Here is a 102,127-nt window from a genome sequence, read left to right on the forward strand (position 1 = left end):
GGCCCAGTTCGATGCTGGATTTGCACATTGTCAAAACCTCCACTCATGATTCAGAACTGCAGACAGTAAGTGTAACGGCATCAAATGTCTGTTTTGTTGGCATACGTTGCTCAAGTGTTCATCACTCTTTAGCTCCGCCCACGGCGCGCCTCCAGGAGCTCAGCTTTTTCTGGAGAGAATCGTAAAAAGCTGTATCTTTCTTTTATAATTATAATAAAACTAAAGACTTTTTGGAGATATGAAGGATGCAGTGCTACTCTATAGGTACTCAAAATGAACATGAGCTTGGGTGAAACTGTGTGTGTTATCTCCCCTTTAAAGTGTACAGCTGCTCTTTTGATCTTAAAATGTTGATAGGGTCACTTGTTCAAAAGATGTGCATCATATTGCACTATACCCAACTCATTGAAAGCCTATATCATTATATTACACAGATAATAGTGTGTCAATAAATGTGCTTTGTAGCTACTCAGGGAACTTGCATCTTATTAAATGATGCAAAATCCAGTATTTTTGTCACATTATTTATGACCTGACATACTAATGAAATGCAAGCTTGGCAAACCGTTTTAAGAGACTTGCAACTTCTCCCTTTCAAGTAGATTACAGCTGTGCTTTGATGATTTGTAATAGCTGCCCGAAGACATTACCAAGATGGCCAGCGAGTGGACTGTTTTAAAGGACCTTAAATGAGCCCAAATGGCTTCAGTGTAATGCAATTCAAACTAAATGTGTCATGCCATCAGATTGCCTTTGAATGATCAGTAAAGGTCACTGGGGGCATCCACAGCTTGATGTAAATCATTTAGCTCGACATAGATGATCAAAAAAACTAATCTTGGGGCGCTTTGTGCTTTAATATATTTCTTGGTTAGGAGAATTCTGAGGTATTTATGTAAACCGCATTGAAGTAACCCGTTCTTACCCAGAGGCGGTGCTGCTGAATGAGCACAGTGGGGCCCTATTCAGAGCTGAGGGCGTCATTCACACCTGAACTCAGCAGACATCACAGCTCATAAGTTCTATCTCATTACCTTGCCATTCAAAACATCATCTCTGCTCAGAGGCCTCCAGCCGTTCACCTGAGGCTTCACTGCAGTGTGTCCTGAAAGTCATGGATAATAAAGATGCTGTCACACACCCCTTGGGTTCAGATTGCATTTTCTTTTCTTTTTTTAGCTGCACCTACCTGGGCTGTGAGGGTCCATCACACTATATGTCTGACAGACAAATTGTGGTAATTGTGTAAAAGTGTACAATTAGCCTTATATTTACTAAATCATTTCATTTTAGACATGAATCATATGCATTTTAATGTGACATCAGGGGATGATTTAAAATAATACAACACAAACATAAATATAAAATTATATAATAATAAAATCATTATAATATGCACCAAAGTCTAAATGAATATTGCGAAAGAAAGGCATTTGATTATTTTTTCAGCCAGGGGTTTCTAAGCCTGCTTGTTTCAATAGCTTACAAGAAGAAGGTTTATTACATACAAAAAGAAGCAAAATTATGTATTTTATGCTACAAGTTGCTGAACAAGACCCAAATGTGCATTTGAAGAGGAAGCATGCACACTATTAATATATCTAATGGACATGGTCTTTACAGTATTCAATCTTCAAGTGACTGACAGGAGAAGCAGAGGCGAGGCTTGAAGTGACAGGGTGATGTTTCTGTAGCAGTTTACTAGCCCTGTGATTGGTTCTGGGGCTCTAGTACGATCTTGCTGGAATCCTGAATGCAGGAGAAAGCAGCACGAGGGATTTTCTTCACATTGATGTAGTTGTACTCTAAATGCACGGTTGACAGGAGAGAATCCTCAGTCCGTTTGACCTTACAGATTGATTTCACTGGGACAGAGCTGAAAACACAAAGCCAAACATATTACTCACTATCACACTTTTCATTGTAGGGATGGACACGTTTTCATGATAATTCCTTTTGTAACGTTTTCAATAAAAATACCTAAAGATCACTTCTATTTAAATAAGCATACGTGTGCAATAAAAAAAGTATCTGATTTTGGGTAAAATACTTTTCTTTAAAAAAAAACAAAAAAACAAACAGAAACATTCAAATCGTGAAATAATGTTGCTCCTCAAGTGGCCTTGTTTCATAAATATTAATAAAACAAAGAAAAACATGCTAATTAAGAAAATGACTGCAGTGTAGTTATTGATCGATTCTGAAGTGCGTCTAGAACTTAATAGTTCAAGAGCAGTTTAGAGAGTAGAGATATGCATCCTTGTAATTACTGACAGACCCTAAAGCAAGCACACAAATATTTTAATTAGTACAGTTCATGTAGTTCACTGTTGAGCTTGGAGCTCTCACTACATCAACTGTCATATTGGTTGCACTATAGTCTGCGGGTACAGACAAGCTTAAGCCTGTACACATTTGAAATGCAAATTAACAGTAAAGAAATAGTGAAATTAGTGAGTAATAAATGAGAGAGAATGTTTAAAAGAAGATCAAAGAAAATGATCTGAGGAGGAAATAAATCTAAAGGGAATGAGGATTTCAAATGAAGGCTGCATTCACAGACATGTAGAAGCTTAAAGGGTTAACCCCGTTAGAAGCAAAGATCGCTGACGGCCCCAGAGTAATGTTGTACAACATCAAACTCAAACTGTGTATCATTAGAAAGATTTAAGACTCAAGCTTCGATGTCTGACCACTGTGTTTAGGAACAGAACTTAAGTGTACGTACCTTATACGGTTGTGGTCTAGCCGCAGTAGCTTGAGGTTCTTGAAGTGGCGCATATTGTGTGGCACCCTTTGAAACCTGTTGTTGTCCAAGTGTAACTCCTCCAGTGTTTGATAAACACCACGGAATGACTTCCCTAGCACACCGTGCTCTTCTAACAGGTTGTGGGAGAGGTGTAGGGACAGTAAGCCTGGGCGGAGGTGACTCAGTGAGTATGGAGGAATGGAGTGAATGTGATTGTGCTGCAGGGAAAGTTGGCGCAAGGCCCTGGGCAGATCTGAGGGCACCACTGCCATCTGGTTATGGGACAGGTCAAGAGTTTCCAGCGTCCTGAGAATCAGACAGACAGAGGTGTGGTGTTACCTCATGGAGTGTATTAGCAGTGGGCAATATGACCAAACTCTTATATCACAATACCAAAATGTCAAAATAAAATGTCATTCACTTCAATACACTAACATTTCTCATTAACTGAAGCCTGTGAACTTTATTTTTAGTTCTCAGTGACTTTATGCTTTAAAAAAAAATTATTTAATGATTCAAGGGCTCACTCATAACACATAAATGTTACTAACTTACTACAACCTACTGCCAGGAATATGTCATCTAAAGAGATGGTCAACCAATCTGAACCAATCAGTGGCTATATTAGTTAATAAAACTGAACAAATCTTTTCAGTCAATGGATTTAAAAAGGTCAAGACTTTGGGTTGAATCAAAATCCCCACCACCAGTAGGTAGCATGAAAGTTGTAGGCTTACTTGTTCAAGCAGCTTCATCAGAAAGACTGTTTGCTGGTTTACCAGACACACTTGCTTGTCTAAGCATTTCTTTACAACTTGTATTTATGTAAACCATGTTTTTGATGGTTAGTGTACATTGGTTGCAACATATGTAGTAGGTTTCTTTCAAGTGCTGGGGGAGCTTGTGAAGTTTTCTGCAGTGTTTGCACGGAGAATGGGCCCCATGACACGTCATTAACCCAGCACAACGCAGTTAAAAAAGCTTGTGTGTCAACTTCAGTTAAGTGTATTTGTGTGTGTTCTGTGAAGGAATAAGGGGGTTTGGGGGTGGAAGAGATTGAGCGAGTGAGAGAATGTCCTAAAAGTCAGGATTTTGTGTTTTTCAAGAGGGGTCTTGAGGAGGCAGCTGGTGTAAGTTTACAATGTTTGCCTCAGCAGGAGTCAGGAGCACATTTCCTCTGCCTCCATAAGACTGTTGGCTGCCCAGTCCACCAGTGCGCTGAGGAGGAATGAGGGTCTCATATGGCAATGACTGTTATTATTACATCAAAAGCTACAGTGACCTCCATGTGGATTTCATTCACCCAGCAAGCTCTGATACTGACCTTAAGATGAGAGATGGGACTTCGGATGTTGCAGACTTGAATATCAATCAGGAAATCTAGCAGTGAATATAGCTGACAGGAGGAGCCCTGGGCTATCTAGTTATGTCTAGACCTAGTTTTAAGTTAAATAAAGGAATTGTTGATCACGTCAATGTATATTTTAGAAAGTGTTTGAATACTAAGAAAAACAGATTTATTGTTTATTTATCGCAGATTCTCTTGCAAATGCATTTTGAATGCATCCCTCCAAACATAATTTATAAAGTTGCCTAATTCATTTAGGCAAAAGTGTTTGTTCTAAAACACTGTCTGACATTTGGAAAATCTAAAAATTTGCCTACAGGGCACAAAGTGGGTCAAAACTGCCACCGGTGAACCTTAAATACAAATAATGTAGGTACATGTCATTCCAGCTTTTTGGAAATAAGTGTTAATGCTAATAAATAGAGGGATTTTTTCCCTCTCTTTAGGAGATTTTCATTAACAGTTGGGTTGTAAAATAAATCCATAAATGTTTTATTATCCATGTGCGCAATGGACCACTTTCACAAGTGAACCAACACAATAATTAACAGCCAGAAAGACACATATACCCACACTTACATACACAGAGAAAATATATATATTTTTTATATTGTTCGCTTATGTTTATTTATGTTATTAGCAGTCTTTAGAAATCCACCATTAAGCTGACCAAAAGAAAAAAAGCAATTCACTGCCTAAACTATATCTAAAAGAATCGTAAAAACTTTTAAATGTGCCATACCAGATGCCATCTGAGTGACAAAACGAAATAATTCAAGAACAAAATAAAGCAGTTTCAGGATTATTGGCTTCTGATGTCGGAGTCAGATTTACATACTGACATTGTTCCCACACAGATTCTCTCCACCAACAAGCCAATAACGGTGGGCATCCTCAGGGAGAACTCTCATAATGAGAAGCAGAGAGCACGGCTGCCACCACATGAGCAGAGGCACACCGGTGCCAGTGTTGCACAACCGTCCTTACGTAACCTGGCATGCAGGACAGGAAGATCACCGTCATGACAAGGCACATTTAGTTGGATCTCATGTTATATCATGCATGCGGGAGACCCAGGCACAGCTAAACTCAGCCCCTTCATTTAGGGCACCATGATTTGAACTAGCAAGAGTGAGAAATGGCATAACCATCTCCAGCTGTGGCTCCGTAATTCATGCTCTTTTCAGGTTTTGAATATTTTTTTCACACTTTTAAAGAGTAAAAGGCATTTATGTATATGTGAGTGTGTATCTTTATATCTGCACAAATGCTGGCTCTTGGTTGTCTCCTCCGGCAGAGACACTTTATATAACTCATTATGAAATGAGAATGTGAACTTCTTAGTAAAACTGCAATAACTTGCATTTTTTTCTCCCTGTGTGAGAAAACAAGCAGTGCGTGTCCTTTCGTTCACCCCCGCCTCATTCCCGTAAGCTCAGTCCAGCTAGCGCATCCACACTGTCCTCACATCCATCAAAATCCTCAGGCTCAGGTCGCTGGCCTGCAGAGGAGCCCTCTGCCAGAACACCCTGTTCTTCACCCCGAGACCCAAAACACCCCTCTAGGTGACAGGGGGCCTGCGGTGTCACTGCTCACTCACAGAAATGTGTGCACCTATATAAACACAATGGCATATGAACACACAGACCACCACGGTCTTTCAACCCCAAGTTCCACAGATTCCCATGACATATGCCTGCTTATTGCAGACGTGACGTCACTAATCAGAGATGTGTCACTTTTAAAGAAACTTTAAAAGAATCTTATTAGCAGTTCTTCTACTAGAGCCTCTCCTCTAAGAGAAATAAACCATGAAGGTTGTTCAGTGACATTAAAAACTGTAATTAGATTTTATAGGCATGGCACTTGGATCTTTAAAAAAGGAAGCTGGAGCTCAAGGAATTTAGAAATGAGGACATTAATATACAGATTCAATGTAAAAGCGATTAGTTCAAGCAAATATTCAAATTCTGTCAGTATTAACTCACCCTCATGTTATTCCAAACCATTAAATTTTAAAAAAAAAACACAAATTAAGATATTTTTAATTAGAGATATTGTTGTCGCTCCATTGAAAGATCATGCAAGAAAAACTTTCAAGGTGCAAGGTGCAGAAGATAAAGCATAAGTGTAAATGCAGAAACAAATACAGAGAGAAAAGGAAAGGAGTTTATTAGTAGGATGTGCCTTTTTATATGCTGATGGTCTGTAATTGTTAGCTGTTAGCATTTCCAATCACTTCAATATCAGTTCTGGCACAAGACCCCCCAAAACTACACAATTTGCCATCTTTGGACCATAAATGTTTTTTGAGGTCATCTCAGCTTGAAATTTCATGTGACTGATGACACACAAGATTCAGAAAAATATTGTCATGACTACATCTTATATATACACATATATCTTATATATACACATATATGTACATATATATATATATACACACACACACATATATGTATATATATGCGGCTTGGCTGCTAGATGAGTTAAAGTTAAAGAAATGGAGTCTTGAGGAGGTGTTGACGGAGCTGGGATTTACACTAGGTCCATGGTGCTGATTTGGACATTATTTGGGCTGACATGCACTCATAAAAGCTGAAGAAATGAAAGCAGACAGTAAAAGTCTTGACTTTACTCGGGGAGGCTCAGAGATTTGTGCTGAGATAATAGCATGGTGCTGCAGTGTTTGGGTAGATCACAGGATCACACACGTAAATGCGTGCATACACACACACACACACACACACACACACATCAACAGTAACAATTAACAGTAGCAATTAGGTGACAATGTGACATTATTTTAAATAAAGAGCCTGTTAAGTTGAGCTGATGGCCGATCAAAGCTCACTTACACTCACTCCAGCTAATAACAGGTTACCTTAAAAAGACAGCTGGAAAGTAAACAGTGCAACAGCCATGGAAGCAGTTCCAGTGATAATGCCCGCTTTCCTGGTAATGCAGATGTTGATGAGAGTGAATGGAAAGAAAGAGAATTGTGAATTCCTGCGAACCAGCTTTGAATGGCACGATTTCAAAAAGATTTGCAACTTACAAGGAAAGAAAATGAGTAAAAGATGTTAGAGATGAATAATGTATTAGTATAATTTGCTGACAGTATGAGAGTCAGTGTGAGAGAGGGAATGGAGGGAATGGAAAAAGTCAAAAAGCTTATGGTGTGGAGAAACGAATGGAAGGTCTCATTTTAATTTACTTTGGGTGGTTTCTCAAGAAAAGCTATTGTATAACATCAGAATACTTAAATATAGGTCATTTAGGTTAACTATATGTTATTCTTGTGATGCTTTTGTCCTTTAAGAAACTTGAAAGCTCCATTTCACATTTATTGTAAAAGATGGTAAATCACCAAAGCCAGTGCATTCTTAAAATATGTATCTTCTTCTTCAAACTGGTTTAAACAAGAGGAGGGTGATCATTTTTGGATGAACTTTGGATGCCTCTTTTAGTTATAAAGTACTGATTAACTTTTTTCTGATTACTACATCGTTTCTCTTTATTTTTTAGCTTTTACTAGAACTATGGATGGTTTATGTGCTAACCATATAACTGTAGGTTGGCAAATCTACAAAACAAAAAATCCACAAAATGTCTCTCTGCAGGAATGCTTGAGCATCACAGTCACCCCTATATGAATCAAAACCCCCACACATTCACCATCACACAGCCAAGCCAAAACCAGTGCTGTAAACCGCTCCATTTAGGTGACCAGCAGCCAGCCAAACATCTGCATTCACCGCAGTACAAGTGCAAACGGTTATTCATGAGTGAGCTTATGCCTAATCACAAAATAGACCCTAGTAATACTTTATATACAACCCTAGACCAAGTCTTTATTACTCGTGAAATTAAGCCTGGATTTCCAAATAGCTGGGACGTGGTATGTGTGTTCTCAGGCTTGTTTTTCTAACTTCACCCTATCACTCAGTGTGTTTGACAGGGTAAAGGGCAGAGTGAGTGATGAGTGGGCTCTCTGTCTCTTCTGACTCCCGTATAACACGCTCCTGAGGATGAGTGATGCGAGACCTTGGAGAAAGACATCTACTCTGGTAGAATTGAAACTATGAGGCAGATGCAGGCTGACAGCAGGTCCAGAATAAATGATCACAATCCTTCATCTGATTCTGATGATGGCGGACACACAGGTTCCTGGAATTGTGCTGTACCAAGCAGCATTTAGCAATTGGGAGGGTTACTTTTCTCAGCATGTCTTTTGTGCACCATCTAGTGGCTAATAAGGGAACTGTACTTAGGGAACGTGTGTGTGTGTGTGTGTGTGTTATATATTGCATATACATTTATTATTTGGATCATTTTAAGTCAAATCAACCAAATTTCAGAAACTTTCCTGGCTAAAATTTCAGTTTTTGATAGTATTTTTTTTTTAAGAAGAAGAAAGATAAAAGATGGAAGCATCATAATGTTATTTTTAAAGATAGGTCTGTTAGCAATATTAGCTTACTTTAGCTATCTTTGTTGCATTTTATTTTATGGTGATGACTATACAAAAATAAGGGAAAGAGCACTTTTTTTCTCCAAAGTTTGCACACCTGTAACTCAAAATGTATTAAAAATATCTTAATGTCTAATAAATCGGGTCTTAACAAACTTTCCCCTTTGTCATCTTCATTTTTAAGGCCCTATATAGTTCAGTTCCAGAGATACTGGAATTTTACTTTGGCAAAAGTAATAATTTGTTAAACTGTACATGATTCAGTATGGTCAAAAACCAAATGTGGGTCACTGTGCATATTATACAGATGTATATTTTTTCTTAGTTATTACAAAACTTGCACTGCATATTTTTGTACCCCATTGTATATATATAAAGAAGAAAAAAAATTATACAGAAATCATGATTTGATTAATTTGATAATCTATATATCCAAACAATTGCATTAATTTAATAATAATATAAATATAAACTAAATGAATGTAAACAAAGTGTATTAATATAATAAGTGCATAAAAAAGTGCATGTGAGACTCACCGCAGGTTGATCCAGGCCTCAGGGTACATGCTGTTCTCCTTTAGGAGGTTGTGACTGAGATCTAACACCTTCAGGTGGACACACTTATCCAAAAGCCTGTCCTGCACCTCCACTATTTGATTGTCCTGCAACCTCAGGTCCTGCACATACACCAAGACATATCAACATATAAATACCATAAATCTATACAGAGAAGCAAGTGACTGAATCATTGGCGGGTTACAGAACGGACCTCTATAGATGGGGGCAAGCCCGCTGGGATACCACTGAATCTGTTTTTATCCAATCGTAAAAACTTGAGTGCCTTCAGAGGTTTGAAAGCCCAGGGCGCAATGCTGCTCTCATAGAGAATGTTTCCTGTCAGTTCTAGGACTTTTAGGTTAGTCAAGCCTGCAGAAAACAAAACCTTCTTGGTTACTTCAGTTAGGTGGATCAGTCATTTATTTTTTCTTTTAAGCTGTTCTTTTAAACTTATTCTGACACCTAGTGGTGTGGATGTAACCTCTCTCTCTCTCTCTCTCTCTCTTCTCTCACACACACACAAACAGAAAATATATTCAGTTGTTAAAAATATTGTTCAAACGCTTTTAGCAGTCAGTCATGATTTATGTATGGCTGGAATATACTAAACAACTAAAACAGTAGGCATTATGAAAAAACAAAATGCATCATGCTCAACAATGGAGGATCACACAGTACCAGTGACATGACAATTGTAAAAAAGTGTCATAATATCCTCTGACTGCATGGAATCACAGTCTGTAGATAGATAAAAGATCTGAGTCTGATCATTATAAACAACATGATTTTCTTTGAAATCTGTCAAGTGAAATGTGCTGACTGGCTCTGACTTTAGGTAGCTAGTGCCAACTTGTCCAGTGTATTCCAGCCATATCTTGTAAAAAAAAAAAAAAAGTCTTTCATCAACAGGGGAAATACTAAGATTAACCATGTAATATTCGGCTGGTCATGTGATCGTAACATGTCGACCCCCAACCCGGCAACTTGTAATAAAAGCTTTTATTCAGCTGATATGAGACTGTTATATCTCCTGTAAGTGTAAATTATTTCAAACATTTCAAAAGTACTGCTCCATTCTTCATCTGTAAATCTTTTTTATGAGGAAAACAACTAACACTAATTACCAAAGCCACGAAAGTCATGTTTGTGCAGCTGGCATGAAAAACAACACAAACCTTTGAAGCTTTGTGAAGCCAGTTGGTTTATTTTATTGTTGTTTATCTTCAGATCCTCCAAAGAAGATGGCAACTGTGGAACTGATGTAAGTTCATTGCTGTCAAGTTTCAGGATCTTCAGCTTTGTCAGATTCTGTTAAAAGAGCAGAAACACACTTGTCTCCTCGGGTCTTAGTGGTTATGTCCTGTCTGTTTTGGGCCTAGTGAATCATGAGCCTGCATTTTAACACAGCAATGTTTCCACTGTGCCTACCACCAAATGAAAAGCCTCAATTATGCATGTTTGTCCAGTTATTTTAATGTTAAGACATGTAAATGCACCCCGCTGTCGGACTTGCCTGACTTTAGCTACTTTTCATTTGCGTGCAGACTGTAAATTGTGTACTCATATCCCTCATCAAAGAGAATTGACTCTTTATGCTAATTTCACCAACATTTCATGGATGGTCCAAAGAAGACAGTGGCATTTTCCACTGGCCAAACTGTGGTTCCTATTTTCATGCTGCTGAGTTTGCTTTGGGAGTGGCGTGTTTGGTCTCTTCTCAAGGTCTCCTGCTTGGAAATCCGGATGTATCTTGGCTGGACTTATAGTTAGCAGTTATAATTTGAAACGTTTAATTTGTATGTTCTTAAAAATCCTAAACAGGATGGAATTATTTTTAGATTTGATGCAGACATACAGTACATACTCTTTTAAGATTATAGGAGTGTTTAACTGGTGTAATTGAAGGGATAAAAAAATGCAAGTACCATGAAGAGACTTAGGCCGAAAGAGGAGTCGTCCAGCTTGTTCAAACTTAGGTCAAGCTCTTCAAGATCTGGCAGTCCAGAAAAACCACTGGGAGGAATTCTTGTTAAGTTATTGCCTGTAAGACAGCACATTGGTTAAAACGGCTGTGCTTATTACAAGACACAACCGACATAAATTATAGAACGTCTCAGTGATGCATATACTTATGCTGGATCGTTCAGCCATTCCAGACCTTACCAGGCAGTTCAAGGATGGTGACTTCCTGGTTTGTGATGTTTGGCAGGTGGGACAAGCCAATCTGCTTGCAGGATACTCGACTTTCTCCCACTTGGCAGCCTTCTGGTAATGAGTCTTGGGTCGAGGTGCTGTTAGATGCTTCATTCTCCTCCTCTTCAGCTGTCTCTTCTTCCTTTCCCTCCTCCTCCTCCCCTTCTTCTTCTTCTTCCTCCTCCTCTTCTTCTTCTTCTTCTTCCTCCTCATCATCATCCTCTTCTTCTTCATCCTCATCCTCATCCTCTTCCTTTTTCTTTGCTTTCTGCTCTTCCCCTTGGTCCAAGAGGCGGTTTTTCTCTTCTTTGAGTTGACTCAAGATTGCATTTAGTTTCCCTGCTGCTCCGCCCCATCTCTCCAACACAGCGTTGAGCTCCACCCACACAGCCTCAGCCCGTCCCATAACCGACTGATGGGACACACAGAAGGAACACAGCAGGAATATAGATCATTAGTAACACAGGAGTGACCAGAAACACGCTGAACAAACTAAACAAACTAAATATAGTGGACACATCGCACAGGCAGGAATAAAGGAGGTGGAAAATGAGAGGTTGAGCATTAAGACAGGAAGCAAAAATAGACTTATAATTAGCATTTATGGTATGGCTGTGCTATCTTGGACTGCCAGAATACACATAGTTCTTCCACTGTAACAACAGTAGCAACTTGTGCAGCAAAAAGGCGTTACTATAGGACACGACGAGTATGGTCACGAATTCAATATTTACTGTTTTCTATTTATTTCGCAGAATTATTTGATGTTAGAAACCTGATTGGTTTGTCTCCAGGAATACAGACTCACCTGTGTGTTTGTGGCAGTGTCGCTTACTTGGCTTGTTCCTTGTGCTTCATTGGTTCTCTTTTCACCTGCAAATGCAGTCATGATTCAACACAATTATAAGTCAATTCAGAACCGTGTGTAAACCGTGTGTTCTGTAATAGATCAGTGGTGTAAACCAACAATTCCAGTGTTGACAGAAGAAGCTACACATGCACTACCGGTCAAATATTTGGGGTACATTTTTTTTATTATATATAAATTGGTAACACTTTATTTTAAGGACACATTCTCACTATTAACTAGCTGCTTATCAGCATGCATGCCTTATTCTGCCTGACCATATTTTATATCCCTTAATCCACCCCATACCAAAACTTAACAATTACTGTACTAACTATTAATAAGCAGCAAATTAGCAGTTTATAAAGGGAACACTTGTATTCCCTATGTTAGACCCTATTCAAAAGCAGCAAAATGTACTGGGTTACAAAGAAAATGTATTTTAAATAAAAGCCATTTACATACAGCAACACAACCATTTTTAACATTGGAAAAAATAATAAGAAATGTTTCTTGAGCACCAAACCAGCATATTCTGTATACTGAAGTAATGGTAACTAAAAATTCAGTGTTCTTTGCCAACACTGGAATAAATGACATTATAAAATATACTCAAATATAAAACAGTTATAAAACATTGTAATGGTATTTCACAACAGTACTGTGTTACTGTATTTTCAAGCAAATAAATAAAATACTTGTTTTTTCACAAATATTTTTACTGTTCCCAAACTTTTGAATAGTACCGAATTGTATTCTATTGTGTAATGTATATTGGATCACGTTAATAATTATTGTCAATAACGACACCTGTGTATACTTGAGGAGAACTACAGTAACTTAAAAAAATTAAAAGGTCCCTGTATATGCAGCCACACACACATTTCCAAAAATATAAAGTAATTTTCAACAATTTAAACTATTTTATGGCAGACATACTCTAAAAAAACTGTAAAGGAGGTTGCTTTTACTTCTATTTATTTCTTTATAAATATCCTTTGATTCTCTGTAAATTTACTTCAGAAATGTATTGTAGTTCAATAAACACTTTGAACAAGAACAAAGTATAACAGACACCATAAACTCTTCACAATGGTCATTTCTGACCATTACAGAGACTGCAAACTGTCACTGCTCTTGAAATCCTAATTACTATTATTACTGATGAACTCACTTGATGCAGATGAAGAATCCACTGGTTGATGCTGTGAGGATGAAACATCAGTCTCAGGCATAAACGTGAGGAGTGAGTTCAGTTCATTCAGGTCTACTCCTTCCACGGATAAAGCTCCTAAGCACACGCAAAACACCAAAAGAGCCTGCATGATTCTGATCCGATCTGTCCAGATGCTCACCATGTACCTGCAGGCTCACCTCCAGCTGCCCTTTAAATTCTCTCTTTGTCAACAGTGAGAAGGAGGAGGAGGATAAAACAGGGAGGGGATCACAGTACATGGTTAGACGTGTACAAGGACCTTCATTGCCAGGAGTTCACAAAAATATAAACTCCTCCTTATAAAGTCAGCGGTCGTGCCAACAAACACTAGGGGTTCAGGACAGAGAGAGAGAGAGGCAGAGGAATGATGGTCAGTGTCAGTCACGTCATGCCACAGTGACACAGTGTTCACACCTTGTAGCACTTGAGATGGACAAATGAGAGAGTTATCCAAACAAGAGGGCAGCGAGGGAGCAGCCTGACTGACCCGTACAGAGATCTCTCTCCGGCTCCATGTCTCGTCCTCGGCATGTTCCTGTCTGGCATGCTGCCATTAGCACGTATGTAAGAAAAAGAAAAAGACCTTGCCAAGAGAGAAAAACATGGTTCTCTAACTCATAAAACAAACAGATGGAGGCAGACAGGCATACAGACAAATGCTATGTGTTTTCAAAGCATACAGTTACACAGTTACTCTTCTCATTTATGGAGATTATAGGCTGATTTATATATAGTGCCACATTTAAAATGTCTAAATGTCATTGCATTTGATAATTAGATTCCAATTCTGGTCAGTACTTTAAAATAAGGGCCACTGGGTTTGATATTTTCTTTTCTAAACCAATGACATTCAGTCATTTTAAGTTTGGCGTCAGTGTCAAAGTCGTTTTTTTTTTTTTTGACTGTATAAAACGTCTGTAAACTCTTATCTTTTTAATTTCACTCACTAGTGTTAAATCAGAGATTTGAGAAATCTGTGGGGGAGGAAAGAATTATGTTTAAAAAAAGCCACAGTTACGGTTGGACAAGGGTCTCACAGACACATACAAATAGACCAGCTCTCAGGGTCACATTGTATAGGGAAAGATTGTTTGCATTTACATTCACACCATAAAGTATCACTGCAGAGCGAGATATTGCCTTGCGACTCTGTTTAAGTTTGCTCAGACAACACTGGACACAAAATGGGCAACAACTGTGTACGTTGACATAGGAAGCATATTTTTTACGTGCACACCCTCTTTTTCTGTTTTCTTAACAGTTTTAATCTGATTTGCATTAGATATCATATATCATATTATTAGGTTTTTTTTTTTTTTACTTTATTTTATTAGCATACAGAAAAGTTCACAAATCAAATTACATTTTATATATATATATATATATATATATATATATATATATATATATATATATATTTGAAGAGTTTATTTGCAAAAACATTTAACTCAGTTTTTAACAATTAAAAAAAAAAACATTTTCATTGTGCTTTTCAATTAGTCAAACTGCTGTTACACATTAATACATGATAAAAACATGATTTTTGAAAATGTAAAATAAAAATTTTCTTTGCAAATTAACGCTTGATACACACACACACACACACATTATGATATATATATATATATATATATACAGTATTGTTCAAAATAATAGCAGTACAATGTGACTAACCAGAATAATCAAGGTTTTTCGTATATTTTTTTATTGCTACGTGGCAAACAAGTTACCAGTAGGTTCAGTAGATTCTCAGAAAACAAATGAGACCCAGCATTCATGATATGCACGCTCTTAAGGCTGTGCAATTGGGCAATTAGTTGAATTAGTTGAAAGGGGTGTGTTCAAAAAAATAGCAGTGTGGCATTCAATCACTGAGGTCATCAATTTTGTGAAGAAACAGGTGTGAATCAGGTGGCCCCTATTTAAGGATGAAGCCAACACTTGTTGAACATGCATTTGAAAGCTGAGGAAAATGGGTCGTTCAAGACATTGTTCAGAAGAACAGCGTACTTTGATTAAAAAGTTGATTAGAGAGGGGAAAACCTATAAAGAGGTGCAAAAAATGATAGGCTGTTCAGCTAAAATGATCTCCAATGCCTTAAAATGGAGAGCAAAACCAGAGAGACGTGGAAGAAAACGGAAGACAACCATCAAAATGGATAGAAGAATAACCAGAATGGCAAAGGCTCAGCCAATGATCACCTCCAGGATGATCAAAGACAGTCTGGAGTTACCTGTAAGTACTGTGACAGTTAGAAGACGTCTGTGTGAAGCTAATCTATTTTCAAGAATCCCCCGCAAAGTCCCTCTGTTAAAAAAAAGGCATGTGCAGAAGAGGTTACAATTTGCCAAAGAACGCATCAACTGGCCTAAAGAGAAATGGAGGAACATTTTGTGGACTGATGAGAGTAAAATTGTTCTTTTTGGGTCCAAGGGCCACAGGCAGTTTGTGAGACGACCCCCAAACTCTGAATTCAAGCCACAGTACACCGTGAAGACAGTGAAGCATGGAGGTGCAAGCATCATGATATGGGCATGTTTCTCCTACTATGGTGTTGGGCCTATTTATCGCATACCAGGGATCATGGATCAGTTTGCATATGTTAAAATACTTGAAGAGGTCATGTTGCCCTATGCTGAAGAGGACATGCCCTTGAAATGGTTGTTTCAACAAGACAATGACCCAAAACACACTAGTAAACGGGCAAAGTCTTGGTTCCAAACCAACAAAATTAATGTTATGGAGTGGCCAGCCCAATCTCCAGACCTTAATCCAATTGAGAACTTGTGGGGTGAAATCAAAAATGCTGTTTCTGAAGCAAAACCAAGAAATGTGAATGAATTGTGGAATGTTGTTAAAGAATCATGGAGTGGAATAACAGCTGAGAGGTGCCACAAGTTGGTTGACTCCATGCCACACAGATGTCAAGCAGTTTTAAAAAACTGTGGTCATACAACTAAATATTAGTTTAGTGATTCACAGGATTGCTAAATCCCAGAAAAAAAAAATGTTTGTACAAAATAGTTTTGAGTTTGTACAGTCAAAGGTAGACACTGCTATTTTTTTGAACACACCCCTTTCAACTAATTGCCCAATTGCACAGCCTTAAGAGCGTGCATATCATGAATGCTGGGTCTTGTTTGTTTTCTGACAATCTACTGAACCTACTGGTAACTTGTTTGCCACGTAGCAATAAAAAATATACTAAAAACCTTGATTATTCTGGTTAGTCACATTGTACTGCTATTATTTTGAACAATACTGTATATATAAACACACACACACCATTGAGTAATAAACTATTTAAAAGTCCTTAGTTTTAAATGTCAATCTCCCTCAGTAACTTTAAAATAAATTATTTTAAAGCCTATGATATTTTTTTGTGTTTGTTTAAAAACAAATTTACTTGGATATCAAATTCTATAATTATTTAAAGAGTAACTCAAAATATAAAGTTACTTTAAAGAAGTTAAGGCTACCCATTTCTAAAATGTATTTTTTCTTAAATTCTCCCTTGACGACCAAGGTCCCTTTCAAATGGATGACCCTGTATTACTGTCCAAACAAACAGTGGCTAAGAGTAAGACAGAATCTGTAATTTTATGCTATCTGCAAAACCACTTTGCCAGACTGCTGCTCCTCGTACAAATATCTGTCTGTAGTGAGTCACTGGTGTGAGTGTGTTGTGCTGACCTGTCCAGTGTCCAAGCCCACTTTGTCCTCATTGTCCCACACACGCCCTCTGAACCTCAGTGTCTCAGCTGTTACATGTTCTCAGGCTGAGGTGGTTGTGGTTGTTGTATGCTGGCCATGGAGAGAGCTGCTGAGAACATGGGCAGAGAAAAATAAATCTGATCTTCAGATAGACTTAATGAGTGAAAGTAAGAAAAGGAGCTAAACTGTGACAGTTAAATTAACTGCTGACATACTTATTAAGTTATACTGCTTTTTGTCTATGTATGTGTGTCTGCTTTGTAATCTCTTCCTCTAATAGTCTTTTAAGGGAAGGTTCATGGCTAGGTGGTGGTTCTTAATTTAGGCCAGAAGGATCCAGAATAGCTTAGTGTATCATTGTGATGTCAGCACTGGTGGCATTAGTCTATGCTTGATACTTTCATGCTAGTTGTGGCCTAACATGATACTGATGCAGTCTGATTTTGACCTTAAATACTGATCGATTTGTAGAGATTTGTAGTCTTAGGACTGGAATAATTAGATGTTTCCACCGATCTTTCATTCAGAATTGCATCTAAAACAGTTATTTGAGCCAAAAACTTAAGATTGCTTTTATTTATGCATATAAGTAGCATCCAAACCTCTGAGACCTGTAGTGAAACTGCTCGTTTAGCATTTCTCTCATTTAAAACTAAAATTTTCAAAGCAAATTCAATTTTAGAATCCAAGACAAGAGTTAATTAAAAATATAGTTAATGCCCTAAGTTTGTATAATGATCATCTTGAGCTTTAATGCAAGCAAGATCGTTTACACAAAGTGCCCTAAAAATAAATGCAGCACTTTGATTTTTCAAATATTTCTTATTCTTTCTACCTCAAATTTTTTTTGTGTGTGCAAACACATTCTATAAATTTTAAAAAGATCCACATGGAAAAGTGGTACTGGGAATTTTGGTTATCCAGTCCTAAATTTTCACTGTGGTTCTTGACCAAAGGAAAAACTTTGAAGGGAATTATTAATGTTCAGTCCTTTAAAAGACCTTCACCTTCCAACAACCCCAAACATTGGTTAAGATTTAATAACAAGAAGTGCTATTTACCTCTTTGATTATAGTGATTTCCTGCACACATAGGACCAGTGCCTGCCACAAGAATGCAGTCGTGATGCTGCTCAACAATGATTGGCAAATGCAGGTGACCAGTGGATAAGTTTAGAACTTGATATGGGGTTGTTGCTCAGGCTGCCAGGGAGAACAGTGCCAAGGACTTATTGTCATAACTCGAGTTCTCCTGCCTGTTGTCTCTGACATTCCTCCCCTATTTATAGCCCATGCCATCTCTAACCCCCTTTCAGTCCCGCTCCCTTTCCTTTTTCACCCATCCCTCGTTCTCTTAGATAGGAAAGGGGAGTGACAAAAGGCTTTGTCTTTTCTAGCCATAAAGACCAAGGCAGGTGGCCCTGGGGCTCTTCGTCCTGTGTCTGCTGTGGGCTTCAGTGCTGGATTACATTTGAGGAGTTTACAGACGATTTCATAAAGGAAACCTTAAACCCAGGACAGCCATGGATGATGTGTATAAAGCAGCGGTAAGTTATGATTGCACTAATTATCAGCACCATTGCATTTCACCTCAGGCTGCCTGAATTCAAAGTGACCCTTAAATAAAGAGTCCCAAAAGTTGGTTCGTATGAACATACTTTACAACTAAATGAATAACCGCTAATTTAACAGCTAACCTGTCCTTGACCATTTCATTCCTCTGAAAATGACAGATTTCGGCATAATCACTAAGAGAATAGAGAAATCAATCTGTGCACTGTTGGGTTAGCAGGCTCTCAAGGTTAAATCAATAAATGGGAGATGGGACGGCAGAAGTTTGGGGCCATTTTTAAGGGCACACGACACACTATCAAAATGGATTTGGTCAAAAAATGAGCAACGAAACCAGTGTAACCAGGTTTAGATTTAACATATCCTGTAATAGCCAGTGAAATGGAGAAGGGTCATAGTCACTGAGGCTAAAGCGTATGACACTCAACTGGGCAGAGGGTGTCTGGTGTCTGAAGAACATTACACGAGTAATGACAGCTGTCATTCCTGTAAAGAATAGACCTTGGTCAGCCTTACAACATATCTTATTTTTAGTTCTAAGTCAAGTGAAGCAAAGTTTTGAGATCTCTTTTCCACCTAACAGGTAGAGAACTTGACAGAAGAACAAAAAAATGGTGAGTTTCTCTATTTGATCCGTCAGTTTGAACATGTAGCTGCATGTATTATGATGCATCACTATTTCAGCTCTATTATAAACTTACTGACGTGTGACTTTTGTGCTGCTATCTGATTGTACCCAACAGAGTTTCGTGCTGCGTTCGACATCTTCGTGCAGGATGCTGAGGATGGCTGTATCAGCACTAAGGAGTTGGGCAAGGTGATGAGGATGCTGGGCCAGAACCCCACTCAAGAAGAGCTGCAGGAAATGGTAGATGAAGTAGATGAGGATGGTATGTTGGATTTTAGTTGAAGGTATAATTTAGATTCAGGTGAAGTTTATGAATTGGGATTTGACTGTTGAAAGGTCTCTGTGGGTTGTAGGAAGCGGGACAGTAGACTTTGATGAGTTCTTGGTGATGATGGTGCGCTGCATGAAAGAGGAGAGCAAAGGAAAATCAGAAGAGGAGCTGGCTGAAGTCTTCCGCATGTTTGACAAGTATGAAATTTATTTTTAAAAGATATTGTAGTGTTTATCACATTACCTCCTATACTTCATGTGTTTTATCGTCGTCTCTTTAAGGAATGGAGATGGTTACATTGACTTAGACGAGCTGAAGAACATGCTGGAGTCGACAGGCGAGGCCATCACCGAGGACGACATCGAGGAGCTCATGAAGGACGGAGACAAGAACAACGACGGCAAAATCGATTACGACGGTAAGTTCACGCTCAAAATATGGCACATTTATTATTTACTCGAACAGAACATGAATTAATTTTAATACCAACAGAGTTCCTGGAATTCATGAAGGGTGTCGAGTAAAAATGGCCAAACGGATCAAAAACCGCGGAAAGAAACCTGTCATTTCATTCCCTGAACCAAACCATCTCTCTGACGTCACCAGACTCGATTGGGAAGCACTGATAATTATCTGCATTTCATATATTTATGTAATTTGTTGAAAATAAGTAAATGGTGTCATGTACTGCTGCCCAGAATAGTAATGTTATTTGCGCTCAAAACATTTTCTTTACACAGTTGTACGTTTTTGTTTCAATTAAACCAAACGTTTCAGACAGCTCAGTGAACACAGATTTGGTTTTGTCTGTTAAGTTTGAGGTTTTCTATATGTAACTGTAGCTACTACTAATTTATATCTTTTTTTAAGTATATAACATTAGGCATATACCATCAGACTGGCCGAATTATAAACGCCCATAGACTGTATTAAAAATATATATATATATATATATATATATATATATAAATTACACACACACCCTATTTCTAGACCAACATTTAACTGTCAAGTAGCAGCGAAGTGAGCTCGCTTTGTTATAACACAAAATACATAGACTGTTTACCTACGCATTTCAATTTATTAAAACATTACATCAAATTGAGTGGAAACTACATCTACACAAGCAATGATAAATGACAAGCGAGGATGTTGTAACATGATACAATTTATTAGATCACCAAAACCAAACCGTTCATGTACTAACTTTTGAAAATTGGTTGTTGAGTAGCTTATGCAAAAGCAGTAAAAATAAAACACAGAAATGTACTTTGTAACTCCCTGAAGGCACCATCATGGCTATCAAATTTATTTTTCATGATACTGGCTCAGGAAGCACACAGAGCCAAAGGTAAGGAAAGGTTGAAATGTCCCGATGTGAAATGGTTATTGTTTTAAATGATATTCAGATATTCAAAAGTGCAAGTGCAATGCACTCTGATCTAATACACACTTCCAAGCCTTTAAAAACTACTATTATTGCAGCATTTAAAGTTTACAAGAAGTCAAAACTGATTATGATGCAAAATGAAACACTTCAAAGCTATAGCCGACACTGTGTAGACTATAGTGCACAAGTTAAAGTATTTTCACAAATCAAGAAGGTAGATACATCAGTGAGCTTGTGGAATAAGGATGTGTGTGGTTGAGCTAGTCTTTAGGGTCTGGGTTAGGAGTGGAGAAAGAGGAAGGGTGTAGTACAGTGTGGTTCAAAGAGTTTCAGTTGGCGAAAGTACGCCTGACAGCGGCAACGATAGATTTGGCACTGATGCCAAAAATGTCCAGAAGCTCCTGCGGTTTGCCGCTACGAGGAACATGGCTCACGGCCAGCCGGTGCACCACAATACCAGGTTCTTCACCCACTGCAGACAGGACAGCCTCGCCCAGACCACCTACAACGAGAGCAGAGGAAACAACATAAAATACCCCTCACTGCACAACGGGGAATAAACTAAAGAAAGCAAGCAACAGGAAAGGAAAAAAAAAAAAGCTTGCCTTCCCCTTTAATCTTGATGGCATTTCACTGAAGAAAAAATAAATAAATAACAGCTCAGCCTCACCCTCTTTGTAGTGGTCCTCTACAGTGATCACTTTTCCTCCTGTGGCACGAGCACTTGCCACAATAGTGGAGGCATCCAGTGGCTTAATGGTGAATGGGTCGATAATCCGAATGTTCACACCTGGGGAAAATAAATTTCACGGTTTTGAAACAACAACAACGTGATTTGAAAGATTTTTTCAGAAAGTTTTGTCCTTCCTTTGACACAAAGTTTTACTATACATAATACATTAAACATTTACATTTATAATATATATAAGGATTATAAATGTAGTATACTTTCATTACAAGTTACGTTTTAATCCTCTAAAGTGAAACGAAGGTTTTGTTAAATATAGTAATGTAACAATGTCCTATTATGACCAGTAGGTGCTGAACAAACCTTCTTTGGCCAGTTGTTCATGTGCTGCCAGTGCCTCATGCAGTGTAACTCCTGCTCCAATGACGGTCACCTGATCGTTGTCAGACTGCCGCACCACCTACAGGACAGAAACAGAACAGTTCGAACAACCTTTGTCAACCAGACATTTTACAGCTGTCCAACAGGAGGCCCCATTTGCTCACTGCATTTCTAAACACATTACACGAAAATGACAAAGTTCAGCATGGATGCTAAATTAGCCTTCCTTGCTGTAGTTTGTAATTAAATATAAAAACTATAATGTAATTAAAAGTGTTTGCTGGTCCTTTTTTTTGATTCTCCTCACCTTGGCTTTGCCAACTTCAAATTTCTCTCCAGCATCATAGATGACTGCAGTGTCAGGTCGGCTGGTACGGATGAAACAGATACCCTGAAAGCAGGAAACGGCATGAACAATGAGTCAAAGAACAATAGATTAGCTTCTCTTGCCAAAATAATGGTGACCGTATCTACAGGAGACCATCAAGTGGAAACAATAACACACCTTTGTATTGGCTGCAAGCTCCACAGCTCTCTCTGTAGATACTCCATCACTAGGGTAAAAGACTGTGCACGTTGGGATAGCGCGGAACATGGCGAGATCCTCCAGTGCCATCTGTGAGGGGCCGTCCTCACCTGGACAAAATCAGAAGTTAAGAATAATTTCAAAGAAATATTTCAGATTCAGAAGAGATGGGACGATAAATTAAGCACAGATAAAATGGCATGAATCCATGTATTTCACGGCACAATGCCTTACCAATGGAAACACCACAGTGTGAGCCGACCAGGTTGATGTTAGACTGGGAGATAGCTGCCATACGGATGTGGTCGTAGGCACGAGCAAAGAAGGCAGCAAAAGCACTGGCGAACGAAACCGTGCGATCACGAGTAGCACAACCAATGGCCACGCTCACCTGGACACAGCATAGTTAAATACAACATTTTATTAGATAAAATACAATGACATACTATTACTGATATACTTCTACTACCATTCAAATATTTGAGGTCTAGTAAGATTTTTTTTTTATGTTCACCAAAACTGCATTTATTTGAACAGAAGTGATAAAATGTTAATATTAATTCTTATGATGTCAATCAGAATTCAGAAGGAAAAACACATTTAATAAATCCTTGCTGAATACAATTATTTTTCTCCTTAAAGAAAAAAAATCTTACCCCAAACATTAAACTAGATTATATTGACCTCTGAATGACCATGTGTTTAAGCAGAAAGGAATTCTTTCTCATTGTGGGAAATCATGTCCTATTGAGTAAGTACTTGGCAGTGAATAGTATTAGTTAGAGTGAATAGTAATGGATAACATTTTAACAGGGTGAGGTAAGGAATTTATAATGTGCTGTATGAATAGTGCACCACACCTTCAACTCCTCACAAAGTGCTCTACAAAGCCATTCATTTGTGACATACATGACACTCACTGTCAGATAATAAACATTTGCTTTGCCATCATGACTTGTAAACTATCATTGTAAAGGGGGACAAAAAAAACCCATCAATTTACACACCATGTTCTGCTCTGCAATGAAGCATTCAATAAAGCGATCAGGATGGGCCTTCTTGAAGATATCAGAGAAGGTTGAGTTCTTGGTGTCACCATCCAAGGCCACCACACGAGGGCTGGCATCCCCCATCTTCTTCAGGGCTACACCATAAGCCTTCCTAGTGGATATCTGGGAGGGCAAAAAAAGCAGAGGTTTTATAGATCCTTCTTTAGAGGAACAGAAGAATTCAAAAGAAAAGAACCATTTAAAAACGGTCATTTCATAACCTTATCTCCGATCTTGTATTCTGGAGCTGTGAGCAGGTGGATGGGGGTGAGATCAGCAAGAGCAACTTCCTCATTGGGCTGCTGAGGGTGGAGGGGCTTATTGGGGGACTGGATCTGGCTCAAGATGTCATTAATTAGCTCTTCCGCACGGTCTTTAGGCATAGGCTTCCCATGCCAGTTATCCTGATTCTCAATGCCTGAACAAAACACAGGTCAGACCATGAGAATGTGGACTATTAAAACGGATCATTCACGTGCTGCTGGTCTTGCAGTCCAGGAAATAGTAAGTCACCTTTGAGCCCTTTGCCTTTAAATGTTTTGGCAACGATGGCAGTGGGCTTCCCTTTCGTTTGTTCAGCATGCCACAAAGCCTTGCACAGCTCCTCCACATCATGACCGTCCACCACATAAGTGTTGAAGCTGAAGAAACAAATGGAGTTACATGCCAGTGACTGAACAAAATATTGAATATAAAGAAAATGGCTATGTACCGAATAGAATAAAAGCGCACAGCTTCGGATACATACAATGATTCGTATAAAGAAATAAAAAATAACATAGCAATGTATCTTATAAAAACAGAAGCGTGTTATAAAAAATCTTTAGGAGCTCCAGATTTGATGTGCTGCAAAATTAATCTGTTTCTGGAGTATATGAACTGTGGACAAATAGTACACTACAATACAAATCAAACGGAGCAAGAGAAACTCTCAGTATTTATTAAACCCACCCAAAGGCCTCGCAGCGGTCCTTGTAGGTGTTCATGTTGTGCTGCAGTGGTGCTGCCTCACTCTGACCCAGGCGGTTCACATCAAGGATGGCCACCAGATTGTCAAGCTTGTAATAGGAGGCAAAAGCCATGGCTTCCCACACCGACCCTTCTGAACACTCACCATCTCCCATCATGCAGTACACACGGTAGCTAATGAGACAAGACAAACACATCCAATTACAGCAACATCAAATGGGAATTTCCTGTACTAAACTATTATTTAATTATTACTATGGTCTGAGAGCAAAACCTTGTTTAGGAGCAATAAAAGTATCACATGTTGTATTTGGTGTAAAAGTAGTACAATGGTTCTTAGTGTTGGAGAAAAAAAAAAAGAAAAAAAAAAAAAAACACCAACTGTGGAGTAACTTCAATTTACAGAGGGAATCCAATGCAAGTACCTAGCTTTATCAAAGTATTTTCCAGTGTATGCCATACCGCAGGCAGCACCCAAACCCTGGCCAAGAGAACCTGTCGCAACATCCACAAACGCTAGTTTCTGAAATCGACAGGGAAGTGAGGTTAATTGCATCATAAATTGTCACGTGAAAGAGTTGATGCACCAAGTCTGCAAGTATACAATTAATAAGCAATGATGCATACATTTAATCAAAAGGACTAATGTCACTAAAGATTTCCATTTCAAATAGATTCTGTTCTGTTGAACTCTCTACTATCAAAGAATCCTGAAAACACATGAACTGTTTCCACAAAAATATTAAGCATTACAATTTTTTTAAACTTTAATAATTGGAAATATTTCACCAAATCAGCTTCATGAAGCATCATGTGACACAGAAGACTGGCGTACTGGCTGCTGAAAATTCAGCTTTGCCATTACAATAAATTACATTTGAAAACATTAAAATATAAAAGTAGTTATATTAAATTGTAGTGTTTCACAACAGGAATTAAATAAATGCATCAAGTGAGAAAGAGACTTCTTCCAAACACATTAAAACAATCTTACTGACCCAAAATGTGTGAAAGCTAGTGTATATGCAGTATACTCACAGGGGTGGGGTGACCCTCCAGGTCAGACTCAATCTTGCGCAGCTTTAGCAGCTCAGACTCTTTGATGTATCCGGCCTCTGCCCAGGCAGCATACAGAACGGGAGCAGCATGGCCCTGAAAACAGTAACATGAGGAGTGGAATACATTTAGTATCCAAGCACTTTGAGAAAACTAAAAGGAAGCTCATAACCAAAAATTTAACGAAAGCCCACCTTGGACAATATGAAGCGGTCATTGCTGGGGTTGCGGGGGTCTTTGGCTTTGTAGCGCATGGTGTGAAAGAACAGCACTGACATGAGCTCGGCAGCGCTACAGCATGAGGTGGGGTGCCTGTGAATGGGAGAACACATCAGTATCATCTATCCAACAATCAACCATCAGCTCATACATGCTGGATGTTAAACTCCAATTGGACATGCAGGTTATCTTTCACTTCAAAACTAAAACACGATTGAAAAAGGTACTAAAGGGCCAAAGTTGCTACTGACATCTTTGGGGGATCAAGTGTAGCAATAGACCTTGTCAGAATCAATGACTTCAGCTACTGCCAAACCCGGCACATCATATTTAAGACAGAATGATCAGTGGGGCTGTGGCCTCTAATATTCAAATATATAGACAATGCAAACTCAAACCATTACACACTTTTTTTTTTTTTTTTTTTTAGGAACTAATATTATGTAACAGAACATCAACATTATCATTTTCTCACCCTTATGCCACTCCAAACCTGTACATTTTTAAGCCTGAAAGCATCATTCGTTGTAATTACATGAAGAGAAAATAACATGAAATAACATGTGAGCAAATAAAAGGACTGAAATAATAATAATAAAAAAAATGATATAGATGTGTGTGTGTACATACAGTACAGACCAAAAGTTTGGACACACCTTCTCATTCAGAGTTTTCTTTATTTTCATGACTATGAAAATTGTAGAGTCACACTGAAGGCATCAAGGGCTATTTGACCAAGAAGGAGAGTGATGGGGTGCTGCGCCAGATGACCTGGCCTCCACAGTCACCGGACCTGAACCCAATCCAGATGGTTTAGGGGTGAGCTGGACCACAGACAGAAGACAAAAGGGCCAACAAGAGCTAAGCATCTCTCGGGGAACTCCTTCAAGACTGTTGGAAGACCATTTCAGGTGACTACCTCTTGAAGCTCATCAAGAGAATGCCAAGAGTGTGCAAAGCAGTAATCAAAGCAAAAGGTGGCTACGCTAAAGAACCTAGAATATTACATTTTCAGTTGTTTCACACTTTTTTGTTATGTATATAATTCCATACATAATTCCACGTGTTAATTCATAGTTTTGATGCCTTCAGTGTGAATCTACAATTTTCATAGTGATGAAAATAAAGAAAACTCTTTGAATGAGAAGGTGTCCCCAAACCTTTGGTCTGTACTATACACACTATATATCTGCATCTACTGTCTCAATGAGGACATAAATACATAAACATCACCAGAACTGTTCTTCACAAGCATTTTACTATTTCATTTGAGTAAAACTAGTGTCAATTTAAAAGTATTCACACTAACCCATCAAAATAAAAATTCATTTTTACATAAATGCATTGTGCTAGAAATTATTACTTTTATTTAGTATGTTATACTGCTACTGTCGAAAAAATTATAGAACTATTTAGAAAGAAATCACATTATTTCTCCATCGCTTCAATTTTAATAGCAAACCCCCTTTATTTACCAAAAAATAAAATGTTTAAATTTAATTTATTAAAAGACAAATTAAATTAGGGTGAAACTTGTTTACTGTTTTTCATAATTATATTACTTGTAGAAAAACTTTAAACACAATTGTAAAAAGTATAAAGAATGGCATGCTTTTTTTTTGTTCACAAACAAAAATGAGCTTCCATTCAGAACGGTCAAGCTTATAATAATAATAAAAAAGTTCCAGCACTGGTAGTTATCAAACAATTAAAACACGCTGTTAAAAACATACAGGTGACTAAGCTTTAACTTGAATTGAGAATGAAGTACAACTGTTAGTTTGTTTGTTCCCAAAGTGATTTAAAGTAACAGGATGTTTGAAGTCAGAGTTTGTAAATCACTCATGCAATTCAGTGGTCACAAAACTGGCTGTTCAAAAAACAAAAAACTAGGGGTGCTCCGATCACGATCGGCCGATCATTAATGCGCATCTCGTCAGTAAAGCCGGTTTTCTAATCAGCGGTTAATTCCATCAGGTGTGTGATTTCACATAGAGCAGCTGTTACTACACAGAGCCGTTGTTAACTGAGAAGATGGGCCAATAAACGCTGAAAATTAACGTGATTTGCGCATCTTCTCTATTAACAACGGCTCTGTGTAGTAACAGGTCCTCTATGTGAAATCACGCACCTGATGGAATTAACCGCTGATTAGAAAACCGGCTTTACTGACGAGATACGCATAACGATCGGCCGATCGTGATCGGAGCGCCTCTACAAAAAACCTGTCGTAATTTTATTGTGAGTGGAAATCCATGCAATCTTATGTTATTCATCAATAATATATTCCTAATTATCCAATAAACAAAACACCATTGACAAATTACCATCTTTGTCCTATACAGTGACTCACTTAGGCTGAAATAAAGAAAAAAGACAAGGGATTAATTAAGAAACACATCTCTACTGATCAGTTTTAGACTGAAGGGTTAGATTACAAAAGGTACAGACAAAAGACTGAGTCACAATCAATACTTCCTTGTTTAAGCTTCTACACATATAAAAGTGATTATCCCTGAGAAGACGAAAAACCTTAGTATCAAACACCCAAATAGAAATGAGAAGGAAAAGAAAAAGAAAAAGAGGAAGTATCATAACCATAAAACAAATAGTATCAGGTTAAAGTTTCAACACGCAGGGAAATTCCTTAATATTTTCAACAAATGAAAGATTGTTGCATTGGGCATGTGCAGACAACTAATTAACCCTCTGATGCATTGTGTTCACTATATAATTTTCTTTTTGGTAGGATTAATCCATCTAATATGTCATCTTTTATACCCCCTACAAGTTTAGAAACTGCCCTCTTCGATTTCAGTTCATGTTGAGAAATGACCATCTGTGGCAATAGTGCTCAGCCTCACAAAACAGAACTGCGGTGCAGAGATTGAGCAATGCCAAAGCAAAGCTTTCCTTTCACACAAGCCTCCTTTGAACTCTGCCTATCGCCACACTATTGAATACATTCAATAAAAATTTTATTTGATTTCTATCGACCCATAACTTAGTCATGTCTAACAGCACTTTAACCCACGCACAACGGATACCACGTGACCTACACGCCTCCACGTGACAACCTGTAGGTGAAGCCTGCAGCCGCGAACTCGCGGTATAAAATAAATGAGTGATGGTGAAGTTCGAGTCACTTCCACAGACCAGTTCTTTCGAGAAGTTAATTTCAAAGAACCGATTTCTCATGACACCGGCTCAAAAAAAAAAAAAAAAAAAAAAAATTCCATAACGTAATTGCGTCATCACGTTACCTTGACCCGGCGCGACATTACGTACTCGTTTTACTAAGTTCTATGTAACGTTAAACATGTTGTTGTTTATCACGTATACATTTGTACGTGAAATGGGGTGATTGTCCATGATTCAACAGATTAAAAGTCGTATAGAATAAGCATTAAATGAATAATCTTTTCCAAAACATTTTATTTGTAACATTCTCGTACTCTAAATGCTCTTCTGATAGCTTAACCGGTTCAGCGAGTCAGGATTTGTTAAATCGGGTCTGTGAACTGGTTCATCAACCTCTTTGAAAAGATCCGACTCAAAGAAACAATTCGTTTACGCATCGCCACAATCAATCAGTCGCAGCTCAGCGCATAGTCCGCAGAAACTAAACGCCATGGTTGATTTAGAATTTACTTAAAATTGACAACTTTACAATCCCCGTGCTAATTATAGGGGCGATGAGAGCTAAGCCAATTTACACTGGTCATCGCTTTGGATGCCACGATGGACTCAAAAGCTGTCAAATATGTCGCGCAACAGTGCAAAGCTAATGACTCGCTTACAAAAGCTTAAACGGTCGAATGATTCAAAACTAATAAAGTAACAGCAATGTGCCCGGCCCCCTCGCCAAGTTCACGTGCTATGCAGGAAAGTAACGTTATAGTGAACATTTGCACGACACATTAGATAAACGTACACATACAGTTTCAATTATGTCGTTTACCATCATAAGAAGACGTTAACAATGAGTTTCAATAAGTGCAGAAGATTTTACCCGGACTCTGAAGCACATGTTTCCCTGATGGAGTGAATCCTGAGCTTGTTGGCGATGTCTTTCAGGGCCTGCAGAGTTTTCTCATCGGGTTTGTGATAGCTCATGTTTCAACTGTGTGGGGAAATGAGCGCGATTGCTGTAATTCAGAAAAATAAACTCTTCTGGTACTACGTTAATCTGTAATTGCTCAAATAAACGCAGTAAGCACCAGAGCCGAGTACGGTGTGGGACGCGGGAAACGTGCTGCGCTGTAGCTTTTAAGAGAGGCGTTACGTCAGCTGTCAACTCATCCGATAACGCGAGCCATTGGACGAAACGCGTGTGGCAACAGAGCAGCAGAAGAGAGGTTGCCAGATCAGGGAAAAGGACTGTGTGTGTGTCTGTGTGTGTTGTAATAAGTAGTTCATACATAAGATTAGGGTGAGAGAGAAGTGAGTCCGGTTTTTTACAAATCTTTATTTGCATACACTGTTACAATGATTAAATGTTTACGATTGTTGTCAAATCACTGAAGGAGTAGCTGATTGAATCAATTATTTGTCGAGTCATGGTGACAGTCTTGAGGAAAGCAGTGCGGAAACACATTTAACCACACTGTATTATATTTAGTATAAAGCTAGCTGTAGTTTTTAATGTGAGGGGGTTAAAATTTTAACCCCCTCACTTTAAAAACTACAGAGCTTTGATCATAATGTAACACATCATCTTATTGGGAGATATTTATATAGCTGTCTGCTATATCATTGTAAAGATATCATTGATTTACATTATAAGCTATCAGAATCTTTATGACCATATAAATAATAACATGTGCAACAATCTGCATTATTTTGTTCAGTCTGAATAAAATACATATGCATACTTTTATATTTCTCTCAATAAGTGGTTACATTAAAAAAAAGTCTGACAGTTATTTCCTGGCAGGCTTACAGTTAAAAGAAAAAAGCTCTGTCCCTTTTAATGTGGGTGGATATGAACAAACCAGGAAGTGACATTTCTTGTTCTCTTTTGCTAGAATACCAAAATGTATGTGATGTGACATTGCAGAAAAATAAAACATAAAATCAAACGATGTTTAAGCTCCCAAATTATATTAATATTCTTTCTTGTTTCCTTTTTAAAACATATTCTTTTGTAAATTAAGTTGCAATAAGATGCATTTTCTTGTTTTCTTCACAATAGGCATCAGGTTGCCTTTCTTGTTCTCCTTTCTAGTGAAAAGTGCTAAACAGTATCGTCTTTACCAACAGCTATGCAAAATCACATCAGGAGCTATATTGCATGAAATTAAACCAGAACTGTTTATGATCGTAGACTTTATTGAATACAAAACTATATTTGCAAGGATATTCAATGTAGCAAAGCCTGTTCAATTATCCTCTTGATCTTCAGCATATTCATCTTCAAAATCCTAAAAAAGATGATTTACAATTGAAATACTGCCTGATAGACCTTTCTTGGCACAGCTACATGAAAACAGTGAAGATAATTAACCACAGAATACGGCATAAACAGGTTCCACACCTTCTCCTGGGCCTCAGACTTCTCTCCAGGTGTGATGGGATCCTTGTCCAGTCGCTCCAGCTGAGAGAGATGTGAGATCACATACAGCCTGTAATCATCAGTCTTTGCTAAAGGGTTGTCCGAGAGCACAAGTGCCTTCAGTGTTTGCCCTACATTCACTAGAGTTTGCAAAGCCCTCATTGAAGATATAAGGTTCCCCCTTAAGTTAAGAAAAAGAGGGTTGTCAGACAGTGGTAATATAACTCTGTGTGAGTCATATTTCAGAGACTGGGGAATATGCCAAACTTGGTGCTAAAGTATTTCTGTTACCTGACATTAAGATATTGGAGAGATTTCATGTTGGGACTAAGTCCATCTAGTGTTTCCAATTGGTTATCTCTGAGATGAAGAGTGCTGAGATGCTGGAGCTTCTCCAAACCCTCCAATCGCTTTATGTTGTTTTGAGCCTAAATAGTCGGGTAAAGGTGTAAAATGGTAGTTAATTGGAGAAAATCTGTATCATGTACTTTTATCTTCATTAGAAATAAATACAAGCTGTTATACCAGATACAAATGGCGTAAATTGGGGAGGTAAATGCCATCTGTAGTTTCCAAACAATTTCCTCTGAGCTCGAGAGTCACCAAATTGGTCAGATTGTGATATTCCAGACCCTGCATACTTTGGATACCATTACCTAAAACATATAATGAAAAGTTGGTTAAGTGCAGCAGATAAAGCTTAACGTTGCATGGTTATTGTCTAGAGCAGATTACAATGAAATGTAGAAAATGCCAGTTCTTAATTTTTTTAATCACATTATTAAATCACATATGTTAAATACAGCTAAATACACCACTCTAGATTTGCTTAATGAAACCAGTGTGGTTGGTACTACAGTATAAAATGAGCTTACTATTATTATAAAAGTATATAAGGAACTCCCGCACACTATCTTAACTTGCAAATTAAAATTTTAATCACACCAACGTTTCGGTCACACGACCTTCATCAGGAGTTGACTCCTGACTCATTGACTCCTGATGAAGGTCGTGTGACCGAAACGTTGGTGTGATTAAAATTTTAATTTGCAAGTTAAGATAGTGTGCGGGAGTTCCTTATATGTTGATACGACCCACCTGGTCTTTATTTTCTACGCACCTATCGCTTACAGGTGTGCGATGGAGTTCGTTCACTATTATTATAAAAGTAAAATAGTCTACTAAATGGATCTAACTAACCAGTGAGATTGAGGGTTTCCAGTGCTGGACCTCCAAAACCTTTAACATCAAATAGGCGGTTGTTGGCAAAGCTGAGCCACTGTAGGTAAGTGAGCTTGCCAAACGGCTGACCCTCAAACCTCTGAAGAAGGTTTCCGTCTCCTTTCACCCACAACAGCTGGGTGAGATCAGCCAAAGGAGAGAAGTCTGACAAATGATTGGAGGAGATGTCCAAGTAGCGCAGATGGATGAAGGAGCTGAGCAAGGCCAGGTCTGTCAGACCCCTGGTTAAGAAGGTACGGAGAAATGTTTTTTAATGTGAATGGAAGTATGTTGTAAATGATAGGTATAAGAAGAATGCTCAAGACAAGCTTACTTGCTTTTAAGGTCAAGTCTGACATATGCATGAGACAGACCATTCCCTGTGCGACACAATAAGGACAAGCTTTTCACCATCATGTCCTGGGTTAGTGGCCAGGGCTTTAGCTGGTCATAAAGTCAAATTCATGGACAATCTTAATGTCAGGAATCAGAAAGCTCTTTATTTCTGAGTATGTTTACACACACAAGGAAATTGACTTTGCCCCAGGAACTTCCAAAAGTACAGAAAGTATAGACATCTTATAAAAGTATTATATATTTTTTGGTTTATTTTGAATATAATATAAAATAAAACAAAATAAACTGCATATTTATATAAATTATATAAATGGATAAATGATACATTGAGTTTTCTATTAGCTGTTAATGTAAATGTGGCTCACCTGATCCTCTTGTCCTGAAATCTTCTCTTTTCTCTCAGGATCATCCTCTTCCTCAGTCTCTGCTCTTAACACATCACGTTCATCAGAGTCGGACATTATTCTTCTGTCTTGGTTACCTTGTTGATCAACTTTTCACGGGGTAAACACGGAATGATTCGACGTTTAAATGAATCAGTTTGTTCACAATCATCTCATCAGCACACTAGCTGACGTTAATGAATGAATTGACAAAGGATTTGCTTAAGCTTGGAGACCTGGACATGTTTTTTATGTCACTCACGTCTCGCTGAATCGTGTTTGTAGCCGTTTCCATAGTAACACCGTGCGTCTACTGTATTGACCCAGTGCCTAACAACTCCACAGAAATGTGGCGATATATTTATTTTATTCATATTTATCTATTATGTGAATATGTACCCATTATATACCCAATTGAATGCCTATATTACAAATCTGAATTAAGGTGAGAAGATAGAAGCAATACAGAACACCCATTTATTTTTGTCAGTCCGAGAAAAAATATCCTGAAAGTTGTTTTATATAAACACAATCCGATTCACATAATCGTTTACATGTGCATGAATATATATATATATATATATATATATATATATATATATATATATATATATATATATATATATATATAAAACTGCTGTATAATTTATATATATATATAAATATTATAATATAAAATTTTATAAGTTATATATAAAAAATATATAAAAACAAACAGAGGAACTTTGTTTTGCTTTTCTTTTTAAGCAAATGTTAGTAACTATCACTGATCTATATATAAATTCACTAATACAGATCAATGAGCCCCACTGATCTTCTTCTTCTTTTATTGGCGGTTGGTAGAAATTTCATATAATATTTTGATATATATAATTCCTGTCATGAATCAGATTTTTCACTCTGAGCCACCACTGAATCTGTTCAAACCACATCTGTGTTAGGCTGGACCTCTTCAACCCACTGCAGTGCAAGACATATAGCTAATAATTCAGAAGTATATACAGATACATGATCAGAAACTCTTCTAGCAACACTGATATTGAATTTAGGTATATATATTGCAGCTGCTGTTCCTCCAGTCCCTGGGTCTTTAGATCCATCTGTGTATATCCACAATTCTGAATTATTTGTTTGATTTACATGTTGTTGCACAACTGAATTTATTGGGATATTCATATCAATGGTTTTTATCTCTTTATGAAAGTTTAAATCAACAAATGGTATTGGAAACATCCAGGGATGTATTCCCGCAGTCACAGAAGTATAAACCATACAACCATAATAAATTTTTGCTCTTATCACTGCTTTATATATTCCTTCCAATGATTGAAGCCTTGCCCCCCTTCAACTCCAGATGAAAAGTGTGAGAAAATAAGGGCACCTCAGTCGTGGTATTGCCGGCCTGAGACTCAAACCCACAAATTTAGGATTAGGAGTCATACTCTCTAACCACAAGGCCAAGACTTCCCCACAGATTGCATCTTAATGTATTTATCCCTTTCTTACATTTTTCTTTCAGCTTCTGAATATGTATTCTGAAGTTAAATTTTGAGTCAACTTACATAGGATAAGATGTAACATAGGATAACATAGGATAAGATGTAAATGAGAAAAGACGTACGACCAACCACGTTCGTTTTAAATATATGTAAAAAAACGATACATTCCAAACGATAAAGTCCAAATAATTTATTTTTGCAACTCTCTCCAAATGAAAAGCTACCACAATAAACCATACAACAAAATAACCATTATACATAATGCATTAAATTCCAACACACACTAAAAGCAGTAACTGTGCAATGACAAGCTTCAGTAGAACATCCTCCAATGATGGTGAGAGGAAATGGATTCAAAAATAGGGTGAAAAACTCTTCTTCACAAAATATGTCTACAAATTAAAAAGTTTTGATATACTCAACTTGTTTTAAATGCATCAAAAAAATAAATAACACTAAAAAAACTACCAGATGTTCCTGAGCATAGCCTACTGTTGGTAGAATCATCTTCCTTCCTCGGTTTACATGTGCTGTGCATATAACAAAATAGATCTATGAAGCAGCTGCCAATGCTTATGACCATAATAACGTCTACATATACTATAACATGTGATGTTTATGATTGTTACATCTTCAGGAGCCCGATCTGACCCTTTATTATGTTGGTAATGTATATATAATGGATATTTGGATTGCAACATTCTTCATTAGGTGAATAAAGTGTGCTGATTATGATTGGTTTTTCCATATGTATGCACATACCAAAGGATTGTGTTTATGCATAATTAGGGTTTCCCTGTATGACTTGAGATTGATTTGGCTATCCCTTTTGGATGTTCCCCTCATAATTCTCCATGCAGATCTGGACGCGTCGAGTGAAATATCCAGGCTCAGAAATGGCCTTCAGCAGGTCGTTCTGTACCAGACACAGATCATACAACTCTGATGTGGAGGCTGTTCGAGTCTGCAAGCCCTCAGGGTCCAGAAACACCTGCAGAAACATGTGAGCGTTCAGTGGGGTAGGTAAAACATAAGGGACGGTCAGTCTGGAGAAGAGAAAACATACATCCAGTACCTTAGGATGGACAATGGTGTCCTCATCATTTTGCCGAATGTTGTCATCAATGAAGATATGTTGAACTTTGGGGTCAAAAGGGTCAATCCAGAGTGGTTTTCCTCCTAATATGGAATATGTATTCCGTGCCCACCTAATTAAAAAGCAAAACAAAGACTTGATAATGATAAACAATACAATTACATTGTTTTCAGACCCATAACTGGTTCCTCACCAGTCAAAGTGGTCTTGGAAGCCACCCAGACCCTCAGCAGAGCTCAGGTACTGGTAAACATGCCGTTCTCCATCCCTTGTGGACACGTGTTCTTCTCCACGAATCAGTGTTGCGCCTTTACTGCTGCACTTAATGCGTCCGGCGGTCACGTTCACCCTCAGCTGTGAGAGGAGAAAGTCTGAATGAGGCTCGGTTTATATCTTGGACAACACAAAACCTACTCTTCCACATCAAATACCTTCAGAGCCGGGAGGTCAGGGAAGAGCGGATGAGAGCCCTGCTCTACAGCACGCTTGACAGCATTCAGAACACGGGGCAGGTCTGAGCCGAATGTACGGAACAGGACGGAGAACTCCACGCCTTGTGAAGTCAAGTCCTGCAGCATCTGGAAGAAGGAAGGGAGGATCCAGTGATACAGCTTGCCATCTTCTCCCTTAACAGACAGCTCTTTATCTGCAGGCAAGTCAGACGGCCATCGGAGCAGCTCTAGATGTTCCTCCAGGACCTTCCGGAAGCGTCGGCCTGGACCTACGGTGGTGAAGCATGCCACTCGGCCAAACTGAGAGTAGTATGTGATGGCGCCCTCACAAGGCTGGAGGAGAGATGGTGCTTCTGACAACCACTCCCATTTACCTGAGAACAGTGAGAAGAGCCATGTGACGTGATGCTGCCCTTGAGTCAAAACAGCCACTGTATGTACTATAATATTAAGAGCAACCATTTAAAAATTATTTTTATTTTTTTTGAGTACAAGGCGGTGCATAGCATTTTGCTATTTTTAAAAATAAATATAAAAATGTACTATATTTTACACAAACACATTTCTAAAACCATAATGCACTGAATTATATTTTATAATTTTATAAGTATATAAAAAAAATAATAACACACATACACACACACACACACAAACTCACACACAAATTGTATAAAATATGTATATATATATATATAGTTTTTTTATAATAATTAAAAAGAAAACAAGTAGAAAGAATAGAAAAAGAATAGAGATTGCTTGTTCTGGAGAGTTATTTTCTATAATACATAAAAACAAAACAAGGGAATTGAATAGAAAAAGCATAGAGTATGCTAGTGTTAGAGAGACATTTTCTTATAATAATTACAAAGTAAACAAGTAGATAAAACAGAAAAAGAATAGAGAGGACGTGTAAGAAGTGTGATTTTATAAATATAAAGAAAAGGAGTAGATAGAATATAAATAGAATAGAACAGAACAGAGAATGCTAGAGTACACGGTTTGTCTGTTGTCTGGAAAGCTGGCTTGAGGGTTTCTGGTCTGTAGAAGTTAGAGAAGTGCTCTTACCTTTTGTCATGCGCCCCCAGGTCACCGTGGACAGGAAGTATTCAATAGCAGCTACAGTTCCTTGTCTTGTGACTGCGTCAGATACAAGGATTGTGTTGTTGAGATCAATGTGAAGAACGATTCTTCTGGAAGGTCCACAAGGGATTGAAACAGTGGGGTCTTTATATGGATCTGTCCCGTCGGAGTTCACATCACTTCTGCATCCATTAGTTTGGTTCTGATCGATACTTGTTTCAAGGATCCTTTCCGAGTTATACATAGTGCTACAGTGTTTATAGGATGATATATTTAGAACTACAGTTTTCCATATATACACTAAACAAATATACTTAAGTGTAAACGAGGATTGATATCTCTGGCGAGGAATGACTGGATTCCATGTGACCTAAGCGGATGACACACATCTCAGTCAGTGGAAAAACAGCCGGACACGTGATGCTCTCACGCTCTATTCGAACAGAAACATTCGTTTACTGCATTTGTTTAAAAAAGAATGTTTGACTGAAAACAGCTGAGCTCTAAACCCGGCTTTCAGAATGACAGCATGATTTCCTTGTGTCAAATCCCGCGAGAAAGAGCGGGGCTGCAGTACTTTACGTGGTGAATGTGGTGAGAGCGCCACCTACTGCTGCCTTCCTTCTCCTCCCGGCGACTGAGAACAACTGATCTTGACCTTCACCGGTACATTGGGAAATATTGGCATACGCATAACAAATGTATTACTTATTTTTATATTCATCCACGTAATATGGTAAAATGAAGGGCCCATATTTTGATTAAAATCATGCACAACATCGTGGTCGGGATTTCAAAGTGGCCATATAAAGTCTATAAAGTTTTATATTTCCATAATAATACAAAACAAATCCAACATAACCATCAAATGTTGTTAAAAAAAACACACAAATGTTCACTGTGCATGAAAAATTTAACATTACATTACTTGCTCACCAATGGTCCTCTGCAGTGAATGGTTGCCGTCAGAATGAGAGTCAAAACAGCGGTCTTAAACAGTGGTCTACAATAAACCACATGACTGAAGGGAATAATCTGTACAATAACAATAATCTATAACAATCTATAAATAAACCAAACAACTGAAGTGAAAAGTTGTGTTCGTAAGACAAATATCAAGACGAACAGTATATATCATTATTATATTTTTAGATTTCAGTCATTTTCCATTTGTGTATACAGTATTGTTCAAAATAATAGCAGTACAATGTGACTAACCAGAATAATCAAGGTTTTTCGTATATTTTTTTATTGCTACGTGGCAAACAAGTTACCAGTAGGTTCAGTAGATTCTCAGAAAACAAATGAGACCCAGCATTCATGATATGCACGCTCTTAAGGCTGTGCAATTGGGCAATTAGTTGAATTAGTTGAAAGGGGTGTGTTCAAAAAAATAGCAGTGTGGCATTCAATCACTGAGGTCATCAATTTTGTGAAGAAACAGGTGTGAATCAGGTGGCCCCTATTTAAGGATGAAGCCAACACTTGTTGAACATGCATTTGAAAGCTGAGGAAAATGGGTCGTTCAAGACATTGTTCAGAAGAACAGCGTACTTTAATTAAAAAGTTGATTAGAGAGGGGAAAACCTATAAAGAGGTGCAAAAAATGATAGGCTGTTCAGCTAAAATGATCTCCAATGCCTTAAAATGGAGAGCAAAACCAGAGAGACGTGGAAGAAAACGGAAGACAACCATCAAAATGGATAGAAGAATAACCAGAATGGCAAAGGCTCAGCCAATGATCACCTCCAGGATGATCAAAGACAGTCTGGAGTTACCTGTAAGTACTGTGACAGTTAGAAGACGTCTGTGTGAAGCTAATCTATTTTCAAGAATCCCCCGCAAAGTCCCTCTGTTAAAAAAAAGGCATGTGCAGAAGAGGTTACAATTTGCCAAAGAACACATCAACTGGCCTAAAGAAAAATGGAGGAACATTTTGTGGACTGATGAGAGTAAAATTGTTCTTTTTGGGTCCAAGGGCCACAGGCAGTTTGTGAGACGACCCCCAAACTCTGAATTCAAGCCACAGTACACAGTGAAGACAGTGAAGCATGGAGGTGCAAGCATCATGATATGGGCATGTTTCTCCTACTATGGTGTTGGGCCTATTTATCGCATACCAGGGATCATGGATCAGTTTGCATATGTTAAAATACTTGAAGAGGTCATGTTGCCCTATGCTGAAGAGGACATGCCCTTGAAATGGTTGTTTCAACAAGACAATGACCCAAAACACACTAGTAAACGGGCAAAGTCTTGGTTCCAAACCAACAAAATTAATGTTATGGAGTGGCCAGCCCAATCTCCAGACCTTAATCCAATTGAGAACTTGTGGGGTGATATCAAAAATGCTGTTTCTGAAGCAAAACCAAGAAATGTGAATGAATTGTGGAATGTTGTTAAAGAATCATGGAGTGGAATAACAGCTGAGAGGTGCCACAAGTTGGTTGACTCCATGCCACACAGATGTCAAGCAGTTTTAAAAAACTGTGGTCATACAACTAAATATTAGTTTAGTGATTCACAGGATTGCTAAATCCCAGAAAAAAAAAATGTTTGTACAAAATAGTTTTGAGTTTGTACAGTCAAAGGTAGACACTGCTATTTTTTTTGAACACACCCCTTTCAACTAATTGCCCAATTGCACAGCCTTAAGAGCGTGCATATCATGAATGCTGGGTCTTGTTTGTTTTCTGACAATCTACTGAACCTACTGGTAACTTGTTTGCCACGTAGCAATAAAAAATATACTAAAAACCTTGATTATTCTGGTTAGTCACATTGTACTGCTATTATTTTGAACAATACTGTATGTGCATTTTTTGTGCTTTGTATATTTCACTCTGTATGTGACATTGCTTTGTTATAAACTTTCCCATTCATTCAACAGTCAACGTGTCAAACTTTCTTTGTGCAAAATCAGATTTCTTAAGATTTTGGATTGAAAAAAAGTTTTCATAAGGTCCACCTGCTTGTTACAATATTTTACTCTTAAACATATGTAAAAACTTGACAAATAAATATGCATATACAACTGTAACATTTAAGGTTGTTATGCAAAAAAAGGCTTTTATTTATATTAACTATTTATTCACAGCAGCCTTCTTATGATCATATCCCCAGTTCCTGCTTGCTATGCAGTCCAACGCAAAAACAAGGAATGGGGAAATGGGACAATCCACTCAAAACGTAGAAAACGAGAAATGATAAATGATACACGGTACTAGGGCTACTGTAGGTCAACATGCATTAGAGTCAATCAAGCTTTTGCATTTCCACAGGATCTGACAAAGTTAAACAAAATAATTTCATTCTGAGAAAGGATTGTCTGAGAAAGAAAGAACAGGACATCAAGTTGAGAAATGGCCTGAGTGTAAGAAAAAAAAAAAAAAACTAACAATCTGCCTTGTCCACATTTAAAACTTAACACCTGCAAAAAAAATGTATACAACAACTCCAGACTCTTTACAGAGAAAAACATCTGGCCAGGCGACATTTCAGTGAGAATAAACTCTTCTCTGCATCCCAACCAACCATGTTGATCGCACTCACTGATAAACCAAAGGAACACCTCGTGTAAATACAAGCAAGATAAACAATGTATTAGAAACCTATCTTGTGAAATTGTGAAAGGCATAATTTGTAGGTGTTAAAATGCTTACACATAAAAACAAAAACCTTGGAGCTTCCTCTTATAACAGTATATTTCAATGTGTGCAATTACAGAACTATTTGTAAATGTGGATTAGTCTTTAAGCATCACTTTACTGCATGTCATCTTTAATCGGCCGTTTCCAAACAGTCTTTGTGTTGGAGCCTTTTTGTCTGCATTGCAAATGTAAATAAAAAGAAATTGACCACCTTTGCCATGCTAGATCCACTTGGGAGTAGTAATATCTATTTTTCATTTTTTCGAGGAAGCAAGTCGCATTTCAATCCACCTCCTCCATGCTGCTGTAGGACGGGGCGGCACATTCTCCAGAGTGTGCAAACATGTCAGAGGAGGTCTGAGCAGGTCCGTCTGGGTCCAGGTCTGTCCCAAACAGTGTCTGGCTAGAAGCCTGTAAAATAAACCACCATTATAAAGGGAGAAACTTCAGACACCTTCTGAATGGAGTCATGAACGCCAACTGTTAATTTGTTCATTCATTATAAATAACATAAAACAAACACACACACACACACACACACACACACACACACATATATATATATACAAAAAGCAAAGGAATTAAGCATTAAACTTTTTCCAATGAGTGATTTCAAGACAGGGTAATCCTCAATTATTTATTGTTTATGAAGAGCATGATACAGGCACTATTACAATTGAGCAGCATTTAAAGTGGTCTCAATTATTGCTGGGACATTTTGTGCAGCATCATAAATAACATAAATATATTTTCTCATCTGAAGATATTTAAATACAAATCACTTGATCCAAAAATATTTAATTACTGCCTAAATGATAACATACATGCATAATGCAGTCTTGCGCGCAAAGATTTACCTTTTCATTGGAATCAGTAACATTTCAAACACCTAATCCTGACCTGAGGTACAAGAACAATCTGATGGGGTCCAGAGCGGAGGCATTCATAGAAGCCGAATGTTTTAGGCCTTGTAGTGTGGACAGACACATCAATCATAATAGCCTACCAGTATCCCTGAGACGGTTGGAACTGCCACATACCCACAAACCGAGTACCATTCATTTTACAATATGTGGATCTCATCTCAATTTACAACATGTGCAACTAGGCTTTGAATCAATGGTGCAACTGGTTTCCCTTGTTGGGTACAGAAGTACAGTACTGAGCTGATCTACCTCGCTGATCACAAAATGCTTATTGTTAGCCCTCTGGTGTTCTTTGGTCACGTCTGACCTAATAATTTTGTTTTGAATTTTAAAGAACTGTATTTTCATCGGAATAGTATGAACTTTGGTGACCTTTATGGGACGTGTGGCCTTTGTGGTCAAAAATGATCGCCAATGAAATGAACAGCTACCAGGCAAAAAACAAGTTTTTAGATGTAGATTCTACAAATCAGCCTTGATGCTGAAAAAAAAGTACATAGCAATAAAGGGGTGAAACTCTGAAACATCAAGACTGCAAAACAGACAATTATTGCAGAAATCTTAACTAGTACCATACAATTCCCTCAAAATACAAAATAGTAAATGAAAATATATTGATGCATTGATTTAACAGTATTAAAAAAATAAAACCTTTTGAGGTGTTTGTTCTCTTTTGATGGCAAAGATCAGTAGTGACACTCATAAACAGAACACCAGAGGGTTAAACCATCTCAAAACATGCCAGACTGCTGACAATGTTTTCATTGCAAGATTTCATTAAGACAGAAGAAAATCATTTAGTGGTAAAAATGAGTAAATAAAATCAACAAAGCTTAATATCAATGTAACAAACCAAAAAAACAAGGTGAACATGTAACCATACAATTTAGCCAAAAACAAAGAGTAGGATTCGAATCTAGATTTAAAATCAACATGAAATGGCAGACACAGCTCATTTTACTTCTATAATATGACAAACGAGAAGAAAAAAGAACATTCCAAGACAGAACCTTGTTTCATCGATGGCAAAAAGTGGGTTACAGAATGGGGTCAAAATGCAAAAAATCGATTAATTAACATTTCCATCAGCTGGAAAAAAAAAAACACATTGAGATTTAAAAAAATAAAACCCATACAAACACACTTTTTTTTCTTGTGTCGTCTTCATGATAAGGCCAGAAATCAACACTAATATATTAACCAGATTAAACTCTGAATTCATGTTGACATTAAATCTGACATAACAGACCTACAGAGATAAGAGTCAACGCATCATAATTTTAATGTTTTTAGGGTAATTTAAGTTCTATTTAAAACATACAGCTGATACACAATGCTGAATGGCAGATGTTAGAGATAGTCCACCAAAAATATGTTGTCTTACCATATACTCACTCTTATGTCCTTCCAAACCTGTATGAACATGCCTTTGGTTCCCATTGATTTCCATTGTATGAAAAAAAAAAAAAAAAAAATCCAATGGGAATGAAAACTTTTGTTACCAAAATTCTTCAAAATATCTTCTCTTATGCGCTGAAGAAGAAAGTCATAGAGGATTGGAACAACATGACAGTAAGAAAATTAAGTACATTTTAATTTTTAGGATCCCAATGCATCTAAGTTTTGATTTATTGATTGGTTCTGCAGTTAAATAAAATCTCAAGTCTGGCTAAAAAGCAGGTGTCCTCCGAACTGTTGAAATGTCAACCATTAAATGCATAGACTAAGTACATTTATATTTATCCAGGACATTCTTCCTGAGTGTTTATGAAACATTCTGGACAATACTGTAGCACAACTGAAAAAACAACAATCCTGACTAGCATGGATATATTTCAGGCTGTGAGACTCCAAAGCTATATAACACTGAAGTTGCCAAGAGAAGAGTGATGACTAACAGTACAATGCAAAGTGCAAATCTTCAGTTTCTGCTGAGGGTCTGCAGCTGCGGTGACTAGTAAATTAAACCCAGTTGGACCAGTATAACAAAGGATAGAGGAGGTTGAACAGCAAGGCTAGGACTGCCGCCACAGTGCCCATGATGAAATATTTCATACGTTCGCCTTCAGCGTAATCTGAGATGCGGTGAGAATTCCCTCCCCTGCCCTCGTCTTCTTCCTCTGGCCTTGTCCTGGCTCTTCTTCCACGCAGACCAGGGCGGAACAGGCTCCGAAAAGAGGTCTCTCGCTGCCCCTCCTCATCCTCCTCCAGTTCCTGCCATATCAGAGATGCCTGCGATTGGCGGAAACCTGTGTCAGCTTCTGGGAAAGGGCCTTGCCTTATCATTCCACACTGAGTATCAGAGAGCTCACTGCTCCAGTTTCACACACTCAGGTGGATGGGTGAGCAAAATAGCATGCAGAAGGACCACAAGAGGTCTCTTCCTGTCCAGAAGTAGCATTTCATTGTCAAATCATAGCTTTTGAATCAACGTACACAGCCTGTGACTGATATATCTACAGAACTGAAAGTTACATTTTTCCTTGGACCCATAAAATCACAGCTTGAATTTAAGGATAGACCACTGATGTAAAATATTCCCTCGAATTTTGTTGACAAGCATCATCTAATTCTTTTAAAGACCCAGATGTTACGGAATCACTTTCAAAGTTTTACGACGGTCCGTGACACATTAAACTGAGCCAATAACAAAAGATGTGAAGAAACCTGGTGTTAGAAATGATTGAAACCAAGATGCAAACGTCATTGGTGTATAATTTGAGCTTTCAGATTCACAAAAGTCATGGACGAAGAGAAAAAATGCGAAAGTCGTCAGGAGATTCTAACACAATTCTTCAAATCGCCTCTCAATGCCCGTGATGCTTCGTGATTCATCTATTAGTCATGACACTACTCCATAACACCTGAGAGAACATAATCTCTCATGAAACTAACAGGCGAATTAAATAACAATCAGCTGATGTTGTCGGAACATTTCTCAGAGACGGCTCATTAAAAAATGAAAATGTTGACAATCCACCAGAAACGTTACCCAATCCCATACAGTTTTAAATGAATGAGTAAATAGCTGCTCCACTAGGATGAAACTGCAGTAGTGACATGAGAAGGCGCTGAGCTCACCTGACTGGCAGCACCGCCACTTGCAGCAGACGATTCGGCTCCAAGGGGCCCCAGAAAGTGAGACGGCCTCTCTACCGGAGAGTTCCTGCGGCGGTAGAACAGCACATAGGCGTAACGCGTAACCACCTGACTCTCTTCCACCGTTGTCACTGTGCTGTCATCAAACAAACGCCAGCCTGAAATAGTAAGTGACAGACAGTGAGATGTTTCACAACACAGCTGGTGAGATGTTACTGATCTAGAAGAGCTCACTCGTACCAACGTCGCTGCGCTGGCTGTTCTTGTCGCTGGGAAGACGAGCGTAGGCTGTGTAGTGTCCTCCGATCATCCCGCCGTAATGGTTGATCACAGCGTAGAGATCATAGATGGGGGGCTGCTGGATGTCACCCTTATGACCAATACAGAACTTACTCAGGTCCAGGTTCCTGATGAAGACAGACAAATCCAGGTAAAGCATCCATAATACTGTCAATCCAAAACATGGATGATAAACAAAACTATAGCTAAATGGCAAGTTCACAATTCATACTGCTATTAAGATCCACCTAAACTTATCAGGACTATTTTATTTTTATTACCGAGGCAGACCCTAAAATAAAACCTTTTTAAATCTTACAGACTCTAAACTTTTGAAACCCTGTGCTAGTGACAGCCAGAGGGACCAAGTCTTGTTCAGTGTACCTGACTGGGAAATCAACCATATCATTAATCTTGTCCCTCCATATGAAGCTCCGAAATGAGAAGCGCTTGAGCTGGATGATGAGCACGTTGGGAAGACGCCAGAGCAGCAGCTGTTTAGAGGCTTCCCTGTGTTGCTGACACTTCGGACAATACCTGAACCACAACAAGAGAAGATATAGGTGGGTCCAATCACATTAATGATGTCAGTAAACACACCGAAACCGACACGTCTGTCCGTACCATGCCTCTTCAGGGGCCAGCACCTCAGGTTTGGTAAAGAGGTTCAGGCACTGCTCTAAGGTGAAGTGTCCTGCCCTGGATGTCTCCGTAGCAGAGCCAGGGTCCTCATCAAACTCTAGCTCTTTAGAGCGCACCAGCACATACTCCTTCTGCTTCTCATAGTTCTTCCACACCAGCTCCAGCGTGCAGTCATCAGGCAGCTCCAATACCGCATCACCTGTAGGTGGCACCAGGATGATGAAGATATACTGCTCCTACACAAGCAACACATCCATCCAAAAATCTCTGACTGACCTTTGTCCTCAAGTTTTCGGTCCTCCTTTTGGCTTGGGTCCAGAAGTGTGATGTAGAATTGAGACGCACTTCCAGTCTCTGACTCAGACGGTTGCTGATACCCGGTCACTACAACTACACAAACAGCAATGGATTATTGTTCCACAACAAACTAAAACTTTAGCAAGGCGCTTTAAACCAACTCACCTTCTGGTCTAATAGCCTTTTCACATGATGTTTCTTTCTCCACCAAAGAATCTTGGGAGCTGGTGGCGAGCTCACAGCAGCCTGAGTCACTGGAGAGAGTTTCCCCACCTGCTGCGGAGATCACAGATGCGCTATCTGTTTGTGGTGTCTCTGTCTGCTCCGCCTGGCTTTCCGTTTCTCCTGCAGATGACGGCTCCTCCTCTTGCTCCTGACACTCTGAGACACTGCTTGCTATGGGGGTCAGGTCAACACGGGACAGGCTTGCCTCTGGAGACATCCGACCGGACTGGAAAGGTGGCTGGAACACATTGACAGAGTACCTGCACACAGAAATAAAAAGTTAGACAGTACTGCTGGTTCCTGGTTAAAAGATTTGACTTTTATGTCAGCATGCTCCAATCTATTTGATCAAAACCACCTAAAATATATAACCGAATAGCTCATACAAATCATACAAATAAATAATTTATAAATAAATACTATAACTACACAGAAGAATAAATAAAATACTAATAAAAATGTAAAAATAAATAAGATGTTAATGCTATAAAAGTATGCATATCAAATAAAAAACTGCTATAAAAATAATATTCTATAAAAATTATAATAAGTGTATATAAATGTCTAAAAACTTGGTTATAAAAAAAAAAATGCATATATATATATATATATATATATATATATATATATATATATATATATATATATATATATATATATATATATATATATATATATATAAAGAGACAAATAAATACATATAAGACATTAATAATAACACAATAATATAAAACACACAAACATAAATATTAAAAAGGTATTAGTGCACTTGTTACCATCTTCTAAAGCTGACCAAATTACTAAAATGGATAAATAATTATTTAATCTAGGTTCCTCTTATACCTAGAGTAGCCTTCCAGGAGCTGTGTCAGATGGGTGTAAGTCAGCCTAGACTCAGGCACACTAATTAAAAACGGCAGTCCAATATTCTCCACATTGAGCCGGCACATAACTTTGTGATTGGGCCAGTGGTTCTTCTGGCAGGCCCTGAAATCAGAAGAAAGACAGTTAACATCAACTTCTCAAGGCAGTCTCTAAATCCTAAGCCTGATCTCAGAGCCAGCACAACACATGCTTCTAATGAACATTTGGAAACGCACTGATTGCAGTAGCCGACGCGGTAACAGCGAGTACAGCGCCTGAGCTTCTCGTCGTCAGAGGCAGGAGGCTTCATGCAGCCAGCACACTTTGTGATTGGGATGCTTGGAATTTGAGGTCTCTGAAGATCAACACAAAGACACAATCAATGCATTAGATCACAGCAGGGAAATCCTTAAAAACCTAGAAAAAAAATAAAGAGTGATTGAAGTGGTGTACCTGTTGGACCTTCAGAAACACCACTTTCTCTTTGGCGAGATCTTTTGACAACACCTCAAAGCAGAAGAGCAGTTCACTGGACGTGACTGTGTCCAAAGATTGAGTCGGTGAGAAGATTCTGTGGAACCTGTTCTTCACCACCTGAGTTTTTAAAGAAGGAAAAACAGTTCTACAAAATATTGCCTATATTTAAAGGACATTTTTATGAATAGTCAAATTCTGACATAAGCAATGTAAAAAAATTTGTATTGGCATTGGAAAGCCTAGGTCAAATCTTTTGATTTGATAAACAGTTTAAAATAAACAATATAATAAAAAGCTACAATAATAAAATTTTTATTTGGGAAGTATTTGGGAGAAAATAAAAATCTAATTTCCTTTACAGTTTTTGGCACTGTAATATGCTGGACATGGTTTAGAAATTGTTAAATATATAGGTTTAGGATTTTTAAGTAGCTCTACAATATTATATCTACTGCAAAAAAATTCCGATTCCATTTCAAAATATTTTAAGACACAACCACAATATATTGTATTTGCTCTTAAACATAGATCAAATCCAAGCAGAAGAAGTGTTCAGAACAGGATCATCATACCTCTGCCAGCCTCAGGTTCTCTGGTTTATTCCTCACACTGCGAGATATTGTCTCCAGTACTTCAGCTGTGCTCGAGTTGACTTTACTCACACTGACCAAAAACTACAGAAGCAAAAAGTTTTGTTCAAATATTAATAAATAAGAATGTCCATCTAAATAAAGTTAAATAGACTGAGCCCTTTGTGAACAGGCTTGCTTAGGAAAGTTGTGCTGTGTACCTTGACTGGTTTCTTGTGGGGATCTTTAGCGAAATAGAAAACAGTCAGCACCTTCTGCTTTTGAGGTAGGGGGACAGGCAAATACAAGAAAGGGTCGAAGGTAATGGAAACCTGAAAATAAGATGAGAAAACTCCAACAGACATATTGATAAGAGACACAGAAATCTTAATTATCTGCCCAACACCATTAAAAGTGATACAATTTCACATTTTTTTACTTACTACATGGATTTGAATAATAGCTCTTGATGTATTACCTTAGAACACACAGGACACACCAGCTTTGACTTGTACTGGCCCTGAAAGAGGTCAACAACGAAGGAATCGTTCCTCATTTTATGCCTCTGCCATGCCTCTTCTGCAACAACCTGCCGAACCACAAACAAGAGCAACGTTCAGAAGATTTTTCATCTTGGAAAAGCCTCTCGTGGCAACTTCACGCTACACAAACAAATTGAGAATTTCTTTTATTTACATAGCTTTCAGATTTATTCATTTACTTGCTCAAATTTAACTGAAAAATTTGTTTACTTTTGTCATTTTGTGTTATTGACACACTATTTTCCTAATTAATGCTGTACAGTTGCTTTGACACAAACGGTTTTGTTAAAAGAAACTATATAAAAAAAACTATATAAATAAAGGTAACTTGACTTGGACTCAAACGTCTCAAATTCAAATATTTGATTAATGACTTAAGTGTAGAATCTTTAATATTTCTTCTTCATTTTATATCATAATTCTTTGTCACTTGTCAGATATAAATTGCCTGTATGCCTTTTGGACTCTATTGGACATGCTTATTAGTAACACACTCTGCTCCATATCCAAGGATGCCGTATATGCAGTATGTTTTGAGAGAAAAACAAGAGCTCACTTCATCCTGACGGCCGTCTGAGTCAACGGTCTCGGTGTACGGTTTGTTTTGGATGCGGTTTAGGTCTTCATGCAGCCCATCCAGTAAGAAAGCCATGAACTCCTGAGCATCATGCTGTGCGTAGCCTGTAAACTGACTGGCCTTACTGGCAACTATAGCCTATGAAGAAAAATGAAACAACACCCGGTTATTATGGGTTGCTTACATAATTACATATGGGAAACTAGAAGTCATGATATAGGAGGATATAGGACATGATTATGTTGCTGCATGGATACCTTTAATTTGGAGGGTTGAAATGCATGATGAGTGCCCTTCCACAGCGCTCGAAGCAGAACAGCAAAGCTAATGGCCAGCCGTCCACCAGTGCCCAATGGATTACTACAGTTAATCTCAGACTCAAACCCACGGTCTGGAAACAACAAACACCACAACACTTGGTTAGGACACACAACCACATGAAAAGAAGCAATTCTCATCAATTAAAATGCCACTGACCATGGAAATAATCCCTGAGCTCCCGTGTGTTGGAGAGGGACTGGATCACACTGTTCATAAAGCAAGTGTTTCCCAAATTGACCAGTCCAGTGAAGCCAGGGAGACACACTTTCTTCTCCTCCACTTCTTCAGCTCTCTCACTGCCTGCAGGAGGAGTGTGAGTCATGGGCTGCACCATGCAGGTGGGCTTTGGCTATGGACAGTCAAGGATAAGTCATAATAACTGATAGTCCTGAGACAAGTTATGGCACATCATACAAGTGCATCTCAATAAATTAGAATGTTGTGGAAAAATTTATTTATTTCAGTAATTCAACTCAAATTGAAGTAGTGTATGTCTTTGGTTCTTTTGTTTTGTGATGATTTTGGCTCACATTTAACAAAAACCCACCAATTCATCTCAACAAATTAGAATACTTCATAAGACCAATGAAAAAAAAAACATTTTTAGTTTATTGTTAGCCTTCTGGAAAGTATGTTCATTTACTGTACATGTACTCAATACTTGGCAGGGGCTCCTTTTGCTTTAATTACTGCCTCAAATCAGCGTGGCATGGAGGTGATCAGTTTGCGGCACTGTTGAGGTGGTCTGGAAGCCCAGGTCTTCAGCTCATCTGCATTTTTTGGTTTCTTGTTTCTCATTTTCCTCTCGACAATACTCCATAGATTGTCTATAGGGTTCAGGTCTGGTGAGTTTGCTGGCCAGTCAAGCACACCAACACCATGGACATTTAACCAACTTTTGGTGCTTTTGGCAGTGTGGGCAGGTTTCAAATCCTGCTGGAAAATTAAATCAGCATCTTTGAAAAGCTGGTCAGCAGAAGGAAGCATGAAGCGCTCCAAAATTTCTTGGTAAACAGGCGCAGTGACTTTGGTTTTTAAAAACACAATGTACCAACACCAGCAGATGACATTGCACCCCAAATCATCACAGACAGTGGAAACTTAACACTGGACTTTAAGCATCCTGGGCTATGAGCTTCTCCACCCTTCCTCCAGACTCTAGGACCTTGTACCGCGTTTCCACCGCAGGAACTTTACCCAGGAACTAGGGACTTTGGGCTGGTACTCGGTGTGTTTCCACCGCAGGAACCAGGAACTAAATAAAGTTCCGGGTAAAAAAATGCCCCTCAGAAAGTCCCTGCTGGCGAGGTAATACTTTTCAAAGTTCCGGAACTTTCGGGGGCAGGACTTGGGCGCTAAACATGCTGATTGGTTGAGTTCACGCAGCATTGGTTGAGTTCAACCACCATCTATTCGGATCAACATTTTCAAAATATTACTGTTATTGTGTCATGAAATGTAATTTTAAAAGTATTTCGGTGGAAACACGGCATTGGTTTCCAAATGAAATCCAAAACTTGCTTTCATCTGAAATGAGGACTTTGGACCACTAGGCAACAGTTCTACTTCTCCTTAGCCAAGGTAAGATGCCTCTGATGTGACCTGTGGTTCAGGAGTGGCTTAACAAGAGGAATACGACAACTGTAGCCAAAAATCCTTGACATGTCTGTGTGGTGGCTCTCGATGCCTTGACCCTAGCCTCAGTACATTCCTTGTGAAGTTCACTCAAATTCTTGAATCAGTTTTCCTTGACAATCCTCATAAGGTTGCAGTTCTCTCGGTTGGTTGTGCATATTTTCTTCCACATTTTTTCCTTCCTCTCAATTTACTGTTAACATGCTGGGATACAGCACTCTGTGAACAGCCAGCTTCTTTGGCAATGAATGTTTGTGGCTTACCCTCCTTGTGAAGGGTGTCAATGATTGTCTTCTGGACAACTGTCAGATCAGCAGTCTTTCCCATGATTGTGTAGCCTAGTGAACCAAACTGAGAGACCATTTTGAAGGCTCAGGAAACCTTTGCAGGTGTTTTGAGTTGATTAGCTGATTGGTATATCACCATATTCTAAACCTGGTGGGTTTTTGTTAAATGTGAGCCAAAATCATCACAATTAAAAGAACCAAAGACTTAAAACTACTTCAGTGTTTGAGCACTGAATTTAATACAGTTTCACAATCGGAGTTAAATTACTAAAATAAATAATTTTCCACAACATTCTAATTCATTGAGAAGCACCTGTATGAGACAAACTGACATTGCACTTATTATTACCGTAGCAACAGTTGGTTCCTGTTTGAGGGACATGTGTTCGGAAACTGAGCGAGGTGCCACGGCATCCAGATCTAAGTCCTCTGGGGCCCGAGGGGGTTTGGCTTTCTCCTCTCCTACTCGTGGGTCTTCTTTAACAGGAAGTGCATGCTGGCTGCTTCCTGGCTGGCTCTTTTCGAGTGTGGAAGGGCTAGAGGGCACTGCAACCTTGGCACCCCCCACTGCACCTTAAACAGATGACAATAGAGCTTGTGCTTAGCAGCTAAATATCATTGCTAATATTATTCTCACTATGATTAACTATTATGCTCACCAAGACTGCATTTATTTTATAAAATATTCTGTAAAAACAATAATATTATGAAATAGTTATGATTTAAAACAACTACTTTCAATTTGAATATACTTTATAATTCTATAATAATCAATTCTATCAAATTGAATATACTATAATTCATTTTTTTCTGAATTTATGAATTAACATAACCACAGCTGAACAAGCATGATACAATTAATTTAGGATGCATCACTATACTAGAACTCCTTGTAAAATTGATCAGAATTGAGTCTGAACCAAATGAGTAGAAACATTCTGCATGATGATGCAATTTCAGTAAAAAGATCTAAAGTGGTGATTCAATATAAAACTCAATATCAGTATATAAACAGACTGTCACAGCTCTAGTAAAATGCAATGATGGAGTGGCAGCTATATTTGAGAGTAGGCTATGTGGAGCAGTTTGGGTCAGGAGTCTGGCACCAACACAAGAACCCATTGGCACATTTGGCTTGACCCTGTCTCACACTCTTATTGAATTGCTGTATCACTCCCTCTAGTCACATTCCTCTTCTTGACCATGGCCTTATTTCAACATGTAAAAGTCCAGCTTTTTCCACAGTAATCATCTCAGGCATGCCTCCTATCACACATCAGAGCTCTCTGAAAATATCAAGGGTCTAGCTGTTCTTATTCAGCCAAACCTTAGTCATGGAAACACTGCTTAGGCAGCTAATGCAATATTGTAGAGGTGGACCGATTAATTGGTTTCGCCAATTAATTGGCACTTAAAGTGGATTTCTAGGACTATTGGCAAAAATCCATGTTGATTGCTGGAGTGGCTGAGAAGGGTCCACTGTCATTAAACAGTTTTTTTTTGACACATGAAGGTGCATGTTGCACAGAGCAGGAAACTTCAGATGTGGTTTTAAAAACAGCCAAAAGAAAATCCTGCCGCGCCTCATAGTGCCATTCACATATTTTTCCACTAAAATTACATTATATTTGTCCCAAATCATTGTTAATGTACATAATGATTTCAGCCTAGGCTGTAGAATTGTATATTATGCATTTTTTTTTTCTGTGGCTGAAATAAAGTATGCTTCATTTATAGAGCTATAATAGAGGAAGTGCAATCGATTTCCGTTTTCTCTGTTTGTTTGATTTTAACACTGAACTTCAAACACATCTATGACACATTGTTCATACTGAAAGTAAACTTTTTATCATTTGGTGATTAATCCACAGTTTTAGACCACCTTTTTATTATTTTTTTTTTTTTTTTTAAATAGTAAAGCACTAGCTATTTTAGTTTCCCTTCTAGAGAACTCTATGGGAACTCCAAGGGGGCACAGTGCCTCGTTCAATCTCTTGGGGAACCATGGTTAGATGTGTAACCAGAGACGTTTCTCTTTTAGGGAAATTCACGCTGTGCCCCCTTGGGGGCATTCCCCAATTCTAAAACAGTACTGTTCATAGGTTTGCTTATGGATTCATGCTTAGACATTACAAAATCACTGTTATTACATTTATAAATCACATTAAGTCAAAGTTTACCCTTTTGTTCATACAGATATATCAGTTTTTACAATTACATCAGATAATGATTAAAGTGAAGTCTGCAAATGACATATAAGCTCTTAAAAAGAGAACACTTGCAATAAGTATTGACACCTATCATGTATTTCAAATATCTATATCTGCAACAAAATGTGTGTGCATGGATGTCTGTGTCTGTAGGTGTGTAAGCATGCTTGAGTATTAATATAACAGTTTAACCATTTATTTTCTGTGTATGTGTGTCTGTGGGCCTATTCTCCATATTGTATATTTATGAGTTGAAAATCAATTAAAATGTGTGACGATTCAAATATGTTGAGATGTCAAACAAATCCCGATACAATTTGAATAGGAGTTTATATGAATGTATATCTGAGGGGAACTCTCTTTAGAAAGGTTTACGTGGTATTTTCATTTCATTTTGCGTCTGAACGATACATATTAAAGTTGTTTAGGAGTGCAGCTCTGCTTTGTTTACAATGGTAATGGTACATGTTTTTGTACCATTACACCCCTAATATATAGTGTCATAAATGTACAAAATAAAATGTGCATGACATGACTGTGTGTTTAATTGAAAAGACTGCGCAGAAGCAAACAGAATCCAGGCAGCAGACCTTGTATGGCAGGTGCCTCCAGACCTCCCCAGCGCTGACTGTGTCTTTTCTTCAGGGTGATGTCGATACGGGACGGAGTGAACGCATAGCTTGACTGATCTGGCTGAATTAGATTCCTAAAACATCAGCAGACGGGACCAATGAAGATATCTTCAGAAACACACACTTGACAAATGGATCGACAGAGATTAGGCTGCCCAACAGAAAGTCTTACCTGAGTTTAACCTGCCATTTAAAGACGGTGTTTGGTCCGCAATCCGGATGAAGGCGCAAAAAGTTGGGATCACTGTGGACAGTTTAAACAATAAGTGTAAATGAAAGAGATGGAATATATATTTCAGGACAGTGTATGGATGACTCTCTCACCTGGTCTGGAAGATAAGAGTGAAGTCTTGTTCCCTGAACAGCACCCTGGACGTGTGCTTGCAGATTTCTTTCATGTAGACATTAACAACCATCAGGTCTGTCCCTTTCTCATACGAGTCATTCTTCACTAGCTTCAAGTTCACCATAGGCTCCGGATCTTAACACATATCAATCATGAGAAATAAAGTATAGTAAGAAGAGGCTTAGTTGGATAAAAATGTCTATTAGTCACTTGAAAAAAAAAAGGTCCGTATATGTTACAGACAGAACGTTAAAGGCTGGCCCTTGAGGTAATTAATTACAAATATGGATTATCATTTGAAATTGAAGTGTTTGTGTGGAGTATGGAAGCTATTAGCATGGTTTGTGCATGACAGGGAGGCAATCACTGCCATTTTTTCCTGGTAACAGTGGAAACAAGTTCAAATCAATAACAAAAACTCTGTTATGCATTACTGCAGCTTTGAAAAACGGACACATTTCCTGCAAAGGACAATAAAGTAAACTCAGCGATTGTTCTTAACTGACCTTCTGTATCCTCCTCTTGGCTTCCTCCATGTGGATCCTCCTTGGACTTGTCTCTCTTCTCCTCTGTGCATCTCTTTTGAGGAGACTCCTCTCTCTTAGAGGCTGTTGAAACAGGCTTCTCAGATACCAAATCATGAGATGGAAGCATTGTAGGGATCTGGGCATCAGACTGTGGCTTCTTTTCATCTGTTCTTTTTTCTCGCTCATCAGATGTTATTGTTTGCGTTTTCACCTGAAGAGAACTCTCCTCTTGCGCCACCTTCAGCTCACACAGTGAGGAAACAGCCTTACTTTCATCTGCCTCAACCTGTAGACGACACAAGGGATGGACATCAGGATGTGAGAAACTCTTTTCCACCATTATATTTCCTCTTTCAAGTGAATTATTAGTCTCACCTGATTGTTGCTTTTTGGCCTCGTGTCCAGCTCTTTTTCTTTTGGTGATGCCTGGCATACCTGACCTTTTACTTGCATCTGAACCCTGTTGTCTTTTGCATTGCTAGTTGAAGAGGCACTGCTGCTCCCGGCTAGTGCATGTGTTTTTCCATCAACTGCTGGTTTGGATTGAGACTCCTTTATCGAGCAGGGAGCTATTGGGGGCTCTTTTGTGCTTCTGGAGGGTCGTGTGGTACGCTTTGCGCTGGGCTCACTGATCGGGTCTGCTTTATCGCTCGATTTAATCTCATCTACCTTCACATCTGTGCTCTCAGAGAGCTCCACCGGTTTGCCTTTCATCCCTCGTTTTGACCCTCGGGCAGGTTTACCCCGTTTCTGCTCAGCAGAAGTCACTGCGGGTATTTTTTCAATGATTTCGGCAGATTTTTCAGACTGGCCTGTGGTTGACCGGGGGTGGTTGCTGCCATTCTCTCCAAGGATGTTCACTATTTCAGTTTTTTTCTTGTTCTGTTCAATAAGGAACATTAATAAATAAAGCTTTATTGAGGGATCTCCATTTATGAATGCTCAAAGCTGCATATGTGTATGGCCATTCAGTTCTGATATTGTTCTCTCACAGACCAATATTAACACAAACACAAACAAATCTAAATTACAGACCAATGTGATGATGTAATATATATAATATAATATTTGACACACACACGCACACACACACACATATATATATATTTTTTAAGATAATATTAAATTACAATATTACTATAGATAATAATAAACCAGATTTTTAGTAATTCTGTTTTTAGTTACTGTACAAAAAAGAACATCCGCAAAAAGAAATAATGTATTTTTTTTTAAACTATTTCAGGAGATTATATAATAGAAACTGAGTCTACCTAATAAAAACTGATTTTGTTCCAACAAAAATATATACCGTATTTTTCGGACTATAATTCGCACTGGACTATAAGTCGCATTCATTTAGAACCAAGAGAAAACATTACCCTCTACAGCCGTGAGAGGGCGCTCTATGATGCTCAGTGTAGACTACTGGAGCACTGAGCAGAATCTCTGGCAGTATAGAGTGCACTCTGGCGGCTGTAGAAGGTAATGTTTTCTCTTGGTTAATTTCTCTCGGTTCATGTCAAATTAATTTTGATAAATAAGTCGCACCTGAATATAAGTCGCAGGACCAGCCAAACTATGAAAAAAAGTGCAACTTACAGTCCGGAAAATACGGGTATATTAAAAAAAGTTTGTAAAGGAGAAGGAAAGCTGGAGAAAGAGAGTGGAAAAGAATGAGAAGGTGCTCTTACAGCAAAGGTGGGCCACGAGTTGAGCGGGATCTTCTTGTGCATAACAAGCTGAAGAACATTTGTTTTCTCCTTATAAAGCAGTTTACTGCAGGAGGCTTCAATCTCTTCATGGAGATTACAGCTCCATTCACGGCCATCTGAGAAAACACACACCAAAGCACGATTTTTAATCATCTTCGAAAGAATACTCATTGGCTCTACAAGACTGCATTTATAATTTGTCATTTTGTCAAACAGTATTGATTTATATTCCAGTGAGACAAAGCTGTGATCAGCTGCAATATCTTCAGTCTTCAGTGTCACATGGTCCTCTGTCAAAAGGCCGAGATATATAAAATCAGAAACAAGCACACACAATGTCCTTTCTTACCCGGCAGCCGGATGTGGCAGGCGGAATCAGAAAAGGCATAATCGATATCTTCCACTCTCAGCACCCCAGCATCTTCACAGCTCAGCCTCACGATCACCTCGTGTGCATTCTGCTTCCAGTCCAGAAACAAATCTACACAGGCAAACGAGCATTCATGTAGGCTGGATCGGTCAGAAAACACATTAAATGACTGCAATTAAATGTATTATTTCATAAGCTGAGGGCAAATAAAAGAACATTTATCTACAGAGAACCCACAAAGGATTAACACAAGCTAATAAAAGAGCAAAATCAAACCTGATTTCATGATAATGCTACGCAATCTGATAGCCACTCCTAGCAGGAATCCCAAATCCCTTCGATTTCAGACTGCTCTGTTACGGAGTTTAACATGGGTGCGTGTTAGCGAGCAGGTCAGAGCGAGAAAGAGAGAGCGTTTATCTTGGGGTCAAGTGACAGCCAGTCCTGTCCCGTTACAGATCTAAAAGTTCAACAAAAAGCCGCCTCGCCCCCCAGCTGGGCTTCTATTCCAGGTGATGTCATCTGCCAGTATCCCTTTAACCTCCCTTACATGACGAGAATCAGCCCTACAGAGATTCTACAGAGCTTCTTCCGCTGTTCGATTAGGGATGGTGCTCGGCTGAGATGAAACAGGACACCTCGACAGGAGGAATACAATAGCGCACTCATATCATGCAGAAAGGGCCATGAGGGCGGCGAGTAAATTAATAAAGGAGTGTGAGGAATACGCTGAGGGAAGTCTTCCCATGCATGTGCTGGGCAGAGCCACTGACCTTGACAAAGCCCTTCTTCACTGAAGCAGAGACTCACAGGCTTAGATTACAACACTTCAGCACTCAGCAGAGCACTGCAGAGGCAAAACTCACTCTGCAGTAAAGGCACAGCCCTAGACACTGGCTGGCACACAGGGACTAAACAAACAAAACACTCATGTACACTTGCCGATAGTCAGTAGTGTTTCAAACATCAGTCGTTGTAGACGAGACAACGTCAGGGTTTTAGAATTAGCTTTCTTTCAGTTCAGTGAAGTTAAAGTCACAGTCAAATGCCGATCTATATATAGACTGCAACTGATACGGGGGATGTCAATGGTGATACTGGTTCTACTGATACATTTTTCAAATTGATAAATCTGTTGGATATCTGAAGAAATGCACCTAATGATTTTTAAGGGACAAATAACGTGAAGTCATGATAAAAGAATTACCAATAGATCAGATACAACCGAAAAAATCTAGGACAGGGAATTATTTCTATCCATTGCATTCATATCATAACATCAGAGTCAAGTCTGCAATTTTCACTGGATTATTGTGACATTTTGATTTTAAAAATTTTTAGAAATTTGCATCTTATTTAGTGAAAAACATTAAAAATTGCAGCCATTTAAGTTACAAAAAAGTTTTTTTTTTTTTTTTTTGCTTAACCGTAATTTCATTGTGGTGTTAAAAGCAAAAATATAACAATTAAAGTAGTTCTGCAAATCTTAAAGTAAAACAAAAATAATCTGTCTATGTTATAAAGCAATATCCATCTCTGTCTAGACTGGCCAGTTTAAGCATATTCAATTGAGTCTAAAGAAATTGGCATGTATAGACACACGTACCATAAGATGCTACAATTCTCCATGAATGCCAGGTGCATGATAACATTAGATGATTAGAAAAGCCACCATAAACTAAATAAACAATACATATGCTCTTACACAGACAACATATAAAATAAAGCTTATTTAAAGGCATATTTGCCCCAAGAATACAAATTCATCAGTCATCATTTATTCAGCCTTTTCAGAGTTTTCTTCTTAATCACCAGAGAAAATATTTTGAAGATTGATGGTAAGCAGTTGATGATAGCCATTGAAGGTGAGCAAATGACAGAATTTAGATTTTAGGTCTATGCTTTAGAACTATCCCTTTAACACAAATGACATCTATCAGTAATGTAAAGGCCTAAATATCTGTAAAAAAAACATCCGAGATCACATCATTCAGGTCAACTCTTATTCTTGTAGTTATACTTCCTTGTTTTGTTCAGAGATAATTACCTAAAGATGATTATCATAAATGCCATTCTAAATAAAACTGGAATCGCCACATACTAACAAAAACCAGCTTCTAATGCCACACAACAACAAATGTATTAGTCAGTGCCATAGCTAAATCAATACTGATTAGCATGGCAGAACAACTACACAAGTTCAGCTTGTTTCACACAGTAAATGTCTGTTAACTTTCCGATTCCCTGTTAAATTACCACACTACGTAAAAGACTGGAAACCAGCCCAGCTGTGCACATGAAAATAGGACAAGGACTAGGCTTGCCACGAGAGACGGAGTTACCGGTGTTTAGGTGCAACGCCGGTTACGTCAATTGCCTACCACGGCACCATCCCCCACCGTCGTTTATTTCTTTTATAGTAATAAAAATCATTTAGTTCAGTAAAAGAACAGACACTACACTTAAAAACTGAACGCGGCTGCTCAATGCAGCATGTTGAACGACAATCGCATCACAGATCAGATTTCATTTCTCCAGTGAGAAGAGCTGACTGACTAGAAAAGTGAGGCGAGACAGACAAGATGATGGCGGATGATTTAGTTTCTAAGCATAATGCAAAAAACATTTATTTGGTTATATATTATACATGTTTACTTAGCCTATTTCCAGTTTTGTATACTTATTTGAAATTTAAGTTATTTGTTCTTTTATATTAGGCATTGTCTGCCCTATAGCATGGTGTATTTTCATTTGTTTTGTTAAAAGTTCTGTGTTATAAATAGGCTAAAGTATGTTTTACGTTGAATTTTGGTGCATTCAAGCAATTGACACCAAACTGCCGCTAATTGTGAAAGTAAAATGTGCACAGCACTTTTAAGCTATTTAAAAGCGAATGAAAGCAAGGAAAAGAGAGAAAATTCAAATGAACAACTGCTTTACACCAAATTGCTGCAATTTGAAAGTGAAAGTAAAATGTGCATTCTGCATTTACAACCTATTTAAAAGTGAAGGTAAGCGAAGAAAAGAAGGAACACCCCCGCCCCCACCAAGATACCGGTATTACCGGTGTTGTCACACGTCGATTAACCGGTGGGTAAATTTCCTCACCATCACAACCCTAACAATGATTTTGCAATACCTTTAATGACTTTAACCTAAAGTTATGGGCCAGTCTGCATTTTATAATGGTCAAAAGGACACTGCACCACAGACGCTTCCTATCAGTTCATATTACATTAGATATCACTGTGGTAAATGTTTTATCCCTTGCTATACTTTTGCCCCAAGCAAATATCTGAATCAAATATCTGTCTAGGACTCAACAGCTAGAATTTCAAGGGCGAAAGACAAAGCAAAAGGACAATCAAAAAGATAAGAGATCAAATTAATTGGGGTAAAGGACCTGAATAAGAAAAAGAAATTCAGACCTACTTCGTGAGTGTTTACAAACTAAGTCACCCCTCACCTTTTCTAGTCTCTGAGCTGGTGGCTGGGGTTGCCCGCTTGGCCTCCTTGCTCTCCTGGTTGGCTCTGTCCTTCTGTTTCTTTTTACTGGCGCTGACTGCGTCGTCAGGTCCTCTCTGACCTCGCCTCCGGCCCGATTCGCTGGGGCATGTACTGCTGCTGGCCATCTTCAGCCACTTGCTGCTAATGGGTCGGCTGTCTCCTATCTCGCTCCCGGAGCTACTTTCACAAGGGTCTGGATCTGAGCTGTGCCGTTTCCTTCCCGGTCCAGCTATCTTGGCGGCGTTTCAAGTGAGATAACTCCCAAAACAGAATCAGAGGGAGACTTTGAACAAAAAAACAACAGCAATTAAGTATTACAAACAGACTCTGTCTGAGTGGCAATACATATTACTAAACTACTAAGCATATTACACAACTTTTTCACAGATTTCTCCTCAACGCTAGGTCAGTTTGAAGTCAAAGTTGACATTTCACAGAAAATCATGTAGGGTATGATGTAAAAAGACTTTCATAATTCAAGCATGAGTGTACTGCAGTGTGTACACAAAGGTAAGATCCCTAGTGGTTTAAAATAGCAGCTTTAAGATGTGCTATTTTAAGTGACGGATCTTAAAAACAGATCGTACAAATGGGCTAAACTATGCATGTTCCAGCCATCTGTTTTTAGTTGGATTTTTTTTATATGCGGGCATTGCACTCAAAAATGAATTCAAGCTTTAAGCCAATTGTAGAGGGGTGGGGTTCAAACCACTGATCTATATATATAACTGGATCGCTCATCGCGTTCTAAACTGCCAACAGGCAGTGAAGCCACCGGAAGCGTTCGATCCGCCATCTTACTAATCCCTACCAGCAGAGAGCACCATTGAGTTACATTCAAACCGCTGTCCTAAAATAACTCGATTTGAAGCTGATCAGTCAAACGGGACTCGTTTTTATGTTATGTGTAATAAAGTAATGTTTACTTCAGATGTTATCTGCAGTGTTTACGGTCTTTTGGGACAGGATAAGCGATATATTTAAATCGTGTAGGTGGGTGTGTCTGCTGCGCACTGATGACACAGGTAACTGATCAAACACAAAAATGGCTTATTTCTTTATGAAATAAGTTATTCAGGAATTATTAAATGAACGTATTAGTATCAAAAATGGATTTTAATATATTACAATAAATTATACAATTATGTTGTTAATATTTCTCTATAATGAAAAAATAAAAATGTAATTTACTATCTGGGAAATAAAGCTTTGTATTTATTTCTTAAATCCGTACAGTATATAGTCAGTTATTTCTCTGAATAAATTCAGATTTCACAACTAACACTTTGTAGTTTGTTATATATGTTGAGGTCGTGTCCGTCTGATGTTTATCATGTTCATGATGCTCGCTACTGTAATGAACGTAGCTTTTTAATAAGTAGGGGGAAATTCCCGACATTTAAAAAATAACCGTTTACATGCCTAGGGTGTTTGCATTGTAATAATGTACAGTGATACTTCATATTTATAGACACTGACTTGTTAGGTGATGTTTTCTCATTAAAATCATACAAATTCCTATTAATTCAATGGAACTTTTTCGCACACTAGGGATTACCAATATGGCGGCACGGCAGCTTTACTTTAATGACGTCATGAGCAATCCAGTTCTATATTATAGATCAGTGGTTCAAACAGATTAATTGACTATAGAAGTCTGGTATACATCACTAGAGAGATGATTCAGTTATGACATTTTGATTACATTATGATGTCTTTCTTTTTTTTCTTTAAATAAAAGCAAATATACATGGATGAATCGTGCATTATAATTTCATGCAGACATTAATACTTTTAAACACCAAAATAAAATATGTAATAAAGATATGTTTTTATGTATTTTCTTTGTTTTGAAAAACTGTTTATTTCCAGGTAGAATTAAAGAAAAATCTATATTTTCATTGTGGTCTCAGACTTTTGGATCCTGCTTTATGTAATCAGATATTGATAACAGAATGTTTTGTATTAAAAGGGTCATATATGATGCTGCTAAAAATAACTATTTGGTGTATTTGGTGTAATGAAATGTGTTTATGTGGTTTAAGGTTAAAAAAACACATTATTTTCCACATACTGTACATACTGACAAACGAACGTACAGCATTTTTAATACATGCTTTTTACGTGTCTCGTCATGCCAGAGCTGTCAAACATGTGTAGATATACAATGTTGTTTCTACAAACAAAAATAAACAGCGCAACATCTTACTAGCCACAGAGCTAACTTCTGAAAAAGTAATTGAAGACTGGAAATAGAATGCACCCCCCGGACAGCAGTTATTAGACCCGCGATCAATAATGCTGTTTGTTAGTTTGCAAACAATAAGATAAACCCAAACTGTCCATAATCTAAAATGTTGCAGAATGCTGGAGGAAAATCAACTTACCAGGGTTTGACAGAGACGTGACAGTGTGCTAAAATTTGTGCGCGATAACAAATTCAACTCTTCACGTGATCTTGTATATCTTGAGCATGTGCTATAAAACGTACTTTAAATAACCATCAAATATATCACTCCGCCAGTGTCACTAACTTCAGCTGCAAACACTGTACTGGGTACAAAGCCTCCATTTCAAACAGTATGCTACAGTATTTCAAACAGTATGCTATTTTTATTTACCCACCACGGTGGCCGGTAGGTCAAGCGAGTTTACCCACCCCGCATTTGGCTGGTGGCGGGTGCTAATTTCCATCCCTGAAAGGTACGACTTCTTTGGGTGAACATCTGGGCAGCGTTATGCAAATCTTCTCACATAGTGAAGTAGAGATTTGGGGGTGTGTTAGAACGAGCCATTTTAGGGGAGTGAAGACTAGTCTTTTATAAAGAATATCTCTTTAAATTTTAGACTTTAGTCTTTGCAACTTTACAGATCTTATTTATGCACCTAGAGCTTGTAATACACCGAAAAGAGAAAGGAGATATTGAAATTGCATCATATGACCCCTTTAACTTGAAAGGCATTCTTGAGTTATTCAAAATCATCTTTCAGATTTTTTTTTAATGATTATTATTTTGCTAGACAAAGATAAAGGCCAAATGTGGCTTTTTATAATCAATAAGTTATCGGTTTAATTATGGGAAAATATACAAAAACAAAGGACGGGATGGGTGTGTGTACGTTAGTGTGTGTAAAATAATATTAGCAACAGTTAGGTGGTTGCTGTCATGATATAATGATGGAATTATAAAAAAGTAAAGACCTTTCTTCTTAAAAATGTTATGTCCAACCAAACCTTCTGATTTCACTACACTTTGACTTCTTTTTTATTAAAACATTTAACGTCTAGCCACCAAATCCGATGCCGGTTACTGTCACCATCAAGACACTTCGCTGTCATTATCCTAAACGAATATGGAGAAAGACAAAATATATCTTCACCTTTCTTTTTATTCTCCTTTTCAGCTGTCAAATGGGAAAACTGTACCCAAGGGAAATCAATCAGAGTATAAACCCTATGCTAACCCGACTAGCTTAGCCAGTCTGACTCGATTCATCCACACTCAAGTTCTATCTAAACTGCAAACTCCAAACATGTCTCTAACAAACGGTCCCTTAACATTAATTTTGTTCTAATACTAATAAATACCATTCGTATGATTTGTGACATATCTTAATATATTGTCTGGTCGTAGAAGATGCCCGTTCGCTGTGTTGTTCGCCGTTAAAGTGAACAGAAGCGCGAGGCCTCTCGCTCCGCGCCGGCTGCCGAGCGAAACACTTCACCGCAAGCTCGTGTGGTGTGCTACTGACAGACCTATGTAAGCTATTACATACAGGACAGGTGAATGTATATTATGATACCTGGATAAGACAACAGTTGTTCAAATGAAGTCTTACTTTGTTTCGTTGTTCTTCTTTAATGAGGAGTCGCAGCGGCGTGTCCTTTCCTCCGTCAGCAAAGCCGCAGCGACCGCAGCTTCACTTTAGCCCGAGGCTTCACACACGGCAGCGGGCCGCCGATCGCCCCTGAGCCGCATCAGCTCGCCTGCTAAAAATTAAATTCTTCCTTATTTCCAGAACAATCCTAACCAGGACCCATTTTGTGTTGTTTAAACAGAAACGAGCTACTGTAAACAAAAACAAAGACGAAACGACGGTGCCCGTCCTCCACTTGAGAACCGACCGCTGCTCTGTGACTCCCACTTTGTTAGAGAACAAAAACAAACCGGGTACTAGAGACGGTGATCACGGCAACCTGCTCCACACACAAACACACGCACGCCACACGGTCTACTTCCGGACACTATGCGCTATTGCACTTACAACCATGCGCAGAGTAAAACTTTCTTGGTGCGAGGTTTCGTAACGCATTTGATATAAATAAATATCTTAAAGTAAACATTTGAAACATACTGTTGGATGTTATTAATTAAAACAACATCGGTAATAATCAATGTTTCTTGAGAGTAAATCAGTAAATTATAAGGAGTTTGAAGGATCATGTGACAATAATGATGCTGAAAATTCAGCTTTGCCATTACCGAATTAAATTACATTTTAAATATACGAAAACAGATATATTACATCCTGATAAAATTTCACAATATTACTGTTTTTACTGTATTTGGTGAGCATAAAGTACTTTTTTCAAAAACATTAATGCCGACTACAGTAATTAAATTGTTTGGGTTTGCATTATAACTACTTTCATTTTGAGTAGGTTTGATTTGGTCCTATTTTAAAAAAGCATTTGTATTTAATACATGTGTGATATACAAATGTGTTATTTTGTCAACACTGGAAGACTTTCTGACTGCTTGACGTCAACAGATGGAGCTGAAAGCCTTTATGTTTTTAACTTTTTAATGGTTTGTTCCTCGTATATTATTATTAGGGTTAAATGTAACAGGCAAACAATCAAACAGACAATGTACAGAAATCACACATGGATATTATTTATTTGTATTATTTATCATGAGAAGAAACACGGGTGTACATCAGTGTTCATGATACACAACCAATGACTCTAAATGGACAACTCATTTTAACATTGTCTTTTACTGTAATTTCTCAGATGGATATTCAGCCCATTATAGAAACTAATTTCTCAAAAGACAACGAATGTATGTTTCTCATTAGAAAACAAATGTTAATAAAGTAGCAAGCTATACCAGTTTTAAAAGAAAAAGGGCAAGCAGAAAATCTATACAATAAAACTTCTGTGCCATGATTCAGTGTCTCTTACATTCAAGCAAACTCAGTATCTTCATCATACAGTATTCAGAATTTTACAAGCACATAATACCAAGAAAGTAGAATACTGCTCTGCCGTACAAGACACACCATGTAACATCTGCATTGCATTCAGTTCCAGAATGAAAACAGGTTAATTTAGTGTTGTTATAACAGTAGCCCTTCATTAAAACAACATTTGTTCCAGACATCGCGTCTGGTGGCAGTTTGGCATCCTCTTGTAGTAGGTTTGTTGGCAAAAACTGTAGCAGCCTTGGAAAAAGAGTCAAAACACAGATCCTTTCAGACAGTAGTGAACTTTCAGAGACAGCAGCAGTCCAGCTGTTGTGCTTTCCTTCCTGTGACCGATTATTGACAGGTGTTGTAGATCTGAATCTGCTTATTGATTGCATTCAGGATTGCCTTCATTTTATCTTCCAGGCCATCCAGCTGCCTGGCTTTTCCTTCCAATACCTTCTGATTCTCCTCATAGTCCTTTTCAAGCTCTGTGTATGCGAAACAACAACAAAACCAGGTCAGAATTACAAGGAAATAAAACAATGAATGCCTTCCAAGGTCAGTCCTACTTATCTCCACAAGAGGGCAGTTTATGTTTTGCAGTTACTTGAAGGAATGCTTAATTTGTTTTTTGTAACATAAAACATAACATAAAATAACATATAACATAAAATGTAAATATTTATAAATTATAAATAAAAATTATATATATATATATATATATATATATATATATATATATATATATATATATATATATATATATATATATATATATATATATATATATATATATATATATATATATATATAATTATTACACAGAATTTATTTTACGACATAAAATACTTAATTATATAATATGTATTTAATAAATATTTTTAAATGTATATTTAAGAAACACATACAGTTTATTATTTTTTTTTTAAAGCAAAAAAAGGGACAAACCAAATACAAAGAAATACTGATTTTCATGTTAATCTTTCAATTCAATGCTGATAATATAAAAGGTAAAACTTTTCTGTAATAAATACTGTAACTAATACGCTTTTCTGACTAAACTGAACAGGGTTTTCCAAATTCAAAAAACAAATTAAAACAGAAAACTGAATTGTAAGAACGTCTTCCAGTTCTCTGTGTGTCTCTCACACACTTACCCGCCAGCCTCTGTAGTTTATCCTGGGCATCCCTTAGCAGCTCCTTGGCTTCATCTCTCAGGCGCTCTGCTTTCTGCTTGGCATCCTGCATTGTTTTTGCCTTATTATCCATCAGACCCTGAACGGTACGATACTTATCCGACAGCTCGCCGTCCAGGATCTAAAACAGACAATAACGTCAGTCAATTCTGGTCAACATGACACTCAGTGACACACAAATGACTGCCACACACCTCTTTAGCTTCATTGGCCTTGTCCCGGGCCATAGTGGCCGTCTCCTCTGCCCGGGCTGCGTCGAGGCTGTTGTTGGCACGTTTGGTTTTTAAAGCCTCTATTTGGCGTCCCAGATCTCCCAGTCTGTCCATGGCATCATCAAGATCTCTCTCACGAGCTGTGGTCTCTGACTGGATCTTCAGAAGGATTTTTAAGAGCACTTGTGGTCAAAACTAATCAATTTAGGACCATAAAAATTCAAGTTATTTCTAATTACAGTTGTTTTACCTGTGCTAGTCGGTTCTGAGTTAAGCCGATGTCTTTTCTAGCTTTCTGAATGGCTTTTTCTGCAGCTGCCTGAGCCCTGCCGGCATCATTCAGGGCCTTTTTCACACTCTCAGCTGTGCTCTTCACTCCCTCCGCCTTATTCCTAGAGTGAAAGAACAGATTTGCATTTACATTTACAAAGTGATGTGCAAAATACCAGATGTGCAGATAGTCACCTGGCCTTCTTGGCATCCAGCAGCAGCTGCTCTGCTTTGCGGACGTCATTCTGGGTCTGTTCCAGAATGGCGTCCACATTGGACAGGCTCTTGACACGGTCTTTAATCTCATCTGCGAGGTGTTGAATCTGCCGGGGAGAAGCTGGGATTGACAGCTCCAGCACCCGATTGGCCACCGCCTCGATGCTGTCAGGATCTGCCCCCTCCTCTGCAAATATACAACATGACATCTAAATGAGCTCAAAAGAAGTCAAGTTCAAATTCTAGGAGAAGGAATAACAAATGAGAGAAGGAATTTAACATATGAAATGTTATCAAAATGTTTGAAAATCTGATTATTATTGATGGATGTTTTGGAAAATGTGATTTTAATTAGTACAAGAGTAGTGTTTTATGTGTTTTATTTTCTTATTCCTTCAGCTAATTTTTTATATAATATAATATAATATAATATAATATAATATAATATAATATAAAAAATGTATAATAAAAAAAGTATGGATAATATAACATAATTAAAACTCACGCATGAGGAATTCACGAATTTGTTTGATGAGGTCCCTCAGGTCGTCGTTAGAATGATCCACCTTGTTTTTGATATCACTAGCTTTTTCCAGAGCCGCCTGGGCTTTATCCTTAGCTTCCTGAGCCTTGGTCTTAGCGTCTGCCACCTTAATAAGAGCGTCAAGACAACATAAGATTCAGAGAAAAGACTGAACACTTTCTGGAGAATGTGAAGTCACAAAAGGAATTGACAGCTCTGGAAATGCTCTGATCATGCTAGTCACTGGACACAATAATTCATAATTGTGTCTCTACCTGCTTAAAAAGCTCCTCCATTACTCCCATAGCTTTATCCAGCTCTTTTTCTGCATGCTTGGATCTGTCCAGGGCATTGTTGGCCACTGCGACAGCTCCATTGCAGTTCAGACCACCACAGTGGTGCTTTCCTTCATCATCACGACAGCCAGCACCGCCACAAGGACTGTCCACACATGGAGCATCCCCCGGTGCTCCACATACCTACAAAAACAATAAAACAACAGCTTTAAAGTAAAATAAAATCATATATATTAAACGATTCCTAATTTTTTTTCATATTATAAAAAACAATGATTTTATATTTTAAATACATACTTTAAATAATACTTTTAAATTGACTACACATTCTTGTAACTGTTATATTTTTATATTTGTTGAGACAATGTACCTTTTCATTGATTTTCTTCATGTCCAAATTCTGAGCTTTGGCATTTAAGTCTGTGAGTGTACGTTTGTTGGCAGCATTTTTGCGGTTAAAATCATCTCTCTTTTGGGCGATCAGTCGCTCTGTTTTCTTGCGGGTGTCTGCCGATTGGCTCACTGTGCTGGGAGTGTCAGTGGTAGATCTGTTGGCACGGTGCTCTGCATCACGTGACCTGTTGTACGAGGCCCGGATGCTGTCATATGCACCTGAGGAAAAATAGCACATTAATAGCATGCTTTCCTAGTTTGATCAGTCACTGGATTGTTCTCTGGAAGATAATAATGAATAAATGCCACTTGTTTTGCATATAACTGGGGCAATGTAAGTGCATTTTATTTCCAGTGATACAGAATCAGTGACTAACCCAAGAAGTTGGAGTTCTTAAGGATGTCAAGCTGACGGTTGAGCTGATCGGAGTTCAGGTTGAGTTCTTTTGCTTCTCTCTCCAGGGTACTCAATGCATTACTGGCTTCATAGTTGCTGTCCTGCACAGCGGTCAGGTCTCCCTCCAGCTGGTTCAGTGTGTCCGTGGTCTCACCGATCTGAGCTCTGACAGAGAAAAACAGCTGACCAAACTCATCTCCAACAAGGGGGGAAAAAGTAAGAAAATGGTCAAATCTGAAATTATACTTAATTCATATTTATGTGAAAGTTTAGGTAAGGAGGTAGGTATATTTATTCTCATTCTCATAAAGATCTAAATGAATTACTTAAATATTATTTATCTAATAAAAACTGTAATTTATTTAATATAATGCCATCTAATTATTTTACAAAAATGTAAAATAAACTGTATTAAAGGTTCAAGTTACAATTATTTATTTATCTTAGTAATACAAGTATGAAAAGCATTTTTTATGAAAATTCTTTATTTATTTCAATAATGCCCATATGTAATTTTAAATATAAATTCTCAATTCTCAACAAATATTCCCAATAATAATAATAATATAGTAAATAAGTAAAATTACTCAAGTAATCTTCTCCCTAACTTCTAAAACTCTCAACTAGAGACTTTCAAGCAATATACAAAAATGTAGGGGTCTGTGCCTTTTCTAACCAAAGTTTACCTGAGGTCCTCGATCATGCCCATCAGAGTGGTCACAGCCTCAGCAGTGGCATTGCGGGCGTTAACAATGTCCCGCGCTTGTGCCAGCATGTCTTCCAACTCCTTAAATCTTCTCTCAAAGGCTCGAGTCAAGCCAGTGGTCTGAAGCTCCTTGGCTCGATCTGTGAGAGCTTTGGTTCTGGTTGCCAGATCCTGAACGATGCGGTCCCAGTCCCCAAAGCACTGGTGGCAAGGTTTGCATTCAGGGAAGGTGCCGGAGAAACCACGGGCACACTGATCACAGCGGACGCCAGAAACTCCCTGCTGGCACACGCAGTGACCAGTCACACGGTTGCACTGAGATGACTCGATGCCCCGGGGGTCGCAGTCACATGCTGTAGGGAGAGAAGTAACCAAAACAATGGGATTTGGGGAATTATGATTAATTGTGAATCACAAAATGATGAACAGTGTTACATTAACATTACAGATGTTATGGACTGCTCTGAAAGTATTATGGTACCTCGGCACAGTACTCTTGGGTCACCCCAGTGGTTCTCCTGGCAGTCTTTACAGGTCTTCCCTCCAAACCCAACACGGCACTGGCACTGTCCTGTGAACTGTATCAATTTGGGTTCAAAAAGAGGATGGCAATATTTAAGATTACTGATGGGGTGTTGAAACTAGGGAGGAAAAATATATGGATACCATATTGGTTAGAGATTTTTTTTTTATGGACATTTAATTATTTATACTAATATCTCCTATTTTTACATTCAGATATTTTTTCCATCATCTCATATTCACTTAAAATTGTATAACACTGTTAAATATAATCTTTCGTGTAGTTCTATTTTTCATGATGCATTATAATGTTGTGCCTCAATTCACTTTTAGTATTTCGTTTAGTTAAACAAAACAACATAGAATTTTAAAATCATCCATTTTCAAAAAAATAGAATTGCTCTATATTGGCCAGAATTTTAATAGTAGATAAGCCAAGTTTTTTTTAGATTTAGTCTACTTACTGTATCCCCTATCTGTCTTTGTGTAAAATCTAAAATACTGTATTGTAAATAAATAAATAAATAAACACTACCATTTGAAAGTTCGTAGCCTGCAAGGTTTTTTTTTTAAAAGATGTCTCTTATGCTCATCAAGGACACATTTATTTGATACAGTAAAACAGAGTACTATTGTGAAATATTATTGCAGTTTAAAATAATTGTTTTCTATTGTAATATATTTTAAAATGTAAATTATTTCTGTGATGGGAAAGCTGAATTTTCAGCACCATTACTTCAGTCTTTAGTGTAACATGATCCTTCAGAAATCATTTATTATTATCTGTGTTAAAGACTGTGTTGTGCTGCCTAGTATTTTAATAGAAGCCTTTTTAGGACATTTCCTTTAATGAAGAGAAAGTTCAAAAGAACATAATTTATTTAAAATAAAAAAAACATTTATACCATTATAAATGTTTACACTAATGTCACTTAACATCAGTTTAAACCATACTGAATTTGACATTTCTTATTGTATATATTGAATGTGTATTTGCGAGCCAGCAGTACCTCGTTACAGGCAGATGTGTAGGCATTGTTGGGGTCACATCCACAGGGCTCACAGCCTCGTCCACTCGCCAGGTTCCAGTAATTGGGTGCACAGTGATCACAGGTTTGTCCAATAACGTGAGGCAGACACTGACACTGTCCTGTGGCACGCTGGCACACACAATCATCTCGAGACAGACACTGACTGCGCTCCGTGCCCAAGAAGTTGCACGTGCACTCTGGGTGGGTGAAAGTGTTGATATGTTTATTATATTAATAGAGCACTGTAATATAGAAAAGTAATGTAAGACCCAGGTAAACTCACTCCGGCAGTTGCGGCGGGAAGCATCTCCATAGTATCCGCTCTTGCACACGCCACAGTCCGGTCCTTCAGTGTTGTACAGGCACTTGAGACACTGGCCAGTGCGCTTGTCACATGCCTCAGGGTCTGATAGGTCGATGTTGTTACTGCAACGACAAGGTTGGCACCGTCCACCGGGCTTAGAGGGGTCGCCGTAATAACCCGAAGCACATTCATCACATCGTGGACCTGGTTGAGGGAGAAAGAAGGCATTTAGTTGCATGAAAATAAAATTTGATGATATATCATAAAAAAAAAAAAAAAAAATGTATTCCCATGTTACAACTAAACAGAGCAAATGACTTGATAAAGCATCAGTGAAATCAAAAATTAAAAGAAAAATGACTTTAATACATTTGATGGACATTTTTAATACTGAACTGCATTTCATAATATTTCCTTCAAGAGAATAGCATTAAAACGGTCACAGCTGGAAAATCCAGCTTTCTTGAAATAAAGAATTTTTCCATATAACCTGCACAGTTTATTTAATAGGGTTATCGAGTAAAACTTTAACTACATCATTAAGATAAACAAAATAAGGTTCACATATCTAATAGAAAAGGTGGAAATTGGATGGAAATCATTATTGGTGGCTTGGTGTTAAAATACCAGCAATATGGGACATTGTTTTTTAAATAGTAGAAAAATGTTCAGTTATGAAATTAAATTCATGAATTTATTAATTGAATTATTATTCAAATTAATATTTAAAGGATGCAAGTGCACACATAAAAAATCTTAATGTAAAGCTCTAAGAATGCAGACTAACAATAAAAATAACATAACTCATAAATTATGAAAAATGACTCTCCAGAAGATTTCTTGAAAATGTAATCTTAATGCCAAATCATAATACACTCGACAGTCTGAGTGTAGAGGTACAAAACACAGTGAAAATGTTTTACATTAACAGATCTGACACAATACTGAAGCTGTCATTTGAATTTTGTCTAAACAGGAAGCTCTGATTCACTCTGTTGCTATGTTCATATGTCTTTGCAGCCAAGAGCTATATAGAGACAGATGTCTGCTTCTCAGGCTCAAATGCTGGCAAAGGAACAGAGAAGCACTTACATCTAGTGATAGAGTAGAATAGAATAGAATAGAACAGAATAGAACAGTGGCGGTTTCTCCATTAGGGCGATTGGGCAACGCACCAGCAAAGGAAAGGGATGCATTTTTATTTTTTATTTTTTTACATTCAACCACAGTGTTATGCTAGCTTTCACTATTCTAGACTGTTTATGCTGCCTCTAAATAGTCCAATCAGTGGCGAGTCGCGTTTTGTGTAGTACCGACCCTTTTTGGGCGATTTCTGTCGAACTGAGAATCCCCCGAGTGCTCTCATTGACTTCCATTCAAAGATCATTTTTTTCGAACTGCAGACACAGCAATGTAATCTCAATGAGTTCCGAGACGGCTCGCACCAACGTGCTAACGTATTTTTTCCGTGTCATTGAAAGAAAAACCATTCATTCCTTGTAACAATAAGGATAGAATTAGGACAACCAAGACCAAATTTAAACAGCAAACAAGTATCTACAAAGGGGGGGAAGTTTTATAAACGAGGATTTTAGAGGATGTGGCATTAGCAGAGAAAAAGGCTAATAGGCTGCAAAGTAGCTGCAAAAAGAGTGCCAATGATTCACAAACTACACACAAAATGAGTGAGAAATATTCAGAGTGCAACTGAAAAAAAAATTGTGCAACTATCTTTATGAACTGTATAACTATATAATGATTTACTTAGTATACATAATATACATAATATAAATGATCGATCCATTGGCTGTAATCTGTAATCGATTTTAGCGGGATAAATTCCAGTGCTTTATCAGATATGTACCACTGTTTCATCCTTGTTTTTGATTTGTTTTATGTCAAAGTTCTCTGTCGTGTGTTTTTTTTGTGCTTTTTCAGAGAATTTTCTCATGCAAATGTGTTATTGTGTGTTTGTATTCAAGCACTCACGACAGACTTTACTTTCACTTCGTTTTCGTTCATTTTCTAAAGCAATATGTTAAGTAGTAGTTCAAAAGACTACTTATTGTTTAAATATGGGACAGTTTGAACCAATCTGGGCACAGGGGTGGGACAAAGCGTCAACAATTATTTCTGTTTGGCTCAGAGGAACGAAAGCATTGGTTTCTGACGAATCAATGTTGTCAAAATGCGATGACGCACTCACATACACTACTGCGCCGATGAATATCCAAAATAAAATAGGATATCTCCGAAATGTGGAGAATCTCTTCTTTACATCACTTTTTAAAGCGTTCAGATTGGATTAGCGGTTCAAAAGTTATTAAACATTAAAGAATAACAGTTATTTTTAGCCGCGGGTGGCTAAATCAGCCTTTGAGGGTTAAGCGCTAAGATCAATCGTTATCGGGAAACCCGGCCCAGAACTTTACACACATGAAATCCCAGAGCTTTCTGACCCTGTACAGACAGCAACGCAACTATCACGTTCACAGCCCAGAAAGGGTTAAGGGGCTCATTTTAGGGATTTCCTGCACGTCATAAGTTATTACTTCTATGAGCCAGTTTTGGACTTTCTAAGCAAGAACGTCCTCTGTATTCGAGTATGATTGAAACATTCACTGAATGAGAGTGTTTTGTGCTCCGTAAGGTTCAGATCGTCTCATATGAATAAATAGTTGGGTCATACATAGACTATCTTGTTTCTTTGAGTTTAAATCTAGATTTATTAACACTGGCCATTGCTAGATCTATTCTACATCAACACACATCCCCCGAAAAAGGTGTGAGGGGCAAATTTAAGTTTTATTAAAATTGGGGGGGGGGGGTACCCTGCATATTTTACACCCATGTCCTCACTCCCCTTCTGGGCCATAAATGTGGTAGTTTCATTGTTGTCTATGCAGAGTCAGAACTCTCTCAGATTCCATCAAAAATATCTTAATTTGTGTTCTGAAAGGTCTTGTGGTTTTAGACTGACATGAAGGTTATAAATGACAAAAGTTTCATTTTTGGGGGAACTATCCCTTTAAGACTCTGCATTTAAATAAACACTGTTCCTAGTGCTTAATATGAGAGAGAAGGCATTTTAAGTAAGCATTTAATTATTACCATTTAATTTCACACTGCTCAGTCCCATGCGACTGCTCTTGGTGCAGTTTAAAAGGGTTCTGCAAATGTACATGCAAGGTGTGAAGTGCATGAGCCATGCACTAGGGAGGGATGGGACGGGATGGGTGATGGAGGTTGGGCAGCAGAGGTGTGTGCGTGTGTGTGTGTGGGGGGGGGGGTCTCTATGGTTACTCACGCTTGAGGACTGCCCCTGCAGAGCGCTTTACCATCCCTGTGTCCAGTTGAGGAGGGGACAGGAGATAACACACATGATCACTGCACTGGCTGATCAGAGTGACAGTGGCCTTTATCTCTGATTACGTTCCTTTTTGGACTCGGGGTGTTAAATAGCACTATAAAGCACTTATTAATATGGGATGTCTACAATCTCCCATTGCATGTATGCAAAAAATGCAACTGCACATGACCCAGACCTCATCTTAATTAATTTGATTCCATCCATCTGTGGAAGGAAAGAAAATTCTGTGGTTAAAAATACCTGTGTAACCCTGGTTGCAGTTGCAGACCACCTGTTTGCTGCGGTTGTCTTGGTAACAAGAGGCGGCAAAGTGGCGTCCGCTGTTGGGGCCCTCAGGACAGGGGCAGGGCCGACACAGACTCCCTAAACCTAGAGCTGGGTTTCCATAGTAACCATTAGCACACCTGTGAAAAGAGGTATTTATTACATTAGCTCAGGCAGCGGAGCATTCAAGAAAAATCAACCCTTTTCACTGTTTGCCGGTAAACTTTAAAAGATTCTCAAATATCTTTAAGTGTCCTCTAATGATAATTATTATCCGTTTAACTATACAGCTTAAAATGTGGAGAATGTCTGTCTTTTTGCCCCTTGTACCTGTCACATTTATCCCCTGCTGTGTTGCTTCTGCAGTTGATACAGGCTCCAGTCCTTTGGTGGCATTCGTCAGCATGTCCATTGCATTCACACAGCCTGCAGTTTGGGAAGCCCCAGTGTCCAGCTTGACAACCATCACAGCGCTGACCAAATGCACCGGCCCGACATGGACACTGTCCTGAGTACTGGTCACAGAATCGGCTCTGGGAGCCCTCCAAACTACATTCACAAACTGAAGATAAAGACAGATAACAATTAATGACAGACAGAAAGAAAGAAAGAAAGAAAGAAAGAAAGAAAGGAAGAAAGAAAGAAAGAAAGACATGAGGGATATAAAAGCAAGAAACAAAAAACAAACAAACAGAAATGCAACAAAAAACACGCAAATAATACAAAATAAAAAAAAAAAAAAATAGGAAACAAAAATAAATAAAAATAATCAACAAACAAATAGAAACAAGCAAATAAAAAGCAACAGCAACAGTAAAAACTAAAGAAATAAAAAACAAACAAAAGAAACAAACAAAAATGAAAATAATAATAATAATAATAAAATAAAACAAAACAAAATATAAATATATAACAAAAAAGAAAGATATAAAAAAACTAATAAATATAACAGAACAAAAAAAACAAATGAAAAAAAGGGGAAAAATACAAAGAAGAACACACAAAGAGGAATTTTATCAAAATGTTACTAATGTACCACAGCAGGGAAAATATTTGTCTTACGTTTGCATCCAGAAGGGCCAAAGCCGTAAGCTCCTGGTGCACATTTATCACAGCGCAGGCCTGATATGTTGGGCCTGCACCGGCACTGACCCCCACGGACATCACACTCCGAGATGAGTGAACCCTGAGGATCGCACTCACAAGCTGTGGGATCATTAATAACAACATGAACAAGTGAAAACAAACCCCAACATTCCCATCACAGACCTCTGCTGACACTCACGCAGTGCGCCGTCGTTAATGAGGGCAGACATGCTGGTGATGAGTTTAGCACACACTTCACTCATCTGTGGACGAGACACACTCTTGGCAGTCTCGTGGCAGCGATAACGCTCGTAGCTCTGCTTTCGTGCGACGGAGGCGGGGTCTCCCGCGGTAAACATGTCTAGAGAAGAGTAACGAGGGAGAAGGGCAATCTGGGGAGGTGAAGAGAACAAGTCAAAATTACACAGAACATGAAGACTTCGTAAGAGCTGAATAAAATCAGATTGATGCTTACAGAGTCAGCAAGTACAAAGGCATTAGTCGAGGTAATGATGCTGTTCCTGTCAGCATAACGGATAAACTCCACACGCAGTTTGTAACTCACTCCTTTCTCCAAACACACCGGCTGAGGAAGAACCACAAACCTGTAGCAACGCATCAGAAGACAGGAAGACAGAAAGCAATAAATACATAAATCAATGATTAATAAAGAAACAAAAAAGCAATAACAAAAAACAAACATCAAAACGTAACGAGAAAAAAAAAGAGAAAGAAAAACAAAGAAACAAATAAAAAAAACATTGAAACCAAACAATAATCAAACCAAGCAGCAACAATAAAAACAAAAGAAAGAAAATCAAACAAACTAAAAAATACATGATTAAATCTGTGTTATAAGCAAAACAAAACAGAAGATTTTGGGATGCAAAAGCGAAAAAATAAACATTACTTGGATTTCTTAAAGGGATAGTCCACCAAAAAATAACGTACATCAATTTCTCACCCTAATGATGTTAGAAACGTCTATGATTTTATTTCTTGTTTGGAACAAAAAGTAAAAAGTAAAAAAAATTTAAGTAAAAATAAATAGACAGACAGACAGACGGACGGACGGACAGATAGATAGATTTTGACTGATATTTTGTCTATGTAATGAAAGTCAATGAGATCCTGTGTTGTTTTGGACTCCACTGACTTTCATTATATGGGCAAAAACAGTTCAAACATTCTTTAAAATGTCTTTTATTATAGTCCACGGAAGAACGAAAGAACAACTTGAGGGTAAACATTACTGACATGGATGAACTGACCCTTAAAACATTTGTACATGTGTTTCACCAACCTGGCACCAGATGGGAGCGAGACAGTTAGCAGATCATCTGCAGGGATGGTATTTCCACATGGACTGCTGGTAGGTATAGGGCCAGGTCTAATCACCATTACACGGACCTCCTCCCAGTCCCGTGGCATCTTTAAAAGCACATTAACGCACATGAGTACACCCATAACACACTACTCTGAGTAGTCTATGAAGGCATTGAGAAGACATTTAATCTACCTGAAGCTCATAGCGAAGGAGGACGTCATATTCCATAGAATGTGGAATATTGTTAATGGCAAACTCCAAGGTTCCACCTTCAGGAGCCCGTGCAAACCCAGTGCCTGTCCAGGAGACGGGACGGCCCGGCTGGTACTCTCTCTCCTCAAATGCAGAGCCCTATAAATATCAAATCTCAAAATGAATATATCTTTTTTTTTTTTTTTTTTACTGTACCTTATAATGTTGTATGAATTCACTTGCACTTAAAACTGATTTTAGTGGAGAATTATTATTTATTTAACATTTTTATATTTTTTTATATTTAAAATGTATATTTCTTTTTTTATTGTAATATTTATTCATATTAAATAATTATTATATCGGCCCCAATAAATATTTGATTATAATATCTTTGGATGACATCTGTGTTTCTTTCCTTTTGACACTTGTCATGCCTTTGATATTTTAAAACATCTTTGAAATATTTGTTCTGTTGCTTGATGAAGAAAGTTAACTGGCAAGAAACTGACAAGTACTGTAAATACGTCATCTATGGAAGCCCACTTCTGTCACTGAATAAAAAAAAAAAAGGTAATTTTTTTACCTTACTTTTTATCTTACAATTCTGAAATTTTTTCTTGCAATTACGAGTTTACATCTTGCAATTTTCACATTTTCCCTCAATACTGTAAAAGATTTAAACTCATAATTCTGAGAAATAAAGTCAGAATTACGAGATTAAAAAGTTATAATTATAATTATAAGTTTGCATTATGCAATTTTCAGAAAACAAAAGTCTGATTTGTGAGATAAAAACTTGCAATTACCTTTTTTAGTTTTACTCTGTGGCAGAAACGGGCTTCCATAGTTATCAGACAGAATACACGGGGCTAAAAACAAAGCAAATATCTTCTTGTTTGTCCCATTTCCGCACTTACTTGACCCAGTTTGGCATTTTCAGCCTCGTACATGTAGTGGTCGAGGGCCATGAAGAAATAACTAGACTCCACTTGGGTACACTGGCGACCAATCATGTGACTCCGACAGTGACACTGGCCTGTTTCCATTGAGCATCTTCAGACGCAAAGCACACCATTTTTTATTATAATTAAGTTTCATATTATTAATACAAAAACTGCCAACAGCCTGAATCCCCATAAACAAAAAAAAATACTGACTGGTTGTCTGTAGCTCCACCCACATCACAGTCACATCCTCTGCAGCCACTGGCGTCATGACTCAAGGCCCAGTGCTCAGGCTGTAGGAAATACACATAAAACACAAACCAGTGTTATATATACTAATAAAAATGACTCATGAACCACAATATGACATTTAATATTCAGATTATTAACTTCAAAATACTGAGGCAAAACCATGGTAATTCTATGATATTCTGAAACCATGCAGTGCTGATCAATAACCATAAGCAAATAACATGACAAAAATGGAAAAGAATTACCATGGTACATATCCATAAAGTGGATATGACTCTACTACTAGAGGTATTTATTACTTGTCTAATTTCAGGATGCAGCTCTTCCTTTTATTCCATTTTAAGCTGTGTGAAAACCTACACCATCCTCCATAAACCCTTGGGCTAAATGCAGACATACGGCTCTACTGTAAAGCAACCAATCTTAGCTCATGTTACCGCAGTAGAGGGGATACGTGGTACCAGGAGGCATGCAATGCCAACTGATGACTGATTATTAAATGTTCTCACAGAGGTGTATGGGGAATAATAAGCTACTAAAGAGGTAAACTTTTTTTTTGCTTTACTTACCAGACATTGGTTGCAGCTGTGTCCAGTGACAAGGCGTTTGCAGAAGCAGTCTCCGCTAACAGGGTCACATTGAGAACTACCGGACACTGTACCCCTGGGGTCACATTTACATGCTAAAGTAGACCAGTGAAAGAAACAGAGAATGATCGAGTATCAAGAGAAAAACATACCAGAAAAATGTTCTTTAAAAAGACACAGAGCCGTTTAACTCCTTGCTAACATGGACTAGAAAAACTGTGCTCTGAAATGTCAAAGTGTCTGTTCAAAAATCTGGGGATAGTACGATTTTTGAAAGAATATAATAATTTTCAGTAAGGATGCATTCAATTAATCAAAAGGTTTATATAAACAATAAAAGGTTTATGTTTCTAATATATTCTGATCTTTTGAAGTTTTTTTTCCTCAAAGCATCCTGGAGAAAAATGCATTTTTGATCTTAATGAACATTAAAAAAAACAGACACCAAACTTTTGAATGGTTAGTTATATCTATGCTATTGTGTCTTTCATTGTTCATTATGAATTTCCTCTGTTTATATTTAGATTTCCTTCATTTGTTTAGATACCTTCAGCAGTCATATAACGCTCACCTAAAATTAATCTTTAAAAACACTAAACATTGAATGACACTACTTAATGTAACTTTCAGCAAATCTCAAAATGAATATCCCATTCTTCATCCTGTACATTATAATGTTATGACACCAGAATTCATTTATCATTTAGGTGGCTGATTTTTTGTGCTTTATTTTGAATATATTTAAACCAAAAAAAGTTTCTGTCTGTTTATGGGTTATCAGTGATAACTTAAATAATTGGTATCAGCTTGCACTTACGTTGGCAGCCGCGAGGATCACTAGCACTGAGCCCAAAGAAACCAGGCTTGCATCTATCACAGCGTGCTCCTTCGACGTTGTCTTTACAGCGGCACTGCCCAGCGATCATACGCAGAGAGGGGTCATCATGCCCATCACAAATGCCACCGTTCAGAGAACCATCTGGGTCACAGTCGCAGGCTAGCAGAGAGAACAGATAAAAGCAATCATATACTCTATAATGCTTAAATGTATATGTTTAGTATCTAGCTCCTTACCCACGCAGACTCCAGGGTCTCTGATGTCTCGAGTTGGATCCTGATAGTAAAAAGGTTTACAGGTCTCACAGTTGCGACCCATGGTGTTGTGGAGACAGTTGTCACACACACCTCCACTGACGTTCCCTGTAGCCATATACACCGCCATGTCAAAATGACACTGGTTGGAGTGACCGTTACAGTTGCATTCTGGGAAAAAGAGGAAAGTGTTAACCATGACATAAGAAGTGCATGTCTCTATGCACATTATGAGCTACATGATTATAATCATTCATAATTACTTTTGCAGGCATTCGTGTTACGGCCCTCAGCTGGTCTCCAGGGCAGGTCATTATAGAAGTCATCACACTGTTCACAGTTCAGTCCGTTGGTGTTGTGTTTGCACACACACCTCCCGTGTACCTAGAGATGGTCCATGTTAAAGTTATATACTGCTTTGTCTAAACAGACTAAATATAAATATATAAATATAGCACTGCTAGTGTTTAATTTAAGCATCACTACGTTTTAATGTACACTATGAAAAATTGATATTTATTTTGAGATTTGCTAAAGATTACATTTAACAGTGTTAAATTATGTGTGTTTAAAAAAAAAAAAAAACTTAAAAAGGGGTTATTAAATGACAGCAATGGTAATTTAAATGTAAAAATAGGGAAAATTAGCATGTGCAAATAAATATCTAATATTCAACAAAACCATTACATCTAAAAAATCTCCAGTATTGTCTGATAACTGATTTGGTAGCAATATATAATGCTTACCCATAACCTGCTACAGTTCAGTAACTCACCATGCCCTCAATGTCATTCCTGATGCCGTCAATAGGAGCACATTCGGAGGCGTGGCCATAGCAGAAGCAGTTGCCCCTGACAACCAGCTCATATATGGCATAGTAGTATTTCTCTTTGATCTCGGTGCGTGAGTCCAGCAGGTTATCACCCAGAGTGTGCAGCTTGGTGAAGTTCAGACGGAGATTAGTGATCTTTAGCTGGTCTGCAATATAAAGATATTGGGTTTAGTGGAGGAAAGGGGACCTTTAACCAAAGACAAGGACACTAATGGCATTTTTGATGTAAGAATGGATGGAAAACAGCATAAAAACTATAGAGATTACCAGGCATGCACTAGCTTTCAAAGGTTTGGTTTTTGGGAAATTTTATTTTCTTTTTATTTAAGTAAAATGAATACTTTCATTTAGCATGGATTCATTAAATTGATCAAAAGTGACGGTAAATTTATTTAGGCACACTGTATGATGCCTAAATGACAATGGTTGATGGGAAAAATCAGGATCACACCAAACCATCATCAACCACACAGTCACGACCACCCAATTATGAGAACACCCTCCTACCCTTGTAAAAAAAATATCCCTAAACCCTGTTAGCCCGTGACCTCTGACCCCTTCTCCCCAGAGCCAATGGCCTGCTCCTCAGTGGGAGGTTGCAGTCAGTTGAGCGTGGAGGCCTTTAACAGAAGTGTGGCGGATAGATTCCTGTTACGCTTCACAGACACTCAATGAAGTGGGACTTGTGTGATTTATAAGATAAACAGTTGCAGGGAAAATCTTGGAGATGTGTGTGTGTGAGGGGCTTATATCTCATCATTAGAGATCGGCGAATGCAGCTCCTGTGCACATGCTGTTTGTTCCAGTCATGCTCTAGATGTTCAGTATAACAGAAAGTGAGAGCCACACAGAGAGTGTGAGATCAATTTATACACACTCACACTGTGTGTGACTGAGAACTCACAGCTGTATGGAAATATTTCACTGACCAGCTGAACCAGGAAGTTCCTCATCAGCATACTCTGCTAAACACACTGTGAGGGTTCTTGGGTTCGACACACACTGCGTCATCAAGGTCAAACAACATTGTTTGACCATCCAACAAAACCTTGTTCAATCTGTTTCAATTCAATCAATTTTGTTTGTACATTAGTGCACATTTATTTTCCATTATTTAGCAAATCTCAGTTTTTATTTTCATTTTATAGCATGTTTAAATGTTTTAATTTTTTTATTACGTTTTCAGTGATGTCAAACGATTAATTGCGATTAATCGCATCCAAAATAAAAGTTTTTCTTTACATAATACATTTATGTATGTGAAAAAATTAGAATATTCCATTTTGAGCTTGATTAGCTTGATTAATTTTGAGTATAACTGGGTACTAGTGATGCGTGGGTCGGACCCCGCGGGTAACCTGTGGGTCGGGTTGGTCTGGGTAAAGAAATTGTCACTTTATTTGAGGGGTGGGTTGGGGCAGGTCTTTAAAAACGAAATAAAAAAAAATCCATGTATGTTGTGTGCAATTCCCTATAGCCTATATTAAATATTTGGAATATCTATTTTCATATTTTATTAGGTTCTTTGTTGAGGTTACAATACAAAGTCCTACGTAACAGCGTAACTTGCATGATGTCCCCGATACACGGGTCGTCTAACCTACGGACCCTGCGGGTAAATACATTTTACTTTATTTGCGGGGCGGGCTGAGGCGGGCCAAATAATTTCATAAAAGCGGGACCCGCAGGTTGGAAAAAAACCTGACCCACGCATCACAAGGAGGGTAAGCCACAGAAGGTCATTGCTGAAAGAGCTGGCCATTCACAAAATACTGTATCAAAATATATTCATAGAAAGTTGACTGGAAGGAAAAAGTGTGGTAGGAAAAGGTGCACAAGCAACAGGAATGACCACAGCCTTGGGATGATTGTCAGAAAAAGCTGATTCAAGAACTAGGGAGAGCTTCACAAGGAGTGGACTGAAGCTGGAGTCAGTGCATCAGGAGTCACCACACTCAGACGTATTCAAGAAAAGAGCTACAGCTGTCACATTCCTAGAACCAAGCCACTCCTGAACCAGAAAATAACATCTGAAGCATCTCAACTGTGGTATGGAGAAAAAGAACTGGACTGTTGCTCAGTGGCCCACAGTCCTCTTTTCTGATGAAAGTAAATTTAGCATTTCATTTGGAAATCAAGGTCTGGAGTCTGAAGGAAGACTGGAGAGGCACAGAATCCAAAGTCCAGTGTGAAGTTTCTGAAGTCAGTGATGAATTGAGTGGCGTGACATCTGCTGGTGTTGGTTCATTGTGTTTTATCAAGTCCAAAGCTAATGCAGCCATCTAGAGTCCTGCAACGGGTCGGGTACCCGTATAAAAGTGGCTGAAACGGGTGGATTTTGACATTCCTAAAATTCACGGGCGGGGATGCGGGCGGATAATTAACTGGTCTGGTAGTAGCGCGAATGAAAACTATGTGCAATATTTGTATGTTTAAATTACCATTACACATACACAACAACGATATGACATTTGATCCATCACATCACCACCACTGCGACAGTGCGACAGCGCTGCGAGAAACAGAGACTTTTCCACAGCTGGATTTGTAATTGGGCGGGTGCGGATTTAATTTTTATATTATTGGGCGAAGGGTCGGATCTGGTGCTGAACTTTGCAGGTACGGGCGGGTGCGGGTCTCCAAAAGTGGACCAATGCAGGACTCTACAGCCATCTACCAGGAGCAAGCACTTTATGCTTCCATCTGCTGACAAGCTTTATGGAGATGCTGATTTCAGTTTGCAGCAATACTTTAGTACCTGGCCACAGTGCCAAAACCACGTCCAAGTGGTTTGCTGACCATGATATTACTGTGCTTGATTGGCCAGCCAACTCACCTGACCTGAACCTCACAGAGAATCTTTGGGGTATTGTGAAGAGAAGGATAAGTAATATCTGACAAACAACACAGAGGAGCTGAAGGCTGCCATCAAAGCAACCTGGGCTTCAACAACGCCTCAACAGTGCCACAGGCTGATCGCCTCCATACCACGCCGAACTGAAGCAGTAATTCACACAAAAGCAGCCCAAACCAAGTATTGAGTGCATATTTAAACCTGCTTTGGAGATCTTAAACATTTCTGTTTTGTAAATCTTATTTTGATTTATCTTTGAGAAAAGATTTGAGATACTGAATTTTTTTTCCCCTAAACTGTAAGTCATAACCACAAACTCTTTAATATTTCATTTTGTGTGCAATGAATATAGGATATAAGAATGTTAGCTTTTTTAAATTAAATAAATAAAATAAATAAACTTTTCCATGATATAAATTTTTTTGAGATGCACCTGTATATACCCGTACGTGTGTGTATTTATATATACATAATAAATACACACAGCACACACACATATATTATGTAAACAAAAACTTTTATTTTGGATGCGATTAATCGTTTGACAGCACTAATAGTTTTATATTTTTCCTGCAAATTCAATGTGCATATGTGCATGCAACTCTTATGCACACACATATGAGTAAAAATGTAAAGAGTAAATCTGAAAGAGGGAAGAAGAGACAAAAGAAGTGTCTAGAGAGTATATGATATGTACTGTAGAGCACATCTTGTTCATTATGTACTAAATGTCTCATCCGAAATGTTAATTCATTTATATTTAAGTTACTTCTCGGCTAACAAGTAAATGGATGAAATATTTAAATACAAAAAGTTTATTAAGATCCAGCCATTGCCTAAATAAGCTCCTGGTAACCATAGCTACTGCATTTTAACAGCAGAGATATTATTAAATAAAAAACAGCTTTTTAATTACATATATTAATGTACTTGAAATAACACCTGCAAAGCATGCTATTTGTCATATAGGAAGAAATCAGACTAAAAAAGATTTGGCTGTTACCAAGCGAAGACCTGTTCATTAAACATACAGCCTATTATAAGAAAAAGATATTTGCCAATGATGCAAAAACCTGTATTTGATTCAGTTGGAGGTTAAGTTTGTTAAGCTTCACTTACTCTGAATGTTGGGGCTGTAAGGGTCTTCGATCTGGATTGCAGGGTCAAGAACACGATAAATCACCTGAGCGGAAACGAAAGTGAAGGTCAGCAAACAAATGAACGGACAAATTAACAAAGTCTTCCAACTGAATATCTCTCACCTCTCCTTCTGTAGACGGCTCGATGTCCGAATACCTGGACTCGCAGATGACATCATCAACTTTACGAAGAGGACCAGGGGAAATTCCTGGGAAGGTGGACTCACAGTCGAAGGAGAAGTAACGGTACACCTGCCAGGTTCGGCCAAAATCTGCAGATCGCTCAATCAACATGGCCGCCGGACGGAAAGTCTGTGTACAGTGTGAGGTCAGTTATGGGGTGTTTAAAAGGCGATATCTTAAATGACAAAAAAACGTTCTTACCTTAAAAGTCATGATGAGATGAGTGAAGTGAAACTCTGCCTCCAGATCCAGCTGAAGGTAAACGTCAGACTTTCCTGAGGAGAGAAGACAGTTCCACATTAATAATTTCATTTATGCTCTTTTTATTACTTTATTTTACCATTTATTTAGTTAATTATGTGGCTTTGATTTAAAACTGTAGATTTTGATTGTTACTATACTTTTGATGAAACTACACCATCATAAAACTTTTTCACACACTTATTTATTAGTTTATTAAGTTTGTCTACTAAAGAGTGGACATACATGCACCGCAGACCATTTTTGTCATTTTATTTAATTTCCATTAAATTGCAAACTTTCATTTAATTGCTAGCATTTTATTGTGCCTCGCTGCATTACCATTACAAAGCTGTAACTCAGTCCACTGCAACGTCCCTTTGTTTGACTGCTGGATTTAACCTGCATTTCATAATCAACAGCTAAACAGGAAGGAAAGGGACGCGGAGGAAAAGAGAGACAGGTTGTACCAGAGCTGAAGAGAATGAGGGGGAGAGGCCAGCGGAGGTGAAGTAGAGCACAAAAGGAAATTGACTGAATGGCTTGCTGTTTTTTCAATACATGATTCAGTGTTTGGATGGAGGAGGAAGTCATTAAGCCTCACTCCAGAGCACTTTCCAAAGAGCCAAGACTTCTCTCATGTAGCACCTGTTTTTTTCCTATAGAACAAGTGACACAGACACCATAAAGAAATGTAGACATATGGCAGTTTCTACAAACAGGGTACATAATAGTGAGTGAAATAATAGTAGGGGTACATTATAGGCCCTGAAGTAATTTAATTTAATTTAATTTAATTTAATTTAATTTAATTTAATTTAATTTAATTTAATTTAATTTAATTTAATTTAATTTAATTTAATTTAATTTAATTTAATTTAATTTAATTTAATTTAATTTAATAATTGCTTTTTATTTCTTTATTTCTTTTCTCTTCATCAGGGCAACTTTGTAACATTGAAAAAATAATTATCAATACTTCACCTGAAAAAATAAATCATGAAAACAGCCAGTGTTGAAAATAAGACCAAGCTAAGCTGTCACTAAGTAGGGGGAAATAGTTTTGGACCAAATGTTGGTTTCTAGTTTTTGATAAAAATTTACATTTTCCTTAAATTAAGGAAAAAACTTATTTGATCGTATTCTCAAATTATGTTTTAAAGCCTTACAAAGTACACTAAATTGGACCATATGTACCATATCCATTGCCCGCTCAACAACGATATAGGGGTCATGACAGGGGTCTACTTGTGAGACACACTCCACAAGTGTTGAACAACTGATCTACTGTTCATTATACGACATTGTTACAGAAAAGTTACTGAAGCCATAGCAACTGGGAGCAAGAATAGTGACATTTCCTGTGAACACCCATAATTCATTCCCTAAAACTAAGAAGACACACAGGGGTTTTACTCTCTTTAACTATAAAAGAACTCTTAAGATGTAAAGAGGTATTGTTTTGGATAAAATGACAAATAAGATCTAAATATAATTTCAGCTCATTAGCCATAAGTGCCTCAAGCTTATTTGTAACTGTAGCTTGCCAAGCTAAAAGCTAAAGTTAAGTGCAGACCATAAGCTACTAACAAAAAGAATCCATAAAAACAGTGCACAGTGTTCTTATTATGAAGGGCATTTTTTTTTTTTTTACAGGCGTTATACCTGTATTTTAATGTAAAATGCTAACATAAAGTTCTTTAAAAATGTATGGATAATGTCTTGGCAGAAAATGACCAGTACATTTCCATTTTTTTTGATGTTTTAATGTTTTAATGTAATTAATAAATGTTTTACAGTAGGGGGCAATACTGAGAGTTAAATAGCTATATTGAGGGCACAATACAATGTGACATGAAAAAAAAAAAAACATTTTCATTTATCTCATTATACTGCTACTTGTTGGAAAAAGTGAATTGTTACTGAAGATAACTAGATCAGATAACTACGGATAACAGTCATGCTTTGGAAAATGCAGTTAAGTTAGCATAGTCACTATTTTTAGTTACTTCCCAACACCCAAAACTGCAGCCCACAAGTGCATGTAGCACAGTAATCAAATGCTATGAGTGAATTAGGTTCAGGTATTAGCCTTCAGCTTTTTATTGACCTCTTCAAGTTTTCTGTCCTTCCATCTTTTTCTCTTCCATGTTCTGCTCTATTAGAGTTTTGTTTCCCTCTTTTATTCTCTCTATGTGTATGCCAGCAGCAGGCCATGGCTGTAATTATCTGTAATACTGAAGGGTTTAGGGAGTGTGTGTCAGGGTGAGCCTGGACATCTGAGCCAAGTCAACTAACAGCCTTCCTAGAAGTTTTCTACTTTAATATACTTTAAAAAAGAAATTATAAAACAGAACTCCAGTCTTTAGTTTCACATGATCCTTCAGACATTTGGTTATCAGGAAACATTTCTTTTTATTATCTATGTTGAAAAAGTTGTGCTGCTTAATATTTCTGCAGAAACTATAATACATTTTATTTCAGGATTCTTTTATTAAAAGAGAGTTGAAAACAAAAATGTTTTACATCATAAATGTCTACATCATATTAGATAAACTTTTAATTTGTATTTTTTTTTACTAAATCGGTAACACTTTAGAATAGGTGTCATTTTTAACTATTAACCACGACATTTCTCTCAATAAATTCTTAATTTGCTGCTTATTAATAGTTAGTAAGGTAGTTGTTAGGTTTAGGTATTGGGTAAGATTAGGGATGTAGAATAAGGTCAAGTAGAATAAAGCATTAATATGTTCTTAATTAGCACTAATACATGGCTAATATTCTAGTAATATGCGTTCTAATAAGCAACTAATAGGTGTTACCTATTCTAAAGTGTTACCACTAAATCTTACTGAACCCAAATTCTGAGCAATAGTGCACATTAAAACATTATTCATAAATATATTTTATAGTGATTTACCCCAGCACTTGGCTTCATTCTGAGTGCATGTATCTCTCTCCCTCAGCCTCTGTGTTATTAATAGTTGCCCTAAACATCAACTTTCTAATAATACATGTGAATCGTTTCCAGTCCTTGCCAAGCAGCTGGGTTTGGAGGGCTCAGAGAGGCAATCAAATTTCCTGGCAACATATTACTCTACATTTGACCAATGAAACCAAAGGGACATGTGGATTTCCATCAAAACATCACTGAAGCTGCAGATTAGCACATATGGTATTTTACATGCATTAATTAATAGTTGGCTGAGGTTGAGCTGTGGTGGATATGTATATCCAACTCTGACCTATTTCTGTGTCTTATAAAATATAAAAAGCCTAAAAAACTGTAGCTGATTATGGACGTTCTTGCTCTCTCACCATTCTCAGACTGCCACCAGGACTTCTTGCGGTGTGCTTTGAAGGTGGTGATGACATTCTCAATGCGGTGACTCATGAGGTTGGTATTAGGATCATAAGGTCGCCGTGAATCACAGTGGAAACAGTTCTTCTCTTCCTAAATAAGGTCAAGGGTCAAAAATGAAAAGGATCAGCTCTTCACAGAAATAGTGTGTGTATACATGTGTCTCACTGTCGGTGAGAACTGGGGTTTGTTCTACCTGCAGATGGCTGACAATGCAGTAGGGTTCTCTCCTCCGCAGGCCACAGGTGGATGAAGCTTTCAAGTTCGTCTCTCGACCCACCAAAAGGTCACCGGTCGCAGGGTAACAGCTTCCATGGGCACAACCGTGGGCAAAATCAGGCTCCTGTGCGCTGGCCGCTGACAGGACTTTCAAGAAAGAAATATACATGATGAGAAATACATGATTGTATTTTTAATGCTGTTCAAATAAAACCTTCAGTTTTTAGTGTAAAAGAAGAAAAAATTAACATGCAATTTTTGTTCTTTTGCCAGTTTGGCCAACCAGAACTCAAGCAATTTTCCATTCATGCTCAGCAAAGGCCAAGTTTCCACAAAAAGTCCCTTTAGGCTGTGGTGGTGAGAAACAGCACCGCTGCCTTAGTATGATGGGAAATTAACTTATTCAGTAATGCCAAATTATACAAAATCATGAATATTGTGGTTTTCTTTTATAATATATATATGCTGTCAATGGATAAAAAAAAACTAATTAGCTGTATTTTTTTAGAAAATTAATAGTGATTAATCCCACCTAATGTTTAAGTTTTTAAATGTACTACTTTTATATTGCAATAATTTTATAATAAAGTTTGTGAGACAGACAAAGACAGCAGTTACGAGATTTCAAGTATCAGAATAACCTTTAACAACACCCAACAGCTGCTAAACATTCCTGCCAGTGTCCCAAAAAACCCTGTGTGATGATGATGATGTTGAGATTTCCAGTAAAGAAAGCTGGGACTGCTTCAGACAGGTGCTGTGATACACACATACATTAAAAAGTGCATAATTGGTCTTGATGGATTTCTAGCTTTTAACCTCAGAAATTAAATGTAAACTAACACACAAAGAGAATTAGGAAATCGTCACATGAATGGACTTGAAGAGCCTGGGAAAACTCTTGTTTACAGCATTTATCCATTAGAGATTAGTGTCGTCAACACAAGACAGCTGCGTCTGTCTGGCACCATACCATCTCTCACCCGTCTGCCACCAGATACACACACACACACACACATCCACATACAGCAACACACCCACCTGGAGCCAAACTCCAAAATAAAGCCTTACAGTAAACTGCAGGAACTGATGGGAAAATGCCTCAAAAATGATGAAATGAAACTCAAGGGACAACCATGTCAAGTCCAGATACACTAAATTCAATTACTGAGCAATGACAAATCTGGTGCTGGTATTGCATTTAATCTTTCTGGCAGTGTGTTGAACCACAAAACAGTGAGAAAGTGGACAGGAGCTGAGTTATGGGAAGCAAAGACTTTAATGTGAGTGAGAGGCAGAGGAGTTTGCCTGTTAAAGGGATAGCTCACCCAAAAATCCTGTCATCATTTACTCACCCTCATGTTGTTTAAACCTGCATGACTTTTTGAAAAATGTCTCAGTGATATCTCAGTCATCAATGGAAGTGAATGGGGTCCAGTGTTGTTTTGGACCCCACGGACTTACACTGTATAGAAAAAAATAATTTGGTCTTCCATACAGGTTTGGAACAACATAAAGATATGTAAATGATGACAGGATTTTTGAGTAAACTGTCCTTTTAAATATTTTTGGCTATACAAGATCAACAGGTGGCAAGAGCAAAATAAAGAAAAAATGGAAGAAGAAACATTCACTTATGGAATTGACAAGTGGAAATAGTTTCTCATTTAGTTGCCACTTAATAGCTTAGTTGCTTAATGATATTAAATGGTGACAGCGAGAACAGAGTCCATACTGTTGTTGTATTTTTATGATGGTCAAACCAAGTTTCATACTATGTCTGAGGGTTTCTTTGAGAAAGCTGCCCCTCAGTCAGCGTGTGTGCCACTCTCGGCTCTCCCCTTACATGGTCAAGCTCTCAGGAATGTGGGAGGACAACTGGCAAGGCAGAATACCTCAGAGCTAACAAAGACCTGCTGTTGCTTTACTGTACTGGCTGAAGAGATCGCAAATTAAAGACCCTGCAGCCAAGGTTGCTGTTTCAGAAATACATCAAATGTATACCATTATTGTACATTATACAGAATGTACTGATTACAATCAATGTATACTGTGAAAGGAAATTAAAGACCCTTAACTTTTGATAGACAGACGTATTGGATGGATAGATGGATAAAGACAGACAGACAGAAAAGCAGACAGACAGACAGACAGATAGATAGATAGATAGATAGATAGATAGATAGATAGATAGATAGATAGATAGATAGATAGATAGATAGATAGATAGATTAGACAAATTGATAGATAGATAAATGACTAGACAGAGTGAGAAACACACAGACAGGCATATATGGAGAGACAGGTCAATAGACAGACAAAAACACAGACATTCAAAACAGGCTCAAGGACCGTGTCAGAGACGGTGAATGTGAATCTTAATAAAATGATAAGAGGAGTTTGTCTAGACAGTTTTAAAGAAGTTTCCATGGATATAGGAATATGTTGTCTTTGTCAAACCCACTTAAATATTCTAAAGTCTGTAACAGCGTCAGCGTCAGCGTCGGCTGATATATTTTTCTAGCAGTGAATAAGGGGGGTCTGCTATGGGGGCTGTGCTGTGGTCCAGACAAGGCTCACTGACTCAGAATAGACAAACTCAGTCTCAGTGGGGTATAGTGCAGCCTGGTGTAGGGCAGAGTGTGTTATCTATATCTCTGAAAACACAGCCACACTGATTGTGGAACGACCATATCCCATGATGCTCTCTGGTGTCCTGTTTGGACTGTCTGAGCTAATCTCCTAGAAAGACCCAGAGGATGAAACAAACAGAAGGCTACTCTTTCGCTGTCTTTCCCCTCTCTCAAACACCTTTTTTCTTCTGTAGGTCTAATAACCCTCTTCTTTTATCTGTTGTCTTCAGTTTCTGCTGGTCAGGGTTAGGCTCAGTGTGCCAGGCAGGGATAATCACAGCTGGGACTGTCCGCTTTGTTCAAGAGCTCCACTTTTTTCATCCTCTTGCATTTCTGCCCCTCTCAGCTTTCATAGGGAGATTGTTCCCAACCAGGGAAGGCAGAGAATCACCTCCTTGTGCCTGGCTCTAACCCCAGAGAGCCATTTTAATCCCGGGGACTGTTCATTTGACGAGAGGGGAAAAAGTGACACTAACATGGCACATTCTTCAGCAGCTGAGTGACAGAAAGCAGCCGGTCACTTCCTAAATAGTACATCAAGAAGCACGGACGCCACTCTGAAACATTTTTTGAGCAGGTCTCAATACTATTTATATACTCACAATAGCAGAACAGCCACTACACAAACTACCATGGACATGCCAACAGCAAATACCATTTTAGATTTAAAATCTTTGTAATCAGCATTTCCTCTGCTTTCTTCTGACATACAGATCTTCCTCGACTCATTTGTACACCTGTTTTCAGAATGTAGAAAATGTTATCTCTAGGGGAGGGGAACAGATTTGACCAGGGACGAATGGATGGATGGACGGAAGCCACTATTCCTAAATATGTGCCACCCTTACAGACCCTCTGACCCTCTGTGTGACAAAACTTCACCCCCAGATCTGCACACAAGGTCTCGAGGATCACTATATGTATGAGTGATATGGTACATGCTAAGGATGAAACCCAAAAGATTGAGAAACATAAAAGTTATTGAAAATGTCACTTGAACAATTTATTGTACCCTTGCTGAAAAAAATAAAAAATTTCTTGCAAAAAAACAAAACTTTGAATGGTAGTGTCTATACACGGTTTCATCGGGCGCACGCGCCTGGACCTAAGTTAACTTCCGGTCTGTGTTGTGTATATCGGTCTGGCTGCAGTCCCTTCTACAAACGCAGTTAAAGCCAAGGTGATGAGTAGACTGAAGTTGGGCTCAGGTGGCTGTGCTGCGGGATGTGTTTCCCATACATTTATTTATTTTTGGAGACTCGCCACAATTTTAAAACTGATCGATTTTCAAAAAGGCTTTGTTAAATAAACATGAGTAACGTAACATTACGTAACGTACTGCACGTTTAATAATAATTCCTTACATTTATGTTTAAATATCAAAACGAGGCACGGGTGTTTTTATATCGCTGTATTTCTGAAAGAAGACTTGCATGTTATATGCGTGATAAAGCAGCGTGTGAGCGTACCAGCTCTGCTTCGTTTACAGCTGTTACTGGGGAAACCTCTATTTCTCGCGCTTTATGTCTATGCTTTAAAACATCTCCTGCTGGCAAAGGATGAATTAGCATTTTCATTAAGTCCGCCTGATCCACACAGAAAACACATTTTGTTTGTTATCAAAAAATATCTACTCTAGAGGGACTGAGGGGCTGTTGTTATTGATTCTATTTGGAGTCTACCGGAAGTTAAGTTAGGTCCACAAAAGCGCGCACGCACATTAACGTTTGTTTATGTTGATGCCGTTGAAACCGTCTATATACTGAGAAATAATAATTAGGGATGTAACAATATTGACGATATCGCGCTATCGCGGTGGTAAACGTGTCTCGATATCGTCGTGGTTGGGTTACAATATTAAAAGGACAGGTCTCCGCCAAAAAGCAAGAGGAATAAACACAGTCCCGCGGAACAAATCATTGTTAACTACATATACCATGATCCTTTGCGCTGCGTCGTCACAGCAACCGTTGTTAAGCCAATAGGATTGCACGCTGTCCACACAAGCTCACAGCATGGACGACAGCGATACTGGATGAAAACAACAAAACCGAAGTTGAGCTCGTGCCAGCCCCTGCAGCTTTTAAATCTGATGTCTGGAAACATTTTGGTTTCGCCGTGTCAAAAAACGCAAAAGGAGAGAAGGTGGGGGACAGACAATGGACTATGCGCAAGCCCTGCCACAGTAAACTGCGATACAACACAGGAAACACAAGCAACATGAGTCAGTTTGGGGATCACGAATCATTTGAATCAGTTCGGGAGTTCGTAGCGGGTTCGCGAATCATTTGAGTCAGTTCGGGAGTTCAAAGCGGGTTCGCGAATCATTTGAGTCAGTTTGGGGATCGCAAATCATTTGAATCAGTTCGGGAGTTCGGAGCGGGATCACGAATCATTTGAGTCAGTTTGGGAGTTCAAAGCGTGTTCGCGAATCATTTGAGTCAGTTTGGGAGTTCGAAGCGGAAAAGAAAGTTTCTAACGAAAAACTTGGAACATTAGCTAAAGGATAGTTCAGTGTTTTTCTGAAGGCTTTTTGCCAGACTGTTAAGGATTTTTTTTTACTGTTTTTTTTTCTTCTCCCTTGCAATGTAGATATTTTGATCTTTCTGATGAAAAACATGAACCTAAGCTAAATGATAGGTCAGTGTTTTAAAAGGCTTTTTGACTGACTATTTTATTTAAGTTTAAGTTATGTTACTAAATACCAGTTTTAAAAGACTGCTTTTATTTGCCTTGCACATTTAAACCTGACTTAACTTGATCTTTGTTTGCACTTTAATTGAATTCCCTATTGTTTACAATTGTTCTAGTTGCTTCTTAACTTGAACATTGCACAGAAGAATCAGTTATGCAACCAAATATTACAATACAGAATATTGATGTTCCTGACTACAACTTGCACTTTAAAAGGACTATGTGATCAGCGTTTTATGTTGTCATGGATCCATAAATACAACAATAAATTACCTGTTGACTGGCAAAAGCAGAATAAATGGCAGTATTTTTTCGCTATTATCATCACAAACTCTATCGTGAGCTATTTAACAATACCATTAGCTTTTACACAATATCGCAATAAATATCGTACCGTGAGGTCAATATCGAAATTGTATCGTACCGTGAGATTTTGATATCGTTACATCCCTAATAATAATATATAATGTATCTATTATATTAATATATTTGATACTTTTTACACATGATTTAGGGAGTAGGTTTTAATCTACAAATCGATACATCTTCAATGCAAAGATGTTCTTACATTTTTAGGTGTGGCTTGAGTTTTTCAGTAATTTTTTGGCCTCTGTGTGAAACAAGGGCAGACAGGTAGACAACAGCGGACATGAGCATAGCTCTTAGGTGTGACAGTGACCACTGTTTCCTCACAGTCCTGACCGCTGTCACAGCCTCAGCTACACATGACAGTAATGATGATGCAGCATTGAGATGCCCTTGTGGGCAAATGTGAAATATAGAGAATACATGTGGATGCAGGATATTGCTGCTGCTTTTGTCACTCCCTTTCCACTGAGTTTATTTTGGCACTGTGAGTCTAGTTAGTCTGACGAGAGGTGTCTGCTATTTGGAGCCCACTGCCCAGTCTCAAAGTCTGCTCTCTCTCCTCTAACCCTGGTGCTATTTCCAGCTCTTGTCATATCTAGCTCCTCTCCGGTCACGCATCCACATACACCCCTCCAGATGCCCCATGCTATGGCTCCTTCTCTGACCAAAACAGCTACAGCACTGATAGATCCATTCACACCATCATACAAATGCACATGCTATGTAATACTGGTTGAGAGTAGTTACGCCAAAATGAGAGTAATCATGCCTGGTTATAATTCAAATTTAACATTAACCTAGATCATAAATGTTGTATTATAAATGCATTAACTAAGGTTAATAAATGTAACCTTATTGTGAAGTATTAGTAAATTCTAAGTCGAAATGGTGAAAGTTTCTGGAGTGGTTCCAGCTTGTTAAAGAGGATGTTCTGTGGGCAGGTCCTCTGGGGAAAACAGGTACAGCTGAGCATGAATTATAATGTGCTGCACACTTTCCCTCGACCTGCACGAGAGATGAGATCATTCTTCATTCCCCTCAGGACTGTCTGTTAAAACACTCATATACTGACAGTCACATATGGAGGTATATACAGCTGTGACACACACGTCCACATCTGGAGTAAGCATGAAGTATGACAGGATTCAGGAAAAGGTCAAAGGACCGAGAACGTATGCGAAATGTTAAAGAATGTGAGAAAAGTGGTTCAATCTGTGAACAAATCATTCCTTTGAGTCAAATCTTTTCAGTGAGTTCAGACCACAAATCCATCCTAACTGATTTGTTCAGAAGAAAAACGAGCCTATCCTTTTTAAAGCATAGTGACCAGAAGAAACATTTTTGAACAGAATTTTTTTTATTTGATGAAACTATTCCTTTAACAACAGAACTTTTTTCTTCATTTTCTCACTAACATTGCCGCATGTTTTTGATATGCAATCCAACTGCTCGCTCTCTCTACAATCTTCTTCCTTAAGGCAGAAATCTTATTCGGCTCGACTCATATAAACAGACGTATTTCTTCCCCTTTCATTTCACCACCTCTCCACCCCCTGTATTCGTCCTTTCTTCTATTTTCCCTCCTCTGCCACCTCAAAGCTCTAACAGAGGATTGTGTTGCCCCATTGTTCTGCGGTGTTCGGCAGCGACAGTATTCAGGCGACTCTATGGATCACAGTCACTGGCCTCTACCTGTGTCCCCACCACACAGCTATTCACTGGGGGACCTGTGATCCCAGGACACATCAGAGGAATGAAAGAAATCACAAGGCAAACAAGCAGAAGAAAGAGACTGAAAGTAGGAGAGTCAAAAGGGATTTCTGCCATTTCCTCTCCTCCACTCGCACCAAAGCATTGCCTTGATGAAACTTATGAACAAAGGTTCCTTACAGCTTTTCATGTTCTTTTTATCAAGGCTTTCTTTTTATTTCATGTTTTTTTCTCTTTCTTTCTGAAAAAGAAAAAAACAGCTTAATTGGATTATTTCATGATTTTTTGGAGAAAGACTGGTTGAATTTAGGGTCTTAGAAGGCCTTTAATGGTAGTTGGCTATAACTATTGAAAATCTAATAATAAATTTGATGTGTTGAAGGTAAATATAAGTTATAATTTCAAAAGGAATACATTTTTGCCTCTAAAAATGAATATACTGGATGGGAAAGAAGGATTTTACAGTAAAGATCATCTGTTGGCCAGGGGTCAGTGTGAATTAATTAATTTTTGGGCTTGTTTTAAAATTTCTGTTAAGTTTTGTTATTTACATTTACATTATATTAACATTTTGGCATTTAGCAGACACTTTTATCCAAAGTATGAGGACAATAGAAACAATCAAAACCAACAAAATTGAAATAATTTGCAATTGCTATAATATTAGTATATTACTATAGTTTTATATTTCAATTTCACAAAGAAACGTGCAGCATTTTGTCCAAGCAATAATAAAAGGACACATTTAATTAATAATATGTCAAATCTAACTGTGTAAAAATGAAAATCGTGAATCAAATCGAATCGTGAAATCAAAACAGTGAATCGAATCGTGAGTTGAGTGAATCGTTACATCCCTGATTAAGAGGGAGCCATGACTGTCTGAGAACAATGTTGTCGGAGTCACAGAATCTGCTAACAGTTCAAAGGCCTTTAAAATGAAACTCAGACATGCAGGCAGCAGATGGTAGATGTGACAGGAACTAAATAAGAGCATCTCCTCATCGGCTGTCTGCCTCCCACAAGCCTGCTACTTTCATTAGAGCCTCACCAAAAATAACACTCCCACTGCTCTGCCTCCAACACCTCCACATTCTCTCCAGCGTTATCAATCCTCGCAGACACAGAGGCTCCTGTTGAGCCCTGCAGCACATCACCTACACAAAACTTACAGCGGAGGACAGCTGGACAGTAACACCCGGTAACACTAAATGATAAAGAAAGATATGGAACACTGTAAATGCACTGAGGTGACAGTATTTAATGACCAAGGTCAGTGGTATAAATGGCAATTTCTCAGTCCAGACTGTAACTCTTAGCAGTATATGTACAAAACAAACCTGGAATATAACCTTGTAGTCTCTTTAAAAGGCACTATTTATAAAATGCTCCTTTATATTTTAAAATGAAAAAGTGTAATGTAACTCAAACACTCCTTCCAAGCCCAAAAGGCCAATTTATTTAAACTAAACAGCAAATATATATACATTGAAGTAATAAAGAGATATATAGGGATATATATGAATATATATAAATATATAAATATATACATATGAAGTAATAAGGAGAAGACTAGAGAATTAACACCAGAATAATGAAAAATATTAGTAAAATGTGTACTTTAAGATGAAAACTGGGTTCACAATTATTTGCAAATTATTACATACTTTGATTCAAATAACTGATACAACTTTTAGCCTAGTAAATGTAATGCATCAAAATTGACTATCAAATGAACTATTTTGATAAGCTCGTGTAAATGCGCTATTGAGAATGAATTTACTAGAATTTATTAATTTAACTGAATTTGTTATTTCTAATCACAAACCCACTGAAGGTCCCACTGAATATCCCTAATGTCAAACTCCAAGTTGCAATACCATGGATTAAAGGAAGAAAGGGCAGAGAAAAGGAATGTGAAGGTCAGTATAACCGACTGGACAGATTTAGTGTCTCATATCCAAAAGGTGTGCTTAATTCATCAAAGAACAAGTAATCAAGGATGAAACAAACTCAAGGAGTGAAAAACTGTCATTTACTAATCCAATACACATGGCCTCGCTGTAACCTGCTGACCTCTTGTTTCCCTTTTAGTATGCCCATACATTTCTTTCAGCTTTTACTAGACAGACAGAGGAAATAAGCAAATAAGCTAATTGGGTGCTGGAGAGGGGTAATAACATTGTCTGGAGAACTTTGAGACATAGTCTCCCTTCAGACTGGGTTTTAGTGTGGAGCATCACAAGTCAACTGAACTGTCTACTGAGACGTCGACAGAACAGACTTCAGCTATACAGTATAAGCAGGTGCAAGTGATTCATGGGCCTTGTGTGGGGTCAGGCTCAAAAACATGATTAATCTTGGCCGTACACATTTAAATGCAAGAAATGTATGAGTTCCTACATATATAATGTAAGAGAGGTATAAGATAAGGTTAAGACTCATGGCTCAAACTCATTTTGCTTTAAAAGTACATCTAAACATGGATATTCAAACACATAATGTTAATCAGTCTTCTGCACTTGAAAAATATGAAACATGTGCAGATCAAAATAAATTGGTAATGTAAACTGAATATGAAAGAGATTTAATAAGATGGATAGATAGATGATATTATATAGAACTTATATATGTGTGATCCTGGGCCATGAAACCAGTCATAAGGGCAAGTATGGGAAATTATTATAAGTTTTTTAATAAATAAAAGCTTTCCATTGTTGTATGGTTTGTTTGTACAGGACAATATTTGGCTGAGATACAATTATTTGATATCTGGAATCTGAGGGTGCAAAAATATCTAAATATTGAGAAAATTGCCTTTAAATGTGTTCAAGTCATAAGCAATTCATATTATTAATAAAAAATTAAGTTTTAATATATTTACGTTAGGAAATCTTCATGGAACATGAATTTTACTTAATAATCCAATTTTCTTTTCTTTTTTTTTTTTTTATCAAAAACCAATAATTTTGACCCATACAATGTATTGTTGGCCATTGCTACAAATATAACTTTGCTTCTTATGAGTGGTTTTGTGCTCCAGGGTCACATTTAATAAATAAAACTTATAATTATTGTGTGTGTGTGTGTGTGTGTCAGTATGATAAACTTGTAAATAAAATCAGCCATCTCTAAAAAGGTGCATAGAATAGGCAGAGAATTGCCCCGTAACAACAACAAAAATTGTTTCATAATGTACAAAATATATTTACATACTTTATAAATTACACTAAGTGGTTGCTAATAATACATTAAGATTAAACATAAGATATTAAGAATAATAACTACATGAATAAATATTGAGTCTTGCTCTAATAACAGCACATAGACATGATAGGATTTTGTGATTCATGATACACTTACCACAGATGAACAGTAAGGGAAGCGCGCGCATGGCTTTATGATGAGTTCCCTTCAACTGCCGCGCGCCTCTGAAATATGAAAATCACTAATGAGCTGTCACACAACTTCAGCTTATCAAATATATAACTACTAGACAAAGTGTACTGTCATATAAAACATTCAGTAATAAAACACAAACATAGGCATGTATTAACTAATGCTGGAAGCGCGTACTCACGTTTAATGTGATTTTATCGACGGTCAAGCTGTTCTTTAAACCATTGAGACTTTGAGAGCTATCACAGTCAGACGGACTTTTCTCAAGTCCTGTTACAGCCGTGGAAATGACCGATGGAAATCACGAACTGGATTAAATTGATGTCCGAGAAAGGTAAAGCGACACAGTCCTCAGGCAACGCCACACGGAGTCATTTAGGAAAAATAATCCACCTCTTATTTTCCGGAGCGCCCACATGGACGCGCGTAGTCGAACAGGAATGCGCGCGCTCCTGACTCTCTTAATAACAAGTATAGTGTAATATCCACTTAAATTTGACACTATACAATATTATTTTAATAGATGTAGGTTGAGGAAAGCTTCATTGTCGTTAAAGCAACAATTTCTATATTTATGCCAATAACTAATTAAAGACTTTCATGTTAAACATTGTCTGGTTATGTGAATACAACTCATAAAATGGCTTTATTGTTAATTTATTTTAACCAGGTTTTTCCAAACCAGATTTAGAGACCCCCAAAATAAAAATAAAAAGCTAGATTTTGTCAGCAAGGCTTTATAATCACTTTATTTAAACTCTAAAAATGTTTAATTCATAATATACTGCCTATAAGATCATTAACATTTAATGAAATATAATATTTTTGACAACACACAACACGAAGCCCTGGGTTAAAACCCTGTCTCTAAACTAAACAGCATGCTGACAAAACATACCCACCACTAAATATATATTTTTGTGTCTATTCG

General features: G+C 37.9%; 7 protein-coding genes across 10 annotated transcripts; 1 reads left to right on the plus strand and 6 right to left on the minus strand.

Moving 5' to 3' along the window:
* Positions 1 to 1,296: 1,296 nt before the first annotated feature.
* Positions 1,297 to 13,680, minus strand: LOC128011740 (extracellular matrix protein 2). The gene is made up of 9 exons (XM_052594441.1): positions 13,344 to 13,680; positions 12,131 to 12,195; positions 11,293 to 11,734; positions 11,055 to 11,170; positions 10,305 to 10,437; positions 9,341 to 9,498; positions 9,109 to 9,248; positions 2,729 to 3,055; positions 1,297 to 1,876 (listed from the first exon to the last, which is right to left on the minus strand). Exons 1-9 carry the CDS (start codon positions 13,525 to 13,527, stop codon positions 1,702 to 1,704), a joined length of 1,740 nt encoding a protein of 579 aa, XP_052450401.1. The 5' UTR covers positions 13,528 to 13,680; the 3' UTR covers positions 1,297 to 1,701.
* A 4,799-nt stretch (positions 13,681 to 18,479) lies between these two features.
* On the plus strand, positions 18,480 to 20,355 carry tnnc1b (troponin C type 1b (slow)). The gene is made up of 6 exons (XM_052594128.1): positions 18,480 to 18,646; positions 19,255 to 19,285; positions 19,415 to 19,561; positions 19,653 to 19,767; positions 19,852 to 19,988; positions 20,063 to 20,355. Exons 1-6 carry the CDS (start codon positions 18,623 to 18,625, stop codon positions 20,092 to 20,094), a joined length of 486 nt encoding a protein of 161 aa, XP_052450088.1. The 5' UTR covers positions 18,480 to 18,622; the 3' UTR covers positions 20,095 to 20,355.
* Positions 20,356 to 20,718: 363 nt separating this feature from the next.
* On the minus strand, positions 20,719 to 30,010 carry LOC128011572 (transketolase-like). The gene is made up of 14 exons (XM_052594126.1): positions 29,861 to 30,010; positions 25,824 to 25,941; positions 25,612 to 25,725; positions 24,999 to 25,096; positions 24,556 to 24,747; positions 24,118 to 24,245; positions 23,826 to 24,022; positions 23,563 to 23,727; positions 22,790 to 22,946; positions 22,535 to 22,665; positions 22,337 to 22,420; positions 22,012 to 22,108; positions 21,631 to 21,750; positions 20,719 to 21,462 (listed from the first exon to the last, which is right to left on the minus strand). Exons 1-14 carry the CDS (start codon positions 29,962 to 29,964, stop codon positions 21,290 to 21,292), a joined length of 1,878 nt encoding a protein of 625 aa, XP_052450086.1. The 5' UTR covers positions 29,965 to 30,010; the 3' UTR covers positions 20,719 to 21,289.
* Positions 29,901 to 33,653, minus strand: lrrc23 (leucine rich repeat containing 23). Its single transcript, XM_052594127.1, has 7 exons — positions 33,346 to 33,653; positions 32,958 to 33,067; positions 32,603 to 32,865; positions 31,928 to 32,058; positions 31,694 to 31,830; positions 31,385 to 31,583; positions 29,901 to 31,271 (listed from the first exon to the last, which is right to left on the minus strand). The coding sequence occupies exons 1-7, from the start codon at positions 33,439 to 33,441 to the stop codon at positions 31,230 to 31,232; spliced, it is 978 nt and encodes a 325-aa protein (XP_052450087.1). The 5' UTR covers positions 33,442 to 33,653; the 3' UTR covers positions 29,901 to 31,229.
* Positions 33,654 to 35,037: 1,384 nt separating this feature from the next.
* On the minus strand, positions 35,038 to 38,075 carry si:dkey-32e6.3 (uncharacterized). Its single transcript, XM_052593604.1, has 5 exons — positions 37,476 to 38,075; positions 36,390 to 36,784; positions 36,152 to 36,312; positions 35,938 to 36,070; positions 35,038 to 35,853 (listed from the first exon to the last, which is right to left on the minus strand). The coding sequence occupies exons 1-5, from the start codon at positions 37,732 to 37,734 to the stop codon at positions 35,683 to 35,685; spliced, it is 1,119 nt and encodes a 372-aa protein (XP_052449564.1). The 5' UTR covers positions 37,735 to 38,075; the 3' UTR covers positions 35,038 to 35,682.
* A 2,457-nt stretch (positions 38,076 to 40,532) lies between these two features.
* Positions 40,533 to 65,527, minus strand: LOC128011330 (ubiquitin carboxyl-terminal hydrolase 19). Of its 4 annotated transcripts, none has more exons than XM_052593602.1 (26): positions 65,025 to 65,527; positions 61,144 to 61,467; positions 57,657 to 57,788; positions 57,287 to 57,423; positions 55,971 to 56,477; positions 55,575 to 55,881; positions 55,047 to 55,203; positions 54,895 to 54,966; positions 54,681 to 54,796; positions 52,230 to 52,453; positions 50,115 to 50,307; positions 49,895 to 50,028; positions 49,617 to 49,775; positions 48,997 to 49,107; positions 48,740 to 48,850; positions 48,522 to 48,623; positions 47,926 to 48,066; positions 47,709 to 47,827; positions 47,452 to 47,595; positions 46,549 to 46,868; positions 46,363 to 46,476; positions 46,069 to 46,285; positions 45,829 to 45,981; positions 45,406 to 45,572; positions 45,148 to 45,323; positions 40,533 to 41,551 (listed from the first exon to the last, which is right to left on the minus strand). In XM_052593602.1, exons 2-26 carry the CDS (start codon positions 61,307 to 61,309, stop codon positions 41,423 to 41,425), a joined length of 4,308 nt encoding a protein of 1,435 aa, XP_052449562.1. In that variant the 5' UTR covers positions 61,310 to 61,467; positions 65,025 to 65,527; the 3' UTR covers positions 40,533 to 41,422. The 4 variants fall into 4 exon arrangements, with proteins under 4 accessions (XP_052449562.1, XP_052449563.1, XP_052449559.1 ...); XM_052593603.1 differs by having other exon boundaries at positions 52,230 to 52,447; positions 65,025 to 65,437; XM_052593599.1 differs by lacking the exon at positions 40,533 to 41,551 and adding an exon at positions 41,751 to 44,298 and having other exon boundaries at positions 65,025 to 65,452.
* Positions 65,528 to 66,058: 531 nt separating this feature from the next.
* lamb2 (laminin, beta 2 (laminin S)) lies at positions 66,059 to 101,619 on the minus strand. Its single transcript, XM_052594457.1, has 34 exons — positions 101,378 to 101,619; positions 101,161 to 101,228; positions 90,369 to 90,538; positions 90,130 to 90,265; positions 86,770 to 86,843; positions 86,509 to 86,697; positions 86,366 to 86,429; positions 82,336 to 82,538; positions 81,824 to 81,944; positions 81,543 to 81,731; positions 81,286 to 81,465; positions 80,451 to 80,563; positions 79,843 to 79,922; positions 79,603 to 79,738; positions 78,683 to 78,841; positions 78,467 to 78,594; positions 77,639 to 77,768; positions 77,363 to 77,555; positions 77,140 to 77,283; positions 76,408 to 76,639; positions 76,054 to 76,217; positions 72,423 to 72,647; positions 72,119 to 72,336; positions 71,068 to 71,164; positions 70,567 to 70,939; positions 69,861 to 70,045; positions 69,461 to 69,702; positions 69,070 to 69,273; positions 68,777 to 68,921; positions 68,251 to 68,458; positions 68,036 to 68,177; positions 67,768 to 67,944; positions 67,535 to 67,694; positions 66,059 to 66,865 (listed from the first exon to the last, which is right to left on the minus strand). Exons 2-34 carry the CDS (start codon positions 101,189 to 101,191, stop codon positions 66,729 to 66,731), a joined length of 5,349 nt encoding a protein of 1,782 aa, XP_052450417.1. The 5' UTR covers positions 101,192 to 101,228; positions 101,378 to 101,619; the 3' UTR covers positions 66,059 to 66,728.
* Positions 101,620 to 102,127: the final 508 nt, after the last annotated feature.

The sequence above is a fragment of the Carassius gibelio genome, chromosome B23, assembly GCF_023724105.1.
Source record: "Carassius gibelio isolate Cgi1373 ecotype wild population from Czech Republic chromosome B23, carGib1.2-hapl.c, whole genome shotgun sequence".
Taxonomy (NCBI): Eukaryota; Metazoa; Chordata; class Actinopteri; order Cypriniformes; family Cyprinidae; genus Carassius; species Carassius gibelio.

Excerpts from the sequence above, each read along its gene's own strand:
- LOC128011740 (XM_052594441.1), bottom strand. The coding sequence starts at position 13,527 with ATGGTGAGCATCTGGACAGATCGGATCAGAATCATGCAGGCTCTTTTG. Across the intron at positions 11,735-12,130 it reads ACACTGCCACAAACACACAG|TCGGTTATGGGACGGGCTGA; the intron begins GTGAGTCTGTAT and ends GTGTCCCATCAG. Across the intron at positions 11,171-11,292 it reads CACCATCCTTGAACTGCCTG|GCAATAACTTAACAAGAATT; the intron begins GTAAGGTCTGGA and ends GCTGTCTTACAG.
- tnnc1b (XM_052594128.1), top strand. The coding sequence starts at position 18,623 with ATGGATGATGTGTATAAAGCAGCG. Across the intron at positions 19,286-19,414 it reads GACAGAAGAACAAAAAAATG|AGTTTCGTGCTGCGTTCGAC; the intron begins GTGAGTTTCTCT and ends TGTACCCAACAG. Across the intron at positions 19,562-19,652 it reads AGATGAAGTAGATGAGGATG|GAAGCGGGACAGTAGACTTT; the intron begins GTATGTTGGATT and ends TGTGGGTTGTAG.
- LOC128011572 (XM_052594126.1), bottom strand. The coding sequence starts at position 29,964 with ATGAGCTATCACAAACCCGATGAGAAAACTCTGCAGGCCCTGAAAGAC. Across the intron at positions 25,097-25,611 it reads TGGAGGGTCACCCCACCCCT|AAACTAGCGTTTGTGGATGT; the intron begins GTGAGTATACTG and ends TGTCGATTTCAG. Across the intron at positions 24,748-24,998 it reads AAATACTTTGATAAAGCTAG|CTACCGTGTGTACTGCATGA; the intron begins GTACTTGCATTG and ends TTGTCTCATTAG.
- lrrc23 (XM_052594127.1), bottom strand. The coding sequence starts at position 33,441 with ATGTCCGACTCTGATGAACGTGATGTGTTAAGAGCAGAGACTGAGGAA. Across the intron at positions 32,059-32,602 it reads GGAAACCCTCAATCTCACTG|GTAATGGTATCCAAAGTATG; the intron begins GTTAGTTAGATC and ends TATATGTTTTAG. Across the intron at positions 31,272-31,384 it reads AGTCTGAGGCCCAGGAGAAG|GATTTTGAAGATGAATATGC; the intron begins GTGTGGAACCTG and ends CATCTTTTTTAG.
- si:dkey-32e6.3 (XM_052593604.1), bottom strand. The coding sequence starts at position 37,734 with ATGTATAACTCGGAAAGGATCCTTGAAACAAGTATCGATCAGAACCAA. Across the intron at positions 36,785-37,475 it reads CTGGGGGCGCATGACAAAAG|GTAAATGGGAGTGGTTGTCA; the intron begins GTAAGAGCACTT and ends CACTGTTCTCAG. Across the intron at positions 36,071-36,151 it reads TTCCAAGACCACTTTGACTG|GTGGGCACGGAATACATATT; the intron begins GTGAGGAACCAG and ends CTTTTTAATTAG.
- LOC128011330 (XM_052593599.1), bottom strand. The coding sequence starts at position 61,309 with ATGGCCAGCAGCAGTACATGCCCCAGCGAATCGGGCCGGAGGCGAGGT. Across the intron at positions 54,797-54,894 it reads AAATGGCAGGTTAAACTCAG|GAATCTAATTCAGCCAGATC; the intron begins GTAAGACTTTCT and ends CTGATGTTTTAG. Across the intron at positions 45,573-45,828 it reads ATGGTTGATTTCCCAGTCAG|GAACCTGGACCTGAGTAAGT; the intron begins GTACACTGAACA and ends TGTCTTCATCAG.
- lamb2 (XM_052594457.1), bottom strand. The coding sequence starts at position 101,191 with ATGCGCGCGCTTCCCTTACTGTTCATCTGTG. Across the intron at positions 79,739-79,842 it reads GGTGGAGCTACAGACAACCA|ATGCTCAATGGAAACAGGCC; the intron begins GTCAGTATTTTT and ends TTGCGTCTGAAG. Across the intron at positions 69,274-69,460 it reads TGAAGAAAATCAATGAAAAG|GTATGTGGAGCACCGGGGGA; the intron begins GTACATTGTCTC and ends TTGTTTTTGTAG.